Source organism: Balaenoptera physalus (assembly GCF_965194825.1).
Source record: "Balaenoptera physalus genome assembly, chromosome: 20".
Classification (NCBI taxonomy): domain Eukaryota; kingdom Metazoa; phylum Chordata; class Mammalia; order Artiodactyla; family Balaenopteridae; genus Balaenoptera; species Balaenoptera physalus.
The window spans coordinates 12,609,893-12,749,802 of NC_138901.1; the positions used below are offsets into that span (position 1 = coordinate 12,609,893).

The following is a 139,910-nucleotide window of genomic DNA, read 5'->3' on the forward strand; positions in this document are numbered from 1 at the left end:
GGCGGGAGGGGGCTGCGCGCCCGGGCTCCCAGCCCAGCGCCAGGGGATGGCGAGGCTGGGGGGCCGGTCTGAGGGCGCGGGGGAGCGGGACTGGTCGGGAGAGAAGGCACAACCCGCGCCGGTGTCCGCGCCGTCGGGGAGCACTGGGGCGCCCCTCCCGCGGGGTCCAGGCAGGGCGGCGCCAGGCGGCGGTGACGTACACTGGGGAAGTGCCGCGCGAGCGGCCAGAGCACTGAGTCGCCCCCGGCACCGCGCCCGGCAGCTAGGCGAGCAGAGGCGCGCGGCGGCCGAGCGGCAGCAGGTAGGCACTTCCCGGGTGCTTCCGCGGCTCCGGGACTGGGACCCTCTGAGTCGCCCCGGCGCTGAGTCTGCACCCGGCGTGGGAGCGGCCTCGGGGTCCGCACTTTTGCCTTTCGCCCTCCTGGTCCGGGGGCGCCCCGGGCACAGACGAGCCCCCCACCCCGGGCGGCCCCCATTGAGGGCCCCGGGGAGCCAGCCACACCCCTCCGCGCCCTCGGACCCGAGTCGCGCGACCTCGACTTCCCCGGCTCGTCTGGGCGCCCCTCCGTCGGGCAACCCTCGGGCTGCATCTCCGGTTCCGGGTATAAATAGCTCGGTTCGCGGCGAGCGTCTGGGGCTCGCCGGCTATATTTGGTGGGGCTAACGCCCCCTTGCCGCGGCCCGTGCCCCCTTGCCGGGGGATTGGGGAGCACGTGCACTCCAGGCCGGGGCGCCCGGGGTGGTGGTGCCCGAGGGCCCGTCCTCTCTCTCACCTCCTCCCTGTTCTCACCGCCGCCCTAAACACTCACCAACCCAAACCTGCCCTCAGGCAAAGGCTTCTGATCCAGACTCTGGGCAGAGAGATGGGTACCCACCTTCAGGATCAGACTGGAGTCCCTGAGCTCGCCTCACCCTTCTCCCAGGCCCCTAGCCCTGGGAAAACCAGGTGGGGCCTCAGGGGCCTTGGTTTACTTACCTGAAAAGTGGGTTGACAACTTACCTACATGGATGCTGGCCCAGGCCCGTGGCTGGCAGGCCTGTGAGTGGAAGGGGAAGCAGTTGGGGTCATGGCCGCTTGTGGGGGGGGGGGAGTGCCTGGATTCTGGGTGAGGGACAAAGGGGCAGCCCAGGGCCCAGAGTGCTTCTCTGTCCCAGATGCACTAAGCTGCACACCCAGAGGTGCCTGGGCTGACAGGATCACTCTCTGTGATGACCATGGCCAGGCTGAATGGTCTGAGGGGCAGGAGATGGCAGCTGGACCAACAGCCTTCATGCAGCCCAGGTCAGACGGGCTTGTCCAAAGCCAAGGGCAGGTGTGGGTGCTGTGTGGGTTAGTGGGTTCAGGGGTCCATTGCCTCATTCTGAAGGCCCAAGAGTCTTCAGGGGTCAGATGGGCACTGGGAGGGACAGGGACAGATGCAGGAGTGTGTCCTGGAGGATGGACTGGGCCCTTTGGGCTCAGCTGTTAAGGAGTTGCTCCCATGGTGGGAGGTCTGCCCCCAAGGGACTCTGAGGGCATGGGTGGCAGTGCCCAGACAGGCGTGGAGCCTTCCTGCCCAGCAGTCTGTGGTGTAGACAGTGCCTGGGGTGGACATTGGGAGGCCTGATCCCCAGACAGGCTCTGTAACAACCCCATGTGACCTTGGGCAGGGCCTGATACCCAGGAGGCAACCCAGCTCTCACCCACTCCAGCTGGACACCTCAGTTTGAAGGGCAGCAGGAGCGGGAGGTGTTCATGCTCCTCAGGACACTGGCCAGGGAGAGTGTGTGGAGCGGGGTCTGTGGGGTCCCACACCCTGGCTGGTGGTGTCCGTATGACAAGGCTGACTTGCTCCAGGGCGGTCCTCGCAGAGACCTGGCAGGTGTGGAGGGGGCCAGTTCAGCCTCCTCGAGGTGAGGAGCCCAGCAGAGCCACCCCAGGGCCCCGGGCTGGCCCTTCTGGGAGGTGACCAGTGGAGAAGACAGCCAAGCAGAGCGATCAGTCCATTGGAGACACCTCCGGATCAGGCAGGATCAGGCCTCGGGCGCACTGGGCCCCGACACAGGGGCGGGGCGGGGCAGGAGCGGACAAGACATGGGGCTCCTCATGCCTTCGCCTCGGCGAGTGCAGACCTCCCGGCTTCAGTCTCCATCTGTGAAACGGGCTGTGCGGGGAAGTGGGTCCCGGAGACCCGGAGTTCTCTGTCAATGTTGCTAGCTCCAACTCGCGCCCACCTGGCCCAGCCCCAAAGGGGGGACAGTGAAGCGGGCCCCGCTCTGTGGGAGCCGCGGGGTCCCCTTCGGCGCTCGGGGACGCCCAGTGTGGCTCCGGGGCTCGCTGATCCGGGCAGCCGCGCGCCTTGGCTGTGCGCTCCGGCCAATACGGTAGCGGGAGGGAGGGCGCCTACTTCAGGCAATACGGCGGCGGCTCCTCCCTTGGCGCGGTCACGTCCCCCACGTCCCGCGCGCGGCCAAGCAGCGGGGCTGGGGCGGGGCCGTGCGGAGCATCCTCTCTCCCTCCCCACCTCCCAGCCCCCCCGCTGGCGGCGAGGTCGGCCTGACCCCCACCTGCCCAGCCAGAAGCTGGAACGGGAAGGAGCGTCCGTTGTCCGTCCTGCTCCCTCGGGTCGGGTGGGGGTGGTGGTGGGTGGAGCTCAGGGTCCCTCCACATCCCCCTCCCCAGCCCTTCTCCCCTCCTCAGCCACCTCCCCCCTCCTACTTGTTCCAAAGGCCCTATGTGGTGGTGGTGGGAGCTGGGAACCCAGTTTTGGTGGAAGGGGCCCCTCTTGGCTGATGGGGCTTGCCGACACAGAGACCACCTTCTGGGCCTTGGCCTTAGGTTACAGGCTTTCGGGTTGGGGGGCTGTAGGGAGTTGAGGAATGGGACAAGGTGGCCACGTGGATGGGCAGGCCAGGCACTCCCAGGCTGGGCAGGGTTGGGTCCAGGCCTGGAGGGGGACAGCTTGGGCCTGCTCAACTACCTCCTGGCCCCTCCTCATTGCCCACTGAGCTCTCTAGAGGAGGGGGCTCCAACAGGGTAAGCACAAGAACATCCCCAGGGCCACTCTCGAATGGCCTCCTCCTGTCATAACGGGGTGATGGTGGTGGAGCGGAGAATGACTCAGAGCCAGGGGCTGGCCTGGGGCGCAGTGTCCAATCTGGTGAATGAGGCCACTGTTTCCACCCCACCGGCCCCTGCAAGAGGACGTGAGCCCACCTGAGAGTTTGCAGGGGCACTGGATATGTGGTGGAGAGCTGTGTGGTCAGTGGAGGTGGGGTGGAGGGCCCAGGCCAAGCTGAGGAGGCCTGGACCAGACCTTCACCCACTGCCCAGCTCCCACCTCCCCAGAAAAAGCCCCAGTCACCTCTCTCCAGTCACAGCTCCAAACACAGGTGAGGGCAGGGCTGAGGTGGGCATCTGGGGTCCTTTCCCCCCTCTTGGGAGGGAGACAGGCACTCTGACCAGTGGTGGATGGGTGAGTGTCCTGGATCTTCTGCTTACCTGTTTGCACAACAGGGGCAATGGGAGAAGGAAGAAGGGGAGGTTCTCCCTCCTCCTGAGGGTGCAGCACCCTCTTGCCTGTCAGCTACCCCCATGGGCTTCAGGGGCCTTGGGGCTCGAGGAGCCAGGTGCTAGCCACACTGGCCCGCTTCCCTGTTGCTCAGGCATGTCTCCCAAGCCACCTGGTGCGGGAAGAGTCAGGAAGAAATGTAATTGCCCCTTTCCTGCCCTGCCCACCTGGAGCTAGTCTCCAAGGACTAGAAGTCCAGTTAGGTAACTGGCCAGCCTAGAAAGTGCACCGACTTAGCACCTGGGACAGGACACAGGCTCTAGGGCTGGGGGCCCCCCCGCACTGAACCCTGCTCCCTGGGTTCATGGCCTGCCCTGGGGACTGATGGGCCACAGACCCAGGACCCAAGGTGGGTGAGGGGACTGCCAGTACAGAGGCCTAATGAGCAGCGGCAAGCTGTGGCTGGATTGGAGTGGCAGAAGGGGTCTGGGAGGTGGTGAGGCCAACAGGATGTGAGTTCAGGGCTGGCTCTGAGGTGGGCGTGTGGGGTCGGGTTGGGAACACATTGGTATGAGGTTTGCACTAGCTCTCCGGGTGGATATGTGGGGGTGGGGGTGAGGCTGGGCACTGTCACCACCAAGATGGCATTCAAAGCCGGTGAGTGTAGGCAGAGAAGGGTGGCACTGGGGAGAGGGGTAATGCAGAAGCTGGAGCCTGACCCCAGCTAGGACTCTCACCCAGATAGCCAGTGGGCCCCTGAGGGAGCAGCTGGTGGGAGCCCTTGATTTGGGAGGGCACAATGGACGGGTCATTCTGAGGGACCTCTGTGTACATTCCTCTTTGGGCCGGGACCTGGGGGCAGTCCCTGGAGCCTCACCTGACCCAGAAGCGGGCACATACACCCCACCTGGGAGATCAGCTTTCTGAGGCCCAGAGGGCGGGTTATTTCTGGGCTGCGTACATGGTTTGCATGCTTCTCTGGGAGACTAAATGTCACTGAAAGGACAGCCGGCCGGCATGTGCTCACAGATGTGCTGGTGTCACCTCCCTCTGCGCTGCACTGAGGGTCTCCGACCGGCCCCCAAGGGGGCTGCTCCTCCCACCCTGGGTTTTCCTTGGAACATCAGCCACCTGTACCCAAGCCTGCCTCTTCAACATGACGGGCTGGGCTGATTGAGGACATTTTGCTCTTGGAAATCCCAGCTCCTTCTCCACCCACCCCATAAATACACAGAGCACTGCTGAGCGAAATCCCTTTGCCCCCAACCTAGAGCCCCCCAGCCCTCCATCATCTTCCCTGCTTGCTCACCAGCACCTACACCTCCGTTGGCAAACTGAAATTCACTAGAAACCTCAGTTTGAGGGCCATCTGGTGTGGGGAACGGGTTGAGGGTCATTTCAGTGTGGCTGGCACCCTGGGCTGGGGGGTTAGCTGGGAGAAAGTAGTGTCTGAAGAGCTTCTGGGGCATTCAGGGGTTGGTGAGAGAGATGACCATACTGGGCCTTGGTCCAGGCACAAAAGATGGCCCCCTCCCCACATGAGCTTCACGTGGCAGCCCCTTGGCCCACACAGGTCCCAGAACGCGCTGTACCCTCCTGCCTCTGGGCCTTGGCACCCATCCCTCTGCCTCCTCACCCTCCCAGATGCTAGTTCTCCTGAGGATCCTGGGGGCCTCCAGGGAGGACCCAGCCCTGGCAGGCAGAGAATGGGGCCTCAAAGGTTGCGGTGCCCATGATCCCCATGGTGCACCAGGCATGGCTGGTGGAACCACGGAAATCTTAGAGGGAGGCCCTCCTTTGTTCTGTTTTGGAACCTTGGGTTTATAAGAGTTGGGCTATTCCTAATTGCTCGGCCCAGACACACTCCCCTCCTTGGCCTCTACATGGCCCACTTGATTTACTTTAAGAAGCCCACAACCCCAAACATGCCAGGATTCTGAGGACAACCAGCCCCTCAGTGCCCCCATGACCATGACCACTGTCCTGAGTCCTGGGTCTGGGGTTCCTGTGCTTTCTGCCTTAAATAGTGTCACTGCATCAATAAGTATTGCTTAAGATAAGTATATCTTAGGAATGTTCCCATTCCTAAGATATACTTATTAGTTTTTTGTTTTTTTTAATATCACTCAGATGCACGTACCTTAGAGACCTTTTAAACTTAACGCTATCAAGGGGAAGGGACAGCAGCTCGGTACCCCCACCTGGGAAGTTTGGCTGCGGATGACCTTTGTCCCTTTGTCCCGTTCCAGGCTCAGGCACCCGGCTGTGTTGTCAAAGGCAGGGCTCTGGAGGAGAAACTAGGGGTGGGCCACACCAAAGCTGTGCTCAGACTGTCCCGTCCCAGGTTCTGTGCAGCCTCAGATGTGGAGGTGGCCACCCAGGGGGCTATGCCAGGTCACGGGTCTGTGCACACATTTGCAGGAGGATGGGGGGCTCCCTTGGCTGGGGTGCCCCCGTGCACCCTTCAGCTGTGTCCCCGGACGGCTGCGCAGCCCTTGGTGTCGGACGCACCCTTCATCCTGCTCACTGAAGCCCAGGAGCCTTCCAAGCACTGGGGCAAAGTGCTTGAAAGAGCACTGGGGTCTGAGTGCCGGGAGAGGTGAGGGCTTCTCCTAGGTTTCCCAAAAGTGGCGCCTGTGGCCCTGGCCCAGCTGAGAACCAGCAGAGGCTCTGAAGGTGGACCTCTGGCCCAGTCTGGGGTCGGGGGCAGGGCCGCTGTTCTGCTCTGGTGGGCTGTGTCTGCCTTGTCATCACCCTGACAGCCAGCTGGCTCCTGGAGGTCTGGTCATCAAAGGGTGGTGCCCACGGACAGCAGCTACTTCTTAGAATCACCTAGGATGCCCTTAAAAAACAATCCCCCCCAACACCCTTTGAATCAAAGCCCAGGACCTCCCTCCACTGCTGAATCAGAACCTGGATACCCACCCGTCCACTGAATCAGAGCCCACCCCCCGCACTGAATCAGATCTCAGACGCCCCACCACCACTAAATCAGAGCCCAGATCCCCCCAAGACTACTGAATCAGAGCCCCCAGAGGGCACAGCACCTGTGGCTGGGGTGCTGGGGGGCAGGCTGGAGGCAGGGGGGGGCGGGGGGGGAGCAGAGAGTGTGTCTTATTTTCCACATTCCTTTCCCGCCACACTGAAGCTGTGCTCAGACTGTCCGGGCATAGAAGCCCTTGTCCTCATTCCAGAGCCCTGTCCCAGGTTCTGTGTAGCCTCAGATGAAAGAGTGGCCACCTGGAGGGCTGTGCCAGGTCAAGAAGGATTCAAGGAAAAGGGGCAAGGGGTGGAGTCAGGACAGATTATGAAACCCAGGAAGGCGGGCTGATAGGAAGGGGGCTGTGGCGCTGCGTGTGCAGCTCGTGCAGGAAGTGCTCGGGCATCGTGCAGGTGGAGTGTTTACACCACTAAGTCGGCAGATACTACACATCAGCGCTTCCCCCACCAGGGAGCTGGTTTATAGCTCACTGCTGGTGGGGAGACAGCTTCAGTGGGCAGCAAGCGGCTGGATCCAACAAGCCCTCCCTTCCCCGCGCCTGCAGCAAGGTCTACTCTGTCCTTGGAACAGCTTCTGCCAGGTGAGGTGGGGGGACTAGGCCACCAGGCTGATCTCTGGGATTAGGGGGTTTCTGGAGCAAGGATCAGGGAGGGGTAGGGGATGAAGATGGGAGTGGAGGGGAGGATCTCCAGATGGAAATCTGGCTGCAGTGTTTCAAGTTACTGGGCCTCAAATGAGCTTAGTTCCTGGGGTTTAAAAGAGGAAAGTTGACCCTGAGCTTCTTCAGGTTTTGGGCCGGCAGTGGGTGCGGCCAGCTCCCTCCTTGGCAGCCTGGGGGCTAGAATGGTTTGCTCTGGTAGGCCGGGTGGAAGCGTGTCCCTCCTGCCCTTCCCTCGCCAGAAGGGTTAAACTCCAGCGGCCGACAGGCACCTTCCACCTGGGCTGGCCCTGCTGCCCTCAGGCTCCCAAAAGAGCTGAGGCAGGTGGATGATAACGAGATGGGACGAGTCGGGGCCAGCACAGTGACCCCCGCCCTCCCCACCTGCTCTTCCCCGCACAGCACAGCCTGTGTGAGCCTCTTCAGACTCTCACTTCTTGTGCAATGTGATCAGAGTGGAAAGGACTGGGGCGCCCTGTCCCCCTGGGGGTGGGAGAGCAAGGCTGGCCACATCTAGATTGAGGTCTCAAGGGACTGCAGCCTAGATCGGGCCCCAGGTCCTCACCAGGGCTGGCTTCACTGCCCGAGGTGCTGGCTGCTAAAACCACACTGCTTCCCAACACAGGGTCAGGCGGGAGGCCAGAGCACGGCTGACTTCCCCACTGGGGTCTGCCCTCCTCAGGAGGTAACTTGAGACCTGGCTGAGCCCAAAAAAGCCACTGCCCTTTAGAGCCAGCTGTATGGGAGCAGGCCAGGCCTGAGCGGGGGAGGGAGGAGGAGCTGCAGCTGCTGGTCACCCAGACCTTCCTGCCCTGCACCCAGCACAGGTGAGGGTCAGAGGCAGGGCTCTCAGGTAACATCGGGCAGGTGGCCTGGCCCAGAGCTGAGCTCCTGCTGGGGGTTGAGGCCTGAAGGGAGGGGTGGCCGGCCCGGGTGCCAGCCCTCAGGTGCTGTCCCCACACTGCAGGGCTGCAGCTGGGTGACTGCCTGACAACCGAGTCAGCCTGGCTTCCTCTTTCTCAGGGACGCGGAACCAGCCCTCCTGGCCATGGGAGGGGCAGTGGTCGACGAGGGCCCGACGGGCGTCAAGGCCCCAGATGGGGGCTGGGGCTGGGCCATCCTTTGGGGCTGTTTTGTCATCACAGGCTTCTCCTACGCCTTCCCCAAGGCGGTCAGCGTCTTCTTCAAAGAGCTCATACGAGAGTTTGGGATAGGCTACAGTGACACAGCCTGGATCTCCTCCATCCTGTTGGCCATGCTGTACGGGACAGGTGAGGGGCCGTCATGCCAGGTGACTGCCTCTGGGAGTTCAGAAAGTTCAGTTCCGGACAAAAAGGCCTGGGGGTCGGGGGTTGGGTAGCGCACCCAGCGTCTTCAGCCCCGGTCCCCAGGGGCACCTGGTGGGGAGCCCTCGAGGATGCCGTGGTCTCCAAAGTGCAGACGGGCACAGGCCAAGGCTGTCTGGGACCCTGTCCAAAGGGCTGTGTCTGCACAGCTGTGCTGGATCCCGGAGCCGTTCTTGCTGCCTGCACAGACCAACCAGAAAAGACCCCCTCTAACGGGGACCGTTCCTTGTGAGGCATGCTTTGCTTAAAAGATTGGCGAGCGTGACCTGCACGCTGGGCACCTGGTGCCCCTGTGTATCCTGAGCCAGGGGCAAGGGGGCATCAGGGAAGGGCAGGTCTCTCTGGGCATGGAGAGCCTCGGTCCCGCCCCTCAGCTGCTGTCCCCCACCCCCCAGGCCCGCTCTGCAGCGTGTGTGTGAATCGCTTTGGCTGCCGGCCCGTCATGTTCACAGGTGGCCTCTTGGCATCCCTGGGCATGGTGTCTGCATCCTTCTGTGGAAGCATCATCCAGCTCTACCTCACCGCTGGGGTCATTACCGGTGAGTGAGGCCCCGCCAGAAGTGGGGCGGCCGGGTGGCGATGGCTCATGTTGACGGAAGAGAAAGGACCTCCCAGGGGTGGGCAGCTGTGGGGTGTACCCACTGGGCTCCATCCTGTCCCTCGTTCCCCGTCTGTCTCTCCCGGGCACGTGGGTTGGCAACAGGGGCTCTGAACACACGCTGAGTCTCCTCATGTCGACGCCTGTCAGACCCACACATACAATCATTCAGGCGGGAGCCCGTGCTGGGGAGAACTGGGGCCGGGCCACCTGCGCTCACCCGCCCACTCTCCTCCAGGCTTGGGTTTGGCGCTCAACTTCCAGCCCTCACTCATCATGCTCAACCGCTACTTCAACAAGCGGCGCCCCATGGCCAACGGGTTGGCGGCAGCGGGCAGCCCGGTGTTCCTGTCCACCCTGTCCCCGCTGGGGCAGGTGCTGCAGGACCACTATGGCTGGCGGGGCGGCTTCCTCATCCTGGGTGGCCTGCTGCTCAACTGCTGTGTGTGTGCTGCACTCATGCGGCCCCTGGAGGCGCCCCGGCTGGGTTCAGGTTCGGGGCCTGGGCCCCAGCGGCCGTCCCGGCGGCTGCTGGACCTGAGCGTCTTCAGGGACCGCGGCTTTGTCATCTATGCCCTGGCCGCCTCCATCATGGTGCTGGGGCTCTTTGTGCCGCCTGTGTTCGTGGTGAGCTACGCCAAGGACCTGGGTGTGCCCGACACCCAGGCGGCCTTCCTGCTCAGCATCCTGGGCTTCATCGACATCTTCGCGAGGCCTACCGCCGGCTTCATCACAGGGCTCAAGAAGGTGCGGCCCTACTCTGTCTACCTCTTCAGCTTCTCCATGTTCTTCAACGGCTTCACCGACCTCACGGGATCCACGGCCAGCAACTACGGTGGCCTGGTGGTCTTCTGCATCTTCTTTGGCATCTCCTACGGCATGGTGGGGGCCCTGCAGTTCGAGGTACTCATGGCCATTGTGGGCACCCAGAAGTTCTCCAGTGCCATTGGCCTCGTGCTGCTGCTGGAGGCCATAGCTGTGCTCATTGGACCCCCGTCGGGAGGTGAGTGCTGGGGGCAGGGTGGGGAGCGAAGTGCCTCCCCTCCCTGAGGCCTGGCCAGGCCTCCAGGCAGTTCCCACACCTGCTCTTCCTGGGGAGGGTACTCACCATGGGGGGCTCTTAGCTGGAGGGACCCCCGGGACCCCCCCCGCCCCCGCTCCCAGCCTTGTCTAGCCAGGCCACCGTGTACCTCAGCACATAGCCAGCTGGTGTCAGGAGAGAACATGGCCTCTCACACACTCTGGGTCCCCCCCTTGGTTCATTGTGGGAGGAGGCCATGGGCTTGAGTCGTGGGGACAGGTGATGGCTCCAGGGTGGAGTGCTGGTCCTCCTTTCTGGCTGTCCCCACACGCTGGGGAGGCTCAGAGCTGAAGGTCGGGCCGGCTTCTGTTACGTTGGGCTTTTGCTTTATTTTTTGATAACTGAGAAAATAATGGTGTGCAATTAAAATGGTGTGGACGGTGGGAGCAGTGTGGCCAAGGCCCCACCGAGCCTCTGCACCTGGGTTTGGGTCTCTCCAGCCAACCCTGTAGTCCCCCTGCTTCCCACTTGGCCTTGGCCTCTGGCTCTTCCTGCCTGGAGAGGTCTGGGGCGAGGGTGAGGAGGTGCCTGAATCGTCACTGTCTCGGGGTCCCAGGGTCCTTCTGGGGCCCAGGCGGTTCCTACGAGGGCCGCCAAAGTGACAGGCAGCGGGGCCAGATCCCTCCAGGTGCCTCCACCTGGCAGGGGATGAGGCCCCACCGGAGGCTCTGCTCCAAACCCTCATCAAAGCCACTCTGCTTTAGCCTCTGGGTCTGCGCTACCCGGGGGAAGGTGGTGGGGGTGTGGGTGGCTGCCTCAAGGGCCCTGGGCTGTCCCCGGCAGGGCACTGGTGACTGGGGGGATTTGGTGGAAGCTTCAGCCCTGGGCTGACCCTGTCCCCCTGCACTGCAGGCAAGCTCCTGGATGCGACGCACGTGTACCAGTACGTGTTTGTCCTGGCGGGGGCTGAGGTGCTGGCCTCCTCCATCGTGCTGGTGCTGGGCAACTTCTTCTGCATTGGGAAGAGGCCCGAGGCGGCCACGGAGGAGGAGCATCACAAGCCCCCCGAGGACGTGAGGGTGGACTCTCGGGAAGTGGAGCACTTCCTGAAGACAGAGCCTGAGAAGAACGGGGAGGTCGTTCACACCCCAGAAACGAGCGTCTGAGCCGGGGGAGGCCAGCAGGGGTGGCAGGGAACTGGACAGAAACCATCAACGCTCGTATTTATTTCACAAACAGGACTAGCTTGGGCGGGGCTCTTGGCTCCACGCCCGCCGCCCAGGCAGCGGATCATCGCCCGATCGGTGTTTTTCAGGGGACGTGGCAGGGTGGGAACATGTCATTCCAAGGTGGATCTGTGGTGAAGCCAAGCCGTGAGGTTATGAGCCGTCTGCACCAGGGACCCCACCTGCTGACCCCAGGGAGCCCGGTGCCCACCGCTGGGCTCAAGGACCCAGAGACCCACGCTTTGGAGACAACATGATTTTAATCAGGGGGCGGGGCCGGGGACAGCTGCGGAGCAGGCACTGCCACGACAGGCCTCCCTGCGTGCCCATGAGCGCCCCATCCTGCCGGGTCTCCCCATGCGCCCCAGCCCACCCCTCTTTGAGCGTCCAGTGTACAAAGCTCCCTCCTTCACTTCTGAAGGTTTGAGATAAACCTGCATGTGGGAGGTGCCGTCTCAGAAGGAATATCTTCCAGGAGCTGCAGGAGTTTTGCTCTACGTAGGGGCAGTAGTCTAACTGTTCACCCCAAATCTCACTTTATCAACAAATAGCCTGGTTATTTTTACAAAGTGGTTCTGGTCCTTGTTAGCCATGTTGGCCTTCTAAGCACTGCTGGTACTGGACCCTGCCCTGATGGACCCCAAATGGCTCAGAGTGTTCACACAGCACCCTGGTGGCTGGCAGGGAAGGGGTCACGCTGCAGGGGTGTGTCCACTGAAGCTGAGATATACGTGTGGTTTCTGTTCACTGGTGTGTGTTTAAAGAAAATGATCTGCCTGCCTTTTGTTTATTCGCTCTCAGTTAGCTGACAGTCACCGCACGTGGTCAGGGTCCTGGGCTGGTATCTGCTCCCCATCCTCCTCGAACAGCCCCACTCAGCCTCACCCCGGGTACTTCACACCCACCTGCCCTTGTGGCCAGCGGCGGCCTATGTGGCTGGGAGCCCGGTCAGAGGCCGCTGGGGCCGCCTCAGTAGGTGGTGCGTCGAGGGCGCTGGGGATGGCAGCGGGCACCCTGGCGGGCCGCGTGCAGCCGGAGAGATGCCACGTCCCTGCTCCTCTGCAACGAAAAGCAAGCAAGAGCTCACATCTTGGGTCTGCCCCAGAGACGTCGCCCCAAAGGGGCTGCTGTCTCCCTCCTCCATCTGCCCCTTGAGCTCTATGAGGGAGCCAGGCACCTGCCCGCAGCCCCCTGCCCCATCTGTCATCCTTTCTGTCCTCCCTTCCCCTCTGCCAGGGGCTTGGGCTGTGGGTGGTGCTAGCAGTCACAGGGGTCAAGTGGTAGCCCTGCATCCGCTGACCTCACCCTGTAATAAGGTGGGCCAGGCAGGGCCCCCAGGCCAGCCCCTGGGCAAAGCTGAGCCATAAGCGCCCCACTTGTCAGGTCTTAAAGGGCGAGCCCCACCTGTGGTCTCTGCAACCACCTACCTGAGCCGGAGGGAGGCAGGGAAGAGTATGCAAGTGGGCAGCCTGCTTGTGCCCCTCCCCCAGCCACCTCCCAGCCCTCATCACACCGCCCCCTTCTCTCCTGATATGAGCTTGGCCTGGCTGTCGCCAGTCATTCAGTTATCCTGGGTCTCCTGGAACCAGCTGTGGTGGTGACCAGGGCCCCAGTATCCCGCGCTAGTACCCCCTCACTCTCACTTGAAGCTGCCTCATGCGTTCCCCCCTCCCTACTCGAGGACTGGCGACTCTCTACAGGCATGCTCTGGGGACACTGTTCAGTGATTCTGAGATGGTCAACATGTGGGAGTTGCTCCGCTGGGGTTGGGACCCACAGCTGGTCTGGGGCTGGACCCATGCACCCCAGGGTGGACCTGAGGCCCCCTGCCCGCACAGCAGCGACACCAGCTGGTTAAAGCATCCAGGGGCTCTGCCAAGATTGGAGACTGATCCGCAGGGGCCCTGGGGGAGAAGGTGACCAGACCATCTTGACTGCCTAGTTTTCTGGTTCCAGATGTTTCCAATTGTGCCCAAGACACAGAGAAAAAAAACTTCCTGTCCTCAAAGTTGTGGCTGTCAAGAGCCCTAAGAGCAGTTGACGACAGTTGTCATCAGTGCTCTGGCGCGGACGGGGCTGCCCCTAACCCTCTAGACATCCCACTAAAGGAGACTCACACCCAGCATCCTGTGAAGACCCAGATGCCCGTGCTGAGCCCACTCTCACGGGCCCTTCAGCACCTCCTTGGAGGACACATACACAATCAGCCTAAATTGGGGGGTGGGGTACACGAGCCAGGCACCCTGGGCTGCTACCCCCACCCTGGCCAGACCTCGGGGCACCTGCCACCCTGTGCGGAGAACACCTCGGGACACGTGTGCAGGCCCCACACTAGGAGAGCCTGGCAGGAGGACAGACCCCACCGTCAGTGGCTGCCTAAGGGTCCTGCCAATGGCGGTCTGGAAGGCAGCCGCCTAGACCTGCAGGGCCCCCTCATGGTTCCCTAAAGGACACTCCCCTGTAACCCTAAACACCCTTACAGGTAATGGCGCCGAAAGGGGTGCTGCTTCCAGAGCTCCCAGCAGATGGAGGCGGGGCGGGGGGCGGGGCAGGCAGCGGGAAGGGCAAGAGGGGTCCCCTCCCCCAACACAGGGGTTTCCAGGAGGGGCTCCAAGCACCACTCTTAGTGGTGATGGGGCCTGGGGGAGGGTGGGAAGTGGAGGCATGGGCCCGGAGCTTGCTCTCCTGAGTGTGGAGCCTGCCACGCGGGTCAGGAGGCGAAGCTCTCTGTGTCGGGCAGACAGAGGTGGCGAGGGGGCTGGGGAGCAGGACAGGCAGGCTCTGAGCGGAAGATGACAGGGTCCCTGTCCTGCCTGTGGTCCACCTCCTGGCAGGAAAACAAGAGGTGGCTCAGGGCTCGCCTCGTCACCATTTCAGCTGGGTCCAAATGTCAGCAGGCTGGGGTGGGGAACCTGCAAAGAGCTCAGGCCCTTTCGGAACCTCAGGGACCACTGGCATAGCCATGGTGGCTTAGGAGGAGCAAAAGCAAGCCAGCAGCAGGTGGGAGATCCACCTGCCCCACCTGTTCCCCATGCATGTGGGTGGGGCCGCCAAGCTTTCCCTGCAACGCACACAAGGCCAGCATGCTCAGCTCCAGAACAAGTGGGTGTGGACCAGGAAGTGGCTGATTACCACGCATCCGTGGGAGCACATCTGTGGTCCCAGTTCAAGAGGGACGGACCTTCCCACCCGGCCAGCCCTGCAAGTCACCGTGGGCAGGAGAGCCTGCTGGGGGCCATGCTTTCTCACTCAGCGCCGTCTGGAGCTCCCAGGGGTAGGAATGTCTTGGGCTCCAACAACTCCAGGGGGAGAGGGAAGCGGAGGCCATGAGCCCAATAGATGGACGGATGATGTCCCCTTGCAGACGCTGCCTTGATTAGAAAGGACAACGCCCGGGGCATGGGGCATGCAGGGTGGTGTTCTCACTGGGATGGCAACTGCCAGGTCCAAGCCCCTGGGTCCCAGCAAGGGCCCACTCAGCAGCCACTTCGAGCACCCACCACGGGCAGCAGGAACATGGCTATGTGTCAGCTACCGTGCTCTTCACGCCCCAGAAAACCCAAGGTGGGTGGAAGCACTTCCTTCCCATAAAGGTAGTTAAGGCAGGGGACTGGTATGTGCACATGGCCTGCACCGGCAACAACTCAGCCACATCCCTGCCACGTCCCACAGGCTCATTCCACCTACTCCTGATCAGCTTACAAAGTACACCAACAGGCTTCAAAAGGACAGACACGAATGCCCAGCCTCAGAAAATTAGTTTCAAATAGTTAATCTAAACAAATCAAAACTCAAACTGATGAAATAAAGACCACATGGCAGGGGCAGGGAATAAAGGTAGAAGTCGTCATGAATTTATTATTTACACGGTAGTTAAGGACACAAATACAGTGGTCATACAAAAGCGCAGTTCAGAGACTTGGCAACGGATACACAGGTTGATACAGACATTCCAACTATGTTTCCTGCAAGTCAGGATGGGGAGTTAAATAAGGGGGGACACAACTGTCCACAACCACACTGCTGAGGACTCGGGGTCAGAGTCCACTTCTCAAACGCCATCTGGCAATTTCAGGTGGAAACCTGGATGCAGAATGTTGGGGCTGCGGCTGCTAACACCTTGCTGGGAAGGGGAAGCCCACCTCTGCAGAAGGCACTGGGCCACAATGAAAGCCCCCAACTCACTCTGACCCATGCGAGCTCCCTCTGCACTCCCAGAAACACAGCCTGACCTGGCCAAGTGCCCACACCCCAAAACACTTACAGAGTAGCCAGCTCAGGAATCAGAAAGAAGTAAACAGCTGCATTCTGTGCCATCAACACAGCAGTCAGGGCGTCCTAGGACCAGCATCCCTGTGCTGGGACTTTGGGGGCAGGAAGGGAAAACGCAGACGTGGACACCTTTTAGGTCCCTATCTTCCTACGAGTGTCCCAGTTTCCAAACAGAACACACTGCAGGGGGATGATGCGAAGAAATGTGAAAGTACCTATGAACATATATATTGCACCTCGTTTCCAGAGACGGGGGCTCCTGTCTACCGGCCACCACTACTACCTGGTGCCTCTGCTACTGCAAAGTGAGGGAGAGTGTCTCAGGAAACCACCTGGAGCTGGGCTGCCCCAGAAGGTCTTTCTGGGGAGACTCAGCCCTGCTCTGCCTCTTGGCCTCTGTGGGGTCACTATGTCCCAGGGAAAGTCACAAAAGCGGGTGACCCTTCACCCTCCTGGACAATCAGGTCATCAGAGTCACCTGCTTCTTGGCACTTCAGAGTGGATTTCCTTGGGCTCGCTGGCCTTTCTGGGCAACGCTGGCATCTAGGGCAGACACCATGGCCCTTGGTTTTGAGCACATAGATATTAACACAGATTAAGGGCCAATCTGCACTGGTAATATTGACAGCCTATTTAGAAAATCTCTCAGATTCAAAAGCATTGAGGCAACCGCCACCAAAATAATCACACACGACTCCACGGAGGGGCCCAAGTCTCTCAGTTTGAAATCCTCTCCCGGGGGATCAGCGACACGACGCGAAGCCACAGCTTCTGCAGTCTTCAGGCTCAGCTTCCTTCTCGCTGCGTCTGGGAAGGTCAGATCGGCGGGCTGCTCTGTGGGGAAGCACCCGCTGCGCCCATGCGTGTAGCCAGCATTTTCTAACTGCTCTGATGATTCAAGAATCCCAGCGGGTCTGCAGTGAGCAGGCATTTCAGTTTACGGTGGGAAAGGAGCATGACAGCCAAAACCAGGTTAATGAGGTCACGAGACACACGGCACACACGGACACACGTTACTTACACACGCATATACACGTGATAGAATTTCTGATGAGAAAATCCCTTCTCCACAGTGACCACACAACAAACCACGAGACGCAGACCACGGAAACCCACGTGCTCTGCTCCCTGCCTCACTCCTTCTACATGAACTCCACACCAGTGCCTGCTTTAGAATTCTTTAAAATCAGCATCTTCAAGACCACAAAAACAGACATGAAAGAAACAATAAAGACAGATTTCTTTACACAGATTTAAGCCAATAATTTTTAGCAAAATGATACAAAACTGTCTTAACCAAGTAGAAGATCGGTAGTTACAGTAGACTCGGCAGGGACATGGGTGCGCCACCACGGAAGGGACTGAAAGGCTCTTGAATGGGAGTTTGATTCTCTCTGCAACCGTCTCACTGCTTTCGTCCCAGCCCCGCTAGAACCAAGTTCACGGGGGCTCAGTGCAGCCCCTGGCGATGGCAGCGCTTGGAGTCTGTCCGGCTGGGTTTGTGTTTTGTTTCCCCCATGGGCGTCGCTGGGTGGGTGGCCTGGAGAGGTCCCGGTGTTAACATTTCGGTTCTAGACCGGGGGCGTGTCACTAGTAACAGAGTAGATCAGCCATGCATTGTCTGCCCTCAGCAAAAAGGAGAGTTCTCATCGGTGCACGACAGACTGCAGACCACTGGACGCCACCCGACCGGGAATCTGTCGGAGCCAAAGCACAGGAGAAGGTCAGCGTGAGGCCAGAGGAACGGAGCCGGTCGGGCTTGGGCACAAAACACCAGTGACAGTGCCCTGGTGGGCAGGGGACAGATGCCGCCTAGCCCCTCTGGACACGCGCACCCCCAGCTGCTCTGGAAGGTCCCTCGAGTCCAGGATACGTGCAGCAGAAAGAGTGACAGGAAGACGGGGAAGGAAGAGCCATGCAGGCAAGGAGGCTGTGGGGCCGCGAGCTCGTGATCAGTCAGACCAGAGTCCAAGCGGGCAAGAGATGCTTACTCCCAGCCCCTCTTCCTGGAAAGTAGCCTGGTGTTCCAAAAACAGGGACCAGGCCCCAAGCGGGCACTGGGACTCCATGTGGGGCAAGACGTGAAAAGCATTTCCCATCAAGATGTCCCCAAGAGTGCAGTCACGTTACAACTGCAGCTGGTCTCCCACCGCAGCGCCGAGTGGACAGAAGCTGCAAGCCCTCGGCCGGGAGGAGCCACAAGAATCGCCACCAAGAGGGGAGCCTGGCTTGGATGCCCAGCCATGCACCAACGGCAGGGAGCGGGTGGCTGTGGCTGATGGGTGAATACAGACGAGAGCGTGGTGGACAAGATGCTAGGCAGAGACCAAGTTCAAAAAGAAAAACAAACGAGGAGGACAGAAATCAGTGCTAAAGGAAGAGAGATGACAAAGCCGGGACAGCAGGGACCATCAGGAGTGTCTCACGCAGCAAGAGTGCAAGAGCCCCTGCCAAGCGCGGCCCCCACAGCCAGCACGACACGACACACGTCCAGCGACCGACCTGGAACCACGCGGCCCCGAACCTTCTGAGGCCCCTGGGGCCACTGGAGCCGAGACTGGGCTCCTGCTCCCCACGCCGGCTCCCGACTGGAGACCACAGCAAAGGCCAAAGGCTAACCGACAGGATTCTGGGGTCACCCCAGACTGGACAGCCCACCACAGCTGCGCTAGAATCCACGTGAGGAGAGGACCTGGGCCAGGGGCCTTGCTCTACCTGGGGCACCTGGCATGCAAGCCCGACCCCCTGCGTGCTCCCTCCGGTCGGCGAGCGGGCGGCAGCTCCCACCCCGCCCGGCGCCTGCTGAGGAGCCCCGCCGTGAGCACACTCACCCAGTGCTGCCTTCCGACGGGGAGACGTGCAGCTACTTGCCGTGATGTTCGAAAGGAATGCTATTCTGAGGTGGGGGGAAAAGACAGCTGTTGGTAAGGGTTACGCTGGCCGGACCAGCACGTGAGGCCCTCCTGTTTCCGCAAGCACTGCCTCGCCTTGCCTCAACCAGGTCCATGACCACTGGCCAGGGCCGCTCGAGGGGACCCAGGGACCACACGGGAGCTCAGTCTTGCCTCTCGAGAGTGGCCCCTGGACATGCAGCCGCTGCTGCTCCTTGAGGATGGATCTGTCAACGGGGCCAACAAGGGAGACCCTTCCCAACTCTCACGTAGTAAGAAAACTGGATGCCCAGACGGCAGCCCCTCCATCAGCTCTTGGCACCAGCGGCTCCCCAAGGCCTGTGCTTGGCAGGTGGAGAGGACACCACCTCCCTGTGACAAAAGGACTGGACACATTTCCTCACTGACACAAGGAAGAGGACACGGTTGTGGACCTCACTTGGGGCGCAGGGATTAAAACGAGTAAGCCTGAAGGAAAAACTGGCACCACGGACCAGCATCACGTTCTACCAATAGCACTGGATGGAGAAGGCCCTCCTCACAAAGAGACACATTACAAACAGGTTCATCCACCAGGAGCCCTTCAGTCTCCACATTATTCCAGCTAGAGAGGCCAGATTCGCAGGCCGGGGTCAGGGATGTGGGGGACTGTGGTCCCTGGAGAAGCACATGGGGGCGAGAAGGAACGGCCAGGACAAGCGACACATATGTCACGCCCTCCCACCTCCAGCTGGAGAGGGTCGGCAGGGCCCTCCCCCAAGCAGGCGGGCGGCTCTGGGTACTTTTGTGCTGAGGGTGAGCTACTCCTTTGCACTGGGTGCATCAGCACAGGACGCAATCTCTCCTCTTCGAGGGGCAAAGAGGAAGCTGGTAGGAAGCAGCCCCCGCCGGGCCACAGTCTGTGCACACGTGGTGCCGCCCCCTGGACTGGTGTGTCACTGCCCCTACTCCCGCTCACATCTTTGCCAGGGAGGGCGATGAATGGAGGCCATAGAGTTGTAAAAGGTGGAGCAACTCTGACCATGTCCTTGGTGGACAAGAGCCTTTCAGAGTCTCTTAGGAAGAGCGCCTGGGGGATGACCAGAAAAACCCAAAGGACCCAGCTGTCCCCAGGATGGAGGGCACCGGGGACACGCCCTCAGGGGCTCTGTCCTCAACATGAAGATCCTAAGGAAACCCCCAGGGTGACCAGGGTGCTTCTTTTGGGAGAGAATACCCCCAAATCGAATCTCTTCAGAGACTTCCCGCCAGTGCTCAGGCCCACATGACACTTCTTCATAAGGAAAGCAGAGAGAGAACCAGAGAACAAAGACACGTGATTGTGAGGACAGACCCTGGAGCTGCGTGTGCTCAATGCTCATGGGTCGGTGGCCTGAGGGGTGGACACAAGCTGGAGAAGAGCCTGGACTTAGACCCATAACTACCTGGCACCCTCAGAACCCTCTGCCTCTTCCGTTTCCCTCAACGATCCTCAAAGCAAAAGACGTTTTCTTGTGTTAAAAAAAAAAAGTTAAGCCTGTCCCTTCCTTGGTCCTTGATGGCTGAGGTGTTCCAGGGCCCTCAGCCAGGCCCACTTGGCCAGGGGCGGCAAAACACCTCCCAGGACCTGCTCCCAGCGGCTGGCTCATGCGTTCCAGGGCTCGTGGAAGAAACGTGTTAAGCCCTTTCCGTGTCTTGTGGTCACAGAGGAGGGGTGTGGGGCCGGGAGCCCTAAGAGGCCCAATCTCATCACTCTGGCCAGACCCGCTGAGCCCCACAATCCAAACGACCTGCGTCTTCAGCCTCTTTGAGAGAAAATTACCATATAAGAACCCATTTCTAGTAGAATTACTAGTAAATTCAAGTGTCTGGTAAAAATACTATTTCACTTGATTAAAGAAAAATGGTCAGGAGCACTTCCTCTGCCTGGGCACACCTTGTTCCTCTGCCAGAAGACCAGCTGGACACCACAGGACTGAAGTTCTGAGCAATTCTCACAGACCCTGTGCCCTCCTGATCAACATGCTCAATCCACCACATTCAGCAACAAGCTACACCTACTGCCCAGCAAGCACAGGGGGAGGGCAGGGCGCTAAATGTAAACCTGAGGCATCGTGGTGAAGCAGACGGATGCTGCCCCAGTACATGGCCAGGACCTGGGCTTCCGTCATTCCTGAACTCACCACCTGCCCACCCAGCAGACACCACCGGGTAGTCCCGGCCCCCACAGGACCCCTGCCCACCCCCACTGCCCACGGGAGGAGACCCTGAAAGCTAGTTGAGGAAAAACGTCCACAAGCAGGTAAAGAGCTGCTCTGCTGAGGGAGGCACGTTAGTGAGAACAGAAAAACAGCGAGGAAAGCCAGATGGGGAAGACGACGTGGGTGGAGGAGGCCCCGGGGCCAGGCCCTGCACCTCTGAGCACACTTGCCTCGCCAGAGAGAAGACAAACGTCAGAAGGGGCGTCAAAAGACAGGAACCCTCAGCCCACGGCACGTCGCCAAGCGCTGGGCATGACACTGCAGAGTGACCGCCGGCAATACGCCACCCCCACCCCCCCAGGTTCTCTGCTGGGGGAGCACCTGGCCAACGAGAACGAGGACAGAGTCCCAAAGGCTGGATGTGCCCACGACAAACGGCGTGAGCGGGCTGGCGCTTCCAGTCTGCCCAGGGAAGACGGCCAAGCCTCCAAAGCTGGCCGGGGGCTGGGGGCCACATGGAGGGCAGCCGGAGAGAAAAGGTCCCGTGGCACATCCCAGCACAACTGCCGGGGGGGCGGGGGGGGGCTGGGTGTAGAGCCCTTACCCCACAAAGCTTGTCACAGAGGCTCTCAACCAATGGGCCAAACCACGAGGGGCACAACATTCCCCCAATGGTTAAAACACCCAAAAATGGGGAGAAAGGGAAGGCAGGAAAGAAGGAAAGCATTCGAAACTATCATCCCACTCTGCTTGGAGCCCGTAAGACCAGACCAAACATGGAGAAGCCAGAGGCCTGCAGCGCCGAGCCTGGGTGAGATCAGGCGCCGGCCCGCGGGGTGCGTACCTGTGAGGTGGACATGCGGGAGGTATCTTGCCGGCCCGTGAGGTCGGACGAGGAGATGTTGACCGGGGCACCGCGGTGCAGCCGCATACTCACTTTCCGCTCTCTTTCCATGCCGGACACGGGCCTAGGAGAGGTGTTCGCTGGAGGAGAGGGAGACAGGGGCGAGCGTGAGGCCTCGGAATACGGCCCCACGCTCTAGCACGGGGTATCTCCTCAGGAACCACGTCTAACAAGGACTCTCGGCTGCCTGGGTGTCCGGCACAGGACAGGCTATTGCACCCTAAGACTAGGCCGGCACCACGGGCTCCACTGATGCCCCGGGAGCGAAGCACCAGGTGTCCAGTGGGAGGGCAGCCGGGGCCTCTGCCTACAACGCTTGTCTCGACAGGCAAGGAAGAGGCTGGAGAGGTTTGTGGTGGAGGATGTCGTGCCATGAGAAGAACAAGAGGCAAAGCAACAGAGCTCGCAGGGAACACAATCCTTCAAGAGGCCAACGTCTGGGAAACACATTCCCGAAGGCACTGTCCCAGGGCGTTCCCTGGTCTGTCTAACTTCGGAAATAAGAACTGATCAGAATAAGGATGCACATGTCTTCGCCCACCAGACACTCCTGCCCAGACCCCACGAGGTCACACACTGGAGTGTCCAGAGCAAGTGACGCTCAAAACAGAACCCCCACTGCCTGCAGAGCAGGGGCCGGGGTGCAAGCTACAGCCCCGGGACCACTCACCAGTGTGTGAGGTAGGGGTGAGGGGGGTGGGAGGAGCCACCTCCTGTGTCCCCCTCAGCCGGCCCGAGGCTGTGGAAGGGAGGCCGCGTGTGGCTGGATTTCGGGAGTGTCTCAACCGCTCCTCTCGGTCCCGGCGTTCCCGCTCAGCATCGTCAGCTGCCCGGCTGGCTCCCTACAGAGGAAAGAGGGTGAGACCAGAACTGAACTGGGTTTGGTGAAAAACCACCTGAGGCCCTTGGCTACCACTCGAGAAAACACCGGGGTGTGTGGGACGGTCTGCCCGCAAAGCCGTCCACAGCCTCGCGGCAAGCCAGGCGTTCTTCCCTCTGGGTCCACACATGGCCCGTCCCATGACCGTGGGCGAGCAGAACCAGGCTTCTCAGTCTCCTCTTCCCAGCACAGCAGAGGAAACCCCCACCCCATCGCCTTAGCACTTCCTCAGAACCCAGACACCAACGGCACCTGGCGGCCCTCTTCTCTGCGACCATTCACATGGGGATGGGAACCAGCCCAGGTCAGAGATGGCCCAATGCGGCGACAGTTGGGGGAGTCCACAAGGCAGGTGGGAGGGACAGCATATGGTTGGCTGAGGGGTCCAACTGGAGCCCAGACGCCCGGGCCAGGCCCATGTCCTGTTGGTGCACTTGAAATAAGGAGGCCGGCAGCCGGGCTCATCCATGCGGGCCATGCGGTGGGCACCGCCTAGGCTAAGCTAGTTGCTCCCAGAACAAACAGCTAGTTACACTTTCAGTGAATATCAAACCAGAAATACAGGGACATTTGATTTTACGTGGTGACGCTAAGATACCTGCCCTAGTAGAGGTCACGTCCTAATTACCAGCGCTGTAAGGCAAGAGTCTGAAAACTGCAGCCCACAGGCCAAATGCAGCCACACCCATTCCTGCAAATACGGTTTTCTTGGCACAGTCACGCCCACTCACTGCCGCACTGCTTGGGCGGCTCTCCAGTTACAACACAGAGTTGAGCGGTCGCACCACTGTGCAGACGGCAAAGTTAAAATTATTGACTGTCTGGTCCTTTACAGAAGAGGTTTGCTGAGTCCCTGGGAGGGATGACAATGTTAGAACAAAGAACTTATTAAAGTGGCTCTGGCAGGAGGCCCACCCTGATGTCCAGACTCCAGGTAACCTGTGGCACCACTCCCAAAGGCTGTCCTTCGAAGGCCATCCTAACAGAGGGGCCTGGCACCAGGATGGCATGGGCGAGGTCCAGGGCAGGCTGGTTCTGCGGGCTGCAGCCCCCCACCCCTACCTGGTCCCTGTGTGAACACCCCTGCACCTGTGAGGCCATGGGATAAGCCTTCCTGTTTTGCACCCTCTGAAGAGGAGGTTCTGTTCCTCCATCAGATTTTGTCACCCTAGAAACGAGCCCATTTTTGTTTTAAGCTCATAGAACACATTTTTAATTAAAGAGAAAGTGGAAATTAAAAAAAAACTGGAATTCTGGCCGTAGTGTTGGAGATTAAACAAACTCATACAACAGTTTCAGGGACAGGTGGCCTGTTTTAGAGAGGAAAACAAATGAAAGTTCAAGCCCCCCCACCCCCAGCCCCGGCAGCGTGCGTGCGCACAACACAGGCTCACACTTAATGAACAAACTAGCTGACAAAGGAAATCAAATATACATCTAGCTCATCACAAGGCCAAACACAGACCTAACACACAGCGCCTCCCAGGCCACCCGCCCCCTCGGAGGCCGGGCCTCGGCACAGCCTGGTAGGGGGAGGAGTAGGGAAGTCTTCACCCAACCCGGCGGCAGCCACACCCCGTTGACAAGAAACTCACAGGCCAGCGCAGCCACAATGTCCTTCGGATGGATGATGATGATGATAAAATGACCTCAGCGTTCCAAGTAAGAGCCTTGGTCTGGGCAGACCTGCACTGCGGACATACCTCAGGCCCAGGAACCCCACAGCCCCGTTGCAGCCTTGAGGTGCCTTCTTCACTTGCCAAGAGGCATCTGGCTTCCCAGAACCCCTCGTGCGCCCCGTGTGGCAGCCATGCCTCCTGAAGCCCCACCCCGTGTAGCTCCCAGGAAGAGACGGCAGCAGCTAGTGGCCTTCTGTTGACTGGCATGCCCCTTCCACGCTGAGCGGTCAGTGAGCTGGGGGGCGCACTTACGAATTTGAGCATGTTCCAGTCGAACACGTAGTCATAGGAGAAACCCTGGCGATGGAACAGGTTCCTGAAGAGCTGTCTCAGGTATGAGTAGTCAGGCTTATCGTCAAAACGCAAGGAACGGCAGAAATTCAGGTACGTGGCGAATTCAGCTGTAAAACACCAGGAAACTCGGAGGTAACCAGCAGTACCCCTGACTGGGAGCCAGCATGGTTCTGTCCACAAAACCCTTGACCACTCCCAGCCACCCAAACAGAGGGTGTGAAAGCTGGAACCTGAAACACCGAGCATGCTTTGAGGAAAGAGGCTGAGAAAACTGAGCACACAGAGCAAAGGAGAGTTTCATCTGAGGCATTTATCACAGGGGCAGTCCCACAAAAACAAAAGGAAAACTCCCTGAGTTACGGCTCAGGAAGGTAGAGGAGCGCCAGGGACAGAAGGCTGAGGCCAGTTAAAGGGCAGGCCATCTGCTCACTCTTCACCTCCCCAACCATGCAGGACATCAGTGGGGCCTCAGCAGCCAGCCTCTGGGGGCTTCCCTGGTTCCTTTCCCAAGCCTCACAGGCCCCCGTCCTCCCACAGAACCACAGGGGTGGCTCGCTGTCCAGCTGAGGACACTCACAAGGGTAGCCTTTACACAACACCTCAATGGGAGTGGACATCTTCTTCTCACTGATCCTCTCATACTTCTGCCTCTTGGTAGCAGCCTTCAGGCCCTGCCAGGGCAGCGAGCCCAGGTTGAAGTACATGAGCACATAGCCCAGAGACTCCAGGTCGTCCCTTCGAGATTGTTCTGGGGAGAGAGGACAGCGGGTCAAAGCGGCAAACACCCCGCTTCCTGGGGATGAACTCAGAGCCACAGGGAAGGACACCTGGATTCCTTGTTTCAGCACAAGTGCCCCTGCTGTGCTGTTCGGAGACACACCGCCACCCGTCAGGAAGCCCCAACACATGCCTGTCTCCCCACGCCCCACAAGGTAAGGTCTCCAGGCCCGGACACCAGCCTCTGCTACAAAGGTTTGACGCCAGCCTCCACACCCAACATGCTGACCACCCTCAGGGCCCCCAGGAGGCTGTAGGACAGCCAGGCCTGTGGCCGGGGCAGGAGGGCTCACCGATGCCGAGGTGCGTGTTGATGGAGGCATACCGCGCCGTCCCGGTGAGGTTCTTGTTCTCGCGGTAGGGGATGTGCTGGTGGGTGCGGGCGTCCCGGTACTTCTTGGCCAGCCCGAAGTCGATGATGTAGACCAGGTTGCCCTTCTTGCCTAGCCCCATGAGGAAGTTGTCCGGCTTCACATCTCGGTGGATGAAGTTCTTCGAGTGAATGTACTCAATACGACTGATCTGCAGGTGGAGAAGCAGGGGTGAGAGGTTGAACCCCAGGCAGTAGCCTGGTGGAGGGAACCCAGGGAACTCAGGCCCACACGCAGACGCACCCTGCCCGCCGAGGGTCACTATCTTTCACAGAGTTAACAAGCTTCCATTTTCTCCCTGCGCACTAACAGCACAATAAGGAAGCAAACAGCCCTGAAGGCCTCATCAAACTGATGAATCAAACCAAGCTTGTGCTGAGCACGCAGGCTGCCCTTCACTTGAGAAAAATGAAGTCTTACCATTTGGTCAGCAAGGAGCAGGACAGTTTTGAGACTGAACTTCCTAGAGCAAAAGTTGAAGAGGTCTTCCAGGCTGGGTCCCAACAGCTCCATCACCATGACGTTGTAGTCCCCCTCAGCCCCGCACCACCGGATGGTGGGGATGCCCACTGCAAGAGAGCCCGCGTCAGCCTGCCTCCCGCGCACCTGCACTGAGGGCACCTGTGCCCACGATGCCAGCAGAGGGCTGGGCAGGAGCAGTCAGAAGTGACGTGCAGAGAGGGTGGGAGGCCAACTTCACGGCAGGGGTGAGACGAGGGGCTCAGGAGGAGGAGCCGCGCTCCCTCCCATACCCCCAGTCTTCCCGTGACTGACATCCTGCACCAGTGCAATGCTTAATGCTTAATTAATGCTGATACACTGTCATTAACTAAGGTCCACACTATTCAGGTGTCCTCAGTTTTAACCTCATGTCCTCCTGTTGCTCCAGGACCTGTCTCAGACCCCACATGACATTTACTCACCACATCTCCTCCGGCTGCTCTTGGCCGGGATGGTCTCTCAGACTTTCCTGGTTTGAACGACCCCAGTGGTTTGGAGGAGGGCTGGGAAGGGATGTGCAGACTGTCCCTCTACTAGTTTGTCTGATTTTTTCTCGTTATTACTCTGGGCTTGGGGGAGGGAGACCACAGAGGGAAAGTGCCCTTCCCACCACATCCTGTCAGGGTCTGTGCTCTCAACACGACTCCTCACAATGGCTGTGCCCTTGGTCACCTGGCTGAGGTGTGCCTGTCAGGTGTCTCTGCTGGGGAGATCCTCTTTCTCCCCTTTCCATCCTGTTCTCTCTGGGGGGACGTCACCACGTGCAGACCACACTTAAGGGGGGTGTTTGGGCCCCCTCCCAAACACTTAAGGGGGGTGTTTGGGCCCCCTCCCAAACACGGAGGGCACAGCCATCTATCTATATATATGACTTGGAATGCTTCCACACAGATTTGTCTCTTCTCCCCATTTACTTATTTGGTATTTTTTTCCTATCAGTGTGGACCCATGAGTGTCTATTTTATACTTTGGTCTGTACTCCAACACTATGTCACTTATTCTGTTGCACCAAGCATCCCAGCCTTCGTTGCTCCTCCGTGGCTCCTGTGGCCCTTTAACACCCCGTCACTGCAGGCTCTGTTTGTTTTGAGCACTGCCTTCCTTTCTGGCACTATAAGATCCTAAACAGTTTTAGTTTTGATATCAACGGGGCAACTTTTCATTTTTACAATTAAGTATTTTTAAAATACATTTGCACATTAGAACAAATTTCTCACTCATTTGCACGTGAGAACAAATTTAACAAATCCATAGGTTATAAGGCATAATGTAACAAAAGCCTGTGACCCACCACACAGACCAGGGACGTTCCCAGTAATTGCATCTACTTTCACTCCCCTTTCCTCCCACACCTGCGCCCCCCAGACAACAAATGCACAGGACTGTACCCCTTCTTTGTTTTTAGTAAAGTGAGAGTGTGAGCTGTGAAATACTCCACTTGGAGAGGACAGCACACTTCATCTATTCTTCCCTCATCTGCACTGTTTAGGGTTGCTTTCCCCATTATAAACAGTGCTGCTAAATACATTCTTATGTTTGTCCGCTGGTGAAAATTCTCACATGTGAAATTCTTGTTCTCAGCTAGTTTCCCCAGGTATAGACCTAGAAACACAGGGTACAAATTATCTGACTATACAAGATAATGTCAAACTGCTTTCCAAAATAAATCACCCACTTTACAACCCCACCACAAATGCATGAGTTCCTACTGGATGCAGGGTCTCGTCAGAGCTCTTAATTTCTATCAATCAAGTGGTAGATGTAAAATGGTGTCTCACTGAACTCTCAACTTGGATCTTTTTTCATTATTTATTGGCATTACATGTTTCCTCTTCTCTAAAATGTCTATGCATATCTTTGTCAATTTTTTTCTATCAGGGTGTTTTTTTCCTATTTATAGCCGTTCTTTTATAAATTCTGGATATTAAACTATTATCTTTTTTATGTGAGGAAAATACCTTTTCTCAGTTAATGCCATGTTTTTTATTTTCTTTTGGAGTCTTTTGATGAGAAGAGATGCTGAATTTTAACAAACATGAATGTATCAGTCTTTTCCTTTATGAGTAATGTTTTTGGTATCTTACATAAGACACCCTTCCCTAACTCAGAGTCAGAAAGAGATGCTTATTATTTTAAAAGTACTTCTACTTCCAGCCAAGATGGAGTAATGGGGACCCAATTTACCCTCACATCCACAATAACCAAGAAGAGAAAAGAGAACAAAGAACATACAGAAAGACATAGGTTTTCTAAGACGCTGAACATGAGGCAATGAATGACACCGACACCTGAGACATGATGAGCCCAGACTGCCCAAGTCCTGCCTGAGAGTGTGAGCAGAGAAGCAAAAACTGAGCAGATGAAAGTACCATCATCTCATAACTAAGCTGAGGAAGAATTTGAGGAACATTAAAATACCCAGCACACAAGAGGGTAAAATTCAGTGTCTGGCATCCAAAGATTACCAGATATGCCAGGAAGCAGAAAACGTGATCCACATTGAGATCAACAGAAACTGAGTTAGAATCATTAGAGAAGGGCAATAAAAGTTACTATAAACTATAACTGTATTCCATGTCAAAAGAAGTTAACCAAAGGCACAACATGACAGAAATATAAAAGACCCAAATCTAGGGACTTCCCTGGCGGTCCAGTGGTTAACACTCCACGCTTCCAATGCAGGGGGTGCGGGTTTGATCCCTGGTCGGAGAACTAAAATTTCATATGCCGCATGGTGCAGCCAAAAAAAAAAAAAAAAAAAAAGGAAAAGACCCAAATCTAACTTTCAAAGATGAAAACTACAAAGTCTAAGAGGAAAAGTACACTGGGTGTGATTAACAGCAGACCAGACACTGTAGGAGAAAAGACTCGTGAACTTGAAGGCACAGCAGTAGAAATTACTGGAAAAGCCAACATGAGCTTCAGAGCTGTGGGACAACTTCAAGGTACCCGCTGTCTGTAACTGGAGGAGAGAGGGGAGGAGGGGGACAGAGGCCACACTGAAAGAAAGAGCTGAGGAAAACGACCCACAGATTCAGGAAACTCAACAGGCCCCAAGCACAAGTACCATAAAGAACACAACACTGACATAGCTGACAGTCAAATCGCTCACTAGTGATAATCAGAACACCTTGAAAGCAGCCAGAGAAAAAAGACATGTTAGAGCACAGTGGAGGAACATCTTCCAAGTGCTGAGAAAAGAACTGGCAATCTGCCGAAAAACACCTCAGCAGAGACATTTTCAGATACAAAAAGTGTGCCGAATCAATCACCAGCACTGTGACATATGTAAAAGGATGTCCTTCAGGCAGGAGGCAAATGATGCCACATGGAAGTCTGGGCCTATAGAAAGGAATGAAAAGCAATGAAAATAACAACATAAGTACATAAAAAATTATTTAAATTTAAAAGATATGACTGCTTAAACAAAAATAATACACTGCAATATTTACAACATGTAAATATAAACACATGACACCATCACGCAGGCAGGTGGGCAGGTGGAAGCCCGCAAGGTCAGGTTCCTCTGCATCCTGCTAAAGAGATGATAGACCCTAACTCAACCACTAAAGTAACAACACAGAGATAGTGACAGAATTCAACAAAGGAGATCATCACAAGAAAAATCATTAAGAAATGTAAAAAATACTTGATTAATCCAAAATAAGGTAAAAAAGGGGGGAAATGAAACAAAGACCAAATCAGACAAAAACTAACAGCAAACCCAATCCTGTCATTAATCACACTGAATGTAAGCACCGCAGGTAAGGAACACTTTCTCAGATTAGACAGAAAAGAAAGGACCAGCTGTACTGCCCTCCCCACACCAAACATCCTTCAGATACAACTAGGTCACAAGGAGGACAGTGTAACACACCAACATCAGACAAGAGAGCAAAAGGGCTATGTCAGCATCAGACACAGTAGACTGTGCAGAAGAATATTTCCAGGGATATTACCAGTCATCTCACAGTGATAAAGGCATTGACTGATCAAGAAAACATAATTCTAAACATTCACGCAGCTAACAAGAGAGCTTCAAAATACATGAGGCAATACTGCAAGGAGACAGAGACAAATCCACAATCTGACTAGAGACGCCAATCATCCCTCTCAGTAGCAGAACACACTTTTTTTCTCAGGTATGCAGGGGGCATTTATCAAGACAAACCACATTCTTGACATAAAACAATAAAGCTAAAAAGGATTCAAGTTATACAATGTATGTTCTCAGAAGACAGTGGAATTCAATTAGAAATAAACAACAGCTCTCTGTAAAATCCCCAAATATCTGGAAGCTAAATAATACAGTTCAAAATAACCCATGGATCAAGGCAGAAATCAAAAGGGGAATCAGCATTTGAACTACATGAAAATGAAAACTCATCAGGATTTGAGATGCTGCTATGGTAGGGGGAAAATTTACAGCCACGAAATGTCTATACTACAGAAAACAGATCAATGATCTCAGCTTCCACCTTAAGAAAATACTTAATTAAACCCTAAGCAAACAGAAGTGAAACAAAAGATCACAGCAGAAAACAATGAAACAGAAAACAGAGAAACAACAGAGAAAATGACTGAGACCAAAGCTGTTTCTTTGAGAAGATTGTTGATAAATCTCTAATCAGACTGATCAGGGAAAAAATAGAGAAGGCACAAATTACCAACATCAAGAATGAGAGGGAATTCCCTGGCGGTCCAGTGGTTAGAACTCTGAGCTTTCACTGCCGAGGGCCCAGGTTCGATCGCTGGTCGGGGGAACTAAGATCCCACAAGCCGCATGGCGCGGCCAGAAAAAAAATAGGAATGAGAGGTAACATCACTGGAGTCTACAAATATTAGAAGTCTAGTAGGGAAATATTATAAACAGCTTTATGCCAATACATTCAATAACTTAGATAAAACAAACAAGTTATTTGAAAGACTCAAACCACCAAAGCCCTTGTATGCTGCTGGTGGGAACATAAGTACAAGCAGTCTGGCAGTTTCTTAAAGAGGAAAAACATTCGCTTACTTCTGTTTCAGCCATTCCACTCCAAGTCACTTACTCAGGAGAAAAAGAAATGAACGTCCATATGAATATCTACACAAAAGTTCATAGCAGCTTTGTTTGGAGTACCTGAAACCTGGAACCAACCCAAATGAACAGGTGCAGGGACAAAGAAACTACCCACACAAGGGAGTACTTCTCAGCAATAAAAAGGAGTAGCCATTGATAACACACACAAAATCTCAAAGAAAGAACACATAGTACTACTCCCTGCACAGGAAACTTTGGGAAATGCAAACTAACCTATAGCGACAGAAGCACATGACAGAGGGCGGGGGTAGAGGAACCACAAAAGGACCCAATAAACTTTGAAGAGCAATGGATGTGTTCGCCACCTTGATTACGGCAATGGTTTCATGAGGGGACGCAGGCAAAACTTCTCAAATCACACACTCGAAACACATGCAGTTTGATTCACCTCAATAACGCTGATTTAAACAAATCAAAATGTTTTAGTCTTCCTCTTCACACTGAAGTCACCTGATCCACCTGAAAGTGGAGTTTGGGGTGAGGGGAAGCAGGCCTCCCAGAGACCTCAACACCGTGTGTTCACAAGGCCCTCCTCACTGACCGTAACACCTCTTCCGTTGAAGTCAGAATTCTGTGCCCACGAGGGTCTTTCTGTGTCTGGAGTGTGGGTGGCACAACACTGCAGGTGACCACACGTGACATTCCAAAGACGGACACAGTCCACACTCACATTTCCCCAACTGTATGTCCAGTAACGTCCTTCAGGCTAGTCCCCCTGCCCAGGGTACAATCTAGGACCATGCACTGCCATGTTTAAGTCTAGAACAGTTTTTAAATCTTTCAGCACAGAGACATACTTGAGGAGTTCAGGTCAATTTTGAACGGTCCTAAATTTTATTTGCCTGATTGCTGGTTCTGGTCACCTGTCAGACGGAAATCTGCCAGATTTCTCCACCAAAAGATACTTTTCTCTTTGTTATTGTAAGGTTTTTTTGGCCGCAACGCGGGGCACGTGGGATCTCAGTTCTCCAACCAGGGATTGAACCTGGGCCCTCAGCAGTGAAAGAGCAGAGTCCTAACCACTGAACCGCCAGGGAATTCCCCTCTTTGTTATTAATAAGTAATCTGTGGATGAAGCTTTGAGGGTAGTGTCAATACTTGAAGTTGTACGTTTGCATCCACCTTTGATTACCATCTAAACCAATCAATAATAAGTGCCCACAAAGTGGTGACTTTACATTTCTGATTGTTCCTTCTGCCTGTGAAGCTTAACGTGTGTGTGTGTGTGTGTGTGTGTGTGTCATCGTGGACTCGTGAATTCTCCTCCGCTCCTCCATGTGTTATGTAAATTTAAGGATTATTTGTTATAGGTTTGTGAAAAATGTCATGGGTAATTTGATAGGGACCACATTCACTCTGTAGATTGCTTTGGGTAGTATGGCCATTTTAATGATATTCATTCTTCCAATCCAAGAGCATGGTATATCTTTCCATTTCTTTAAACCATCTTCAATTTCCTTTATCAACATTTTATAGTTCTCAGCATATAAGTCTTTCACCCTCCTTGGTTAGGTTTATTCCTAAGTATTTTATACTTCTTGTTGCAATTTTAAAAGGGATTGTCTTTTTACCTTCCTTTTCTGATATTTCATTGTTGGTGTAAAGAAATCCAACAGATTTCTGTATGTTATTCTTACATCCTGCTACCTTGCTGAATTCGTTATCATTTCTAGTAGTCTTTGTGTGGAGTCCATATATAGGGTTTTATATATATATATGTATGTATATAGTATCATGTCATCTGCATATAATGACAATTTTACCTCTTCCCTATCAATTTGGATACCTTTTCTTTTTCTTGTCCGACTACCGTGGCTAGGACTTCCAATACTATATTGAACAGAAATGGTGAGAGTTTCCTCCACGTGTTATAATCCGTTGTTCATTTTGAGGCTTCAACTGTCCCAAATTGGGGCAATAGATGCCACTTCAAGCTCTCTCCCGTGTCCTGTGGACTCATGCCCGTCAGTGTCCGAGCACTTCTTTCCTTTCAGCCACATGCTCCAGACTCGCCTTCCTTCTTCCTGCCTCGCCCTGGAATCTGGGCTCCTCTCGGTGGGGAGTGATACTAGGAGCCCAGCACCCAACTGGGTGCTGGGTCGTCACTAGCGTTTTCTGTGAGTGTGGCATTTACACTTCGGTCAACCTGGCCCTTCGCTGCTCTGCGGATCCGTCAGCCTGTTCCTGGGAGGAGAGCCCTGCTGGACCGTGACTGGAATCCCCTGAGCCCTCTGAGCAGCTCTGGGAGACATCGTGCCGAGTCTTCCTCTCCATGAACAGAACATCTCCAGTTGCTTGAGTCCTCATCAGCGTTCTCCAAGGAAGTTTAAAAATTTTCTGCATGCAGGTCACACCTGGCTTAGGATTTATTCCTCTATACTTACAGTACTTTAAGAATGAAACTTTGAGGGGCTTCCCTGGTGGCGCAGTGGTTGAGAGTCTGCCTGCCGATGCAGGGGATACGGGTTCGAGCCCTGGTCTGGGAAGATCCCACATGCCGCGGAGCAACTAGGCCCGTGAGCCACAACTACTGAGCCTGCGCGTCTGGAGCCTGTGCTCTGCAACAAGAGAGGCCGCGATAGTGAGAGGCCCACGCACCGCGATGAAGAGTGGTCCCCACTTGCCGCAAGTAGAGAAAGCCCTCGCACAGAAACGAAGACCCAACACAGCCAAATATAAATAAATTAATTAATTAAAAAATAAATTAAAAAAAAAAAGAAATGCTCCCAGATGCTTTAAAAAAAAAAAAAAAAAGAATGAAACTTTGGCCTCTGGACTCCTCTGGGGCCAGCAGCCAACTGACCAGGGATCTGGGCTCCGCTACTGCGGGCTCTGTGTCCAACAGCTGCTTGCAGGCAGCTGTTCCAAGGAGCCAGCAGAGCTGCTGTGCGGTACTGGCACCTCAAAGTGGGTCACCATGCACCTGGTTCAGCTTCCTACCCACGAGCACTGGGGTCACACTTGGCCTCCAAGTGGATGTCTTTGAGCCCCAGAGTCAGCTGCACACAGAGGGCTTCCAGAGCTTGAAGGAGGGAGAAGCAGTGGAGCTAACCTTTCAGAAGTCCCCCAAGGGCCTGGAGTCTCTCCAGTTACCAGTCCTGGTGGGTGTTCTGTGCGGGGAGTGAGAAGCACCAGAGGGCAGAATTGAGCCACAGTGGGTGGCGCTTTCTGCGATCACAAGGTCTGAGGAACAAAGTGGCAAAAGCAGGGAAAGGGTGGGTAGGGGCACTGCCACCCCTACCACAGCATCCACCCACTTCCCTCTTGGCAGGGGGAGGGGTGAGACAGAGGAACGCCAACCATGCTCCGTGCAAGTGCTCGAGGGTGTGGGGGAACCTGCATACTTATTGGTCTCCACCCCCAAATTTCCAGCTTTTGAAAGTGGCCAGGATAGGGAAGTATTTTCCCTTTAAAGGCTATGTAATAATAACACTTCCTGTGTCGGAGTGAGAAGACTGAGCACAAGACCAAAGCACAAACCACTGCTCTCTGGGAGAGTCTCTCAGGGCTGAGGCAGGGCTTCCCCTCCTCCTGACCCACTCTTGGGACAGGACGCCAGGCTGAGAGCACAGGCAAAGGGGTGGCTGGCGACAGCTGCAGACCTGCTACCCACCCCCTCCCCCCTGCAGCCAGCACCACTTGTTTACTGCTCCTTGGGGTCCCACGTTCTCAGGATGCCAACTGCACTAGCTGTGTGCAAGTGACCCATCTTCTGCATTTTAACTTTCTCCTTGATAGAAACGTTCTGTGTGTTTTAGTCTCAGGCAGTGCACTCTCAAGCCCTTGAGCAATCCCAGGCAGAAGGCAGCAGCTCCAGGACTGCACAGCAGGAGTATCTTTTGATGTTGTTACCAAGGAGAACAATGTTTTGGAGGGCAGGGCCTACTGAATCACCTCACTTTTCCTGATCAGAGGTGGCCTGTGTGTGTGTCCTCTTGAACCCCTCCACCTTCAATGTTCCACAGGAGACGAGGTTTTAACTGCTGCCCCATGACTTGATCTCCTCCTACTGGAAGGGTGGAAATCAGCCTGAACAGGAAACATGGTGTGGACAGGTCAGGACAGGCAGACCTAAGTGCTGGCGCCAAGAGGAAGGCAGGGCTGGGTGAGGGATTCCAGTGCCGGATCTCCAACCCCAGGCATCGACTTGCTTCATTTCCCCGATCCTTCATTAGGGTTCCTGTGTATCCATAAAAAAAGTGTTCAAAGGGTACCTCTGCACCCACCTCAAGCTGCCAGCTGGCCAGATGAAGCAAAGACCAAAATCCTTAAGCTTTAATAGTGGGTTTCTTGCCCCGGCTTCTCGAGACCACAGGCAAGGGCTTCTCTCTAGTGCCTGGTGCCAGCATCCTGCCCGCAGTAGCAATGGTCAGTGTTGAAGCAGCTGAAGGACAAAGGGCTCAGTTCACAGGCTGGGACTTGCGGTGATGGAATGGGGTGAACGCACTGGAGCACACAGGTTGGGGGGATGTATGTCTGATGCCGGGTTCTGTCACCCCAGCTACTGGCCTTCTAGTTACTGGAGGCTTCATAGGACTTCATGAGCCACTGATCTGAAATGAACGCTAGGTAGCCTAGTTGGGGTAAATACAATGTGTTGGTCTTTTTCCATGTTCTTCTGGGGTTTCACTGTTTACAAACTTCCTACTGTATTCAAAGAACAGCCAGACAAAAGGTTGTGCACCAGGCAAAGGATCTGAAACATAAACTTGGGGAGGGCCCCACTCAAAATAGGGGTCCTGAGCCATCCTTTCTTTCGTGCCCCCTTCCCCCATTTCAGACCAAATCCTCTGTCCTAAAAACTTGACTCCTACTCTACTCCCTCCTCCACCCCCAATCCCCCAGAAGTCCACACACCTGTACATTTAGCTTGTGGGGTGTCTCTACAACTCTTAAATGATTTGTGCAAAAGTGCTGAAGCAGCTAGAAACACTCCATCCCTTGTTCCCAGCTCCAAGTCAAGACTGTTCCTTGACATGATTCATGACAAACACACTGCTGTAATTGGATGGATCAAACCTACTTTAATCTCAAATCCCAGGGTAGGGACTTCCCTGGTGGTCCAGTGGTTAAGAATCCGTGCTCCCAATGCAGGGGACCCGGGCTCTATCCCTGGTTAGGGAACTAGATCCCGCATACCGCAACTAAAAGATCCCACAGGCCGCAACTAAAAGATCCCACATGCGGCAATGAGGATCCCACGTGCCACAACTAAGACCCGGCGCAGCCAAATAAATAAATAAGTATTAAAAAAAAAAATCCTTGGGTAGAGAAAAGCAAGGGGGGCCTTCTATGTAGAAAGGGAGGTTGGGAGACCAAGCAGGGGAAGATGAATGTATCTCGAAGTCACTCAGGAGCTTTTGTGCAAGTGCAAGAAATTTCTGTCAAAGTGGCCACATGATTGTTTAACAGGAAACAGAAATATAACTCCATGCTCACGGCTAGACACCAAAGCTTTGTTTGAAATGCTGAACTTACGAGGAAGGAGGAGTCTGTCCTCTCCTGTTCCCCTCCCCTTGCTCCCGAACTACAGGAGACTAAGCCCTGGGGCCTGGAGAACAAAGACTCAGTGGCTGACTCTGCCAGGCCAGCACTTCCTTTCCCACTCGCCAAGTCCTGTCACACATGTTGGCCCTTTCCCTCCCTTTTCCCTGTCAAATGCAATGAATAAAGACTTACTCATACTGAGGGGAAAAAAGAATTACATTTCCTAACTGACCGTTATCGGTGTAATGAAAGGAACTGATTTTATCCTTTGATCTTAAGCTATCTGGCTCAATGCTCTAACTTGTCTTGTGGGTTTCCTATGTAGTAAGTTAAATCACGCGCAAATAAGTTTTGTTTCTTCCTTCTCCATCCTCTAAATTTTAAAATTGTTTAAAATTTCTTCCTTCTATGCTAGCTTCTGTGCTAGCTGAGACACCCCATGACACACTGGAGAGAAATGGTAATGGCGAGGCTGAAGATGGTGTGGATCCAACAGGAGCGCAGAGGCTGTGCAGGCAGGAAGGTAAATGTGCCACACCACCTGGGAACACATCCCTGTGGCCTGGGTGCCACCCTGCAGGCCAAGCACCTGCCTGCTTCACGGAAAGCAATTCCACTAACAGGCTTTGCACCAGACGTGGGTGAGGGAGTCATTGCGGCACCATCCTTAAGAGCAAAACACTAGAAGCCAGCCAGCGCTCCTCAACACAGGGAGGACTGTTTATGGAGACACAAGAGTCTATAAACAACAATGAAACCCATCAAACCACAACTGTGTCAAACATGGAAGAACCTCAGGAACACAGCGGATCAAAAAAGAAAGTCGTAGAACACACACGGCAAGATTGTATTACTCATATTCAAAAGCGTATGAACTGGGACGACAGGGGGCGTGGACTTGCCACTCGTCTGCTCTGATGGTCTGTTTCACTGGCAGCACCTTTCTTCTTACTGGCAACGCCAACGCACCTCATCACCCTAAGATAAGACACAACCGAAGCAGGGTGCTCCTATTCTCAGGCCTCTGGCCAGAAAAGCAGGATGCTGTGTAGCCTGCTTCATCCTAAGCAGACTGTCTGTAAACTAAGTGCTGAGGCCCCAGGCAGAAATCAGCTCAAAAGCCATTCACAAGAGCAATTCTGCCGCCTGTGCACAGACTGCTGCTCTGTAACCTCAGACATCTGATGCAGTGAGACCAGGAAGCTAAAAATGCACCTGTGCCGCCAGAGTGCTGCTCCTGGGGCCGGGGAAGGACATGCGAGGCTATAGGTCAGACACACAGCCACCAGAGTGCTGCCCTGTGTCCAGGCGACCAGTCATGCCAGGGACACCCAGCTGCCCCTGCCCACATGCCCTTAATATGGGAAATGGGTCACTTGGACTCTTATGTGCAGCTCTGAACACTTGATACTTTTTCCCTCATCGAGTCCAAAGATACCAAAACATATGCTTGGGGGTGAAAAATGAGGGAGAGTGCTAGCTAAATGCTTTCTATTTGATTTGCGGGAAGTTTTAATATAAATATGGGGACTCAGTATTAACGCAAATACAATTTTTCATGAAGTGTTTGGCAATTCAACCTTAAAACAATTGTAAATACCATGGTCAAATGTTTCTGGACAATGTCATTAGATTTTTAAAAACAAATTTCTTGCAGGATGATGCAGAATCAAAACTTTAAAAACAAACTAGGCGGGACTTCCCTGGTGGTCCAGTGGCTAAGACTCTGAGTTCCCAGTGCAGGGGGCCCGGGTCTGATCCCTGGTCAGGGAACTAGATCCCACACGCCGCAACTAAAGATCTCGCGCACCAAAACTAAAAGATCTCGCATACTGCAACAAAAATCCCATCTGCCGCAACTAAAACTCGGCGCAACCAAATAAATAAATAAATATTAAAAAAATAAAAACAAACTAGGCAAGGGCATGCGGAGACAGGCTTTGGGCAGCTGCAGAGAGGGCGCCCTGGGGTGGGCACACAGGTGATGAGGGCCATCCTGCTCCCTCTCTCAAGAAGGTGGGAGTTCTGGGGGTTCACTTTAGTATTCTTGATAGCCACGAGCTACATATGTTCTTAAGTACTGTAAAACATTTCATAGCAAAAAGACCGTGATTGTCTCAAATACACTGCGGGAACTGGACAGGCACATGAGATGAGAGAGAGTGAACTCGGGTGAAGCTGCCTGTTTCTACTCACTGGTGGCCCCACAGCCACATTGCTGGTGGCATCCACCCACCCTCAGCGCAGAGTTCCCACCCTCACCCCTGGCCTGGATTCTCTGATAACAAAGGGCCCACGCTCCTGTCCCACACCCGCCATGAACCTTGACCAGAAGCAGCTGTGAACTAAACAAAGGATCTCCACTTGGAGTTTCCCGAAGGAGGACATGGTCTAAAGACACTTTGTGGGGTTATCAGGATTGGGAAGCGCAGCCTCAGCCTTAGCCTTAGCCTCTAGGTTCTGCCTGGCAGTCCACTCTGTTTTGATAAAAACTTGGCGTCCACCCATGTCCTTCACTAACATAATTAACTTAAAATTATTTCTGCTATTTCATGTTTTTTATCTATTGCTCCAACTAGACCTGGGGTACTTTCTTCTTCTTCTTCTTTTTTTAAAGGTATTTTAAAAAAATTTATTTATTTAATTTATTTATTTTTGGCTGCGTTGGGTCTTTGTTGCTGTGCGCAGGCTTCTCATTGAAGTGGCTTCTCTTGTTGCAGAGCACAGGCTCTAGGCGCCCAGGCTTCAGGAGTTGTGGCTCGTGCGCTCTGGAGTACAGGATCGGTATTTGTGGCGCATGGGCTTAGTTGCTCCGCGGCACGTGGGATCTTCCCGGACCAGGGCTCGAACCTGTGTCCCCTGCACTGGCAGGCGGATTCTTAACCACTGCTCCACCAGGGAAGCCCTGGGGCACGTTCTTGATTGTTGACCGCCATGGAGGGCCACTGTGCAGGAGTGGCCTGGAAGCTACAATGCTCAAGTTCAAATCTGTGTCCTTTGGACACAGCCTCAGTTTCCTCATTTGTTACACGAGGCTGATGATATCTACTGCACATGACTGTGTGGCAGAGAACGTGCCCGCATGTTTAAAAACGCTCTTAACAGTACCTGACACTAGCGTGTGTTTGTTTTTGTTTTTATTGAGTTAAAATTGGTATATAACATATTAGTTTCAAGTGTACGACACAATTCAATCTTTGTATACACTAATAAAAGGTGATCACCACAATAAGTCTGGTTATCAAATGTCACCATACAACTGAATCCCTTCACCCATTTCATCCACCCCCAAAACATGTTTTTGTTTTTAATACTAACCCCTCCCCTAGGGGACCTGAGTGACCCAGCTCAGCAGCTGTCTCTAGCCAGGCACTGCAAGGCCACCATCATGAGGCAGCATCCCGGGCAACCCTGTACTACGAGCTAGAGAGGGCAAGGCAGGCCCTGGGCTTCGAGCTTTCTCCTACGATGCCGTCAATATCAACCACCTGCAACGAAGCCCAGAACTTAACATAAGAAGAGCCACGATCAGAGATGCACCCACATGAGATGGATGCAGAAGGCTGGTCAACAGCAGAGCTGTGAGGTTTCTGCGCAGAGCCGACCTCTATCTCCTCTGCCATCCCAGCTTTATCTTGGCTAGGACGAGCTCACAGAACAGTAGCAAGATGGTGCTCTCTGCTCTCCTGGAGAGAATCTGTTTTCTAAAAAAGAAATTTACACCTTGATAGTATTCACCAAGTGTGTATCTGAAACAGGAGTAAAACCTTACCTATGTGTGGGGAAGGGCCAGACAGGAGAAGATCTATTTCTGGAATCCCAGTGGGTTTCCAGGATCCTAGAGAAGGGGCATGGGAAGACCAGGAGAGCAAGTGATCCTTTACGTCCTAAAGCAGGGGGTCAAAACAGGAAGCGACGGTGCACCCAGGGGCATTTAGTGGGGTCTGGAGACATTTCTGATCATCCTAACCTGGGGGCGGGGGCTACGGGCACCTAGGATGCTGCTCCCTGTCCTCCACGCAGAAGACAGCTTCCACGACAAACGGCTATGCTTCTGAGGAGAGACCTTGTTCTAAACCAAATAAACTCCTTTCTGTTGAGTTTTTTTTTTTTGGCTGTGCCACAGGGCTTGCAGGATCTTAGTTCCCTGACCAGGGACTGAACCCATGCCCCTGGTAGTGAAAGCACAGAGTCCTAACCACTGGACTGCCAGGGAATTCCCTCTGTTGAGTCTTTTTAAAAAATTATTCATTCATTTATTTCTTTTTGGATGCGTTGGGTCTTCGTTGCTGCGTGCGGGCTTTCTCTAGCCGCGGCAAGCAGGGGCTACTACTCTTCGTTGCAGTGCGCAGGCTTCTCGTGTTGCGGAGCATGGGCTCTAGGCACGTGGGCTTCAGTAGTTGTGGCACACGGGCTCAGTAGTTGTAGCTCGCAGGGTCTAGAGCGCAGGCTCAGTAGTTGTGGCGCTCAGGCTTAGTTGCTCCGCAGCATGTGGGATCTTCCCAGACCAGGGCTCGAACCCGTGTCCCCTGCGTTGCCAGGCAGATTCTTAATCACTGAGCCACCAGGGAAGTCCCCCTCTGTTGAGTCTCAATCTACTACACCAGCTCCTCCCTGGGAGTCAGCTCTTCTTCCCTCCATCCCTGGGGGCCCAGCTTCCGAGTTCTCAGAGATGCTGCTCCTCAAACACACAAGCTTTTCAGTCAGAAGGTTTCATCCAACCCCCAGCACCAAGCTCCTCCCACCATGAAGGCCACAAACCAAGTCACCTCTTCCTACTCATCACTACCTTAAAAGCTGTGTAGACCATCCCCGGTGCCTGAGAAGCCTGCTGAGGGCCGCCAGAGGACAGACACACTGGCAGGGTCCTCTGCTAATGTCTCCCTGGGCACAGGAGGGGCCAGAGAGTTTCCTCCCTATGTGCCACCTGAGAACCCACAGCCTGCTCTGGTCCCATAATGCCCAGGACAAGCGGCACTGGACACCCCCTTCTGCAGCCGTCTCATAGGACTGTTTGTGTTGCTTTAAGATATATCTGCTGCTAAAGAGACACCCTGTGCTAAGTCAACTGAGATATGCTGGCTTCTGGTAGTAAGTAGCACAGATTAAACTGCTTTGTGAAGCAAAGATGTCAAGAAGTCACATCACCAGTCCTCCCTTTCCACCTGACCAAAGGACCAACACAGACTCTGAAGACAAGCTTTCTTTTGGCAAGGTGCCAAGAGCCTTCCCCACCGCCCCCCTCAACTATGAAAGTATCATGGGGGCTTCTCCTTCGAAGGGTATCCAAAAGGAAATAACACAGCTATTCTTCACACACGAAGCCCTGTCCCCAGAGAAAGCTCAAGACATTCAGGGCTGTGCCTGGGCTTCCTGAGCTCCTTGGGGAGCAGCACAGGCACACCCTTCAAAATGCTGCGGTGTCTTCAGGACTCTGAGACCCCCAATAAAACCCCCTCCTGCTCCATTAGCCAAACAATCTCAAAGTCCAGAGAATTCTAAAAGGCAGACTCTGAAATCAGGATGGGCACTCTGATATCAGGTACCCTCAGGCCCAAGGGGAGGTTTCACAGAATGGGGACAGTAACTGAGCTAGAAGCGGTCTCACTCAGGAGAGTCTGCAGGGACCATCCCAAAGATGCGGGCATGACCAAGGCGGCACAGGAGGACCAGCAGCAAGCTCCAGGTCAGCGTTCACACAAGTCTGCATTCAAAGACACCAGTACGTAATATGAAACTAAGGAAGGGAATATTTATGCAAAAAGCATAAAATGATGTTTCTTTTTGTCGAGTGAGGCCCTCTGCAGGCCTCTCAGACAGTATCTGAAGGAAGCCACAGGATGGGGTCAAGGGTATGAACGCTTCTGCCCTTTTTCCTAATTAACCAGACTGTGATTCATGACATCTGCATTCTCCCTCATCAAACACCACCTTGATTTTCTTAACAGGTAAAGACCATACCTCCTCCCTGCATCATTTTGTAGATTTTGCTCTCAATGTGGAGCTGAGGGTGTTTGGTTTTGACACATTCAAGCTTGATGGCAACTTCTTCTCCTGCAGCAATGTCCGTACCTTGGCAAAGAAAGAAAATCACAAACGTTAATCGTTTGGTGTCTACCATCTCACCCAATGTTACAACACGCTGGAGAAACAATGAGTGCTATCTGAATCTTCCAAGGAGGACCAGGTGATGGATGCACTCCACTTTCTACTACAAGATGGTGTCAGTGGTAGATAAACCCCTGTGGGAAAATATCCTTATTTTCACTTTTTAAAACAGGAATATTTGATACGTATAGAAAAGTCTTATTTGGTATTACATCACCCACTTCCATATGGCTCTACTCTGATCACCAGGGGACCGAAAGACAGGGTATGCAGTTCTCTCCATAGGACCCCCATCTGGTCTGAACCTTCTCATCCAGCCTGTTGGTCAGCCCTGTATTCACCCACCCAAAGCCAGACCGTGGGGAGTCCCAGGGCAACACATTCCGTGTGGGCCCCATTTCTCCATGCTGCCTTGACAGGTCTCGGGTATGTGTGAGCCTCTCTCCAAAGGGGTGGCTGGGTTTCCACTGAACTCCCACATGGCCTCAGCCCATCCCAGTCCATGTGGCCCAGGTACCAAGCCGCATACAGCAGGGCCCTTCTCAAGGGGAGTCGGTTCCCAAGACATGGCAGGAGCCATCACTCAGCCATCACAGGCCAGGCCAGGCCCAGGGAGGCCCAGCACACCTCTCCCCTCCCAGGGACCAGAACATACTGTGTGTCTCCTACGGACACTGGAACAGGACTGGGCTCTGTTTTCAAAGCCCTAATCACATCTATGCAACGTGTACTTGTCACTCACCTTTTGCTAGTTTTCTGCTAAAACCGGCAATACATCTGCTCACACCTCCTGGTTACAGATCGTGATTAAAGATTAGAGTTTTAACCTCAAGGTGCCGTCCTCTTCTTTACTACAATATGGACCTGCAAATGTGACAACTGCTATCCCTCCAGGCTTCACACACGAATGCTCCTGAGTTCCAGTCTGACCCAAAGCTATGCTACAAGCCCTCCCTCAAGGAGCATTCACTGGAGAGAATGGGAAAAGCAGTCTTTAGAAAGCACATACCTAGCTCTCCCCCTGCTTTCCTCACCAGTTCCTTCTAAGTATAAAGCACTTTAATCCTTCCCAGTACTATGGTTATTTGTGAAGGAATTAACACTGGCTCCAGCAGCCCAGAAAGAACCCAGACCCATCCTGCTGGGCAAAGCAATGTTGCCAGTCCCTGGCGACTCAGTTTCCCTCACCATTTGAGTTCAGCAGGGAGACCAGGAGTCTGTTTCATGAGGGAGTTGTGGGATGAATGGATTACTGGTTACAGAGAATGTTAAGACTCTCGGATAAAAGGCAGAGTAAGGTCAGCAAGCATTAGAACAATGATGACCTGCAGGAGAGCTGTCTGCTGGTATTCATGAACCCAGTAACTGCCCAAGAAGGACAGAGAAACTTTCTCCTCCAGTCTGCTCAGACAGCTGCTTGAGATGCGGCTGCTTCTAGCGGGTCTGGATCCAAAACCGGTCACCAGTGCTGGGGTTCCATGGGAATAACCACCATCTGATCACTGCCAGTGACCATTCTAAATTTAAGAACTCCATTTACCATTCCACAAAGACTCCTGGGCACTCAGAAGAAAGACAGGTAATACATTTTGTTCTTCCTCCCTGAGGCTGGGATAATCTATCTAGCTACAAGAGAAATTACTTCATTGTAAAACGTACTGTGCAAACGAAAAATGAACTCTGAGTTCCTGTGAGGACCTGGCACTCTGAACTGAACTCACCAGCCCATGAGGAACGGATGACTCACCTTACTAGTTACATCAACAACTCCCCCCACCCCAAAGCAGGAGCAGAGAAGCCTCTGATGATAGCACTCTTGCTCCTCCAACTATGTCAGCCCTGTCACCTTTGCCGGGAGGCAGGTTCTCAGTGACAACACAGTCTGGGCCCACACAGGCTACCTACTGAAGTAGCACCTTCAAGAAGGCTGAGAACACTTCTGGTTCCACTGTACTGTGGCTGGTAAAGCTAATATCTGAGTCACCCTGCAGCAATGACAGTCTTGGGGACAAATGACCACAGGCAACTCTGGAACACAATATGAATTCCAGCCTCCCCCTGGATCACACCAGCAGATGGAGCCAGCCTCCCCCAGGATCACACCAGCAACAGAGCCAACCTTCCCTAAGATCACACCAGCAACAGAGCCAACCTTCCCTAAGATCACACCAGCAACAGAGCCAACTTCCCCTAAGATCACACCAGCAACAGAGCCAAACTTCCCTAAGATCACACCAGCAAAGGAGCCCACTTCCCCCAGGATGACACCAGCAACAGAGCCAACTTCCCCTAAGATCACACCTGGAAACACAGCCCACTTCTCCGAAGATCACACCAGCAACAGAGCCAACCTCTCCCAGGATCACACTTGGAAACAGAGCCCACCTCCCCCAGGATCACACCTGGAAACAGAGCCCACTTCCCCCAGAATCACACCAGCAACAGAGCCAGCCTCCCCCAGGACCACACCCAGAAACAGAGCCCACTTCCCCCAGGATCACACCAGCAACAGAGCCAGCCTCCCCCAGGATCACACCTGGAAAAAGAACCAGCCCTCTACAGCATCACAGTTGTGAAGGTTACCCTGAGTCTGCTGACTCAAAGAGGAGAGGCTGGGTTCTCTGCCAAACAGACTTGAGGGCAGCACACACGCAGGCTGCCTCCTCTGAGAGGTCTTCACCACTGGGTGAAGCAGCAGCGCTTCAAGTTCTGGGTATTCCATGGGAACCAAACATGAGACCACTGAGCAAAACTGAGGTGGTCCACCACTGTAGCCCTGCAGTCCTGTCCCACCTCCCCTGGCTGACAGCAGCCCCTGTGCTCTACTGGCAGTGCTGCTCCAAGTCTTGTCCTCAAACTGCCACCAGTCCACAAGGGGACAAATACAGGACAGCGAGGAAGCACCCAGGAGCTCTGACAGCAACATGACATTGCTGCAACATTTTAATCCTATTTTACAAAAGTGCTGATCTGCCACAGAATGGAAATTACAAAACCTGGTCCTTCACAACAGGTAACTTTTAGAAGTACTTCTAGATGGGGAACAAAAATCTGAAAGATACTATTGAGCTCTGGGTTCCAGATTCAGAGCAAGTCAAAACCAAGTGGCACATCACGTTTACTCAGTGTCTGTTTATAGTGAGGTCTTTTATCACCCAACAACCTCAGCTCTTTTGTGCAGCTCCAGTGCCAGACAGGAGTTCCCCCTCACTAGACGAAGATGTTAGTCTATGTTTAGACACAGGCTAATGCCGGTCCTAGGAAAACAAAATTATGTCCCTCAAGTTGAGCAAAGGCAGATGATAAATGAACTTAACCCCAAGATTGACCCTGTCCTGGGACAAAAAGGTAACTCCCATTGATGACTGTCTTATCGACAAAGAAATAGGGAGAGGCCTCTGAACAGCAGGGCAAAGGGCACTCTCGCAGGGCAACCACTGACAAGGCAGCTGATGCGCTATCTAGAAACACTCAAGCCATCACCCTAAAGGACACAGGCACGTGACTACGAAAGCTGCGTACAGGCAACTGCTTTCCTCTCCTGGCCAGCCAGCCACCATTTTGGAACCCCTACTGTGTGCCAGACACCCTGCTAGGTGCCACTGAAGAGAATGAAAGTCAGCGAGGGGAAAAACATGAAAATCAAAAATATGAAGAGGTTACTAAGCTTTAGCTCCCCAAAAGCATTTGTGTATGTGATGAAGCCAAACCACACAGTCCACCTGGGTAACAGCTGTACAGATGAGGCCATCCTCTGATAAACTGACAGAGCAACAGGATCAAGTACAAATGCTAACAGCTGGCAGGAAGAAAACCTCCATTCTACCAAGCATGAATGGGGGGGCAGGGAGGAGGGTCCGAGGTACTGCCACCACCTATAGAAGACAAACATGGAACAAGAACAGAACTCCACGAGAACAGGGGGCTCACGCCGTTTGTGAAGAACTGGAATAACCTGCAGGGCACACTGCCATGTGCTCATGTCAGCACAGCAGGCTGCTGGAAAGGGAGGCTAGCACTGGGCCTTCTTGGTCCATAAGGTACTCAGCAAGCTGAAGGACAGCTCTCTCTTCCCCCCGGCTTCAAACGTCTGAAAGCACTAGAAAGTCCCCGGTGGAAATCCAAGACCCGAAACCTCACATTTAAACCAAGGTGAAGGAGGAGGAGTTAAGAGTGTTCTGACCTACAGCAAAATGACAGTAGTAGGAACGACTTTAACTGCTGTCACACTAGAATACGTAGAACATAATGACTTTTAAGATGAGGACCGAATTCCTCAACTAATTACTAGTTGCCTAACAAATAGAAAAAAAACATGGTACAGAAGACTCAATCCATCCCATGGTCTTTGGATTGGTCATCTTTGACCCTTAACTTCAGTATATAGTGAGCTTCCTCTGACCCACCTTTCCAGTCATATCTCAATCTAACAAGACCACTTCACAGTTCCTCAGTGGGGTAGCATGTAGCCTGAAGGGACCACCACATGGGCCAAGAGTCAACGCCGAATCGGTAGTACCCAACCCCACACAAGTAACTCTAAGTGTACTCCAGTGGGTGGGCCATGTGGGTACTCATAACTAGGGCGCAAGAGCCACAGTCTATCCATTTTAGGATAAACATGAAGGAGGAAACTGAGGACAGACCCCTCTGGGACCGGTCAGCCGGTGTCTGGCTGGATCAAGTACCACTGGTGTGCCCAGCACAAAGTGAGGCCCAAAGGACACAGTTGTGAATAAGCTTTCAGGGTCTCCCACAAAACTCTCAACTTCTTTGTGAATGACTTGGTGACAACGTTCCACGATTTGATTGTCTGAACGCAGCTTCGGAAAGCAGAAAACCGTCTGGCAAGATTTCAGACCACAGAACAAAAAGGTTCAAAATATCTACTTTTTCATATCTGTGTAAGGGTGGCTAATAGATTGGTTTTTCAGTACAGCTCCTAGATCCTAAGTTAAAACTTTTGCCAAAATCTATTGTTCTATAAATAAGGCAAACAGCTTGCATTTACCCAGCACTTTGCCTCCCAAAACACTGCTGAGAAGGCAACTGCTGACTACTGGACATAAATATTTAAATAGTAAATTGCAAGTATCTCTAAAGTGCGTTTTACTCAGCAGGGCAGTAAAACACATACTGATGTGACAGGATTACACTGTAGGGTAAGGGTATCAAAAGCAATTATTAACTACCCTAAGTGTGGAATCCTCTTAGCCCAGGAGGTCATGCATCCTCTCTAGGTAACAAGAGGCAAGGATGGGGCGGTGAGCACACACACTTGGGTCCATCTGAAAGGCATAACCAGAAGCATTACTGACATACAAATCTATTCCTGACCCTCCCTGAGGGTCAGCCAAAGAGAAACACCAGAGCGGGCTGCGCAAGCAGAGCATGTTCACCCCCAAACTTGCACAATGACAGTCCCTCTGCACATGCATCGCGGGCCAGGCTGGATGTCCCCAAATGCGGGGGTAGGAGTAACTTACACACAATTTCTCTGAGAAACGCTTATATTTTTAAAACTTCCAACTTTAAGACTCAAGCCAACCTTTTATCACACACATGCATGTGCGCATTCTTTCACCGTAAATCTGAAACAATCCAGAACATTCTAATCCCATTTTTTTCCAGTCTACCTGGAAAATTTTCATAGCAAAAGGACACGCTCATGAGCAGAGCTTTGCCACTTTATTTGCCTCTAATTCTCCCAACACCCCAGCGCTAACTTTGTCCCGAATCACCTGAATGTCATTCTCGTTTAAGCCGAGGTACTTAGTACAGAACTTGGATGCGCAACATATTCTCAACGACCACTCTACTGGCCCCCAGACGACTCTGCGCGCCACCTGCGGTTCACGGCCCAGACCCCGGGCCAGAGGGGCTGGTCAGCCGGGGCTGCATCGTCGCGAGGAGCGCCAAAGAAGCCTCGGCCAGCCCCGGACTCTACTCGTGCCCACCGCACGCACGCAGAACGCGGGGGCCGCACTCGCCGACGGCCCTTTGTCTGCATGGAGGGACACCGGGAGCGGACACAAGGCGGGCGGGCCGAGCGGGTAGCGAGGGCCTAACCGAGGCTCCCGGCCGCTCCCCAAAGGCCGCGAGCGCACGCTAGTCAGGTGCCCTCGAGGGCGCGGGTCGGAAAGGCCGCAAGTTCCTGCCTGGGGAACTGGGAGGCCCGAACCGACGGGGACGCGGCTTACCGCCGCAGGCCGGAGGGGATGCCCGGGGCGGGGGCTGGGGTTGGGGCCGCCGGGGGCGGGGTCGCCGGGGAGGGGGCCGGAGCGGAACCGGGTCCGGGGGACGCCGGTTTGGGGCTGCCCATCCGCGGGGAAGGGCGCCTCACCGAGATAGATGTCTCCGAAGGAGCCGCTGCCGATCTTCCGGCCCAACCGGTACCTGTTCCCCACTCTGAGCTCCATGGCGGCGGCGGCGGCGCGACCGGTTCACTCCTGCCCTCCCGGCCGCTTCCTGGGTCTGAGCTCGGGGAGGCGGCGCCGCTGCTGCCGCTACTGCGGGTCCGGCTGCCGGCTCCGCCCCCCTCACGGCCCCGCTTTCACCATCGCTTTCCGGCCGCCCCGCCGCTCCCAACGCCTCAATACGGGACGGATGGGACAGTCCGAGCGCCGCCGCCCCTGCTCCGGCCCCTGCCCACCCCGCTTGCCCTCTCCCCGCCGCGGATGGACTCGGATCTCCCGGGCCTAAACCCCCTTCAGCTGCCGGAAGGAGCCACCGCCATCGCGCTGTGATGTCACTTCCCCTAGCAACCCGGTGGGGCGGGGCCGCGCTGACCGAGGGGCGGGGCCGCGGCTTCGGCAACTGGCCGGCGGCGGGACCTCACAGCTCTAGGGGCGGGGCTAGGGCGGGGCTAGGGCGGGGCCGGGGCCTCGGAAGACAGGCTGGGGCGGGGCGGGGCCGAGCAAGGCAGGGCAGGGCAGGGCAGGGCAGGGCGGGGCGGGGCGGGGCCCCCGCGGGGCGGGCCCCCGCCCCCCGGCCCAGCGTTTTGTTTCATCCTTGCAACCCTCGGACGTCCGGGCCAGGCCAGACCTCCTTCTCTCCTTGCCCCCTGTTCCCCGCAGCAGTCCCGGGCCGATAGCCCCCTGCCTGGCCCCCTTCCGCATGCAGGACCCACGTGCTCTCTCGCAGGGTCTTCGTTTGTCCCCGCAGGTGTCTGGGAAGCCAGCGTCTCCTCGCGACAGGCCTGGGACAAGCACACAGGCAGTGCCCTTTGCTGGAGGGAGAGAGGAGAGAGAGCTTGTCCCTCCAGGCCCCAGACCCGCACGTTCGGGACTCTCCAGGAGGGGGCCGCCCTCCCTGCACCGGCGCCTGTGGGAAGTGACACAGGCCAGGCTACAGGGGACACAAGTGTGCACAGGTCTCTTGGGCTGGCCAGGGCGTGCACTGTGCGGTTCCCTTTCCACCCTATGAGCTAAGTCCCGGACCTACAGCACTCTCAAGCCTAAGACGGAAGGAGGAGCTGTCCTAGGGCCTGGTGTCAGACTGAAGGGTGAGGGTGATGCTACCACCTTTCAGAGGGTGAGGCCTGCATTGCCTGCCTCTCCAGTTCCATTGCCTGGAGACTGGATCAATGTTTTCATCTAGTCTGCCTTGGATCTTCAGAGAGGTGCCTGAACCAAGAAGGAATGACTTTCGTGTCGATGCTTCTCTAGGCCTATCTCCCACCCCAGCCAAAAAGAAAGAACCATAAAACAGGCTGTTAATACATATTTTTGGACAGCTAACAAACATACTACTCTGAGCACAGGGGTTACATAGAGGTGTGGGTGAGGTAGCTGCCAGGGCCACCATTCAGGATCATCTTCCCTGGTTCCAGAGAAAGAAAGTGCCTGGTCTCTCCATTCACAAGTCTTCCCTCTCCACCACTCAGCCTCAGTAGTGCAGTCCCTGTTTGAAAATAGTTGGAGGTCAGTTTGGGGGAGCGGTCATCAATTCCTGAGCATTACATAGCAGTGTGAAGACAGAAGGAGAGGCTGCAAGGCAAACCGTGATCAGCTGCTAATGAGTGGTGGGCAATTAGGAGCACCCCATGTCCATGCACAGTGGTTAGCCTAGTTTCTCAGTCTTAGGGTGTTGGGAAGATTTTTGCCAAACTAGTAAAACTAGCCTTGCTGGCAGAATATGCTAAGTGTCCAGTTTCCCCACGAGAGAAAGCCATGAGTGGAGACTGAAAACAGAAAGGGGCTTGGCACCAGCTCCCTGGAAATACTGGACTGGTGACTTCCTTAGCTGCCCTGGACTGATCACTGGTCAGCACTCCCCTACTGAGGCCTCGATGTCCTTTCTCAAAAAGAAACTGCAGCTCTTTGGGCTACCCCCAGGTCCCAGGGTTCTGCCTGCTTCTTTTTTTTGTCAGAATTGGTCAGGATAATCACATAGTCGTCCCCTGTGTGTGCCTCAGTTTCCCATTTGTGAAGCACCCTTGCAGGGCTAGGGCTTGTAGAGGCTGTACTATGACAGCTGCTTCCCCACTTCTGGCCGCCGGAGTGAGGGCTTGGTACACTCTCCAGAATTGCAATCCTCTCTGTGCTCATGTTCTGCTCTCTAGACCTGCTCTTGTGTGACCTTGAGAAGGTGAAAGTCAGTGTCTTAGACCCACCCTTGGAGCATGGTGTTAGGACCAGGAATAACACGGCCAGAAGGCTGGCATGTGGCATGAAGGCTCCCACATAGGTGAGTGTTCTTTTTGTTGGAAATGGCCTCATTAATGTCCCAGCTCACACTGACTCCAAGCTGACACCCAGCCTGCGCCTGGCACATAGTAGGCACTCAGTAAACGCTGGCTTCATGAATGACTCACATGGATGAACTCCCAGCTCCTAGCCCAGGCCATTTCCAAGCAGAACTACCAGGCTCAGAGCCCCGCCTTTGCAGCCAGGGTGGGTTTCACCGCCCCCTCCAAGGCTCATGATTCTGCTTCCAGCAGGGACACTGGCTTGTGCCATCTCCCCCTCAAAACTCACTCACACTTAGGATGCCCCAGGTGTGTTCCCAACTGGGCTGGGGGCCTATACACCCCTGCCCGGGGTCTTTTTATTTTAATCTGAAACCACAGAAGGTAAGTCTTACCCAAAAGCCTGTGGGGTGGGGGCTGGAGGGCTGGAGGCCTTTCACCCAATCCCGTCCCTGCAGGCCCCTCCCCATTGCCTGGACTCTCGGCCGGTCCCTGCTACCTCTTTCCATCCCCTGTGTGTTGCTGTCAGGGTCCCACGTCTCTCTCCACAGACCATCCCCATTCCACCTGGCATCGCGGTTTTAATGCAGTTCCAAATACATGGTCCCCTTTGCTTCAACCCAAACCCCCTCTGACCTCCTGGGCAGGTGAGGAAACTTTGGACGGGAGGGGATGCCCAGCCTGTCCTCTGCCCTCGTGTGAAAGCAGAGCACAAAGGAAGCAAGCTGAGACCGTGTGTGTCCTGGTGTGCAGAAGATTCCTGGGCTTGTGCCGTGTGTGATTGTGTGCCTATGTGAGTGGCTTTATCAAGATAGAGTTCACAAACCACACAATTCACCCATTTAGAGCATACAATTCAATGGTTTTTAGTATATAGCACGCATTGTCACAGTCAATTTTACATTCTCATCACCCCAAAAAGAAGCCCATACCCCACACCTATGCCCGAACGCCCCATGCATGAACGAAGCCCTTGTGCTTTCTGAGGTCAGGCCAGGGCTGGCATCAGGCTGCAGAGGTTTGCATTTTCCTGTCCCCTGAGAGCACACACCTCCCTTCTTCCATCCCGACCTCACCTCAACCCTCCATGGGTTGTCAGACTCTTTGGGGGAGAGGGATAGATACACACTCCAATCTCTAGAAACAAGAGGCATGTGCATGTGCCCATGTCCTTGGAAGGACACCTGACCTGGGGCTGGGCAGGGGGTGGAAGCTGCTCTGGGTCCCGTGGCTGCAGTCTCTCATGGTGACCCCACACCTCCCAGCCACTCCCTCTGCTCTCCTTCCTCCTCTCTGGCTGGCTACTCTGGCTTCCAGTAGTTTCTGCCCCTGACCTCCCCTGACCTCCCTGCTGTGCCTCCTTCAGCTACTGGCTGGTCCTGGTCACTTGTTCTTTTTCTGCCCCAGGTCACAGGTCACTGGCAAGAGCCAATTAATGGGTCAGGGGCCGGGGTCATTTGAAAATTGTGTCTACCTGTGGCTTCCCCTTGACCAGAGCTTGGGGCAGCCCAGGGTCACCAAGGAGGGGCTTTGTGACCCAGGCTCACACCCTGGAGGGACGGTCGCCCCCCATGACTACCATCCTCAGCTGGTCCCACGTGAGCACCCAGGGGGTGAGTCTCCTCCTTTCTGCTCCTGCTACATGTTGACAAACCATAAGAATGCTACTTGCATTGTTCCCTTAGAGATCATCAATACATCATTGTGAGATGCAGAAACAGGCCCAGAGAGGCTATCCTATTCTAGATTTTCCAGGGCACCCGCAATTGCAAATACTCTATGATTTTAGCAAAAGCCAACAGGGACTTCCCTGGTGGCACAGTGGTTAAGAATCCACCTGCCGATGCAGAAGACACGGGTTCAATCCCTGATCCAGGAAGATCCCACATGCCGCAGAGCAACTAAGCCCGTGCGCCACAACTACTGAGACTGCGCTCTAGAGCCCACAAGCCACAACTACTGAGCCCGCGTGCCTAGAGCCCGTGCTCTGCAACACGAGAAGCCACCGCAATGAGAAGCCTGCGCACCGCAACGAAGAGTAGTAGCCCCTGCTCACCACAACTAGAGAAAGCCTGCACGCAGCAACAAAGACCCAACACAGCCAAAAAATAAATAAAATTTAAAAAATAAATAAATAAATAATTTAAAAAACAAATGTTGATGAAGATGTGGAGAAAAGGGAACCCCTGTACACTGTTGGTGGGAATGTAAATTGGTGCAGCCACTGTGGAGAACAGTATGGAGGTTTCTCAAAAAGCTAAAAATAGAACTACCTTATGACCCAGCAGTTCCACTCCTGGGTATATATTCAAAGAATACAAAAACACTAATCCAAAAAGATACATGGACCCCAATGTTCATAGCATTATTTACAATTGCCAAGATATGGAAGTAACCTAAGTATCCATCAAGAGATGAATGGACAAAGAAAATGTGGTGTATATATATATATATATATATATATATATATATATAATGGAATATTACTCAGCCATAAAAAAGAATTAAATCTTGCCATTTGCAACAACATGGATGATTTGGAGGGTATCATGCTAAGTGAAATAAGTCAGACAGAGAAAGACAAATACTCTATGATATCACTTATATGTGGAATCTAAAAGATACAACAAACTAGTGAATACAACAAAAAAGAAACAGACTCACAGAAATAGAGAATGAACTAGTGGATACCAGTGGGGGGGGAATAAAAATGTAGGGGTAGGGGAGTAAGAAGTACAAACTATTATGTATAAAATAAGCTGTAAGGATATATTATATAACACAGGGAATATAGGCAATATTTTATAATAACTACAAACGGAGTATAACTTTTAAAAGTTGTGAATCACTATATTGTACACTTGTAAAATATAATATTGTACATCAACTATACTTCAATAAAAAAAGTTTTACCGTGCTCCCAATGCAGGGGGCATGGGTTCAATCCCTGGTTGGGGAACTCAGATCCCACATGTTGCATGGCCAAAAAAAAAAAAAAAGTTATGTTTACACTATACTACAGTCTATTAAGTGTGCAAAGGCATTACGTCTAAAAAAAAAAAAAAAACCCAGTATATATACCTTAATTTTAAAATAATGCTGGCATTTCCCTGGTGGCGTAGTGGTTAAGAATCTGCCTGCCAATGCATGGGTCATGGGTTCAAGCCCTGGTCTGGGAAGATCCCACATGCCGTGGAGCAACTAAGCCGGTGTGCCACAACTACTGAGTCTGCGCTCTAAAGCCCACGAGCCGCAACTACTGAGCCCTTATGCCACAACTGCTGAAGCCTGCGCGCCTAGAGCCCGTGCTCCACAACAAGAGATACCTCTGCAATGAGAAGCCCGCGCACCGCAACGAAGCGTAGCCGCCGCTCGCCACAACTAGAGAAAGCCCTCGTGTAGCAACGAAGACCCAACGCAGCCAAAAATAAATAAATAAAATTTTAAAAATAATAAAATAAAATAATGCTGTTGGAAACTGGTGCCAATAGACTTTCTTGACACAGGGCACAAATGTTCAGTTTGTAAAAAATGCAATATCTGCAAAGCACAATAAAGCAAAGTGTGCCGGTACATACAATAGAATATCATTCAGCCTTTAAAAAGCAAGGAAATTCCAACAAGTGCTAAACATGGATGAACCTTGCAGACATTATACTAAGTGAAATAAGCTAGTCACAAAAGGACAAAGACTGATTCCACTTACATGAGGTCTGGAGCAGGCAAATTCATAGAGACAGAAAGTCGAGTAGAAGTTACCGGGGAGGGGGAGGGGAATGGGGAGTTAATGTTTAATGGGAACAGAGTTTCCGTTTAAGAAGATGAAAAGAGTCTGGAGATGGACCGTGGTAATGGTTACACAACAACATGAATGTACTTAATGCCATCGAACTGTACATTTAATGGTTAAAACGGCAATTGTATGTTATGTATATTTTAACACAATTTTTTAAAAATCCATGGATTGAAAAAGAGAGAGAGGGGAGGAGAGGCAGTGGAGCAGCTGGTGTAGACAGTTTTCTATCCTAAAGGGTTTGGCAGCAGGTGACTTGGGACCCTTCCTCCTGGAAGACTTGCCCTCCCTTCCTGTCAGCATCCGCTCTTCCTTGAGGCCCCCATGACTCTGATGGCTCCATTTTTCTTGCTTTCCTCACCCGGGTGCCAAGAGCTTCAGACAGCTGCAACAGTACTGTGCTGTCTGCCTGGGTCCTGGTTGTTTGTTTGTGTCTTGACTCTGTAACCTAGACAGTGGATGAGGCCACAGGTGCAGTGGAGATGGTGCGGGGAAGGTGCCGGGTGGGCCAGCCCGGGGCAGCAGCCAGCCCAGAGCAGCCACTAGTCCAGGGCAGGATGATGGCTTTGTCCTCACCCCTGGGGGGGTTGGGGGTGGTGGGCACAGATGTCGAGGTCAGCATCCTCTTCCACCAGACCTGGCACCAACAAACTGACAAAGGAAGGGGACACGGACCAGAGCCCAGGAGTCAAAGAGGAAGATCTTCCAGAGGAGGCTGTGCAAACATCCCACCCCTCTGCCCCAGCAGAGAAAACCCATGCTCATACACTTGAACACACACACACACACACACACACACACACACACACACACACACACACACATTATCAGTGTGCTCTCTTGCAGAGAGGACTCCCTGAAACTGAACTAGAAAAGTGTCAGCCAGTGAACTGAAGGAGAGGCAGCTGTCAATGAACACCTAGATGTCCAGGTAGAAGCAACACCTCATATCACAGAGGGAAAATGCGAGGAGATGCAAAGCACACAGGAAAAATGAGAGGCTTAGACCTCAGTTATGGATGGAGTCCCAGAGGAGCAAAAGCGACAGGTGGTTAGCGTGACCAGGACCATTGGACAGATATAATAGAACATCTCCAGGAAGATCCAGGGATGTAGGCGTGCGAGGCCCAGAGAGCTCCAAGCAGGAGGCCAAAACAGGCCCCGCCCAGGCCCATCCTGATAAATCTCCTAAACCCCACGGGTAAGGAAGAGATTTTCAAAGCTTCATTGAGAAAGCGGTTGCTGACAAAGGAAAAAGATTCAGACTGACATTGGGCTCCTTGTGTGACCCGAAGCCTGCAGAGGCTGGGGAAAAGCATCTTCGGACAGCCTAGACTGCTCCCTGGACTCATGTGCCGGCACCTGAGTTGCACACGCTGAGCCCAGCCAGGAAGGGGCCCAGAGAGGCCTCCTAGTAAACAAGAATGAGACAGAACCCAGTTCTCAGGGCAGAGAAGTAAAGGGACCAGGAGAGCAGTGGTGAGCTGTCTTCCCCCACCTCCTATCTGTACGTATGCATGTGTACACGCCCACACACACAGATGTGTACAATGTGCATGCCTGCATGTGTGCACATGTACCTATGTATGTGTGCGCTCACATGTGCATATATGCACACCACATGCACGGATGCACTTGTGAGTTCATGTGCCTACATGCATGCATATCTGTGCATATACTTGCATGCATGCTGACATGTAGTGGAAAATAGGTAGTGATAATCTCTCTGGAACTGGGGGAAGTAAGTGTTGAATAAAGATCCTTGATATGGAAGGGGCTGTTGCCAGGAAGTCTATCAGTAGGCTAGCGCTAAAAGATCGGAAGTCGGAGGTAGGGAGTCGGGATAGAATCCTTCCTGAGGTCTCATGATAGGTGGGCAGGAGGCAAGAAAACAGGAATAAATTTTCCATAGATTTCATCTTGTTATTGGGGGGAAGGTGAGAAGTAGAGCATCTTGGTGGGAAAAATAGTTTGTGTCTTGTTTTCAAATAACAGCAGAAAAAAACTGCTTATTAACATCAGGAAGGGGAAGGAATGTCAGGGATGAATGCAAAGTGATGCAGGGCTTCCAGGGCAGCAGCAGAGCACGCGGGGTGGAGATCCCATGTAGGGAGAGGAAGGAGTAGGATGGGCTGGGCCGTGGCTGGGCAGCCTGAACCTGGGGGCCTGGGCAGGGAGCAGTTACAGCTTTCTCCCCATCATCCTGAGCCTGCCCTGAGAAAACTGCCCTTCCAGGCAGGATGGGTTTCCTGGGCGGATCCATGGTTTCTGCTCTCTTCATTTATTAAAATCCAAGTCCCTGGTAGGTAGCTTCCAGAGATCCCGGGTCCAGCCTCTCACTAGCCCAGGTCGCGTGCAGCTCCCAGGGGCTGGAGGGGACAGTCCTTTCATCTCCTGAGCCTGCTTTTTTACCCTAGTGTCAGAGCCGGAGGAAGCATAAGGAAAGTGGACAAACTTCTGGACCCTCAGCGCCCTCTGTGGGGCTCTCTCATGGGGCTGGGTATGCCCACCCCCCCCCCAAAAACACATGCTTTCTGACCGACGTTCTCCTAGGCCCCTGCAGGGAGCCAGTGCTTCTTGCCCAGCAGGTGCCCACCCTGGAGCGGGGCACCCTGGAGTCCCCAGCCCCACACCTTCCAGGTGCCCACGTTCAGCCCTGGATACTTTGGGATCAAATAGGTACAGACTGTCTCAGTCAGGATGGGATGGGTAAGCCACGTAACAAATAGCTCCTAAAACCCAAGGACTGAAAACAAGAGTTTTTGTCTTGCTTATGCCCCACATCCATCGTGGCTGGGAGGGGATTCTGCTTATTGGTCACTCACAGGCCCAGAGAGATGAAGCAGCTGGCCCCTCAGATGTTGAAGGAAGAGAGAGCACCTGGAGGGGCTTCTGTGGGTTGGCAGGGGTGGGAGTGCACTTCTGGACACAATTCACTGTGACCCCTCCCCACCCAGGGGCCTGACATGCGGACTGAGAGCTGGGAACTCTCTCTGGGGCCTCTGAGCAAGTGTAAGAGCAGAGACTCTTGAGTGGGGAGGAGAAACACCCCATTAAGGTCCCCTTGGGCTGGGTGGGGGCATAACGGGTCCGGGGTTCCACTGCCATGAGGACAAACACAACCAACCTTCCTTTGCTCCCAGGGTAGAGGGGGAGGGGGAGATCAGCCCACACAGACTGTCCCACACGAAGTGCTTACTCCCTTACCCCTCCCTGAGCCAAAGGTGAGGCTCCGCTTCCTTCATGGGGAGCAAATGCCCTTGGCTGATGGAAACCACCTTTGACCTTTAAACAGCAGCCCCACACATCAGCCCTCTCACTCTCTGCTCCAAGTCCACTAGCCTCCCACTGTCCCCGGGGTGAGGCCCAGAGCCTGCTCTCAGCGCCCCCCCGCACTTTTAGAACTTTGCTTGCTGTTACTGAAAGGCATGTCTTCTCTCCCAACAGCCTCCCCCTGGAAGCAGGAAGAGACTCTGGGGTTAGGTAGTGATTCCAGGGCCAGCACAGGGCCTGCCTCAGGGGACACAGACCAGGCCCACTCCGCTTGCGCTTTGGACCTGAGTCCTCCAGCTGTGTCCTCAGCTCCTGACCTTCCAGGGGCAGCTCTGGAAGCACAGTGCCCTCCAGGCTGTGCACCGGGATTCTTTTCTCACCTCAGCCCAGGGCCGGGCCCCCCCTCAGGAGCCTTCGGCTCCCATCCAGGGGCAGTCAGGACCGTGCCCACCCCTTGCCACCACTACTAATGATCATCCCCACTTAAGTAACAAAATTTGCCCAGTGAGTCCTTTTCTGGGGGATTGAGAATGCATGAGCCAACCATCGGGAAGTGAACAAGGACTGTGGAGCTCCCAGACAGGCTCCAGGTGGACACAGGGGGCCATGGGGCTGTGGTCTGCGGCTCTGGCGGCTTGTGTGTGCATGTGAGTGTTTCCCACACAGCTAGTACCCAGCCACTGGCCGAGGAAAACTCCAGGAAATGCTGGGGACATCCAGGGCCCTGGCCAGACAGAGCACCCGTGGGACTGGGCCGAGCAGCCTTCCACGCTCTGGGTGCTCCGTGCCAACCCCATGACTCATCGGGTAGAGGCATGCAGCCCCGACCCACGCCAGGAGGGAAATGGAAGTGAGTTCATGCCCCCAACCAAATTCCCAGGCACAGGCCAGACTGGGGTGGAGGCCAGAGTTGGGCTAGGATTCCAGCAGTGACAGGCGTTTGCTGCAAAGTCAGCCACTAGCCATGCATGGCTCTTTAGCTTAATTAAAATGAAGTAAAAGTAAAGACCTACTTCCTCAGTCTCACTAGACACGTTCTACATGCTCAGTGATGCCTGGATCGGACAGCACAGAACAGAGTGTTTCCATCATCCCAGAGAGCTCTCTTGGGCAGGGCTGCTGGAGACCAGAGGTCTCAACTGGGGTTGGGGTGTGGAGGGGTATTTGGCAATGTTGGGTTATCACAATCAGGGGGTCACTGGCATCTCGTGGGTGGAGGGCAGGGATGCTCTCAACGTCCTACAGTGCACAGGGTGGCCCCCCCACAGAGAATGATCCGGCCCCCAGTGTCGTTGGGGCCAAGGTGGAGACCCCCTTGCCTTAGATGGAGCCCGGTGCCTGATTAGCGTCTCTGCCCACTGGATAGAGGCTTTGGTGGGCCTGATTCCCAGACAGGTCTTTTACCTCCGTCAGGTGAGGGTGTGAGCTTGGAGGAGGCCAGGTGGATGGATGGCTCTGCTGTGCCAGCCCCCAGGGCAGAGCTAAAGAACATCCACAAGTGTGAGTGTTGCCTGTCCATCTGTAAGGCAGGGGATCTGACATTTGGAGTCCTGAGCCTCAGAGCTGCAGGGGCAGGGGGCTGGGGCCCACTCGAGAGGCTACTGGCCACCTGGGCTAGGTACAAGTCAGGTCTTTGGTCTTTGTGTTACCAGGCCCAGCTCAGGAGCGCCCCACCCTGCCCCAGCCCCCCAGGAGGGCAGAGGCTCTGTTGCACAGCCCCAGTAGGTCCTCAGTACTTAGACTGGACAGACAGAGGGCCAGCAGGGGCTGAGGCAGTCTCTCTCTGAAAGCAAGTCAACACTGAACTTTGAGCCCAAGCTCCTCACCCCCTCTTTGTGGTTCCCTGTTTACTTTCCAGCCTCAGGGAGCTGGTTTCCAGCCTGAATCCCTGGCTCAGGAGGGACCGGTAAAGAGCAGATGCTTGGGACTTCCCTGGTGGCGCAGTGGTTAAGAATACTCCTGCCAATGCAGGGAACACGGGTTTGAGCCCTGGTCCGGGAAGATCCCACATGCCGCAGAGCAACTAAGCCTGTGAGCCACAGCTACTGAGCCTGTGTGCCACAGCTACTGAAGCCCACGTGCCTAGAGCCCATGCTCCGCAGCAAGAGAAGCCAGCGCAATGAGAAGCCCACACACTGCAATGAAGAGTTGCCCCCGCTCGCCGCAACTAGAGAAAGCCCACGCTCAGCAATGAAGACCCAACGCAGCCAAAAAATAAATAAATTTAAAAAAAAAGAAAAAAAGAGCAGGTGCTTTCTAGAGTTTGCCCTACTGTCACCTATGGTCAGTGGATGCAAGAGGGCCCCAAAGTGGTCCCAAGCCCTATTCCTGGGCAGGAAGCAGATCCCTGCAGCCTCTTTTGGAGTCTGAGGGCAGCACCCCTTTGGGCCCCCCAACCCTGCCCTGGCATGAGTGGAAGGATCTCTGGTGGTAGCCCCTCCCACAGGAGGCCTTTCTCCTGGCCTCTCACCTCTGCCTCTGGCCACGAGCCCGAGCCCCACCACTCTCTGTCCACCGTCACCTCCTGAAGGCAGGGTGGGGGTATCCTCTAGTCAGGGTCTAGACCTGCTCCTGCCCCTCCTCGCCCGCAGAGCTCCCTAGAGAGCCCCTTCTCCTGGCCCTGGGGATAGGCAGGGCTGTAGGTGCCATCCCAGGAGCCAGAGACGGCAGCCTTGGGCAGGGAGTGATGCCCACACGGCTGGGGCACCTGTGCTTCTGGCCCAGCCAGAAGGAAGTTGGGGTGACCTCCAGATCCCCCTCTCTGATGGGCTGCAGCTGTTGGCCTGTCTCTGGCCTCGGGTGGTCTCCCCTTTCTCATGGCCACCCTGTGTGCCCTGCAGCCAGGCCAGCTGGGAGAGCCCAGACCCCTCGCCTGCTGACCTCTGCATCTCCAGTTGTGCTGCGTGACTGGGCAGTGAGTCACCGGGCCGAGCTTCTGCTCCAGGTGGGCAGGGCCTCTACAGGTGCCACCCAGTGAACTGGCAGCCATGGGCACTTCCATAACACCCCTTCCCCTGGGGGCCTCACACACCTGGAAGGTCCTGTGGTAAAGTCCCTGACAGGGAGGGGGCTGGGGCCTCTGACAGCAGAGAGACCCTGAAGCAACCTGCTCCAGCCAGGACACCCCACCATCTCAGCCGGCAGAGGGCATCTGGTTGAGCAACCCAGCCCTGCCCAGCCCGAAGCCTGTTCCCTCGGGAGGCCTCCAGGCGGGGTGCCCTGGGCGCTGGGGCAGGAGCTGAGGATTCCGGGGTCAGATCAAGGCTAGACTTGGAATGCTCTCAAATGGGGCTCATGACACCTGCCTGGGAGCATGGGGCAGGGGTGGAGGGGGGCTGTGCTACAGGGTCTTGCAGTGCGCAGGACGCACAAACACTGGGAAAGGTCAGCCGTCACCATTGTTGAAAACAATCTCGGTGACATCGAGAGAGGGATGGGCTGGCAAAGGCAGCTGACTCAAGACCAGCTCTGCTCCAACTAAGCATGGATTCCAGAAATGCAGTTTAATTCCAAGCCAACCCAAAGAAACAAAAAGGAGAAAATACAAAAAGAAATTTAAAAGGGCAGAGATCAATGGAGGAGGGAGAGAGAGGGAAGAGCGGAGATGAACAAAACCCAAAGCTGGTTCATTGGAAGAACAATCACATGAAAACACTCTGGCAAGGAAGAAGGAAAAAGCAAGTCACTGCAAATAAAACATACAAAGAGGAAATAACTGCAGACACAGCACAGATTTTAAATAATAGAATTAGGAACACTTATAAACTAATAAAACTGAAAACCTAAATGAAGTAGATAATTCCTGGAAAAATATAAAATGACAAAAAGAAGGGCAAAATGAAGTAATGAACAGGAATAGACTAAAAAGTGGTTGTCCAAGCCCTCTCCTCCCCCAGCCTAGAGCCCGGGCTTTATGAGTGAGTCCCACCCTGATTCCAGGGACCAGTTAATTCCTGTCTTGGACAAAATGTTCCAGAAAGTGGAAGAGAGTGGGATGTGTCCAGCTCACTGCGTTTGGCTCCGAAGCAGACAAATGGGAAGAGGATATGAGAGGCCCATTTCACTCAGGAACTTGGTTACAAAACATCTGAAATAAAACCCAATCATAGGGGACTTCCCTGGCAGTCCAGTGGTTAAGAATCCGTGCTTCCTCTGCAGGGGGCACAGGTTCGATCCCTGGTCGGCGAACTAGGTTCCCACAGGCCACGAGGTGTGGCCAAAAAAAAAAAAAGACCCATTACAAGTGAGAAATAGACTTCATGGTCTGGGTTTCTCTAGTTTAACATCAAACACAGCAATGCAATTCATCCCATACATAGAGTAAAGGAGAAAGATCCTATGATTAAGTCGATAGGTACAGAAAAGCATTTGATGCGTGTCTTGAATACAGCGGATTTAGTCTATTTTGTTACTGATTAAAAAGCCCTCAGCACAGTAGAAACAGAAGAGCGTTTCCTTCACCTGATGGGGGTTACACCCCCAAGCCTACAGCACTGGTGGTGCAAAGGAGAATGTGCAGTGGCTCAGACCAAGACCAGGACGAGCTGCTGGGTGACACCCATGTTCCCCATAGTCCCAGAGGCTACAAGATCCGGCAATCGTGCTTGGCTATTGACTGAACGTTGGTCCTCCCCATTTCCTCTGTTGAAACCCCCAGTGTGATGGTGTGAGGAGGTGGGGCCTTTGGGAGGTGATTAGGCCATGAGAGCAGAACCCCTGATGGGCTCTTCTGAGAAGAGGCCTGAGAGCTCACTCTCACTCTCTGCTCTCTGCTGTATGAGGACACAAGAAGACATCTCTGCAAGTCAGGAAGCAGCTCCCACCAGATGCCAGATCTGCCAGCACCTTGATCTTGGATGTCCAGCCTCCAGGCTGTGAGAAATACATGTTTGTTATTTAAGCCACCAAGTCTATGTGTTCTCTTATAGCAGCCTGAACTAAGGCATGCTTCTAGGTATTTACCCAACTGAGTTAAAAACTTATATCCACACAAAAACCTTCATGCAAATATTTATAGCAGGTTTGTTTATAATTGCCCCGAACTGGAAGTAACCAAGATATCCTTCAGTATGTGAGAGGATAACAAACTGGAACATCCATACACTGGAATATTATTAAGCAATAAAAAGCTGTCAAGCCACACAAAGCATGGATGAATCATAAATGCATATTACATTGAAAGAAGCCAGTGTGAAAAGGCTACATACTGTATGATTCCGTTTATAAGACATTCTGGAAAAAGTAAAACTATGGAGACAGTAAATAAATTGATGGTTACCAGGGGTGGGGGTGGGGGGAAGGACGAATAGGTGAAGCACAGAAGATTTTGGGGGCAGTGAAACTACTCTGTATGGTACTGTAATGGTGGACACATGAAAGTACACGTTTGTTAAAACCCAGAGACTGTATGAAGCTTAATGTATGCAAATGTAAGAGAATCATTTAGGAGATGGGGATCTCCAGATGAAATGACAAAAGAATCCAGCTGCATTACAAATAGATGAGACCATCTCACTGTAGGGGGTGGGGGGAAGGTGCTGACCTCAGTAACTTTGGGAATGAGTGGGTCCCTAAGACTAAAGGCAAAATAACAGCACACAGACCTATACTGTAGTTGGTAATGTTGCTCCCCACTGGGACCAGTTAATTCTGAAACCACTGTGCAGGCACACTGGAATTGAACAACTGAGTGCATGATGGTGGATGCCGTGAGCCACTTCTCTCTGCTGGAGTGGGAGTTTACAGACAAGCAAGGGAAAGGGCTAGAATGATCCACGAGGTAATAGAATTAGAGACACCAATAGGAATTCATGCTTATTATGGATACTTGTGGAAACATGTAGAAATATTTATAGATACATGTATATACACGGGTTAGTACACTGAATTGTGGCCACCTCCCCCCCCCAGAAAATCATAGATTGCAGCCCTAACCTCCCATGTGATTGTATTTGGAGACGGGGCCTTTAAATAGGTAATTAAGGTTAAAATAGGACATAAGGGTGGGTCCCTGATCCTACAGGACTGGTGTCCTTACAAGAAGAGAAAGAGACATCAGGACTGAGTAAATGCATAGAGGAAGGGCCGTGTGAGGACTTGGGGAGGATATGGCCGTCTAAGGGCCAAGGAGAGAGGCCTCAGGAGAAAGCAAGCTGCAGGCACCTTGATCTCAAACTTCCAGCCTCCAGATCTGTGAGAAAACAAGCTTCTGTTGTTTAAGCCTCCCAGTTTTCAGTGCTTTGTTATGGTATCCCTAGCAGACAAACATAGCTAGAAAGGAAAGAAGTGCTCAAAAACAAAACAACAACCCACAACAAAGGGGTTTTGTTAAAGGGACACAAAGTAAAAGAGTTCCCAAGGCTAAGGCTGGAATAACTTGAGCAACAAAGTATTAGATTAAAACACAAAGTATAAAAATAGGTATCCATGAGTCCATACTGATATAAAAATGATTAAATAAATACATGAATGGGGAGAAGAGACAAATCTGTGTGGAAGCATTACAAGTCATATATATAGATGGCTGTGCCCTCCGGGAGGGAGACCAAACCCCCCCTTAAGTGTGGGCTGCACGTGGTGACGACCCCCAGAGAGAACGGGATGGAAAGGGGAGAAAGAGGAACTCCCCAGCGGTGACACCTGACAGACACACCTCAGCCAGGTGACCAAGGGCACAGCCACGGTGAGGAGTCATGTTGAGAGCACAGACCCTGACAGGATGTGATGCGAAGGGCACTTTCCCTCTGTAGTCTCCCTCCCCCAAACCCACAAGCCCAGAGTAACAATGAGGAAAACATCAGACAGAGGAACATCTGCTGAAAACATCAGCAGAGGGACAGTCTGCACATCCCTGCCCAGCCCTCCTCCAAACCGTCAGGGTCATTCAAACCAGGAAACTCTGAGAGACCCTCCCGGCCAAGAGCAGCCGGAGGAGACGTGATGACTAAATGTCATGTGGGGTCCTGGACGGTCCTGGAGCAGCAGGAGGACATGAGGTTAAAACTGAGGACACCTGAATAGCGTGGACCTTAGTTAAAAAAATAACGTATCAATAGTGGCTCATGAATTGTGAGAAACACATCACAGTCATGTAAGATGTTAACAATAGGTGAAAACTGGATGTGGGGTATATGGGAACTCTGTACTATTTTCACAGCTTTTCTGTAAGCATACATGTGTACTAAAATAAAAAGTTTAGGGAGTTCCCTGGTGGCCTAGTGGTTAGGATTCCAGTCTTTCACTGTTGTGGCCTGGGTTCATCCCTGGTCGGGGAACTGAGATCCTGCAAGCCACACAGTGTGGCCAAATAAGATGTTTATTTAAAAGTTAAAAAAAAAAAAAGGTATTTGCTGTAGGCTACTGATTGTTACCATAGCAAGTTAAAGATCTTCCCCATTATTCCTAGCTTGCTAATAATTGTAGTAAGAATTAGTATTTAAATCTATCATCTCTTGAGATGAAAAAAATACATGCACACATAACACATCTGAAGGGCTGCCTATGGGGTCAGGCAAATGAGAGCAGGGAATGAATGAGTAAAATATAAATAGATGAAACAAGAGAGGGCCTTGCACTTAGGAAACACTATCATATTCCATGACCTGAGGTATGTGATGAACTTGACCCTCAGAGGAAGAAGGAAACTGGCTGTGAAATTGGAAGGCTAGCCTGCAAGCTGCAGAGCCTACTTTACTTTCTGGTGAGCTTGGTGAGGCCTCCCAGCCTCAGTTTACTCTGCTGTGAAGCGGGGCAGGGATGGGAGGCACCAGCCACAGTCCCCACCAGCAGGGCCTTCCAGGTGAAAGGAAGGGTCACTGAGCTGCTCAGAGAGACCAATATTGCATCGCAAAATTGTGGGAAATGGTCAAAAACAACAACAAAATTGAAACGTGATTTAAGAAGCACACAACCAGGACTATTTTTAAATATAGGGAGAACTAGAAAATATGGAAGGAGGGTCATTGCAGAAAAAATATATTCATGAAAGACCTTTAGGGCCTGTGAGACCTGAAATCACCCTAACTGTTCCTCTCCATGAACCCCTGTACCTTCCATGGAGAGTGTATCAGGGATAGCCCTAGAGGACCCATGCACAGCCAGGGATTGGCTTGATGTCTGCCTGCTTCTTTGGAGTTCCATTTTCTTGGAAACCATACTCTGGAAGTATGTCCTATGGGCAGATCTTACACTCCAGTCGGTGCCTTGGTCCCCCTCCTCAGGTGAGGATGCTTGAATACTCCCCCCTTTGGGGGCCAAATTTAGCAAACAAAAATACAAGATACCCAGTTAAACTTGTACTTCAGATGAACAAGGAATTAATTCTTTAGAATGTGCAATATAGGTAAGTCTATATGGACCAAAAGTAGATGAGTGGTTACCTAGGGCTGGAGGGACTGGGACGGAGAATGACTGCTAGATGGGTACAGGGTTTCCATCTGGGGTGATGTAAATGGAAATTCGATAGAGAGGATGGTTGCACAACTCTGAATATACTGACAACCACTGAACCCCGCACTTTAAATAAGTGAATTTTACAGTAAGTGTACTGTTAACTCAATAAAGGCCCAGCATTTAATCCGGAGCCCCCTGTGCTCCTTCCAGCGGCGCGTCCTTGTCGCGTTGTGGGGACCCCAGCGCGGTGGGCCTGCAGGAGAGGCCTGACGTCCGCACCGCCTGTCTCTGGGCGGGTCCCCTGGGCCAGGCTTTCGGAACTAGCGAGTCAGGACCTCAGAACCACATGTGACCAAGCAGCCCGGGGCTGACCACGCCGGACTCCGCTCCGGTCCCGACCCCGGGAGACTCATCCCACGTCGCCCTTCTGGGAGATGCAGCAGGGGGCCCCGTCGTCCAAGCGGGCGCCTCTCGCGTCTCGGCAGCTCTCTAGTGTCGCCGGAGAACCCCTCCAAGCGCCCCCAACAATCGTAGCTGCACCACAGCCCTGCAAACGCCAGGGGACCGGGCTGAGAGAACGAGGACTGCTCCGCCTTAAAGAGACATCCTTGGACTCTGATTGGTCACTTAGGATCATGTGCCCACCCTGGCCCAATCATACAGGCCACGGCTTGTTGTACTGTGATTGGTCAGGCCCGGTCATGTGCCAGGGAGGCGGTGCTGGGCTGCGGCTGGTAGTCGCGGCTACGACGCCGGGAGGGCCCGGGGTCACAGGGCTGGGGTCGCGGGGGCGGGGTTCCCAACAGTTTCCGGAGACTTGGTCCTGCGGACCAGCTCCGAGCGCTCGAAGCACTGCCCCCCGGGCACCTCTCCCCAGGCAAAGTGCTCGTCCAGGGTGGACAGCCCAAAGATGAGACCATTGCCTCACGCCAACCTGCACTTCAGGGTTTTGTTCAACGGATAATTTCAAACTCAGCAAAGTCTATTTTCCAGTGAACACCACCCAAATTCTGCCATTAGCATTTACATCCAGCAGTCCGTCTACTGTTAGGCATATAAACGTGTTATAAACACGTAAAACATAAATAGCATACAAACGTTGGGGGGAACCCTTTAAAGCAAGAAAATGCTAAATATCTTGGGGAGAGGGACGGGGAGAAGCACACGAATAGATAGATGCAAGTTATTGGAAATGCTCTAGTTTTGGTGCTGGAGGTAGATTTGCAAGTGCTCGTTATGTTATTAAACCATTAGAGTAAAAACTATATAATATTATTAGATTGCAAATATAAGCACAATTCCCCCCACATACTGCAGCACGCATACCATTAACATGTAGTATTTGTTTATAGATTTTTAACGCTAAATTTACAATGAAGTACATAAATCCTAATCATACTTTTGCTGAGCTTTAGCAAATACACACCACTGTGTGAGCCAAGATGCTATCCAGACAAACACAACATGTTCATCACTCCCAGAAAGTTCCCTCCGGCCTTTCTCATTCCATGTCCTCCCCTACCGTGCAGAGGCATCCACTGTTCTGATTTTTTCCACCGTAGTTTTGCCTGTTCAAAGAGTCATATAAACGAAGCACAGAGTACACACTCTTGTGTAAGGCTTCTTCACTTAGCATAATGTTTTTGAGATCCATCCATGTTGTTTCGTGCATTGATCGTTTGTCATTTTGATTGCTGAGTAGTGCCCCATTGTAAACATCCTGTTGATGGACACTTGGGCTGACTCCAGTTTTTGGCTATTGTGAATAAAGCTGCTGCAAACATTCTTTTTGCAGTCTTTGCATGGACATATGTTTTTATTTCTCTGGGCAGATACCCAGGACTGGGTCAAAGGTTAGGAGTTTGTTTATTTTCACCAGAAGCTGACAGATCTTCTTCCATCATGGCTTTCAATTTGCACACCACTAACAGTGTATGAGGGTTCCAATTTCTCTACATCCTCATCAGCACTTTTTAAAAAATTGTAGCCATTCTAATAGATGTGAAATGGTATCTCAGTGTGGTTTTTTGTTGTTGTTGTTTTTTAAAATATTTATTTATTTATTTATCTTTGGCTGCATTGGGTCTTCGTTGCTGTGCACGGGCTTTCTCTAGTTGCAGCGAGTGGGGGCTACTGTTCGTTGCAGTGTGTGCGCTTCTCATTGCGGTGGCTTCTCTTGTTGCAGAGCACGGGCTCTAGGCGCGCGGGCTCCAGTAGTTGTGGCATGCGGGCTCAGTAGTTGTGGCACACGGGCTTAGTTGCTCCGTGGCATGTGGGATCTTCCCGGACCAGGGCTCAAACCCATGTTCCCTGCATTGGCAGGAGTATTCTTAACCACTGCGCCACCAGGGAAGCCCCCTCAGTGTGGTTTTAATTTGCATTGTTCTGATGATGAATGACACTAAGTGCTTTTTTCTTCTTTTGAGAAGAACAAATCTTTTGTCCATTTATTAAAAAAAAATTGGGTTGTTTAACTTTAAAAAATTTGTTTTCCAACAGTGACATTTTATTAGAAATGTACTATCACAGGTAACTTCCAGGAGGGCATTTAAAAGGGATTATTACACGGAAAAGGAATTTTCAAATACCCCTCCCTGTGTTTAACCCCCTGTTTAAGATAGCAAAAGTGTAGTTAGCTAATGGGACCACTTAAACTTCTGTGTTGCAAATAGTGTTGCAAAAGAGGACTTTCAGGCCTCTGGTAATTCTGGGCAGGCATACCTCACTCTGCCAGCTTCAGTCACATTGCAGGGAGGGTATTTGATAACTGAAGAGTAACAACGTTAGTGTATGTTTTATTTAACTTTCTATCATGTAGGCAGTTAAACTGTTACATCTGAAAAAAGCACATATTCCAATTTCTGCCTGTGATATGATACATTAACTTACATCTGGGCACTTTTGTTTTGTGTTCTTCAGTTAATGACAGCTTCTAATTTACTTTCTTGGGCTGGTTGGCTCTCCTCCTCAAGGTGCAATGGAAATAACCCCCAAACCATGGACTTGATTTCATAAAAGACAGTCGTATTCATGTCCACTCTTTGGCTGGCCCTTTTTCAAATGTGGTCAAAAAAGCAAAAGTGAGATAGGATGGAGTTTTCCAAGTGGGTTGTTTGACTTTGTATTTGGAGCAGTGGGAGTTCTTTATATAGTCTGGAGACCAGTCTTTGTCAGGTATTAGTTTTGCAAATATTTTCTCCCATCCTCTGGATTGCTGATTGTCTTAACAGTGTCTTTTCAAGAACAGACATTTCAAATTTCAATGAAGTCGAATTTCTCTATTTTCTTAGAACTAAGAAGCCTTTGCCTGTCCCTAGGTCAGAAGATATTTTCCTTTGTTTTCCTCTAAAACTTCACGGTTTTAGCTTTCACATTTAAATCTATTGTGCATTGTAAATTAATTTTTGTACATGATGTAACATAGGATTCATTTTTGCCACGTGGATGTCTGGTTATTGTAGCATCATTTGTTGAAAAGACTTTCCTTTGTTTGTTGAGTTGCTTTGGCAACTTTGTAAAAAGTCAGATGGCATATAAAGTGCGTAGTTGACTTGTGCCTGTCTCGGAGAAAGCAGCGTTGGCGCAGACCCTCGGTGGGGGTTTGGCATTGGGCCGTGCAAGGAGCCCCTTCACACCAGGACTGACTCCTGGGCTCTGGCTCACCAAGGCGGGGCTGCGCCGCGGCCCGGGGCCCCTGGGGCTTCGCATTCAGACGAAGACAACGAGGGCATCCGGCCGGGGGGGGGGTCTCCCCCCAGGTATGCTTAGCTGCCTGGTTCGCTGTCCACCTGAGGCCGCGCTGACAAACCCGGCCGGAGCATCTGGCTTGGTCCCCAGCCGGCCTCCTGGCCCTCCCGCGATCCTCAGTGGTCCCCGAGGCGCGGAGCGGAAGCCCCCAGCTCAGCAGGCTCCCCCACTTCAGGGGCGCCCCCAGAACGCTCCAGTCCGGAGTGGCCCGGGCACTTGGCCCTCCCCACCCCCTCCGTCCCCCGAGCACCCGCAGGTGGGCGGGTGTTGGGCTCTGAGCCTGCGCCCCTCCTCCTCCCCTTCCCGCCCCCACCCTTCCCTTCCCGTCCTCCTCCCTGCCTTGCCCCTTCCCCCTCCCCGCGATTTCCCTCCCCGACACCGCCCCCTCCGCGTCTAGCGACCCCTGTCTCGCCCTCTTCCCCTTCCTGCACTCTCTCCCCGCCCCTCCAGGCCGCGCCCCGACGCACCCCTGCTGCACCTTCCCGGGTCGGGGCCAACGTCGGTCTCGGTTGCCTCTTTAGCACCCCAGGTAGTGGGCAGTTCTAACTCTTGTGAGACTTTAATTTTTACAGGTCTTCAAAGAACAAAGGGAACACAAGGTTACTTTTGTTTCTAAATAGAGTAAAGCGCCTCCTGGCTTGCACTTAACCACTGTGGCCCACTGACCCCTGTCTTATTTTTCCTGTATCTTGAGACATTTTGCTACTTCATCATCCTAAGAATGTTACCCAACCAAACTTGGGTCCGCTGGCAGGCTCGCAGTAAAGACAATCTACTGACACCCGGTGGTGAAGGAAAGTGCAGCATTTATTGTCAGGCGCCATACAAGGAGTCTGGGACAGCTAGTGCTGAAAGAGCCCGAACTCCCAGTGGGTTTCAGGGAAGCCTTTTTAGAGGCCAGGTGAGGGAGGGGAGTCCCACGGTGTGTGATCAGCTCATGCACAGTTCTCTGATTGGTTGATGGTGAGGTAACAGGGTGGTGTCACAGGGGTTAACAGCATCCTTAGGCTCCAGGAGTCCTGGGGCTCATGGTCATCAAGTAGTTAACGTCTGCTTTTTGGTGGGGGGTTTAGCATCTATAAGACTACTCTGGAAATGTGTGTCAGATACTGTTATCTAGGTGCTTCAGAGAGGAGCTAAAGCAGAGGATGTGGGGGAAGGCACCATAGGGTCCTGCTCGGTTGCAGGAATTATTTCATCATGACTCATCAACTATTACCAACTATGCCCACAATGACTAAACTAGTAAGAAAACGGAAGAATGATGGCATCACCTGGAAGGATGATGCTGCTTCTTCAGTTTCCCACGGGGCCTCGGAAGTATCAGCCTCTTTCTGCAGACACCGCTCTGTGGCTGCAGTTTGCTCTACTGAACACAGTGGAGGGTCCGGAATCTCCCATTTGCTGCCCTCAGTGCAAAGAGAAGAAACAGGGGAAGCAAGCGCATCAGAAGATGAAAAGGGATAGAACAGTCCTGGGCCCCAGCGATGGTGGGAGGAATGGTCATCAGGTGACCACATCCCAGTATTTTGCCACCAGCACCTAGACCATCTCACATGACTGAAAGGACCCAGGACAGTACTGTTTCATCTTTAGTGATGTCTGTGCCTTTTTTTTAAAAAAAAATATTTATTTATTTTGGCTGCACTGGATCTTAGCTGCGGCACGTGGGATCTTCATTGCGGCATGTGAGCTCTTAGTTGAGGCATGCATGCGGGATCTAGTTCCCCAACCAGGGATCAAACCTGAGCCACCTGCATTAGAAGTGCAGTCTTACCCACTGGACTGCCAGGGAAGTTCTGATGTCTGTGCTTTAAAACCACTTGATAAAAGGACAAAGAGGCTTTCTATGTTTAAATTCCTATTAAAATTTCTAAAAAAGAATTTTATTATCCTTTTATTTTTACTTTTGTGAATTATTTGTGTTGACTAAAAAATTATTCACAACCTAAAAGTTGAGAGTGATGTTTTATTCTATGGGAATTTTTAGGACTTCAAGCCGGGGAGGCAGCATCTCAAGTAACCCTGAGAGAATTGCTCCGAAGAGGCAAGGGGGGCAGCCAGGTTATGTAGAAGTTTTGCAACAAAGGGCAGGTAGTAGGAACAAAAGATTACTATTAATTAAAGAAAACTAGATACCTCAAGTTCAGGAATTTAGCCCTTTTCTATGTATGGGAAGATGCAAGAGACTGGGCTCACTGAAATCATTTCTTTGATATGCATCTTAGCTATGGGGGCCAGTATCCTGTGTTTTCACAACCTGGGTTTCCTCAGGGCTCACTGGCTCACGTTGGAGGGCTGCAATTGCTGATGACTGTGACACCCTTTGTTTACTGATATGACAGGTAATATTCCATTTATCATTTGTAATCTGAATTAAAATACAAAAAGTGAAAGGGGACCATTCTCTGTTTCCTGCCATACTGGGGTGAGAACTGCCTTCAGCACCCAGGGCTGTGCTGGGTGGGTGGAATCCCAGCCCTCCAGGGCTGTGCTGGGTGGGTGGAATCCCAGCCCTCCAGGTCCTTTCCCTCTGAGACCGCGGGGTGGGAAATGGAGGTGAGGGACGGGAGGATGAGAGAGTGGTGAGAAGGATGGGAAGGAGGTGTTTGCCTGAAAAAGCTGAGAGGGGTGAGGTTGGGGGGAAGAGTCCAGGGCCGGGGTGGGGGGGGCGCATCATAGGAGGGGGACCGGGTGCACGTGTGTAGCAGGTGTATGTGGGGGAGGAGCACACTGTGTGTTTCTGTTTGGGGGCAGACTGGGCAGGCGTCCCTGGGCCTGAGACGGTTCCAGGAACCAGCATGTGTGCTGGGATGTGGGGCTCCTGCCTCCACAAGAGCTTCCTTTCCTATATTTCCAGTGTGTTCTGAATCATCATCCCAGGATGCTTATTTTGACAAGTAGGTTCCCATGAAATACCTGACTCAGCGGATCTGTGCTCGTAAGCCAGGCCAGCATCCCCCAGGAAGGTGGGGTGGGGAGCTTCTCTGAGTGTGCCCCCAGCTGTTATCCCCAGACCTTTGTCCAGGGCACTGTGCACCCCCCAGGGCAGGGAGCAGTGTGTAGACTGGTCTGGGGGCAGGAGTGAAGGGTGTGGAATGAGAGGTACATTTGAGGCCCTGTGACCGTGGCAGAGGCTCCTGGACGCTGGTCAAAGTGGTGAAAAAAGATTTGATTCTGTATCTCTGCCAGTAGGGAAGGAGCTGAGCTCCATTCCAGATCTGTGCAGAGATGATGGGATGTTTTAAAGGGAAAATGGGGAAGTAGGGAGGGGGATGGCTCAGTAGAGTCAGAGAAGTGAAAAATTGCAGAAGTGGGAAGGGGCTTTGTGCATGTGAAGCCTATCTGGGCTTGCTAACTGGTGCTTATCTGAGCTAGGCTCCTGCCCTCCCGCAGACGCTGGGAGATGGGGCTCTGTCTTAAGGTGTTGGCCAGAAGCCCCCTCCATGGTCAGATGAGGAGGAGAGGTCAAAGGCAAGGGTCTGGAGCCCTGGAGCAGGATGTCTGGGAAGGAACAGTGAAAAGTCCATTCTGCAGAACACCTGCTGCAGCCACCGTGGGGAAAGGTCTTTATTTCACTCAGGCCTAGAGGTCTGGGGGTTGGCACTGAAAGAGAGAGGCCTCCCCACGCTGTTGTAAGACCCTTGACATTGTGACAGGCCTTAGCTCAGGACTTCACAATTATAGAAGTTTTCATGCCTAGACCCGTCCCCAGAGCAAGGAAGCCCTGGGCGACCTCAGACCCTCTCAACTTCGGGGACATTAAAATCCCCAAATACCATTCAAGGAACCAAGCTGAGGGCAAATGCGAGGGGCTGGTGGGGGTGGTTCAGAGGAGCAGATGCTCCAGGAGGAGGCAGTTAGAGGTTTAGAGAAAAGGAGGGGCCCAAAGGGCAGGCCGGCAGAAGGGCAGGTAGAGGTCAAGGGGGCAGGAGCAGCTGGATTCCATGAGAGCAGCCACTAGCCTGGATGACGTAGGTGTCCTGGGAAAGAAGCAGACGCCCCTCATCATGGAGCCAAACACACCTTGCCAGTTCCTCCTTTCAGGCTGGTCTGGGGGCCACCAGTCGGCAAAGCTGCAGTCACAAATTGTGGCGCCGTCCCTGAGCCTGGAGCGCGGAGCCTGGAGCCCGGAGCCTGGTCCAGGCTGGGCTCGGGGCCCTGCAGAGATTTTGGTGAAACGAACAAACAATGTTGCCCATGCCCCACACCCCCAGACCTCGACATCGGCTGCGGTTGGACCGTCCAGCCAGTCTGAGGGGTGAGGTGTCCTCCACCTGGCTGGCTGCGTCCTCACGCCTCTCCTGGTAGGCGGTGGTGGCCACAGGTCCTGTGCTGACGGCCACGGGTCTCAGCTTCTGGGAGCTGTAGTCCCCCGTGCCTGTTTTTCTCACTGAGTTCATCTCTGTAAACAAGACGCCGTGTGTGAGGGGTCTGATCTGCACAGCATTGCCCACCCTGTATTACAGATTTCTGAGACTTGCTAAGTCGTGGGTGAAAATTGCACTTGACAGCTGCCCTTTGCTTTTCTTTAATTGTGGGTGAGCGTTTTCATGCGTGTCTATGTCAGCTGTTACCTTGTTTGCGACCTGCCTGCTCCTTCCTCTCGTTCTTACCCATTTCCGGAGAGCTCTTTCCCACGAAGAAAATTGGCTCCTTGCCCTCTGTCCCTCTAGCTCCCCAAATCATTGACTTGGGGTGTGAGCCCTGCTGGTCCGGATAACCCCAGCCTCTCGGGTTGATTGTTAAAGTTCCTAAACCCTAGACCCCTAAACCATCAGGAACGTTGTGGGGATGCTCATTTCTTGGGGACAGGGTGACAGTCTGGTGAGAACAGACTGGTTCGTGACCAGCACCTAGCCCGCTAGGGAAGTCGTCTTGAAGCTGGGGGGCTCCACCTCTTGTCAAAGGCCCCTGCCACCTCTGGGACTCAGTTTCCCCATCTGTCAATGAGGAGCTGAACTCTGGGAACTTGATGCTTCCTTCCAGGCCTGGTGTGTCAAGCCAGGAACACTAGCTGGGCTGGCTCCCTGCCCTGTCCCCGTCCTGCCGCCAGAGGGCAGGAGGCTCTGCTCTCTGCATTGCTCCGAGGGGTGGCAGCTGCCGCTGCTTGGACCCAGATCGGTTAGGGCTCCACGGGCTCCACAGCGCCCACAGTGGCTGGGGACCCTGCTTAGAACCTGACTGACCACCATGCTGTGCCAGGCTGGGTGCTGGGACACCATCTGGGAGCTCGTCACCTGCAGGCAGTAAAGGCCCTTGAAGGCAGCCAGGGGCCAGCTCTGAGGATTCCAGCAGACAGCGAAGAGAGTGGGTCGCAGGCAGGCCAGGGGCCGGTGAAGGTGTGGGTGTGTGTGCAGGCTGTGCCATGGACACAGCGGCTCCTCAGGGCCCCACTCCTTGCTCAGACCCTGCCTTTGGCTCCAGAGGAAGTGGATGGAGAAGCCTTAGGTCTCACAGAACCAGCAAGGGGTTCTGGGGGCAATGGGAGGATAGCCAGCTGAGATGATGGGAAGGGAGGGGCCAGGACATGCAGGCCCAGCTGGACCTCCCAGCTACAGGCACACAGAATGGACTGGGTGGGGCCATCAGGGTTCGGCTCAGACACCAGGGGGCAGAAATGGGGACATCTTGGGGGCAGATCTGAGCTCAGAGCAGGCTCTCTGGGTGAAGAGGGAGGAGGTGACAGCAGCAGGGAACCAGAAGAGAAATGGACGAGTTGGGAGGGGCAGTGCAAGCTGGCAGGTCTTGGAGCCCTGGCGCTGGAACAGACAAAGGGGTCCAGGCAGGGGTCCAGCATGCTTGAGGTTGACCTGGGGGATATACAATGTCCTGGGAGGGGATGAGAGAGGCAGCCCCCCTTCTAAGTGGTCCGGCTACAGACAAGAAGATGTGACCGACCATGTCACAAGAGAGCCCTCCCAAGCTCAGTGACCAGGACCAGATATTCTTTCTGATGATGCTGATGAGGTCCGAGTGAGGGGCATCAGTGAGTCCCCAGGACACCATGGCTAGAGGATCATAGGAACACAGCCAATTTTGGGGGCTGACCACTGTTCTCCAGCCCTGTAGCTTGGCAAGTGACAGCCCCTTGGCAGGGACCCAAGGAGATGGGAGACTGGGCAGGGGATCTTCCCAGCCTCTGCCTGGTCTCCCAGGAGACCCCCCACCTCTGGTGTGTGAAGACCAAAGCCTCAAGCCCAGGTGAAGAGAGACCCACTCGGGCAGAAGGTGTGTGTGTGTGGGGAAGGCAGGTAGAAGACTCTGAGGTCAAGGTAGTCGTTCCCTGGATGTGCTGAGAATAGCCTGGAACTTCTTGCTATGATGACCAGACTGCAGCCATGACAGAAGCTGCTCTAACTTGAGCAGTACTGAATCTATGGCTAGCACAATTCCAAGAACTGGCCTCAAGAGAATAGGATTAATATTATTGCTCATAATAATCTATATCTTGAGGGCATCAAAATAATTGTAGCTTGCTCTGCCCATATATGTAAGCGGGCAATTAAAATTGTCAGTAAAGAGATACTACAGGCCCATGTTGACATCTTCCACTCTAAGAATACAGTGCCGTATATCAGCATGAAGAAGTTACAGAAGATGGACCTTCACCCATGATCTCATAGAAATGGAATGATGTTTGACAGTGGGGAATTGAAAGCAGCTCTTTTGCCCCTTTTCTGTTGGCCCATTTCTGTTCCCCTCCAACCTTAAAAGAACCTAATTATAGGAACAAGATCACTAGGCAATTTAACCAAACTCCTGACTTATGCTCTCCTGAATGCACACCATGCCTTGCCTAATCTGTTGATTTGTTTCCTAGATAAAAACAATGAAGAATTGAGCAGTTAGGGACTTCCCTGGTGGTCCAGTGGTAAAGAATCTGCCTTACAATGCAGGGGGCATGGGGTCGATCCCTGGTCAGGGAACTAAGATACCACATGCCGCGGGGCAACTAAGCCCGTGCGCCACAACTACTGAGCTCATGTGCCTAGACTGGAGAGTCCGTGTGCCGCAAACTACAGAGCCCATGCACCCTGGAGCCTGCCCGCCATAACTAGAGAGGAGCCCGTGCGCCGCAACGAAATATCCCACATGCCTCAACGAAGATCCCACGTGCCACGACTAAGACCCAATGCAGCCAAAAATAAAGTAAATAAATAAATAAATAAATAAATCTTAAGGGGAAAAAAAAAAAAAGAATTGAGCAGTTAAAAAATGACTAGCTCTCTACCTGCAACAGTCCCCTTAGCAATCCTACGGGCAGATCATGCAGGCAAGATAATGTCTGAAGCGTGCACACAATGGAGAATGATGCAGAACCCAACACCCTCCCTCAATGGTTCACTGAGATTCTTTCCTTTTTTCCCCTTTAAAAATTGTCATGGCTGAGCAGAATCTTCAGAGTTGGTCTTGGGACATGAATCCACTTCTCCCCAGATTGCTGGCTTTTGTGATTAAAGCAACTTTCCTTTCTATTGATACTTGCCTCTTGAATTATTGGCTTTTGAGCGGCGAGCAGCTGAACCTGAGTTCGGTAATAACCTGAAGGGAGCCCTCCTTCCTGGGCCATCCATCAGGGTGGGGGCTGAGGTGGGGGCCAGTCACCCACCCTGGCTTGGTTTTGTCCCCGGGGGGGTGTGGCAGGGCATGGCCTTGTGAGGACTGAATGCCTGAAGCCCAGGGCTTGAGTCTGAGAGAGGCAGATGCCATGCGTGTGTCAGGGGCCAGGTCCAAGGAACTGTGGGAGCTCCAGGCTGAGGAGACAGGCCACCTGCCCATGGCTGTCCATCCCCAGGGAAACCAGGGAGGCCCAGGAGGCCCTGAACGCCATCCACTAGAGGGCAGAATGGTCAGAGTCTGCAAAGGGATGACATCCCTCAGCCAGAGGACTGAGAAGGGGGAGGAGGAAGAGGGGAAGGGGAGGGGACCCAAGAGGGGGAGTGGGAGAGGGGTACTGGGAAGGGTAGGAGGCAGAGGGGAGGGCAGGAGTGTGGAAGGAGCCTCCAGGAGCTGGGGACAGGTGGAGAGGGCTGGCCAAGGGCTCCAGAGGAGGTGGGAGCAGTGCCCAGCTGGTGGCGGCTGGACCCACCAGGACTGTGGCTGCCCCGGTGGCTGGGTGGGGGCAGGGGGTCAGGGCAAGGTGCACAAGCATCCTTGGCCCATGTTGGGGCTGTGGGTTTTCATTTGCCAAGGTGGTGATGGGGGGACATTTTATTAGCCGCTGGTTCCCTGGTTTAGGTGTGAAAGACAGTTGCCTGGATACGGGCACCACTTGTGCTATTGCCCTTGTGGGTGTTGGGGGCTGGGGAGGATGGGGGGCTGCAGGACTGAGCAGGGCTGGGGGCGGATGTGAGGCTGGCGGGGGAGTGAGAATTTGGTGGGGGGCACCGCAGGCCTCGCCTCTCCTTCCTGCACCCAGACAGCAGCTCCCGTCGCGGCAACCACAGCCTCTGCTGGCCAGGCTGACAGGTGCCTGTGAGCAGACTGACATTTCTGTGGCTGCTCACCTCTGCGCCTGTGGGGGAGGGTCTCCTCGTGTTTACCCTTCCCCCTCGCCCAGGCCTGCAGACCTGAGAGTCCTCCACAGGGGCAGTGAGGGCAGCAGATGGACTTATCTACAGCCCTGACCCTCCCCTGGTGTCCCCACGCTGGCCCCATGGAGCATTGCCGCCCTCCCCCCGCCCCTGGCTCCCTGCATCCCCCTCCTGCAGTATTTCTCACCAGCACCCAGGTGCCTCTTTCCAGATCTCTCTCCTGCCACCTAGGAGTGCTGGCTCCTTGGGGGAAGGGCCCCAAGTTTGTTTACCGCTGTACCCACAGCACCTAGACCTGTGCTCTGTGCAGAATGGCCACTCGGTCAGTATTAGTTGGATGGAGATAAAAGTTGTTCATTTAGAAGAACAAGAACTGTCCCTGGCTCCACCTTTGGACCCCAACCTGGTTACATCACACGGACATCTATAGGGCACAGCCGGCGTGTTCTTCAGGGGCTGAGCACCCACTGCCCCTTAATTGGGTGTCCCCTACTTGGGGAGCCAAGAGCTGACGCCACAGCAATGTGGTGTATGGCAGGGCTGGAAAGTTCCTCAGTGGGGTAGGGGCTTGGGGTGGCCTCAGGCCTGATGGTCCAAGAGGCTCACAGCAGACCCTCAGGGAAGCTTCAGGATGTGGGGCTGAGCCGGGTCTACGACCTGGGATTGGTGCTGCCCCTCAGGTACCTGGGCCCCATCTCGCCTGCTGTATAGAAATGACCATCTACTCTGTGGCATCTAGAAGCTGTGCGTAGGTGGCTTGAGCTGGAGCTCAGGGTGGACGTATCTCCCAGAAGCACCCTGGCCGGTGGGCCCAGGCGGGTTTGCTATGTGGTTCTGACACTCAGGCCTCAGCCCCTCCCAAGGCCTGGAGGGTCAGGTGTGATGTAAAACTTGGTAAAGGTGTGTAACCACGGTGGTTCAGACCCCTGTCTCCTTCCAGTGTGCTCGTGTGTCAGGTGGCCTCAGGCTGGCCCAGAGCATCTCTGGGGCCTGGCTAAGAGGAAGTTGGGCTGGGGATACATTTAGTTGGTTAGTGGATCTACTTATGAGTGTGCAGTGGCTTCAAGATGCATGAAGATTTTGCTATCTATCTGGGAGAGGGATGGTGCACTGAGGGTGAATGGTACCCCCCAAAATTCATGTCCACCCAGGACCTGTGAATGGGACCTTATTTGGAGACAGGGTCTTTGCAGATGTAGTCAAGTTAAAAGGAGACCATCCTGAATGGCCTTAATCCCGTTATGACTGGTGTCCTTATAAGAAGAGAGAAATTTGGATACAGGGAGAAGGCCATGTGGTAATGATCTTGGAGAGGCAGCAGTGAGAGGTGGCTTGAAGCGAGATCTTAGTTCCCTGCCCAGGAATTGAACCTGGGTAACCTGTATGAAAACCTTAGCCACTATACCACCAGGGGCTAGAGGCTAAGAAGCAAAACTCCCCCGGCCCTTGCCCCCATTGAGAAAATGCATTTCTCAAGGAGGCAAAAACTATAAAAACAGGTACAAAGTTTACTATTAAAGACACAGTACAACAAGTGGGAGAGCACACAGGGAAGCAGTTTGTTTAGTTAAGACAGAAGCAAGGCAGAGATACACACCCGGAGAAAAAGGGTGTGGGCGTCCCCCCTAATGAAGAGGAGCACGGTAAGGAGGCGGTGAAATCGTTTATACAGGGCAGTTCTTCCCGGTCTTTGTTTACCTTTGACCAATCATCTGGTTGCCTTTTCCACACCTGACGCCCTAGGACCCTCCCCAACATACGTGTGCAACATTTTTCCAAGATGGTTTCCAGCCCAGAGGCCTATGGGGGCCTTGGCATCACCTATTCTGGGGTGGTGCCCCCTCTTTTTTGACCCCCAAGGAGGCTTTCTGCGCATATGCAATGTCTCCCTTGCCCCAAGGATTGGAAATATATGACCTCTTGATCTTTTACTTAAACAGGGTTTAGCCCCTCTCTGTTCCTGCCTTGACTGTTATCTTAAAGTGTCCTGGCTATTTACCCTGTTTCTGTTGTTACTTCTATTTTGAAGTGCAAACAGGAGGCTGGCCGTAAGTGTCCGGCCTGAAGCCCATCTTTTTCTCGCCCCAAGGAACGTAAACAGGAGGCCAGTTGTAAATGCCTAGCCTGGAGCCCATCTATCTCCTGTCTCAGTGACAGGGGCAGAGAGCGGAGTGATGCGGCCACAAGCCCAGCAAGCACACATCACTGGCACCACCAGGAGCTGGGAGAAGCCTGGAGCAGATTCTCCCTCGGAGCCTCCAGAAGGAACCAACCCTACCTTGGTTTTGTACTTCTGGCCTCCAGAATTGTGAAAAAATTAATTTCTGTTGTTTTAAACCACCAAATTTGTAATTCATTACGGACTCCACGGGAAACTAAGACAGGTTTCTTCCCTGCACACCCCACCCCCCCCACCCCCGCCCCCGGTTCCTGGGCTGGCTCTCCGGCTTCACGACAGGAAGGTTTGGGTCAAGGGGTGGAGGACGGAGGGAGCCTGCGACTTTCCGTGCCTGGCAGTGCCAGGTGAGGTGTGTAAAACGTGAGGTTGTTGGCAGAGGCCTTGGTGCTCGTCCACGCCCGTCAAAACCTGTTTCACCTCCAGGACCTCCCTCCATGATTCAGCCCGACACAATTACAACAGCACCGTCCGTCCTCCCTTTTTCTTCTGGTACGAGACTCTTGAAAAATAGAATTTTCTGAAACCCCTGTGTTTGTAGGGAGCCAAGGCACTTGTTCTGCATCTCCAGCTGGCCAAGCACATCCTGATCCAGGGGTGCTTTCAGAAGAATGGTATTTCTCTGTGCTGTTGTTGTTGTTGTTTTTAATATTTATTTATTTATTTGGCTGCGCTGGGTCTTAGTTGCTGCATGTGGGATCTTTAGTTGCGCCATGCAGGCTCTTAGTTGTGGCATGTGGAGTCTAGTTCCCTGACCAAGGATCGAACCTGGGCCCCCTGCATTGGGAGCGTGGAGTCTTAACCACTGGACGACCAGGGAATTCCCTCTCTGTGTTCTTTTGTGGTCATATCAAGAGGCCACCAAAGAGTAGGCAGTGAAATTATGGAGCATAAAATAGAATTGTTAATGATGTTCATTAATTTTAAAATATTGTTATTTCCTGGATATTTTGGATGCTTTTTAAAATTTGTGATTTCCTTTCTTTGTTCTAAATAAACATTTGCTTTTGTACCTGGTTTTGCACTGGTGATTTCGTGTTTATTTCCTTAGAGAGCCCCTCTTGGTGTGCATGAGCTCAGGCTCCCCTGGGCTGCACCTCTGCCCACACTTTGGAGTGAGCCTCTCTGCCACACCCTGGGGCGAGCCTGAGGTGGTACAGGGGGGTGGCCACATGGCCTTCAGGCTGGGTCCCTGACAGAGGCCCCTCCAGATCGTCTAGGATAACTCACAACCTGCCCCTCCTCAGAAGCCCAAGGCTGAGTTTATCACAGGCGTGTCTAGTTAGGATAAAATGTGCACCACTGTTTTGTGTGTGTGTGTTTGTAGCTCATGTCAACAGCGTTGGGCCTGTAGACCTCATTCTGTTTCTATTTTTGCTCAGCTCCTCTTGATAGTAAATGATCATTTTTTAAAGTTTCACATATGGTGTACAGTCATGTCTATTTTCTGTTCTATGAGTGTGGGATTTCACATTAACTAACAGCATGATTCAGATCTGAAGGAGCAAATTGAAATCTCAGGCTTAATTGGTTGATTTATCTGTTTCTCACAGTGGTTACGTCCTTCCTGTTCTTATGCATTTTGTTATTTTTAGATTCATGGGTTCAAACTGGTTATGTGTTTTTGTTCTATTGTCACTTTGCCAGTATTACTATTTTGCCAGAAGGTAGGATTGATAACTCCAGCTTTCTTGTGGTTCATGTTTGCTTTTTATATGTTTTCCATTCTTTTCCTTCCAACCTGTGGTGTCCTATTGTTCCTATTGTTCTTTGCAGACAATATAGTGTTGAATCTTTTCTTTTAAATACAGTTTGAGACTATCTTTTAATTAGTGAGTTTAGCCCAGGGATTTGGGGCAGGTCAACCTGGAGTGGGAGGGGTGCACCCCCTGGGCCAGCTGAGACCCCACCCTCCGACCCCTCTGCCCACTGTGCCGGCCCCTCCCCATTGGCTGCTGTCCCGGGCCAGCCCCTGTGTCAGGAGGGTCAGTGCCATGCTTTGGGGGCCAGAGTGAGGAGGAGCCAGTGCCCGGAGGCCCATGTTTCCACTGCTGCTCCAGTGCTTGGCCAGCCTGGGCCAAGCTGACTCTGGTTCTCCAAGTCTAAAAGCCCCCCACTGGAACCCCCAAAGCTTCGGTCTGAGGGTGGAGGCTGCTGCCACAGTCAAGGCCTTTGCCTCTAGCTGCCGTAGGCTCAGTCCACACCCGCAAAGGTGGTGAAGCATTTGCTCTGCGGAAGTCACTCTGAGGGCTGACCTGAGGTATCTCGGTCCTCATGGTCCCCCCCAGGTAGGGAAGCTGCTGGCCGCATTTTTTATTTTTATTTTTTGTCCGTGCCATGCGGCTTGCAGGATCCTAGTTCCCCGACCAGGGATAGAACCCGGGCCCTCGGCAGTGAAAGCACCAAGTCCTAACCACTGGACCACTTCCCTGCCCCCATTTTACACTGAGGAAATCGAGGCCCAGGAGGCTCAGACCCAGACACAGACATGTGAGAACCGGGACTCAGGCCACACTCGGGTTCTCTGTCACAACGGAAACAAAGCCAGGAGTACTTAAATGCCAGTGTGCTTACATGTATGTAACATGCCCAGCATGCAGTGGTGCTCAACGTGGGGCAGGGGGCACATGGAGGCGGGACCCAGCCCTGCCCTTCGTGTCATCACAGTCCTGGCAAAGGACAGAGAAGCAGATGATTAAGGGGTGATCATGCGAGGGGAGGACGGTAGGGAGCATAGCCCCGAGCACGGACCACAAGGAGGGGAGGAGGACCGAGGGGGCACAGCCTCTGGTCGCTGGGGTGGAGTCGGGTGGAGAGATGCCTCCGATGACAAGGGCCTCTGGAGGTGGGCCGATGGCGCTGTCTGCTTCCGTCTCAGGTGGTGAGAAGAGGGCAGAACTACGGTGAGAGCTGAGGGTCGGGGCAGTGGGAAGGGTGGCCAGTGTGGGAAACCACAGAGCCCAGCCCTTGAAGACAGCGTGGATCCCACTCCTCTAATTTACAGATGGGGAAACTGAGGCCCAGAGAGGCAGGACTTGCCCAAGGCCACAAGAGTGGAGACCAGAAGTCAGCAGGCAACAGGTGGACACCTGCTGTATACTTGGCTCTGTAGGGTGGCCTGCCTTTCCTCAGGGCCCTGGGAGGTAGGGGGTACAGGGGCGCTGTGTTCCTTGCCTTTGCCCCTGGTACCCGTTTGAGTCCCAGCTGCAGGTCCCGGTACCCTCCACAAGAACAGCTGAGATCATGTTCTGAGCTGCCCAGCCCAAGCCCAGGGTGTCCCAGTGACTCCCTGCCCCAGTGACACACACCTCACAGCGACAGAACCAGTGTCAACACCCCATTTGTTCTTCCATTATGTCATCTGTGTAGACATAAAAGTACTGTCATGTGTTTAAACAACTACATACACCCATCTGTGCTTTATAAATGTGGGATCATACACACACTCTGCACCAGCTTGTATTGTTATGGCATCTTGCAAAGGTCCTAGCGTGATGTTTCAGATTCTTCATGGTGCCCTTTTAATGCCTGCTGCATGTGCAAACCATAATCGATATAGCGGTTCTCTTATTTGGACATTTAGGTAATTTCTCAGTTGTTGATTTTTGTATTAAAAGCAACACTGCCATGGATATCACTGTAATCTTGTTTCTATGCCCAAAGATCTTTCCCAAAGATATAATTCCAGCTAAAACGAACATCATTCGCTAATGACACTTTAATCCTTGCAAACCCCATGGATGAAGGGTTATCTCATCTCAGTTGGTGGGCAGCATGGTCTGCTGTTTCTTGGCTCCGAGTCCAGGAGGACGCAGCCATGGTTCACATCCAGTCTTGGCGCGCCTGTTTCCCCAAGGTCGGTTCCCCAAGGTCCCATCGCACCCCAACATGAGCGCACACCGGGAGTGGCCCTCTATTAAGACCCCCAGACCACTGCTGCTAGCTCCCCTTCCTCCATCCCCACGTCATCCCATGGTGGAGGCTAGTGAGGCCAGGAGGACTCTGGTTGATTTGCCCCTTCTCCAGCCTAAACAGGGGCTGGAGTGAGTGTGTGTCCCCTTGCCCCTCCCTCCTTCCTGAAAACCTCACACATAATCCCTTAGGCTGTCAAAGTCCTTGGAGACTCTAGGGAGGGTGTCAGGCAAGCCTCCCCTCCTCGACTCTAAGCTGGCTGAGAAATAGACACTGGAGTTGGAAAGGGGAGAAGAGAAGCCCTTTACTTCTGGCAAGGCTGGGCTGGGGTCAGCGCTCAGCCCCCAGCCTCCCCAGACCCCCCAGCTGCCCGCTGCCCCAGGCCCAAGTCCCTCCTTCAGAGCAGCCTCTTCTGCCGTGGAAGGGTCAAGGCAGCAGGACGACAGAAAAGCTTCCTTCCCGGTGGCTCCAAGGTGCCAGGAGCAGCCTCAAGGGTGGGAGGCAGGCAAGGAGGGCTGCCTGGAGGAGGCAGCAGCAGCCTGACTGCTGTGGGGAGCTGCCTGTGTGTCCATGCTGGGTTGGATGGTCTGCCCAGAGCTCTGCTGGACAGAGGGAGGCCTGGGGTCCTGCCAGGCTCACTGGTACTGGTTGGGGATGGACATGGTGTTACAGCGGCTGTGGGACATGTCCTCGTAGATCACACATGCCGAGTTCTTATCCCTCGCACAGCAAAGTTTCTGGATCTGAAAGAAAGCCTGTGATCTACCACTGGGGGCAGCTTGCTCAGGGGCACCCTCTATCTTCAAGGCACCTCCCCACAGGAAGCTTTTAGACTTGGGGGCCTGCATGAACCCTTTTAAGGAGGGTCCTCGGCCAGACCCCCAGTTCTCCAGAGCTGCCCAGGCCTGGGAAAGGGTGGGCGAGGCAGGGCCCTCGGGCAGCGGCGGGGAGTTGCAGGTGGAAGTGACCTTGCTCCCTGGCCCTGGACAGGGAGGGGTCTGGCTGTTGCAGGGGACATGGAGTTGGAGGCGCTAGGTGAAGGTGGGGGCAAAAGCTGATGGACCAGGGGCAAGCTGACCACTTCCTGGCCCCTGTCTCTGTTGCCCCCTCCCCTCCTGCCTCCAGCCCATGATCGCACATGGATTTCACACACCCACAGGCCTGACACTCGCATATGCACACCCATGCACATGTGCGCACACACGTGCACACTCTCACAGTCACGCGCGGCATCCCCATGCTCTCCGAAAGGATCTCTCTGGACCCTCCTCTCGCTCCCCCGTAAACGTCTGACCAGGACGTGTCTTCCTGGTCCCACGCCCGTCCTTGCTGGGGGCTCCAGTTCTTGGGTTTCCTCCCACCTTGGACCTTGCCGTCCAAACCCTCTGAGCTCCAGGAGACCCTGACGGAGGGAGTGGGTGGGTGCTGAGGTTTCCCATGTGGCCAACTCCCTGGGGCTTAACCACTCTCCTTCCCTCCTTGCTCTCTGAGAGATGCGGGCTTATAGGGACGCAGATGACATCTGAGGGTCCACACTGACCTGTGTCCTTCTCAGCACACACACTGCTCCCAGCCCCAGACCAACGAGGAAGAAGCCCACAGCCAGGGCCGTGGGGAGGGCAAAGTGTATCCGCTGAGTCTCCTGGCACGTGTTCTCTGTTTGGGGCAGTTTTTCTGGGAAGAAGGAACAGAGAGAGGCATTTGGCAGGTGAGGGAGTCCATGAGAGCCTCTGGGGTTCAGGGCAAGGGCGGGGCTCTGGAGTGTGTGTGCATGTGGGAATCCAGGAGGCTTCCTGGAGGAGGTGGGCTTGTGGTAACTCAAGCAAGGGTAGAGGGAGGATCCTCAGACAGGGGCAGATGCAGCCCAGGCTGGCCAGCAGGCAGGTGGAGTGGTCCCCAGGGTGGCACACTCCTTACCTGTCACCACGACCAAGGTCCCGGGCCCCCAGACCTCGTTATTCATGATGGCCTGGCAGGCGTAGTCACCGGTGTCGGCCAGCTGCAGGTGGTGCATGCTGATGGTCAGGTTGTGCTGCAGCCCTGAGAAGGTGATGCGGCCCTGGAACCGCTGGTCCACGGTGGGATCCCTCCCGTTTTCATAGTAAATCACGTTGCTGAGCTTCGGCCACCTTTGCTTCAGGTAGATGCCAAGCAGGGGCCCCAGGGTGGAGCAGGTGATGTTGACAGAGTCCCCCTCTAAAGCGATCGTGTAGGTGGGGGACTGCCAGACCTCTGCAAGGGGGACCTGCCACTGTCACCACCAGCCTGGCCAGAGGGGCAGGGACCCACCTCTCTGCCGGGGAGGGTGGCAGGGCAGAGGTGCCCTGGGTCAGCCCACTGGGTGTTTTCTGTTTTTGTTTTATTTTGGTTTTGTTTTTTAATTTAAAGAAGGCTTTAATATCTTTTTTTTTTTTTTTGGCCATACCGCGTGGCATACAGAATATTAGTTCCCTCACCAGGGATCGAACCCATGTCCCCTGCAGTGGAAGCGTGGATTCTTAATCACTGGACCACCAGGGAAGTCCTGGACAGCCGGCTGTTGTCAAGGATGAGGCAACTTTCGGAAGCCTTGGAGCAGCTCATGGTGCCAGCACCCTGGGCTGTACTCAACTTCCAAAGGGGCCCCAGGGGGCTGGGCAGCCTGTGACCTCTCCCCACACTGAGGGTCGGGGGAAGTCGGAGCCAGGGCCTCTTCCTTCCAAAGTGGCAGGCCGTCCGCTGAGACCTCCAACCACTCTCCCAGGCTCTACACCTTCTCCCCCTCTTAAATGACAGTTCCCGAGAGAGCCGGGGGCACTGTCCTGTCTCCCTGTCTCTTTCCAATGCCTACTGCCTCAGTTTCTCCACCATTTCCAGGCACCTGAAGCCAGTGGCTCCATGGGGTGGGCATATCCTGGCTTGTCCGTGGGACACCCAGAAAGTTCCCTCATCTGCCCAGTGAGGCCCAGCAGGACCCACTTCTAGGTGCAAACATAATCCAAATACCAGCTCTCCACAAACTAAATTCTGCAGCTCTTTTTTGGGAGAGACAACACAAGAATTGCACCTGCCGGGTCCCCCATCCCCCCTTGCGGAACTAATATCTCCTTCTTACTGCAGAACTTCGCACAAAAGGTAAACCGAAGGACAATGTTCTCTCAGGACAAAGACAGCCTTGCTGGTTGTAGGAGAGAAAGTCCCCAGACATTCAGGTAAAGAGAAAGAAGAGATTCAACCATAGTGATTCTGCACCCAGATATCAGCGTCTTGGTGCCCATTGTTTTTTGTCTAAGTGTCCAAAGCTGGACCTTATCCTCTGGAGGGGCTGCCAAGGCTTCAAGGGAAGGTCACACTCAGCATCCCCAGCATCCCCGGGAAGGGGAAGCACCCCCTTCCCAGAAGGAGAGTCCAGAGCGGGGAGGGGAGGGCTGCAAGGTTGGCTGGATGGGAGCGCTGAGCCCGCTGATGGGTGCAGTGGGGGACGGGGGGACGGATGGTTGGGAAGTGCTTACCTTGGGAAGCCAGGTTGCAGGGGAGCACAAGGAGCATGGGGAGCAGTTGGAGCCCCAGGAGCCCAGCCATGTTCACTGCAGTGGGGGAAGAGCAGGGCCCCGCTTAAAGGGCTGTCGAGACTTCCTGTCTGCAGCACCTAACTGCGTGCCACCACCTCACAGACAGCCACTTCCAGGGGCAGTCGGGGCAGGATGGAGCAGGAGGTAGGCAGGGGGACTGCACACAGTGACTGTAGGTTGGGCACTCCAGGAGGGCTTCCTGGAGGCGGTGCCATGAGTGAGGGGAGGCGCTGTGGGCGAGGCTGGGAGGGGTGGCCCTCATCCCCCCCTCTAAACTGCTGAGTGTCTCCAGGTAGACCCATGGTCCTGGTCCTCTGCCCCTGCTTCACAACAGGGAGAGGAGAAAGGAGGGTGAGGCAGGGGAAGGCCCAGGAGAAAGATAAGGGGGTCCCCACGTGGGGACCTGATTTATGCCCAGAAACTTGGAGTATTATGTCAGTCACACCCACAGCGTGGAGGCTTGCTCTGGCTGTAGGGACGGGGCCAGGGCGTGTGCCCAAGGCTACGGCTGCCCTGGTGGCTTGCGATTCTGCTTCCTGTGGGTGCAGGGGCTGGAGGCATCTCAGCTGGACTAGCATCCTATGTTGGTGTGCCAGGCCCTGGTGATCAGCCCCCAGGGCAGAGGGAGACCCATGCCTGGCCCCTGACCCCGCGGACACGGAGGCAGACTCTAGGCAACCAGGAGGTCATTCCTCTGTGGGCCACGGGCCAGATGGCCAAGCCTCAAGTGTTGGGCCCAAAGCCACATGTGCATGTACACAGGTGTGTGCACATGGGTCACATGTGGTCTGAAAGCCTTAAGCTGTTTCTTCCCTGGAAGCCCCCTCCACTGGGCAGATGCTCCTGTCTGTTGATGGCTCAGGGTCCTGAGTGGGGTTTGGGGGTGGGGGCAGATTAAGTCTGCTAGGCTGACCCACAGACGTTCCTTGCACGAGGGGTATCTATTTCGGGGGCAGAATCTTGCCAAAGGCCCCTAGGAACCTAGCAAGTTGTTTGCAGGAGGTGATGAAAGCATAGGGTTTGGCAAAACGAGACCCTTCCTAATCTCATTCTGCCTTTGTTTATCACCAACACTCACCGGGCGCCCGGACGTGCCAGTGCCTGCCAAGAGCAGAGGGCAAAATGGACAAGAGGCCTGTGGCCCGGAGCTGACCTCCAGGGATGGAGAAGCAGACCTGCAGCAGGACACAGAGCCTGTGTCAGGAGAGGTGACCAAACCTCAAGGGGCCATAGGAGTAAAGGACTGAGGAGATGAGGGAGGGTCACGTGGTGTCTGGGAACAGCGTTCCAAGCAGAAGGATCAGCAGGTGCATGATCCCTGAGGCCAGAAAGTGCCTGGTGTGTCTGCGGGTCTGCACGAGGGCCAGTGTGGCTGCAGAGAGGCAGAGGGAATCAGGGGGAAGGGCTTCTAGGGCATTGCAAGGACTCAGAACTAAACTTCCTTTAGAGAAATCCTTGAAAATACAGACAAGCAACAAATAGAAAATGAAAATTAGTCAGAGACCCAGATGCAGTATTTCCTTCTAGGTTTCCTGCCTTGGGTGTGCAGGGGTTGAATGACTTACATGAGCCCTTCCCACCATAATACCAATGTTAAAATAACCTTTGAATTACTTCAAATGCATCAACACTTTTTGTCTGTTTCAGGCAAAATGGAACAGATTTCATGGCCCCCAAAGCATGGCGGTCCCAGGTGCTGTGCACACTGTGTCCCATGGGCTTGGCCCTGTGGTGGCACAAACCCAGTATTTCTCGTGTGAACGTTACTTTAACCTGAGAGATGCAAATGCAGACCTGGACTCTGGGTGCCAGCAAAGCTGCTCTGGGGTCATCCTTCTCCTGTGAGGCCACAGTCGTCAGGCACCACGCAGGGTCTCCAGTTTTGAATTCTTCATGGTGAGTGAGGACTCCCAGATGTCTGGTCTTTTGGATGCCTTGGAACTTTTTAGTTTTTAAGACTCGAAGCAGCTTGTTTGAGGTTTTTATTTTCTCCACTTAAAAATGTGTTTCTCAGCTCATTTGACGATTTGCTATTTGGTTTAGTTTATTCATCTTGAGGGTTAGCAATACGGATGTTTTGCAAAGCACTGAATGCAGTACTTCTAGAAAAATCTTCTTTTATCACCTTATATGTACCTTTTAAGAATACACTAAACGCACCACCAAACCAGTTCTACAACAAATACTAAGGGAACCTCTGTAGGCGGAAAAGAAAAAGCCACAACTAGAAACAAGAAAATTATGAAAGGGGAAAGCTCACCAGTGAAGGCAAACACACAGTAAAGATAGCAAATCATCCACACACAAATATGATATCAAAACCAGTAATCATGAGAGGAGGAGAGTACAAATGCAGGATATTTGAAATGCATTTGAAATTAAGAGATCAGCAACTTAAAACAATCATGCATATGTATAGACTGCTATATCAAAACCTCATGGTACCAACAAACCAAAAATCTATAATAGATATACACACAAAAAAGAAAAAGGAATTCAAACACAACACTAAAGACAGTCATCAAATCATAAAAGAAGAGAACAAAAGAGGAAAGGAAGAAAAAAGACCTACCCCACCACCCCCTGCCAAAAAAAAGAACACACTCAGTGGAGTTACACAGTTTTGATCATGAAGACATCTGGCATAAATGGGTTGGGGACCTAGAAGAGCCAGCAGGTGGGGCAGATGCGGGGGAGGGGAGCCCCAGGGCTAGGGGAGACCAGGGGGCTGGACACAGGTCCCCAGCAGCCACCTGTCCTGCTTCCCTTCCAGAGGGGCTGCTCTACCCCCTGGTGGTGGAGGAGGGGCCCACGTGCCATCTCAGGTCCCTGATCCCCGCATCCTGGCACCACAACTGCTGGCAGGAGGGTCCCCAAAACTTGTTCTTGTTCATAGTCCAAAGACAGGAGGGTGTCCACGATCAAAACAGGACCCCAGACTGGGGTGTCTCCGAGGTGACAGCAGCATGGCCCTCCTGCCCCAGGGAGGAGCCCAGGCCAAGAGGCCTGGATGGAGCAGAGGAGGGGGAGGGTCCTGCTGGGTCAAGTGCTTTGGAACTTGAAACTTTTGCACTTTTGGCCACAGGAGCTGCTGAAGAGCCCTCCTTGGCTTGCCTGTCAGGGTGAGGCCAGGACGCTGCCAGGCTTCCTAGTCCTCGGCCTGGTCCTCCCTTCACTTTCCCTCTGTGTAGTGCAGAGTGTGGTGCACAGAACTCCCCACTCTGGCTCAGAGCCTCCTTATCTGGGGAGAGAGGGAGGGAAGGATGAGAGCCATCGGCAGACACCTGTGCCTACAGGCACACCTGAGGACACACCAACTGCCCACACATCGTAGGTCTCCTGGAAGGAGCAGGGAGTCCAGCTCCCCCCATGCCATCCTCCAGGGTGTCCTGGGGACAGTGGGGACCCGGTGGTCTGGCTGGGAGTGGGGCATCTGTGTTCTGGGCCTGGAACTGGCATAGTGGGCTGGGGTCCTCTGGGGGAGGGGCACCAGCGCTCTGCGACCTTGCACGCTCCCCACTCTCCCACTAGCCCCGGTGGGTACAAGGCCATGGGGCCGAGTGTCCGTGCTGAGTCTCAGAAGACCCCATCCAAGACCCCCTGCTCGGCCCACAGACCAGGCACAGGGGCCCATACCTGCTGGAGCTTGGAGAACTTTGGGGAGCCAGACCTTCTGCACCAGGCCAGCAAGCAGACCAGCAGGACGGAGAGGGCGACCAGGGCGAGGATGGGGAGGACCACCTGGACCTGGCTCTTGTCTTCGGGGTCAGGCTTGAGATTGGGGAGCAGCATCTCCGGGCCTGTGGGGAGTAGGCGGGACCTCCACCCTTTGTTCACTGGTGCAGGAGCCACTGCCTGCCTTGAGGGCACCCTCGAGGGGGACATCACCTCCAGCCAGGAAACCCATAGGTGGGAGAGTAGCAGGGAGATGGGGTGCATGGGATGGGCAGGGTGCCAGGCACAGAGGGTGCGGGTGTCTGATGGGGGGAGACCCAAGGGGGCTTCCTTGAGGCTCCCCTCCTGTACCCCAGGATGAAGATAGAAACACCTACCCTGGGAAGGTGTGAAGAGTGTGTCTTGAGGCTCTGCCAAAGAGAGATTCCAGATAGGTTGGTGGGGACCTGCCCAGGGCCAGCCCTTATGCAGCCCCTCCACCCCAGGTATCAGATGAGGTCTGGATACAGGAGTCCATGAGGGCCTCACTGGCTTCCCCTCCCAGGGCCCGGCTAGGCTGGGGGTGCCGTTCTCAGCCCCTCCCACTGTACCTGGTCGGGGGCAAAGCTGAACCCCTGCTCCCTGTCCCCAGAGCTCGGGGTGACCACGACTGCATTACAACCGGGTGTGGGGGGGTGAGAGTGAGGGGTGGTGACTTGGGGAGTTTTGCAGCAAAGGAAGAGGTGGGGGGTGGGAGGTTTTTAGGGAGGGAAGGGACCAGCTCCCTGTGCAGGCAAACAGGGGATGGTGCCCAGGGCATGCGTGCACGGGCTGCCCTGGGGAGAAGCTCGGAGGGGGCACAGATGTGGGGTGGATGGAGCCAATGGAAGCCCTCTTTAGACCCCATCCCTGTAGCTCTGGGCACCTCAGGTGGGCAGGAATTGCTCCTCCCTGGTTGCTGCCCCTCCCAAACAGGAAAGCACCTGGGGGTCAAGGCGCTCCTGCCCTCACCTGAGACGTTCAGGGTGGTGGTTTTGAGGTTTCTCTGGAGCCCCACAAGACTCCACTTGTACTGCCCGGCCTGGGTGTCCTGGGCTTTTTCAATCACCAGATGCGCCTCGCCCCCTTGAACCCAGAGCTGCCATCCACCCTGGCGGAAGTTTCCTGGGGCCTTTACACTGAAGACGAGCTGCCAGCTCTCCCCATGGTAGGTTTGCAGGGAGATGTTGATGTGGGAGAAGAGGTTGGAGATGTTGCAGGCCATCATGGCTGGCTTGCCCCTGAACACAGAAACCGCGTCCTCGGTGCAGCTGGGGCTGTCCCAGCCTGTGTGGGGATACAGTCCAACATGTGGGTCACGGCTGGGCCTCAGGACATCCACTGATTGCCCTCTCTGGGGTCACTGACACTACCTGGGGCCTGGGCCCTCCTGGCCTGACCTAGGTCTCTCCTTCCACCCCTGTCTCACCCCCGGGGGGGGCCCCCCTAGCAGAGTGGGACCACGAAGTTTACCTCTACTCTGAGCACTCCCAGAGGCGGCCAAGAGCAGGAGGGCCCAGAGCATGCTGGGAGCGGGAAGGGGAGATGCCGAGGTCAACATGGCCGGCAGGACGGAGAGCAGGCCTCAGGGGTCCCTCGTCTTCCTTAGTGGTTTTTGGGACACTCCCTGGATGAAGGAAAGCCGATGAGTCAGAGGCCCCCTGGCCTCCTTCAGAAGCCAGTGGGAGCGGCCACAGCCTGGCCAGGGCGGGTGGGGGTCCCCAAGCTCCTCCCTGACCGCTGTGCCTCGACCCTTCTCTGTACCTTTATGATGTGTGCAGTGGGGCCAGTGTCAGACGGATGAGAAACATGGACGAGACAGGAAACAAGTCCCTGGGAGACAACCCCATTTACATCGCAGGGGTTATCCTTCAGTTTTATATAAAACATACAAAACTGCCTGAGCCGTGTGTCCTGTAGAGACGGGTCGTGACACACAGAATCTCGCGTAGCCGCTTGAACCTGACACCAACCTAAGACCACCCTGGAAGCCCCCAGCCCCTCTCCCGCTCTTGCATTCCACAGCTGGGCATTTGGGGACATTTGGCCCTCTTGCCAGATTTATTAACAAAAAGAGTCTTCCTGTGGAACTCGTGAGTTCTGATCAGGAAAACTGAACTTTCACTTCCTCTGAAACAAGTGCCCATCTCAGGCTTCAGCCTCCAGTAAAAGTGACATTTATCCTGATCAGTTTAAGCTATTTAAACTATTGACCCTTTGATTAAAATAATAATAATAATAATAATAATAATAATAATAATAAACTTTTTGGTTTTGTCTTTGAGCAGTTTTAGGCTTACACAAAAATTGGGCAGGAAGTGCAGACAATTCCCACACCCTCCATTACTGGCATCTCCAGTCAGTGGGGCATTCATTACATCTGATGAGCCTATAGTGCTTTGTTCTCACTGACTGAAGTCTACGCTTTACATCAGGGTTCACTCTCGGTGTGGGACATTTAATGGGTTTGGACAAATGTATAATCACATGCATCCACCATTAGGTAACAAACAGAGTAGTTTCACTGCCCTAAACATCCTCTGTGCTCCATCTATTCACCCCTCCTTCCCCCCAGCTCTTGGCAACCACTGATCTTTTTACTGTGTCCATAGTTTTGCCTTTCCCAGAACGTCATAGAGTTGGGACCCTTCCGTTTTGAATTCAGCCTTTCTGAGTTTTTTCCACTTTGGGGGGAATTGGGCAGAAGAGCCAGGAGCAAAGAGAACTGTGAACGCAATCGCTTCCAGGAGCTTGGGGCCGTCGGTGAACAGGCTCGGTCCTGACCTCAGGAGGCTCTGGGCCGAGCAAGGAGAATGACATTGGGAGGGACAATCTCAGTCGTCCCCCCCCACTGTGGCCACATCGCACCCTCATTCCAAGCACTGCATGTGTGGAAACTTGTCAAATCCATGGGACTTTGACCAGGTGGGGCCTGTGGTCCTCCCTGTTGTCCCATCTCCCCATTCTGCCCCAACCCCCTCTGGGTTCCTGCCTCAGAGCCGAGCTGACAGCTGACTGCCTGTAGTCTTGCCCCCTCTACCTGCCTCGCCCCTGGGACTCCTGTTGGGCTAGTGGTCTTTGGACCAGCAGGTCCTGGCCAGTGTACTGGTGGCCCTGGGAGCTCCTGGTGGGAGTGGGACAGGGTGCACGGCCCTGCTGATCTGGGGGCCTCGGAGCAGCAGGAGAGGGAGGCCCACTCTACCCTGGAAGGAAAATGGCTACATCCAGCTTTTGAAAGAAACATCTAATTTGAGTCAGGAAGGGTTTCGAGAACGTAAAATGCAAACCAACCCATGCTCTCCTGTCCTCCTCCTGAATGGCTGGGTCTGCAGGGGCTCTGGGTTGGCGGCCACACTCCTGGGGAGGGCAGGGGTGGACCCTAGCATGGGTGTGCCCATGGGCCCAGGGCTGGTCCCAGTTGGCTCACCCTCCAGGGGGATGGACCAGGCAGAGCAGACAGACAGATGGCCAGGCTGATGGATGGGTGGTGCTTTCTTTCTCACTCAATCCACATGGGATTCTGGAGTCCCAGGGTGGGGTGTGTACAGGGTATGGTGTACCGGTGACAACGCATCCCCCTGCCCTTAGGTGTCTTGGTGCTCTGGTCTCTAGTAGATGGTGCTGACCCTGGGTGCATCCTGGATGAGACCCCATGGCAAACCCAGAATGGACTCTACGTGGTATGTGCCTATTCTCTTAAGAACAGGGACCCTGAATCTCCCTGAGGTTTGATTAATCGCTGTGCTGCATGTGCCCAGGCATCTTATGACAGTGCTAGCAGCAGTGTTCCTAAACTTCATAAATCAGAGGCAATTGCTATACCCTGGATGCCAGTTTTCCATCTATGCATGGATACCTGTTTAATATAAGAGCACACATGGCCCAGAGCTGCGTTACTATGATTCCTGGTGTGTGTCTTCCCACCACTGGTCCAGCTCATTCATTCATTCACTCCCAATAATCAGCACCCATGAGCCCACCTCCCACATCAGGCTCTGGCTGACCTTGCCCCTAACCTGCACCCACCAGGCAGCCCCGCCGGCCCCCCCGCTGCCTCCCCCCACCAACCCTCCACATCACTCCTTTGCTTTTTTATGCATTGTTTTGCGCCTCTGCATTCCTAAAAAATAGAGAAGCTTTATTTTAGCTGTTTTTAATAGTATGATAGGCTACTGGCCAGTTTCCGCTGGGGAGCCTCCTTTTGCCATCCTTCCAGGCTTAGCCGGCGGACCCGGCTGCCAGGAGGCAGTGGCAGGTCCTGAGGCAGCGGAGGTGTAGGCCACCCTGGAAGCTGAGTCGCCAGGCCCCACCAGGTGTGGTCCCTTCCAGTGGCTCTGAGCTGCGTGGGGCCGGGGTCGGGTTCCAGAGTGGTCAGTGGGCCAGAGTCTGAACTCGTGTGACCGGTGCTGCTGTTTCCCAGCTTCCTTTGTTTGATTTTCTAAACTTGTTTCTATTCCTAATTCACTGTCGGAAGGACAGCCTTCTTTTCTCATATATGTACCATATCTGTAGCTGAGGAAGAAAGAAGCACTGAAAGATGTCAACTGAGAGACACGTATTCTTGTGCACACGTGTGCACACACACACGAGTAATTTTACATATGTGGAATCATATTAGACGAGCTTTATCAGAGATGCCCACTGCCCATCCTCTCTCCTTTCTCCCTTCATACTGTATGTAGTGGGGTGAATGGTGACCCCCAAAACACATGTCCATCCAGAACCTGTGAAGGTGGCCTTACTTGGAAATAGGGCCTTTGCAGCTATAATTAAAGATGAGGTCGGGGACTACACGGGGCAGACCGGCTCATCCTGCTTTTGGCCCTTTGGGTTTCTGCATTGCCACTGCCTTTGCAAGCCCTTTGCCCATTTTCCTGGGATTGTCTGTCTTCTCCTTACAGGTTTATAAGACTTTCACGCCTTACAGAAACAAACCACCATCCATGGCAAGTGCCTCCCCAACATCATTTCTCCCCTGATTTTTTCTGGAATAAAGACTCCACATGTTTATGTCATCCTGTCTGTCTTTTCCTTGAAAGTTTCAAGATTTTGTTTTAAAGTGGTTTTTGTTTGTTTAAAGTATCCTTTTAAAAAGGCCTCCCAGGACTTCCCTGGTGGCACAGTGGTTAAGAATCCACCTGCCAATGCAGGGGACACAGGTTTGAGCCCTGGTCTGGGAAGACCCCATATGCTGCGGAGCAACTAAGCCCGTGTGCCACAAGTACTGAGCCTGTGCTCCGCAACAAGAGAAGCCACCACAATGAGAAGCCCGCACACCGCAACGAAGAGTAGCCCCCGGTCGCTGCAACTAGTGAAAGCCCGCGCAAGCAGCAGTGAAGACCCAACGCAGCCAAAAATAAAATAAATAAATTTAAAAGAAAATAAAAATAAAAAGGCCTCCCAGACCGTTGAGAATACATCATGGCCAAATTTTGTCTATTTTTATGTTCAAATCTTAAATCCATCTCAAGGTCTTTTTGCAAGTGGCATGTGACAGGGTCTAATTTTGCTTCCTTCCAGGAGGGCAAGTGGTGCCCGAGGCACTGAAGAGTGAAGCACCCTGTCCCCTCTGGCCGAGGGACCCCCACCAAGCGGGGCCACTCAGAGCCTGCCAAGCCATGCGGTCCAAGCCGCTGTTGTCCATCATGTGTTTTCACCCCTGGGATGGCAGGCTCTCTCTACCGCTCTGTTTATCTTTCCTTGGACGTTTGTCTTCCATGAGAACATTAACATAATTTTAATCAATTTTTTTTTTTAGAACCAAGTTTTTGATGATTGAGTGGAGAGGGGCCGTTGTCCCGATCCTGCCCGAACCTGCTCAGCATAACACAAAAGAGGCTGAGATTTCACAGTTGGACACAATCCAGTGGCTACCTTTCTGATTTCACTGCTAGTCAGCAATTGCCAGGATGGGTATAAACAGCTCATCACCATTACATGTTGCTGAGAGCCTTATGTGATAGATGGTTCTAGAAAGAGGTTTTGCAACTTTCTGTGCTGGGGCTTTTCCTGGCACCTCAGATAAGATCTGCTCAGTCCTTTTCCTGAGTATTTTTGCAAAACAAGTTTTCTTAAATTGGAATACACAGAATGGTGCCGAGCAACACATGGGGCCCAAAGGCATCCTTGCTGGTGGTACACAGTGACTCCTGGCCCCCTGGCCAGAGCCCTCAGGGCTACCTGGAGGGAGACCCCTGCACAGGTGTGTCCTACCCCGAGCCTGGCTGAGCAGACAGGAAACTCATCTTGTGTGGTCATCTCTGGCCACTGGCCCTCCCTAGAGGAAGCCTTGGGCAGGACCCCCAGCATTTCCAGTCTCCTCAAGGTCTCCCCCCCAACTCCTGCCACTCTGCTGCCTCCACCGACCTCAGAACAGTCTTTGGTCCCCACACTTCCCCGGCCATCCAACGTGGGTCTGTGTGCCCCATCGACGGGGAGGCAGGCCAAGTCTCCCCAGGCTGGAGATGCGGGAGGACACGCTCCCAGGGAGGCCTGCCTGCTGACCCCCAAGGCTGGAGCGGGCAGGTGTCCTCAGGGCCACGTGAAGGATTCACCCCCAGGGGACCAAAACATGAACGCCACCTAAGCCCATGCTCTGGGAGCCTGGCCCTTCAGCGGCATGTGTGGTGGAGCCCCCTGCTGGTGGCCTGGCGTATCCACCGAATGCCCAGTGCACAGACTTGACACCCGGAGTCCTCTGAACGCGAATTTATTTCTACCACGTTCCTTCTGTGCAACCTCGAGACTTAGCAGGCGTCTTCTTTCTCGGAGGGAGATACCCAGGGGTCTGTAGTATCCAGAAGGAAACCCTCCCCCTCAAAACCTTTCCTCATCACATGTTTTCCTGACTCTTGTCCAGCGTTTATCCTTCCTATAAACTTAAGAGTCGTGTTTCAAGTTCCAAGTACACTTTCTGGGATGTTGATTGAGAATAAATGAATGGGTGGGTTAGTTCACAATCCTGGACCGTGCAGGGCCTCACCAGCCTGGAGAAACCACCTCCTCTTCAGAGGCTTCCTTGATCCTACTCCCACTCCCTGCGAGGCCCAGCCCTCCACATGCAAGCAAGCACACAGGGCACACACACACACACACACACACACACACACACACACACAGTGCTGGGGGGAGGGCTCCTCAGGGCCTCCCACTTGCTCTGCATACAGTAGGTGCTCAATCCCTGCAGACCTGCTCAGCCTCCCCTGCAGGGCCGTTCCCATGAAGGGTGCAGTCAGTCCCCCATGATGGGCCCTGGGCAGGGGCCTCAGCTGAGCTAGGAGGGTAAAGGTCAGCCTTGGTTCACACCTGGATCAGGTGACATGGAGAGGGGGTGACCTCAGCAAAAGTGTGTTCACGTAACAGAGGCTGACCTGCCTGGCTGGACTTTGGGAGGGAGCATGTGTGTTGACAAGTAAAAGGAAAGCAAAAGGAAGCAGCAGGCTGAGGTCCAGAGGTTGGCTGGGAGGACAGCCGGGGACCTCCAGCAATGAGGACGGGGCCCTCTGAGAGAGGTGTGCGGGGGTTCCCCGAGCCTGAGTCAGGTCTGCCAGGCCACCCTTTGCCCTCAGTATTGGTATGTCCTATTTCACCTGCCTGCCAGGGAAACACCCTAGTGAGGCCAGCCCCCCAGTATCCCGTTCCCGCCAGCCTCCCGCCCCAACCTCTGTGGTTTTCACCACACTATATACCCCAGTATCCTAACAATTATTTTATTTTTTATACGTCTTCATTGGTGTATAATTGCTTCACAAGGCTGTGCTAGTTTCTGTTGTACAACAAAGTGAATCAGCCATAAGCATACACATGTCCCCATATCCCCTCCCCCTTGAGCCTCCCTCCCACCCTCCCTACACCACCCCTCTAGGTCATCGCAAAGCACCGAGCTGATATCCCTGTGCTATGCTGCTACTTCCCACTAGCTAACTATTTTACATTCGGTAGTGTATATATGTTGATGCCACTCTCTCTTCACCCCAGCTTCCCCTTTCCCCACCCCCCGTGTCCTCAAATCCATTCTCTATGTCTGTGTCTTTGCTCCTGCCCTGCCACTAGGTTCATCAGTACCATTTTTTTTACACTGACTCATTTTTTTAAACATTAGTATTTATTGTAGCCTCACCTTAAGAAACACCCATCTGTAGTCATTAGATGTGCTATTTATAGGTATGTTGTCACACACAATGAAATGACCAGAAGACTATTAAACCAGGAAGTGTCACAGACCTCCTACCACCACCTGGTGTCCTCCTGAGGGGTATGACCTGTGTAAAGGTGACCCCTGGCCATCCTCTGTCATGTTGTCAGAGGGAAGCCAGAGGCTGCTGAAGGTGTGGGCTCCCAGACAGGCCCTGGTTGGGACTCCAGGCTCCTTTTCCCACTGCCCAAAGCCTCCAGTCTCCTCTGAGCCTTCCTCAGGCCATGGGGGGGCTCTGCCCTCACACACAGGAACCTCTCAGTCAAACTTCATGTGCTCCCTGAGGTTCTCCTCACCAGGAAAGCCCCTGCATGGTTCCAGAATCCAGATAAGAGACACCTGGGTCACACCCATCTCTGCCCCCAAACCACAGCCACCTTGGGCCTGGCTCCTCACCATCAGAGGATACAGCCTAAGAGCTGGGAAGACCTCCAGCTCGGGGCAGATCCCCAAAACTGTGGACAAGTCTTAACTCAACTGAACAAAATCTATAAAATGGAGACACAAACTTCCACCTTATAGAGCACAGAAGGGCTGTCTGCAAAGAGCTATACTGGAGATGGAGGAGCTGGACTGGGGATGGAGGGAGATCCCCATGTCCTCAGGAACATTCTGCTGCCCTGATCTGTCTGGGGCTCCACTGCTGTCTTATTTTTAAACCTAGGTATATTCTATGCAACATTTGCGACATACTTGTATTTCAAAGTGATTCATTATCTGAAATTCAGATGGGTTTTTAAGTTTGGCAGCTCCACTACTCTGCTTGAGTCTCCCCTCTTTTCTCCAATGCTGCAAAGGACAGAAAAATGGGAGAGAGGGAGGCCAGGGCACAACAGGGAAAGTGAGGGGTGAGAAGGCAGAGGCTCAGGTGTGGTACAGGAAGATTGCATGCATGGGGCAAGGACTGGAGGGGCCCCAAGACTTCTGGGATTGGGAAAACCGAGGCAACAATTCAGATTTCTCTCAAATCATGGACACAGGTGCTGGCATGTGCGCATATCAAGATGGGGCAACACAGCTGGGATTTGTGCAGTCACTTGGGAGCTGTTCACATTTGGGAGTCAGTGAAACACCTTGGGAAGTGCATGCCATTGCCAGCACCTTGTCCTGCCACAGGATCTTGGGGAAACAGAGGCAGCAGGTTTGTGGAATTAAGGGTGTCGGCTGGCCAGGTGCACAGGGGTCCTTGGTCAGTGGGAATCTCCATTCCCACAGCACCTGAGAGCAGCTGGAACAGCTTTCCCGCCTGCCGCAGAGGCTCCGGTAACACCCACTTGTATGTACTTGGATGTTTACATGGGAAGGTGAGCACAACGCTGCCCCGGCTGGCTTTTCACCAACACTGTGGAGGGAGGTGACCAACCACCTCCAGAAGATAGCTGAAAAGGCGCAGAGCCCCAATTCCTGGCTCAGAGGGAGGAAATGCCCCAGTCCAGGGCGCCACTGCCCATGTCCTGTCCCTACTGCTGTGGCCTGGAGGGAATCCCCACTGGGCATGAAAGTCCTCCAGGCCTAGGGGCCGAGCCTGAAAACCCTTGCCGCCTCAGCCTCAGCACATGTCTTCCCTTCTGCCTTTCTACCTGGCTGCTTCTCACTCTCGTTCACAAGGTACTTCCTGGGGACTTCCCTGGTGGTCCAGTGGGTAAGACTCTGCGCTCCCACTGCAGGGGGCCCGGGTTCTATCTCTGGTTGAGGAACTAGATCCCACATGCATGCCGCAACTAAGGATCCCGCATGCTGCAACTAAAGACACAGTGTGAGCCAAAAATAAATAATAAACAAATAAATATTTTAAATAAACAAACAAATAAATACATTTGGATATCCCATAAGACTTTATAAAATAATAACAAAAAAAACCCACAAGGCACTTCCTCTGAGAACTCTCCTCTCCCTGCACCTGCTGGTCGTACCCTCCTGGGACCTCGGCACCTCCCCACCACCTTCACTATCACTATCACTATGTCCCTGGGGATGAAGGCCCCCCAGGGGCTCTGGCACCACAGGCATGTAAAGTGGTTTTCCAACTGCAGGTCATTAACCAGTAGTGGGTGGTGAATTGAATTTACTGATTGCTGCTGCAGTTAAACCAAAAATGAAAGGGCAGCGTGGAAAGGGGCAGTTGACCACCCACACCACCTTAGGGGAAGTCTCTGGGGGGTTTCATTCTGTTTTACGAGTGTTTGTGAGTGAATGAGCTGAGTGCCTATGAGTGTGAGAGTCCACGAGTGTGCGTGTGCACCCCTGGGAGTGCACACAAGTGTGAATGTGTGCACGAAAGTGAGCGTGTGTGCGCGAGTGGGAGAGCCGCCGTGCTGGCCCTGGACGTGAATGCGTTTCGCCACAGACGTGGTCAGGGGCAGAAGGGCCTCTGTCCGGATGGGTGGACGCCTGGGAGCCCGAGATGCCACCTCTCTGCCCCTCCAAGAGCCGAGCCTGGGGACGCCCTGCAGAGACGCAGTTTCCCACCTCGACGCGACGTCCCTGTCCCCTCCCTCGGCGTGCAACCTGCGCCCCTGGTCGCTGGCTCGCGGACCCCGGCCCGGCGCTCTGGGCGCATCCCTGTGGCAAGAGGCGGCCAGCGTTGAGTGAGGGTAGGGAGCTCCGCGCCACGCCGTCTCCATCCCAGCGCGCACCTGAGTGCACCAAGCTGTCCGACACCCGGAGCCCCGCCCCCGCCCCTCTGGGCCTCCCCTCCCGGCCCGCGAGCCCCTCACCTGAGTCCAGGGTCCCGATGCGCCCGGCTCATCCACGCCCGCAGCTGCAGCTCGTCTGTGCGCTGTGGGCCGGTTAAAACTGAGCGATCCCGGGGCGGAGCCAGGCGAGGAGGAGGCGGGAAGGAGGATCCAGGCTCCGCTTGAGGTTGGGCACCCAGGTCCTATATTCAGGAAGGAAACCCAAGTAACGGGAAGTCACTCGAGTTTCAGGAACTGCCCTGAGTTCACGGGAAAAGTTGATGATTTTCTTGGTAGTGATTTCCTACACTGCATTAGATGATTATTCTAAAGAAAACAGCAGGTGGTTGTTTTCCTGGAGAGCCAATCCCTGGAGTTCTCCATCCTCAAGCTTCCTCAGAACAGATGCTTCTTTGGGGAGCTGGGTGGGTTCACTGCCCTTCGTGGATCAGGGGACCTGCCAGTCCCCTCCTGTGTGCACCACCCACACACACAGGCTCGCACCCAAGGGGCAGAGCACTGCCTATTGAGACTCCTCAGAGCCTGATTCCAACTTGTCAGAAACGCAAGTTGGGTCCGCTTGGAAGTAGGACTGGGGGTGCAGACAGCGATAAGCAGCCGTAATAAATAGGAGCAGGGGTACAGAGTGAAAAGGTTAAACTGCACTGTATTAGCCCTTGAGCAGAAGGGGCTCCTCCTCCCAGCTCCCTCCCCATGGAGGGTCATACCCAGGGTGGGCATGGAGACACATCGTGGGCAGACGAAGGTGACCTAGGGGCATACCTGTGTGAGATCGTTCCCAGAGGGTGGAGGCCGATAGGTGCTGACCTTGGAGAAACATTGGAAGCTAGGGGTTCATTACAGGGGTTTGTATGTTTCTCATGTACAGATGGTTTTGGTGCTTATTATAAAAATCACTAAGATAAAAGTTTCTCTTTGAGACTCTGAAAGTGGGGAATAAGGGGAATATGTGAGCGTTACACGGGTGGGGAAGGGCGGAGGTGTTTGAGTCATTCTTTGTTCACTCTAGGCTCCGTTTTTCAAATTGCTGGAGGGAAGCAGGTGTTGTGGACTTGAATCCAGAGTCCTTGGTCCATGTCCAGCTTCGCCAGCTTTCGGGGGCTCGTCAGCAAGGCCCAGCTTTACTGCCGACCAGGAGGCAGCTGCTGACCCTTCATCCACTCGTTGTCACTCCCCACTGACCAACCTGCTTAAACTCGCCAAGCTTCATCTTCCTTGTGACAGAGGGGCAGGTGTACAGATGCAGCTGCAGGCAGTCTGTGTCCTGTGAACTTACACCTGGGGCAGTGGAGTCATGAGTCAATGGCTATGAGAAATAAGGGGGCGTGTGCAGGGCTGTGTCAGGGGATGGGGGGCAGGAGAAGGGGTTTGTCTCCATCCAGAGTGGGACGTCCCTCATCAGACCTGAGCTTCCAAAAGCCCCCCGGAAGGCAGGAGTGAGGTGGAGGCAGCGAGTCTGGAGGTGCTTGCAGTGGTTCCATGGGGGGGTGGGGAAGGCTCGGAGGTGTATGGAGAAGGGAGAGCCCACAGATATTGGTGGTTTGGAGGTGGGGTGAGGAAGCCTGGAAGTCCCCAGTGCCAGCTGGGTGGCATGTGGACTGTCCCCTTCCGCTAGAACCCAAGGTGACCTGCTGGCAGGGTGCAGTAAGGGACAAAGACGTGTTTCTAGGCCACCAGGGGAGAGGTCCCACAGGCTGTGGACCCATGGTTGGGAAAGTCCTTGTCAGGCAGGCAGTGAGAGTTGCCGGGGTAGGTGATGCCCCACTTTCATGAAAAGAGAGGAGGATGCAGAACTGAGTTCTGGGGGACCCTTGAATTTTGTGGGTGGAAGAGGAGGGGCCCAGACTGGACAGGATAGAACATACCATCTGTCCCACAGGTGGAGCATCTCAGCCTTCAAGGAGGTCAGAGGGCAAAAGGGCCACCTCTTCAGTTGGACTTGGGCCTGAAGGTTGACCAGCAACCTGGCATCTGAGCTAGGCAGAACAGGACAAAGTCCTGGCTGGATGTGCCAAAGGAGTAACCTTTGTCTAGTGGGCAGATAAACCTCAAAGCCAGTCGTCCTCATGGGAAGGTGGCACCAAGGTCAGTGTGAAATTCAGCCCCCCCACAGAGGGGCGCCGAGATTGGGGTCCCCAGCCCCATCCCGAGGGCCAACGAGGCACTAGAGAAAGGTCTCACAAATAACCTGGCCTGGGGACCAAAGTGCCACATGCCATCCCCTTGCCCATCATGCCCACCTGGCCTGGAAGGAGCGTCTGATCCCTAAAGCCACCTCCCAAATCAGTCCTTCCTTCCCCTCCCATCCAGCCCTGCCTAGGGTCTCTCAGCTCAACTGGGGGTCCTGGGCAGGGGCTGTTCGAGCAGGAGAGGAGAAGGGTCCTACACACTGAGGGGCCTTGAGCATCAGCTGAGGGGTTAGAGTCTCGTCCCTACGAAATGAGACCCACTGGGACTTTGATGAACATGGGTGTCCTGATAAAGCATGGGTGTCCTGATAAAGCATTTACACTTTTGAAATGAAACTAGTTTGTTTGTATTGAAAGTAAACCAGTCACATGTCATAAGAAGAGAAGCTGAAACAAACTGTGCTGTATCTCGCTGGGACTCCTGTTTACTTCCCAGAGGTAACGCTCGTGGACACTTCCTCATATAACTTTCTAGAAGTTTTCTGTGTCTGTACAAACACAGAATGCTTGTCCAAGGTGTGCATCTTTCACGTTTTTAGACAATCCTGGGACCCCGTCTTTGGAGGGCACTGGGCTCCCTCATGGTCTTCCCTTCTCTTCTCTCAGAAGTTTCACACTAGACTCTCAGCCTTTGCTGAGAGGTGGAGTTTCATTTTCCCTCGTTTCTAGGAATTTGTAGATTTCAGTTCTGATTTCCTATCTAACTTGAAAAAACCGTTCAGCAGCATGTTCTTCATATTCCAGAAGTGCTGTGATGTTTATCTTTTTGTTGCCAATTTGTAACTTCGTTCTAACTTCTGTCCTCATTCTCTGGGCTCCCTCACTTTGACACCTTGCCATTTTGTGCCTCGGTTGAGACACACACACGCACACGCACACGCACACACACACACACACACGCACGTCAATTGTTGTAAATGCCTCGGGGTCCTTGAGACATCCTTGTATCCTCTGTGGTCCCTCCCGTCAAGGTGATCGGTGGGGTAGTACAGATCTTTTATATACTTGCCGAATTTTATTAGCTTGAGCTGATTTGTCAATGATTGGGAGAGGTGGGTTGGAATTGCTCAGATGATGGGGAATCATCCATTTCTCCCTGTAGTTCTAGCAATCTTTTATCATATATTTGAAAGCTATTTTATTAGATGTAAAAATATTTAAATTGCTGTATCTTCTTGGTAAGTTGAGCCTTTGTCATCAGATAGTGACCCTTTTCACCCTAATCATCCGATTTATTTTAGTCTCTTTTGTTTGATATCAGTACAGCAACACCAACTGTCTCTGGTTAAAATATTCCTGATAGATCATTTTCCAGATTTTACTTTCAGCTATTGTGTGTCCACATGCTAGGTGCGTCTCTTGTAAGCAGAAACTATCTAGACTTTTATCCAACCTGACAATCTCTGGTAGTTGAGTCCACTTTCCATGCATCAGGATCATTGTGGACCAGCCAACACCCATCCTACGCTGACACGTGTACATTTCAATTCTCTCCTTCTGGATGAGCAGCTTCCCCGAGGCATGTGGCCACCTTCATGCCACACCTGTCTGCTGGTGTCTCGGACGGTCGGCTCTCCTGTGTCAGGGCAGGTGTCTGAGTGCAGACCCTCTGCGGGCTCATGGGCCTGAGAGTGTGTTTAAACACACCTTTGTGTTTGGATTTCTTGGGGCTGGGTGCACAGTCCCAGAATCCTGGCTTCTCGTTTCCTCGATACTTTGAAAGCCCTGGTCCAGTATCATCTTATTTCCAGAGCAGCTGAGGAAGAATCGAATGGTTCTCGTTTCTTTATGCATCATCCTTTTGGGGAGGTAAGCTTTCCCTCTTGTGTTTGGTTAGGGGAGGGGAGTATTTTTCTTACTCCTCTCCCTGGTGCCTGTGGCCCCTTTCAAACCGAGATCTTTCACTTTTAAAAAAAATATTTATTTATTTTGGCCGTGCTGGGTCTTAGTAGTGGCATGCGGACACTTATTGCGGCACGCGGACTCTTAGTTGCGGCATGCATGCGGGATCTAGTTCTCCGACCAGGGATTGAGCCCGGGCCCCCTGCATTGGGAGCTCAGAGTCTTACCCACTGGACCACTGCGGAAATCCCACTTTATTTTTTTTTAACTCCAAGAAATGCACTTCCTTCCTCTCCATTTTCAGTGCTCTCCCTGGGGCTCCCGCCGTCCAGATGTCAGCACACATGTCACAGCCATTTCACTCCCAGGTCCAGGAGGTTTTCAGCCAAGCTCTTCCAACCCGTGATCTCACCCCTCAGTGGCACCCATGCGCCGTTTATCCCAGCGCTCGTGTTCTTTAATTCTGCTCTTTGTTTTGTTTTAGCTAAGATTTTTGCTTAGTTCTTTGTTCTTGTTGTTTATTCTTGTTCTTCTAACTTAATCTAATTCTATCTGTTTTAGATTTTTTTTTAGCCGAGCCACACGGCTTGCAGGATCTCAGTTCCTGGACCAGGGATTGAACCCACGGCCACGCACGGCAGTGAAAGCGCCGAATCCTAACCACTAGACCACCAGGGAACTCCCGTGTTTTAGAAATTTTTAAAGTTTTAATATTTAAGACTAATTTAAAATTCTTGACCCGTTAATATTTCTCTTTCTGATGGATTCACAAGCAATATGATGTTTTCTTTCTGAAATGGCTGTGTTCCTCAAACATCTGGTTATTTTGTCCCAAGCTGACCCACCCTTCAACGCTCTTGGGATTTTATTGTATTTATAGCTTCATTTTAGAAAGAATCACATTTTTAATATTAATCCTTCCTCACCAAGACCCAGCTATGCCTTTCCATTTATCTGAAAGCTCGTTTATTTTCTTCAGAATATTATAACATTTTATTTATAGAAGTGCTTCTCATCCTTTATTAAGTTGGGTGCTTTGTTGCTGCTTCAGGGAATGTGAAGTAGCCCCGCCTCTGCCCCCACACGTGAGTTGGGTGACACCATCCTTAAGGTCTTGCTCCTGCAGTGGCCTCCCCAGAATGAGGGGGGAAGGGGGCTCCGAGGGTCTGGATGGGCCACACTGCGCCCACAGCTCCTCCCAGGGTTCCTGCTGCTTCCAGGCCTCCCAGGCCCTGGCGGATCATCAACAGCTGATTGGATGCTCTCCTCTCCTCTCTGGGGACGAGCCAGGCCAGTGCACCTTGATGTCACCTTGCTGATATGGCACCAGGAACGGAGACACAGTGGCCGCAGTAGCAGAAGGGCAGCTCTGCCTGGAAGGGGAAGGGCAGGCTCTCCTGTGCGCCGCCTCCGTTAGGTGACATTAGAGCACTGTCTCCCCCTTATCAGGACAACGTGTTCATTGTAGAACATTTACAAAACGTAGGTAAACAGAAAATAAATCTCCTGGGATGGCATTCCTAGAGGGAACCCTCTGATGTGCTCAGGAGTGTAGTGGTTTAATGTACTCGCTGCATGGCGCAGTGAGGGGGTTGGTGGCCCCGTCCCTCTGTGGGCCCTGACTGAGGCCACCTCCCACCCCCTTTCCTCCGATAAACGCCCATCCTGCTACTGCCCCCCATATCCCCTCGGGCTTGCTGGCCTTGGCCTCCTTCTGGTCCCCAAACAGCAAGTCCCCCCTTGTTCCAGTGCCTCTGAGCTCAGAGTAGGTGTCCTGCCCCCGGTGGGGCCCAGCTGGACATTTTCCTGGGAGGAAAAGTCATGTGTAAGTGTGACGAGCTCCCTGGCACCACCCCTGGTGTGTGGCAGACAAGTCAGGCGCAGGATCAGTGGACACAGGAGGTAGATCCCGAGCCAACTTGGCCCTTCGTGGGGGCTGGCCTGGAGCCGGGCTACTCTGGGCCCTGGGGATGCACCCGTGGGCCCTGCCAGCGTGCCGGGCAACCTGCAGTGTCCAGACCTGCTCCCCACAGAACCCTCACCTGCAAGGTGGTGGGCATCCCCACACGGGGTTTTTTTTTGGGGGCAGAATAAATCCATTTTTATGTCCTCAATATTTATTGGTTTGTTTAAACTACTCTGTTTTAACAATGTAGATTCTTTCCCAAACCAGCCCTTGTTTATTCAGCAAATATTTGCAGAGGGCTGAGTGGGAGCCAGTGCCAAGAGGGGTGAGTCTTGTGCCGCAATTCCGGGAAGTCCCAGGACCAGCAAGCACGGGAGGGACAGTGCGAAGTTTACAAAACATGTAAATGCTAGAGCCCTTCAAAGCAGCTTTCCTTCATCCCACTGAGCATGAGCGTGGCCCACACAGCCTGCCTCCCTGCTCCTCCCCACCCCGGCCCCAGTCACCCCAAGTGTTCCCCGGAGATGGTGGTGGAGGAGCTGCCACATCCACACACCATCCTCTCCCTTCAGCTGTCTGCCTCCATTCCCAGAACTACCCGAGAATCAGGATGCTTCCCTGGGAAGACTGTGACCCCAAGTCAACTAGAGGGCAGGGCAGGGCCCTGGGATGCGGCTCCTTCTCATCCTGGGAGATGTCCTCCCTCCGCAGGAGTTTCCCAGAGGCATCTCAGAAAGAGCGTTCCAACAAAGGGAGACTCCTCAGCTGTTCCTGGGGGGCAGGAGCTGGGAAAGACCTTCTTCAGGGGCTGCTTGAAAATGGTCATCAAGGGGGAGGGCCCCTGGGGTGTGTTGTGTGGGAGAGGGGCCACCGGGCGTTCCCCTGGAGGTGCCGTTGACCTGGAGGTGCTGGTGCTTCTGGGACCACCTGAGGGTCTGGGGAGAAGCAGAGGATCTTGTTGGGGATGCTCCTGTGACATCAGCTACATCAGCTGCAGGCTCCACACACAGTCCCTGTGCATGGCAGCGTCTGGTGTGGATTGAGGGGCTGTGGTGAAGCCAGGGCACGTCTGACGGTAGTGTCTGGGCATCAGCAGAACCTGGTGACAAGATCCCTAACTGTGCAGACAGTATCGTCCCAATTTCCTTTTGAATACATATAAACATATATACTTCCAGAAAAGCTAGAAGGACATAAAATGTCGTCAGGAATTAAGTTGAGTAGGGGAACTACAGGTTTTTACAGTTTCTTCTACTTTTTTTTTTTTCCTCCAAAATTTCTCCAATGGACATGTGCTTAAATAATCAGAGAAACTGTGTTCCTTAAGAATAAACCACGATTTTTATTAGATTAAAGAGAGAGAGATTGACTGGGGGAGAAGGGACAGTAGGGTGACCCCCCAGGGCTATTTTGGGCCCTCCCCAAGGCCCCCGGGGCAGTGGGTGGAAGGGGTAGGGACAAGCTGAAATGCCCATGGGCTCTAAGTGCAAAACCATGGGTCCTTAGAAGGCCATCGCCTCTCCCCTCCGACCCACACCCAGCCTTTCCCAGGGGAGGGTCTGTGGGGCCCTGGCCACCACCACGCTGCCCCTCCTGGGTGGAGTGTCAGCTCAAGGCCATCCAGGGAAGGGCAGGGGCTCCCAGGGACTCCTGGATGGTCACCATGGCTGAGGGGCCTCCCCTGAGTGGCTCAGCTGAGGGGTTGCAGCCTAGATAGGCTCAGCCCTGCACACAAAAGAGGAGCAAAGACTGTCTTGCTCACCGTCCAATTCTGCAGTGATCGACCCACTGCAGCCGCTCACCCACAGTGCGCTCTGTGCTCAGACAGGAATTCGAGATGGTAACAGACGTTCTGCACTCCGGACAAGCAGCCCCTTAGATAGTTAGATGCATGTCTCAGGAAGAATTTTAATGACCCCAGCTGCGTGCATCTTCCCACACATAGAAAAGCACTGTAATCGTTAACTTGCGATGTCTGTTCTTTGCGACAAGCAGTACAGTAATCTTTACCAAGATGGTTGCTTGACCACCCGAACTCCCGGCCGGAAGTCCCATAGGAGGTGGCCTCCCCCACCTCTTGGGAGGAGTTCGCTCACTCCACCTGCAGCTCTCTCATTGTGTGATTTTGTTTCAGTCGACAGCCCCCTCCCTTCAGAGGCTCATTCAGCCTTGTGCAGGGATTGGACGTCTAGAGGGTCCTTCCACCTTCCTGGCCTGAGAAGATTGGCCCTCAGCTCCAGGACTCTTCAGGAGCAAAGAGGCCCCTCCTGGCCCCCCTACCCCTAGGCAGTTCTTTCTTCCTCCACATCCTCATTTGACCTCTGACCTCCCCTCCTGGCCAGAGGCATCCTGGCCCAGGGCTAGACCAAACAGGCCCGAGGCCACCAGGTCTGAGACTGACAGGGGATCAAAGTCCAGTACGGGGTGGGGGTGGGGGGTGTCCACACAAGGCCAAGTGAGGGGAGGGCTGTGAGCAGGAGACTAATCGCAGGTGGTCAGAGACCCCTGAGCCAGCCCTGGGGACAGGTCTGGGTGCCCGGGCCTCAGCTGGTCAGCACAAACCTGTCCTGGTCCCCACGTTTTGGAATGTGCCAAAGCCGGCCCAAAGGGGAGGCCCAGAGATGGAGGGCAGAGCTGAGACAACTGCTCGCCTGGCAGAAGACACTGCTCAGCCTTCATAGAAACCCCAGGGGACTCTCCACGATGGGGCTGGGCTACCTGGGGTGGGGGGGGAGGGGGAGAGCCATGCACGTTTCCTTCTGCGAGGGGTCAGTGAATGAGGGTGTTTTGTCTTGACGAGCTCCCTGCTCTTCCAGGGGGACGAATGCCTGCCATTCTGTATTCAGTAGGTGAATGCTGCGGAACAGCCACAGGTGGGTGCCCCTGGGGCAGAGGAAAGAATAACGTTTGCAGCGCCTAACCCCCCCAGCCGCCTCCCCCCTTTGGAGGTAGGCTGCTCGGCAAAGGAGATGAGTGTGCTTTCTGGAAAATTCTGAGCCCCGCCTGCTTCATAAAACACGCAATGTGTTCACAGAACTCAGTGCGCTGCCGTTTGGCACAAAATCTCAGGACTTGACAGGTGGCGTGTGAGCGGAGGCCCCATGCTCCCTCCCTCCATCCCTTTCCCAAATGGAGTGTCTGCGACTCAGTGTCCATTTTGCTGTTGGATTTTCAGTGGCTCAGCTGATAAAGGGTTTGAAAAAAGATTCAGAGAGTAAAGGAATGTGGGGATTGTTTGCTACTAAAGGAGCGGATTGACCTGGAACTGAGGAAGTGGCCTTGAATCTGGAATCCCTCATCACTCCTGTGCATCCCTAGCTTGCGCTCTGGGCGGGGAGGTGGGGGGCGGAGGGGCACTGAGTGGGAGGTTGTCCGGTCTCAGAAGCCAGGCTGGTGACTGGACAGAGGCCTTGACAGAACGGCCAGCCCACGGAGCAGCCCAGCCTTCTGCGTCTGTGTGCCAATGATGACTGGCGTGCTGGAGAGGCGAGAAGTCTGGGAGGCGGACGAGAAGATCCATCAGGGTCGGAGTGGTGGTGAGTTGAGTTCCTATTCCCACTTTTCCAGGAATTGTCATGATTGTTCCATGTTTCCTTGTAGAGCTGAGCCTTAGTGGCGTCTGCACAGATGGGCTGAGTCAGCCAGACGGCTGCTTCCTGCTTGCTGCCCCTCTGTCCTGCGGTCTCACCAGGCTGCCCTGAACTGTGCCCGCTTTTCTGGGAATTGGGGCTGGTCTGACAGGCTGTCCGTGGCCTCACCCCTAAAATCTGAAGGAGCTGGAAACGTGGGCACCTGCTCTGCTTAAGGATGCAGGTGCTGGGTGCCCAGGCTGCAAGCCCAGATGGGGACCAGGCTCATCTGGGGAGGTACCTACTACCCAGGCAGACCTTCTGGGCAGCCGCCATCTGGGAAGGGGGGTCCCATTCCACACTTGGCCCCTTGTTGGCAGGTCCGAGTCAGCCTGCCTGGGGGACCTGGCCCGGGGGCCTGCTGACACTGAGGGAGGCTGGTGCACAGGAGCTGCCTCTGTGAATACATGCACCCAGCCAGGTCCCCCCTTGGCTGAGGGTACCCTCTGTCTTGGAAGAGGTGTCTACCCGGGGGACCTCCTGGTGATGACCTGGGGTGGGGGCTCTGTGGAAACAGGGGCATCCACAAGTGCCCCTGCCCCTGCCCAGGAAGCCTCTGCAGGGAGCCTGCACCACATGGTCCCCTTGGGGCCCAGGTGGCCAGAGGCACCTCCAACTGGTGACAAGGCCGACTTTTAGAACCACACCGGGGCTCGCCTGCCTTGGATGCAGGTGTTGCCATCACTTCTGCAGGGTAGCTCTTGAAGGGTTGGGAGCGCCCTGGGTTACTTTGCCCCGTGTCTTCTTCCAACTCAGATCTACACTTTGTTCTCATAACAGTTGTCGACATAAAGGGCATTAATCTTTTTTTTCCCTTCTTTTGTTTAATCTTTACCCAGACAGCTTTGAGGCCCTGCAGATCGACTTGACCTTGGAGCCCAGTGTGGGTGGGGGGGCTGGAGCCCATCACGCCAGGGGAGGTAGCCCTGCAGCACTCGGTGCTGTCCTGCTGGGTTCACCGTGCACTTCTGTTAGCCCGCTTGCCCCGTGATGGTGGCTGCTGCCCTCGGGCTCGGCTTGACCCATAGCCAGGTGATGGAGACTCTCGGGAGAAATACTTCTCCCCCCGCCACCCCCCAAAACACCGACTTCTCGGCCTGCACTGCTTCTCGCCAGCTGCTCCTGACTTGCCCCCGGCACGGGTCACACAACCCTTCAGGGAAGCCCTGGTCACCTCAGCCCCAAGCCATCTTCCCCATGATCTCTGTTGGCCTCATGGGCCCCAGACCATCTGCTCAGGTCACATTGGGGACCACGGAGGGGGGGACTTTTATTCTTTTTAAAATGGGGTTTGAACCAGAGATTAAGCCATCGAAGTAGGCAGATGGTGGAAGGAACATGACTGTATTCTGTTATCACGTTCTTCTGGGTCCTTTCCAACTTTACGGAAATAAAAGCAAAGAGAAATCTGTTTTTTTACACAAAGGCAGCACATCAGTCTGAGTTTGGAGCTCGGCCTTTCTTACCAGCTCTCCTGGAGACCTCCCTGCCTGGGGCTGCACAGGGCCTGCTGGGCCACGATTACTCATGGTCCACGTTGCACGTGGGCTTTGGGTTTACTTCTGACCTTGAGTGATCTTGTGATGGATGCCCTGGTTCATTGCTTCCCTAAGCGGGCTGCCGACTGCCTCTGCTCTGCGTGTGCTGTGGTGGGGGTGGCTTTGTCCATCACCTCTGAATTGGCTGCACCAGGTCCCACTGTTGCTGGCAGGTAGAGAGCCCTTGTGGCTCTGAGAATGGCTGCGTTCTGCCTTGGTCCCTGAGCTGTGGCCTTCCCTCTCTGCACTCTTGCCTCCTCAGGCTCTGTGCTCTAATATCACCCAGGGCCATGCCAAGTTCTGGACAGTCTGCCCCCCTGTGCCAGCCCGAAGCTGCTTGTCCCCAGAGAGCCTCCTTGGCAGGATGTCAAACAGCCACATGGGTCATTTCTACAAGCAGAGCCCCACAAGGTTAGTCTTCTGGATGCAGCTCCACATGGCAGAGCTGCCCAGCCGGCCCCTGGTGTCCGAGATCTCTGCCGTAGACACCACTGGACTGAACTTCCCAGACCCTTTGCATCGAGGCGGGACCCAAAGATACCCGTTGACCTGAAATAATAAAATTCAGTGCCATTCCTAAAAGAATTTTTCATGAGATTAGAAAAACTGGTTCTGAAATTCATATGAAATAGGAGTGTCAGGAGTGGCCAAACCATCTTTGAAGAAAAACCAGGGTCTTACCTGCTGACCTTAGGGTCCACATGGCTCTTCTGGCTTCCCCGCCCCCCAAGCCTAGGCTCCGATTATGGGGGCAGGGTCACCTCCGGAGCAAAGAAGCCAAGAAGCAGGTGGCCAGAGGTGTGGGTCCTCAGGGAACATGGCCAGCCCAGACCAGAGCCAGGAGGGGTGTGCGTTCTGGGTAAAGCTCTCTGACCTTCCACATCTCGGGTAGGTGTGTGAGGGAGGTAGTGTGGGTGTTGGGGGGTGTGTGTGTGTGCATGCGAGTGTGAGGCGGTGCGTGAGTGTGAATGTGGGGGTGAGGCAGTCCCGAGCTGGGGGCTCTGAACCAGACGTGATGGATGAAATATCCTAAAGGCACAGTGAAGGTGCAGGTGAGCTTGCCCCCTAGCGGAGGGCTGAGCAAATTGACCCCCAGAGGGCGGCAGTGACAGTCGGCCACACTGCCCTCAGACCCTCGGACGCTTATTCAGAACTTGCTGCAGAGCAGAGGAGGGGAAGCCTAAGCCAATGGCGGGATGCGGCGCCAAGGAGGCAGGTGGCCAGCCCAGCAGGAAGCGCCAGTCCTGCCCACCTGCCCTGGAGAACAAACACACACAAGCCCTCAGGGCAGCACTAGTGAGTGTACGGTGCAAACCCCCATGCCCCCTTGCACACGCACACTGCACACAGCCTCACATCTGTGTATACGCACGTGTGCACTCACAAACGTGGGCTCACACGCCTGGTGTGAATGACCCTGTCTCCAGCCTGTGCACACCTGGGACACCTAGTCACATGGCGGCTTTGGCTCCGCAGGTCTGGGCGGCTGGGATGCTGTGCGCTGCTCACCAGCTGCTGCTGATCCTGGACCACCGGGAGCGAGCTGTGCCCACCTCACACACCTGGTGGCCATGGAAATGTCAGAGATTTGTTTCAGGTGGGTCCAAGCTGGCTCCGCCGGCATCCGATGGCTGGCCTGCCCAGTGGTGAAACCTTTCCGTGTGGCTGGAGACCGGAGGGAGAAGGGTCCCTGGCTTCAAGGGCTGGTCAGTGGGCAGAGTTCTCTGTCTCCCAGGACACACAGCCAGGGTAGGTTACAGTACAGCACTGGGAGAATCAAGGCCCGTGATACCCAAAGGTCTTTTACGTGTTTTTCTTTCGTTAGAGCCGATGCCTTCTGACTTTCTGATTGGTGTTTCCTTCGAGGGACCTCATGTTATCCTGTCCCCACTGTAGAAAGGGGGGTTTCAGTTTCTATTTCAGTTCTGGGGCCTGGTGGTTGGAGCGATGGAAGATACTAGAGTCTGAGGCCATACAAAATGTACCTGGAGCTGGAGGGGCGGGCCCCCAACTGCTGGCCAGGGATCCTCGGGCTGGCTGCTGCCACCGTCCTGCCCTGGCCATCACCTTGTAACATTTCATTAGCTCTCTGTCCTCCTCAAACTCACCCACCCCCACATCTGATGCACATTTCTAAAGGTATCTATTCATTGTAGGTTAGCAAACCAACGTTTCTCTTTTTTAAAGAAGAAAAGACCATATTGGTCAATTTAGAGCTACTGTACAAGTGAAATAAATGTAAATTTTCTTCCCTATGCTTATTCAGAAACCCAGCCCTCAGCTGGAATTGAAGAGTCAATAATAAAACAGGCGGGACCTTCCACCCAAAGCGTTTTCACTCCCCATGAATCATTGACAGAGATACAGAAGGAGAGTCCACAGGGACCTCAGCACAAAGGCTGGGCTTCACGCCTGTGACACGGACTGGATGTGGGTGTCCCCCCAAATCCACTTGTGAAATCCTGACCCCCACTGTGACTGTGCTAGGAGGTGGGGCCTTTGGGAGATCAGGAGGTGGAACCTCATGAAAGGGATTCGTGTCCACATAAAAGTGACGGCAGAGCTCCCTCTGCCTTTCACCATGTGAGGACACAGTGAAAAGGCACTGGCTATGAACCAGGAAGACGGCCCTCACCAGATACTGAATCTGCTGGCACCCTGATCTTGGACTTCCAGGCTCCAGACTGTGAGAAATAAGTATCTGTTGTTTATAAGCCGCCCAGTCTGGGGTGCTCTGTTGTAGCAGGCCAGGCTGACTAAGACACTCCAAGTGAACCAAAAAAACAATCCAGTTTTTAAAAATACCAAAGGGATCGTACATGTTCATTATGGAAAATTTGGCAAATTCAAAGCATTGTGCACGAAGACATAAGATACTCAGATTCCCAGCATCTAGAGGTAGGGTTTCCGTTCATTCATTAAGTTGCAAAACAGTCTTGAGCATAGCTGTGTGCCAAGTTCTATCCATGATTTTGCGGTTTTCTTTCTGGACTTTCCCTGCCAGGTCATTATTTTCAGACATTCCTTTGTACGGTTTCCTTAGGAGTCTGGAAAGTACACCTGGCCCCCGGGGCCAGGGCGGGGTAGGGGGGTGGGGGGGTGGGCATGTTGACCCTGCAGGTCGCTGGGTCATCCTGGAGACGCACCAACCACGCAGGTGTGGAAGGGTTTCCGGAGGAAGGGAGGTGCTAGGATGAGGGTCTTCATTGGGATCACAGTGAAAAGTCAAGGTCACAGGGCAGAAATGTGGAGGTTGGCAGCCTATTGCAAAAGCAGCAGGTTCCTCCTCCTTCCTGAAACATAAGTGCCCAGAATCAGGGGAGCAACAAGCCCAGCCCCTTTGCCCTTTCAACCTCAGCGGCTTGGAAGCCAGGCCTGGGGCATCAATGGCTTTAATTAGTGGGTGATTCCATTACCTCCTCCACCACATTCCTGGCCCTCCTGGTTTCCTGATGCTTGGGAAACGTGTTTCCTTTGCTGACTTGCATGCAGCTTAGATTTGGAGACCACATGCATGGTTTAATAGCATCTCTCTTAGTGGTTTTCCTAATTATAAAACGGTTGCAAGTGGGGAAACATCTTCTAAGACCCATCAGTCCTGTGCCCCCAAGCCACTGATGTAAAGGACTTTTAAACTTCTTCTATTACCGGGAGAACAGTGTCGACTTAAAAAAAATGCACAATGTGAGAGTTGTGAGTTAAGTTTTATTTGGGGCAAAATGAGGACGGCAGGCCGGGAGAGAGCATTTCGGATAGCTCTGAGAAACTGCTCCAAGGAAGCAGGGGGGAAGGTCAGTATATATGTGATTTTGGTGAAGGGGGAGTACATGCAATCAAGCACATATTTTTTTACAGAAGGTTTCTGCTAGTCTCGTGCGGGTTACTGCTAGTCACGAGGAGCAGATGTCACCATGAAGGATTTTAGTGCTTTTCTAGATACAAGGAAATACAAGAATTGGGCTCATAAATTCAGGTCCTGAAAATATCTAACTATCTGAAGACCTGTTCTGCCAGTTTTTCCCAGAGCACAGACTGCCTCATTTCTGCTCTCCACCTGAACTCCCTTCAGGGGGTGTTGAAAGTCAGCAGCTGCAGCAGCACATGATTTAATCCTCGTAGAGGTAGACGGCAAGTGCCAATGGAAAATGCCAATTTGTAGTTGACAACTGCATTTATTTATTTATTATTACTTTTGAAATTTTAATTAATTAATTAATTAATTTATTTGGTTGCGTTGGGTCTTCGTTGCTGCACGCGGGCTTTCTCTAGTTGCATGGAGTGGGGGCTACTCTTTGTTGCGGTGTGCGGGCTTCTCATTGCAGTGGTTTCTCTTGTTGCGGTGCTCGGGCTTTAGGCGTGCGGGCTTCAGTAGTTGTAGCACGTGGGCTCAGTAGTTGTGGCTTGTGGGCTCTAGAGCACAGGCTCAGTAGTTGTGGCGCACAGGCTTAGCTGCTCCGCAACGTGTGGGGTCTTCCTGGACCAGGGATCAAACCCGTGTCCCCTGCATTGGCAGGCGAATTCTTAACCACTGCACCACCGGGGAAGTCCTGACAACCACATTTAAATTGACACAGATTTCCTGTGTCGTCTGGGGCTGAGGATGTGAGCGCATTTTAGCCCAAATGTCTTGAGAGTCCAACACCTAGAATCCTGCTTTTTGAATGGGAGCAGAATTTGCAGCTTTAACCAAGGACTGTGCATGGGTTGTCTGACATAAGGTGTGTCGTTTCCTCCCTAGGCAGGCCCCATCCCACCGCAGGGACAGCATGTCACTCTGCCCTATTACTTGGTGTGTTCAAAAAGCATAGATGTTAAGAGATGGTGTTTTAGGCCAAAATGACCCTGGAATCAAGCCCTTTCACCGTGATGCATGCTGTCCAAGCACGGGCCCTTTTCGAGCCCTCTCCCCAGTTCCCTCAGGGCAGAGAGTGTGGTTTTCAGAACAAGATGCCCAGGGTGTGAACCAGTCAACACCAGGCACTGAACAGGCTGCAGAGAAGGTTCTGTGTGTGAGGGTGACCTTTGGCCCAGGATGCAGGGCCCTGGATTTTGACACGGCACCTCATGCTTCTCTAGTTCTCAGGAGGCCTGACCCAGCCTGGAGCCCAGCTGAGGGGACACACCTGGCTGTCGGGGCTCTGGGCCCCATCAGCCGGTGTGAACTTGGTTGTCTGAAGCCTCTCAGCACCCACCTCACACTGTCTTGGGGTTGAACGCCCTGTGTAAGTACACGCATGTCATCCGGGGCCTGGCACAGGGTAAGCCCCAGAAAAGCGTGACTGTCCCTGGAGTTGTGTTACAAAGATCAGCTCCAGGACCCAACTTGGAGTCCCCCCAGCAGCGTCACCTGCTCCCAGAGTCACAGGGAGTGTTTGTGGGAGCCCATGCTGCCAGCCACGGCCTGTTTATTGCAGAGAATCTCAGTTGTCACAGAAAGAAGTAAAACGGTCCTTGAGGACAGTGCCACATCAGTCCTGGCTGGGTGGCCTCAGGCCCCCCACCGCCGGTGGAGCTCAGCACAGTGACATAGCACCCCGAACACCCGCACCCCACTCACAGGCCTTGTTGCAGCAAAAACAGAAATGGGTAAACAGCCTTAGGCACATGCCAGCCAAACAGGCCTGCAAGAGTTAAGCAATCTTGGTTATTCTTTGGCTGTTACTACTAACAAACACTTGTAGCTAGACTTGTCCTTCACAAAGCTAAACAAAACTAATCACTCTCTGATTCCATATGAATTATACTCTGCACCTGGCGTTCTTCTCCCCCTACACTCCCTTATAGGATTCTGCATCTCAAAAGGAGGAAGGTCACCGTGGATAACTTCAGGGACACCAGACCAGGTTGCTGAGCCTCCTCACACCAGCTTTTGGCTGTAAATTTGCAGATGAAAAAAAAAAAAAAAAGCAAGACCTTCATTGCTTTGAGCCTTATTACCTACCCGCAGATCATGAGCCCCAGGATGTAAACCTCTCTCTATTCCCAGAAATGGGGGGCACAGTTCTTGAGGTGCTAGCCTGCTATGTTACCCCCTTTGCCAGGCAAAGATTAAAGCCATTTTTCTCATTCCTCCAAAACTCTGTCTCGGTATTTCTTTTCGGCATTAGTACACAGAGAGCCAAGATTTCCAGCATCAGCCTCTGCATGGCCTGGGTTTTCCATCTGCAGGGGGAGCCTGGATAGGTCACCCCCTTGGCCCTTCTCGATGCTTCTCTGTGTCTCTGCCCCACCCAGACTGTGGACATGGGCTGCAGACAGAGTGAGAATGTTACAGTCGTATGTTTTCTTATTTCCACCGTAGTTCTTGTTCATTTTATTTATTTAGATTTTTTTTTTAATGTGGACCATTTTTAAAGTCTTTATTGAATTTGTTACAATATTGCTTCCGTTTTATGTTTTGGTTTTTTGGCCACAAGGCATGTGGGATCTTAGCTCCCCAACCAGGGATCGAACCTGCACCCCCTACACTGGAAGGCGAAGTCTTTAACCACTGGACCGCCAGGGAAGTCCCCAGTTCTTGTTCATTTTAGAAGCCATGGAAAACACAGGCAAGCAGAAAACCCTCCCCAAAGGTGGCATTGGCCAACATCTGGTTCTCAGTCCTGTAACTTTGTGGACCCTGTGTTTGGGGCCCAGCCCTCTGTACCCCAAGGTATTAATCAAGTCTTCTATTTACTTCAATTCACCAGAAATGGACTGGGTGGGTGGGGCCTGGGAACCAAGGTACCTGCTCTGAGGGCCCCGGGGACGAGCCCAGTGGCAGGGGAACATGCATGCACCTTAGACACTGCACACCTGCACTTGCACACGCAGACATGTACACAGTGCACACTCACAGCAGGTCTCCAGGGCTGGGGTGGCAGCAGAACTGGACTGGGGGGTGGTTTGGACATGCCCCCAGCCCACCAGATGGGGCTCTGCCGAGAGAGGACTCAGGACCCTGAAGACCCCATGTCAACGTCCTGATTCTACAGATCAGAAAACAGGCCAGAGCAGATCGCAGAGTCGGGAGTTCTCTGGAGGTTTTAAAGGACAGGCCCTTAGTTCTGGTTCCGTCGGGAGCTGGGCCAGCATTCATTGGGCTGGGGCTCCTTTTACGAGGCCGTGGTTTGGGGTAGGGACACACCAGTCCACGCAGCCTGAAGTCACCACCAGGGGATGCCATTGGCAAATGGTAAGTTGGTGCCGGAGTCCCAGGCCTGGAAATGGATGCTGCCGCCCCAGGGCTGCTCCCCAGTGTCCCTGCGATCCCCAGGAACGAGGGCCCTGCCACAGGCCAATGGGGCAGGTCAGGGGCGCCTGGAAGCTCCTAGTTTCCATAATCTTTTCACCACCCAAAGATTTATGGGTGTGATTCAGTCTCATGTTTATGTGCTGGTTTTCTCTAGTTGTGGGTCTTTAAACAAAAGTGCAATGCAGGGCTTCCCTGGTGGCGCAGTGGTTAAGAATCCGCCTGCCAGTGCAGGGAACACGGGTTCGAGCCCTGGTCTGGGAAGATCCCACATGCCGCAGAGCAACTAAGCCCGTGCGCCACAGCTACTGAGCCTGCACTCTAGAGCCCTGGAGCCACAACTACCGAAGCCCGCGTGCCTAGAGCCCGTGCTCCGCAACAAGAGAAGCCACCACAATGAGAAGCCCACGCACCACAACGAAGAGTAGCCCCTGCTCGCTGCAAGTAGAGAAAGCCCGTGCGCAGCAATGAAGACCCAACTCAGCCAAAAATAAACAAGTAAAATAAATTAAAAAAAAAAAAAAAGTGCAATGCACAGCAGGGACAGGGGCGCCTGAGAAGGGTCCTTGCACACAAGGGGCTGTCATATCCACACTCCTGCTTCCAGGTGAGGTCCTCATTTGGCAAGGGGTGGGCATGTTCCCCCCACCTTCACTGGAGAAGGGAGGCAGCTCAGAGCCCACTGCCTTGGCAGGAGCCCAGGAGCCCACCCACCTGGAGCTGGAGCTGGGAGCTGGGCCAGTGTGGTAAAGCAGGAGGCATGGCTGTGCTGCCCCCCTGGGGCCCTTTGTGCGCCTGGTGGTGTCCCCTCATGGCATCCCCTCCTGGTATCCCCTCTGAGCGTCCTCTCACGGCTCCCCTCAAGGAGTCCCCTCATGGCTGCCCCCCTTGATATTTTCCTCATGGCATCTCCTCGTGATGTTCCCTCACGGCATCCCCGAATGATGTTTCTTTCCCTCATGGTGTCCCCTCATGACATCCCCTGATGATGTGTCCCTCATGGTGTCTCCTCCTGGCCCCCTCATAGTGTCCTTTCTTTGTGTCCCCTCATGATTCCCTCCTGGCATCCCTTCAGGACACCCCCTCATGGCATCCCCCACTGCGTCCAGCAGTGGGATCCGTGGTGGTGACGACAGCTGCCCACGTATGTTCGGTGGCTTCTCCAGTGCAGGACTGTCCACGGCCTGTGGATGGGATCCTCATGGAGCGGAAGTTGAGTCAATGTGGCCTGTGCCTGTGTCAAATGTCTGACCCTCCCAGCTCACTCTCTGTACAAGTTTGGTTTTGCTCTGACTTCAACACGAACAGATTAAACTGAAATGAATATGAAAACTGTTTTTAACTGACAAATGTGTTATTCATCGAGAGCCTCAGCCTTTCACTCCGATGACAGACAGTGATGAGCCTGGTCTCCATGAGGGCAGGCCGGCAGTTGCTGAGGCCACATCGCTATGATTCGCCCAGAATTTTTAATCCTCAGCATTTTTCCTCAGTTTCCTTTAATGTGTGTTTTTAAGGAGATGACATTTTTATAGGGTGATGAGAGGGAAAAAAAGAAAATCTACCAGGAGCATCCCAGGTTTACGTCTTTCGTGTTTGGTGTATTTAAGCAAAGGGGTCTCTGGCTCACGGGTTCCACATCCGTGGGGCCGCCTCTCCATTTCTCACTTGGGGCCAGAGCGAGAGTCTTTGTCCAGATCAGCACCACTCAGCCGAGTCCCTTCCGCCCCCTCACTTGCCATCCCCCACCCAGCCTGCAGTGACCCCACCTGCCTCAGGCACCCACGAGACAAGGGGGTGAACCCACGGCCACCCTCTCCCGACACGTGCAGGTGGCTGTGCTCACCATGAATTTGGAGGGCAGGTGGTCTGAAAACAGAACCCTCTGCAAGAAGAGGCGGCTTTTAGCTGTGAGGTGAGATGGACATTTTGAGGTATCAGGTCTCGGCTGCTAGCCTCCCACGTAAACTTTCTGAAAGAAAAAAACAATATTGCTACATTCCAGGGAAACAAACACAGTAAACCCAGGTGGTCTGTGTGGTCCTGAGATGCGGCTGGGAACCCCAAAGGCTGGAGGAGTGTCAGCCAGATGCAAAGGCATTTTTGAGGGATGACCTGTGCCCTCAGACCCTGCCCTGGGCCCGACCTGGTCACTGGCTTGGGGTCTGGCCTGTTTGGGGGCAGCATTTCCAGAGGTCTGAACCTCTGGAGCACCTTGTTGGGCCTTTCCCTGACCTCTCCCCAAGAAACACCAGTGCCCCCCACTCACGGGGCTGCTTAAAGCTGTGTCAAAGACCTTCCCAAGCAGGTCTCTGCTGACTCCACAGGGCAGCCTCTGCCCTTGCTGTTGCTGGTGAAACCCCACCCCGGGGAGGAGGGGGCTCTGCTTCCACCTCCCCCACCCCCTAATTTGGTCCCCAGCTGCCCAGAAACCCACCTTTAAATGGTGTCAGGTTATCTGCTAATGTGTCCGGCTACAGTGGCAAGGACATGCATATGGTGAGGAAACCCCCGTGCCCCTTCAGGCAAAGGGCTCTGTGGTTCCCACACACATTTGCTCCTTTCCTGCTCAGGGACTATTGTCTACACAACCTGCTGGGGCTTCTGGACCAGCCACAGACTCTGGATTCAGAAGGGGAAGCCCTGGCCATGAGGGAAAATAGTGGACTCTGAGCCTCAACCAGGCTTTGGACCTGCCCCGGGGCAGATGATAATACCCACCTCACCTAGATCCCAGCCCAGAAGTGCTGGCCACAGCTGGATGTCGGTGCCCGGGCCCTCTCTTCCTGCACCTCGCAAAGCCATTCTTCCTACTTAAGAGTAACATGCAGAGACCACACTTTAAAAAAATATATTTTTTAGACAAAAAATTCTAAATATCTACAGAAAAATGAATAGTACAATACATACCAAACATCGACAGCACTCTCTCTCTCTGAGAGTTGTGTTACCGGTGATGTTAATTTTCCTCTTACTTACTTATCTGTTTCCTAAATTTTGGATGATGGATATGCATTATTTTGAAATAAGCAAACAATACTGGAGGTTATTTTTTAAAGGACAGTCTCTCAATGCATGATGACCAGAGCATGAGAAGACGGACTACAGAGGTTCCCGGTCTCACAGAGCTCTGGTGAGAGACGTGACCAGGGCACGTGGATATGCTTCCACACTGCAGTGTCCTGGTCCCCTGGAAGGAGAGAGGCAACAAGAGGTCAGTAGGTGGGCAAAGCAAATAAGACAAGGAGGGGTGGGCTGGAAGGGATGGAAGGCTGTCTGGAAAGTGCCTTGCTTGGCACATCTGACTCTCCTCATTCACCACATTCTCCATTCTCAGGTGTCTTTTATCACCCGTCTCCTTCCTAGAGCGGAAACTCCATCCCATAGAAGCCTCCTGCATCTGTTTTCTGTACTGACATATCCCTTGGGCCTGGAACAGTGCGTGGTGCACAGTAGGGCTCATTAAATGTTTAGAGATTGATGGTTTCCAGTACCAATCACAGAACAGTCATCACACAGATGTGAAATGTTGACCCCAGAATTTACTGACATTCTATTCACCCAAAGGTCTGCATGGCACGTGCCTATGTCACAAGGTCATTGGTGTGAGTTAGTGTGAATGTGAATGTGTTCGTGTGTGTTGGATCCAAAGTTCCATAAACCATGCCTGGGATTTTGACTGGATATTCACTTGGTTATCAGACTATCTGGGGGAAGAAGGGGAAACAGACACTGCTCACCATTGCTTCCACTCTTCCAGGAATACTTTCTCTGGGCCAATCCTCTGTCCTTCCCAGGGATTGAAATAGGAAAGGCCCAGACAGGGTCACCCTCAGGCTTCCTAACCATCACTAACCTGGAAGCTATAGATTTTCTTAGCCATCCTGGTCAACTGTGACTGGGGAAGCGGGAGTTGCCAGGATTGATCTGTTCCTGAGAGGGAGAGGAAAGGAGAACCAACAAAGACTTTCTGAAGAAGAGCTCTGGACAACACTGATGCAAAACTCTATGACTTTATTTAGTTAAAAATGACACAAAACAGGAACTAAATAGGCAAACTGCATAAAACTGCCAATATTTGAAACAAGGTCTCTCCCACTGCAGAGTCCCCAGTGCTGATAACTGGGTCCTGTGGAACCCAGAGGCCATTGGGTAAAGGCAAGCACATGTCCCTGTGGTCCCCAAAGTCCAGCGTGTTCCTGGGAGTGTGTCACACCTGAGACGTCCCTCCCCACAGCCAGGGTGGGGCTGGTGCACAGATCTGCATGCTGTTCCCCACTTCACACACTGCACGGCAACCACCCACCCAGCACATCCTGAATAGCCTCAAATTCCTAACTCCATGACATTTGACAGAGAATTTCTCTCCCAGTTACAGGTGTTTGGGTCCCTTCCACCTGATGCTGTGGTGGGTCCCATTTCTGTCTCTGGGCCACTCACCATTCTTCCTCCCCAGGCCCAACTCTCCAACCTTTGCTAATTGCTAATTGCTAATAACAACCCTGGCTGCTGTGGAGGGGTCAGTCCTTCCCAGCCTCTGGTGTCCTGGGGAAGCCAGGACAATGGTGACCACTTGGGCCTCAGTTCCTCAGTTCAGGGGCCCTGGGCTGAGCATCTGGAAACGTGACAGCTCCCCCAGGGCTGAGGTTCCCATGACAGCCAGGCTCTCCCCAGGCCCTCTGGGCCCACTGGTGCTGGGATCCCATCCTTGGGTGGAGGACTGTGGCCTAGAGGCCGAGTGCCCCTCCTCTGCCTCCCTCTTGGTCCAGGGTGAATAAGAGAGGATGGTGAATCCCCTCTTAAGCAGGGCTGAGTCCGCAGGGACCAGCTCTTCATTCTGCCCTGGAGGAGAGGATTCCAGAATGCTGAGCCTCCACCGGTGCAGGTCCTGCTTCTGGGGTGCATCTTGGAGTCTCACCACCCTCACCTCATCAGGCTCCAGCAGCAGTTTCCAACACTGGTCGGGGGTCCTCAGGGCCCATCCTGGCTTCATCTTCCAGAGGTAGATGGCATCATAGCAGCCCACCATAAAGATGAGCTGCAGGTCCAGTAACGAGGCCTTGGCCTCAACAGGGTCCGTGGCCCGGGTGGTGCCCAGCTCCAATACCATGGGCTCCCGCCGGGGGCAGGTCCGCTTTGAAAACCTCCTGCCATGGAGGAGAGGGGCTTGGCCAGTGTGAGCAGGTAGGGAGTCCCCCAAATCTCCAGGGAAGGCTTTGGGTCCAGTCAGCATCCTCAGCACCCAGGCCCAGGGCTGTGGCATCCTGAGGCTCCAGCTCGGTGGGCACAAAGTGATCGTCCAGGCCCACCTCTTCTGACTCCACAGGGCCTGACGCCAGGGTGCCCGACCCCCAGTCCACAGACCCACCCTGTGCAGGCTGCCCTTGGCCCTGCCCCCAGCTTGGTCCCATCCCCAGGGATGCCCCCTGCTCAGACCCTGCCTCAGTGTGGTCCATCAGCTCAGGGTCCCAATCTTCATCTTCCCAGTCTTCCGGCTCCAGCAACTGTCTAAGGTCCAGAAAGGCAGCCTTGAAGCAAGCGAAGCAGACCCTTAGCTGGCTGCCATGTTGAAGCTGGTACATCCAGGACGTGTAGAGGTAGGACATGCCCTCCGCCTCACACCGCATGCTGACTGGGGGGCACATGGCCACGCCGCCTACAGGACTTGCTGGGATCTTAGGGGGTCTGACCCACAGGTGGGGGGCACAGTGAAGTGCTGGGGGGGCAGGGAGGAGGGGGCATGAGAACGAGGAGGAGAACGGTGTGGATCAGGAGGAGGACAAAGGTGTTTCCTGTGTGGGGATTTGGGGTGGGGGGTGGATGAACTGGGTCCTAATCCAACAGGGACCTGCAGAGGTTGGGAGGGACAAACTTCTGGAATTATCTTCAGCTGGTGCAAGTGTTCTGTCCTCTGGGAACTGCAAAGGAAAGCAGTGAGGTTAGGGCCCCCCAGCAGGCAGGTGGGAGCAGGTCACGCAGGGACGAGTTGGGTGCAAGGACCTTTGGGGTCAGACCCGGCCCTTTCGCTCTGCCTCTGCTCAGTTTAGCTGATCTGGGGCCAGTGGGCCACACAGCCTCTCCCCCATCCAACTCCCTACCCTCCCACCTCAGGGATCCCCAAACCCAGTCCGCCTTGCCTGATGGAACTGAAGGAAACTGAGGCAACCTGTCACAGCCTGAGGGAAACTGAGAGAACCTGACTGAACCTGACAAAACCTGAGGGAAACTGTCGGAACCTGATGCAAGCTGTCAGAACCTGAGGGAACCTGTCAGAACCTCAATAAATCTCACAGAACCTGTCAGAACCTTATGGAACCTGACAGAGCTGTCAGCACCTGACGAAACTTGAGGGAACCTGACAGAACCTGAGAGAATCTGTCAGAACCTGAGGAAGCCTCACAGAACCTGAGAGAACCTGACTAAACCTGAGAGAACCTGAGGGAATCTGTCAGAACCTGAGGTAACCAGTCAGAACCTGACCAAATCTGACAGAACCTGACAGAAAGAGCCTGACAGAACCACCCCTACCTGAGCTAGTCCATCGGGCCTGAGGCCACGCTGGACCACGGGGGCTCTTCAGCCTCCAAGCCCCACACTCCACCAGCCCGCAGGCCCCAGACCCTCTCCTCAGTCCGAGGGGCTCTCTCCTGGCCTGGTGCCTCCCTCCTGTGGGCACCTGGGAGGAAAGGAGGGGGTTACAACCTGCCTGGGCATATAAAAGGCCATTTCCCATGGTGCTCTGGGCTCATCTGCATATCTCCCATGAGCCTCAGCCCACCAGGAAATGAAACTGCTGAGTCATTCCTCTCCTCCCCTCCCCCCGCCCCCCGCCCCTCCCCGGAGAGCCTGTGCAGCCCCCATGGAGGGCAGGGCAGTTTCCCCAACACTGTCCGCAGGGTGTGCCTGTGATATTTGCTCCTCTGAGGGCTGAGAAGACTGTTTCCATCCCTCTTTCAATCTGCAGGTTTCTGAAATTCTGTGGGCAAGTGTCTCTCTTATGGTCATTGTTCTATCCCTGGGTCCCCTGGGTGACCTGCTTGGTCAAGGGTCCTTGCCTTCTGTGGTTATAATAGATTCCTTCTTTGTACCTCTTGGTTAAAGTTTCTTTATGAATTTCAGAAACTGATCAATTGCCAATTATTTACATTTTAAGCACATTTCTGTCTCTTTGGCTCTTCTCACTTTTAAAATAAAGGCAAGGAGGCCAAGAGTGGGCATCTGAACCCTGGCCTGTCGAACCTTCTTCTGCCACCCGACACTGGGGCTCACCATCGAGGGGCCTGCCCTCAGCCGTGAACTCTCATGAACTCCAGCATTCAAGGTGACAGTCTTGGCTCGTGGACCCTGAGCCTGGGTGGGAATGGGCTGCCCACCCTGGCTCTCCCGGCTGTGTGTGTGTGTGTGTGTGTGTGTGTGTGTGTGTGTGTGTGAGACGTAGGGGAGTGAAGGCACTTAGATACCTGGCGGGGGCAGCCCCCATCCTCCCATTCCCTCCCCCTCCCGGCATTAGGGATCCACTCCGGATCCACTCCAGATTAGCACGGAGGATCAGAGGACAGTCTCGCTTCCTGTGGATGCGGTCCTTGATTTTTTTTTTTTTTCAAAATTGTAAAAAGGTTAATCATTTGTTCATATATTAAACCCAGTGATTTAATATTATAATTTCTTCAAAGAATAATCACTTCTTAGATGAAAATGATTAAACTTGCTCTTAATCCGTGTGAATTCAATAACAATTTAAATATGTTTTGTTATAAAAATCTTATCATTCCTGATGACGGAGTTAGGGTTACGCAAGAGAAACAATATCCTCAATATTTCAATCAATTTTTCTTCAGTGAATTCAGACATGATTAACTAAGATGTCTCTTTATGAGGACTAGTTTTTTAAATGCCATTTTTTAGATTATTTGTTTTTATTTTTACATCTATAAAATTCTGGTCATTGGTTTTTCATTGATCCATCCACACGTCTGTTCAACAGGCTCTAACTGCCCCTGCCCTGTGCTGAGCGCTTGTCCTTGCAGGACGCAAAATTGTCCAAAGACAGGCCGGAACAAATGGCCAGCACAGTGCCAGGACGACGTGAGCGAGGTTCTGGGAAGTTTCCCACACTGGGGGCCAGCAAGGCTTCTGGAGCAGTTCCCAAGCTGGAAGGGACAGCGACTTGTTCTCGGTGTCATGGAGACATGGGCACAGGCTTCCCAACATCCACGCACCCTTCAGAATGCTCGGGTAGGTCCACGGAAGGAACCATCTAGAACTTAGGACAGCCTGGGGAGCCTCAGACCCGTGGATTCTCCCCTCAGGTCTCTTCAGAAACCAAAGGCAGTGGCCAAGGACGAAGACAATAATGAACATCATGAGAAAGACAGAAGGGAATGATCCTGCGCAACAGGAAGATTGCAACCCATTCCCGCAAGAGGTCAGCAAAGACGCTGATATTTACAGGAATAAGTTTAAAACTGCAAAACTGGAGGTCCATTTTGGAACGACGTGAGGAGTGGAAATTGGGAAGCAATATCAGTGTCCACCGGTAGGAATGCACAGGATACGGCCACACCATGGAACACACACAGCCACAGACAACAAGCTTCAAAGAAGATCTACTGTGAAGTGATCAGCATCTGCCCAGTGAAAAGAAAAGAGCAGGTTGTAAGTTGTATACATAGTATTTTTTAAAATATTTTTTTAATGTGGGCCATTTTTAAGGTCTTTATTGAATTTGTTACAATATTGCTCCTGTTTTTATGTTTTGTTTTTTTGGCTGAGGGGCATGTGGGATCTTAGCTCCCCGACCAGGGATTGAACCCACACCCCCTGCATTGGAAGGCAAAGTCTTAACCACTGGACCGCCAGGGAAGTCCCTGTGTGTGTACATAGTATTGCCTTGATTTTGTAGAAGAAAAAAATCTGTGGCCACGTGTGCAACTGTCAGGTGTGATACATGCAGGTGGATTCCTGCCCGCGTGCACACATAAGTGCCGTGCATACATAAGTGCCGTGCATCTGGGTACGTCTGTGCCCTGTGCACACATGTTGGGTATCACATGTCTGCAAGCATATAAAGAATGGAAACACAATATCAGCGTGATTACCTCTGGGTGGTGGTATTGTGAGTTATTGAATTTTCTTCATAGATTTCCATATTCACCTAATTTTCTAGAATAAATATGTGCTATGACCACAGCTCTGGAAGCCACTGAAAGCCCTTGGAAGTGCTTTGTGGGTGGTAGTGGGGTCTAGACCAGCCCCTCCTGGCTGGAGTCCTGAGCACGGCTCTCCTCACTGCTTACCTCCCCCAGCCGCCCTCCAGCACCTGCCTGTTAGGCTGCCATGGACTGTGGACCCTCACACCTCCAGACTCCAGCCAGGGACTGGCACTCGGTGAATGGATAGGATGGCGAGGTGAGTGCTGTCCCGCGAGACCATGGCGGGGCTGGACCTCCTTCCCAGGGTCTTCCGCTGCCTAGAGCCCTTGCGGGGATGACTCCCGAGCCCCTGGAACCACCCTCAGGTTCTTTCATGTCAACCCTTGTAAGTGCCTGAAGCTCCCCTGTAGCCACAGCCTCCACGTGCACTCAGACCGTGAGCGGCTGTACACACATCCATCAGCCGTGCCATTGCCACGGTTACTTCCAGGCAGTGGAGGCTCCAGCAGCTGCAGCAGCCGTGAGAAGAGCCAGATTCAGGGTGAACATCCCCCAGCAAGTGATCATCACGTGTTCCCCGTGTCCCCACATGCAGTGACCAGCAGCCCAGCCTAGCTCTGGTCACACTCTGCTGGGAGGCACCCATCCCCGCTCTGGATGCCACCCTCGACATGGCTGCCTCCACCTCAGGGAGCGCACTGGACATGGGACGTCTCAATGTCCCCTACTCCAGAGCCCCCCAGAACCATCCAGGCAGAAGCACGTTCATCCTGTGAGTTTGCGGTGGCTGCCACAACTCAGTGGCTTAAAGCCACAGTTTCTTCTCTTAGAGTCTGTAGGTCTGATGTCTTCAGTGGGTCCAGGGCTGGTTCTTTCTAGAGGCTCCAGGGGAGAATCCCTCCCTCCCCTGTCCCAGCTTCTAGAGGAGCCACACGTCTTGGCTCACGGCCCCTTCTTCCGTCTCCAGGTCAGCAGCGCAGCATCATCTGTGACCTCTTCTTCCGTCCTCATACCTTCTCTCTCTGACTCTGCCCCCCTCCCCCTCCCCTTGTAAGGATGCTGGTGATGCCATTGGTCCCACTGGCGTCCAGGCCACCCCCACGCCCACCCCGCGTCAAGGTCCCTAACTTAGTCACACCTGCAAAGCCTCTGCTGTGTGCGGTGACATACTCACAGGTCCCAGGATTAGTGGACATCTTCGGGGTCATTGTTCAGCCATCCTGTGCTCTCAGTTGTTCCTGTCCAGCTCTGGAATTCTGGAAACATCTTTCCTCTCAGGACACATGGGAAGTGTCCTAGCTCTCAGAAGCCAACTCCTTGTACGGGGCCGAACTAGAAGCTCCCATGAGTCAGAAGTGGAGGCTCAAGGCCGCCCTCTGCTCCAAGTTCTGGGACAACTTGTCACAAGCATCTTCCCAAGGGGCTGAGAAAAGCCAGGCTCTCGGAGCACACGCCTCCTTTCCCTCTTGTTCTGGCCTTTTTCATGCCCCACACCTGACAGAACAAGCTTAAACAATGATAAAAAAAGATTTCCCTTCAGTGTCAGATATGCAGAGGGTTCTGCTGCCCAGATGTTTCCAAAATGAAATCTCTGCACAAACCATCCATGTTTCTAAAGGGCGTTCCTACAACCCTTGAGAGGAAAATGAATTCATCCAGTTACAGATGGTTGGTGCTACAGAGACTCGAAATGCACATTTGCTGTGAGAAGCAGCAGCAGAAGAGAGAAGGAAGAATTAAACGGATTTCCCGCGTCTGCCCGGGATGTTGAGTCTCCCGCGAGCATTCCCCTCCCGCACGTGCCCTCTTCCTAGCTGGGATCGTAGCATCAACTCCCGCAGTGGCCCCACTGTGTCCACGGCGGCCCTTTCCTGGAAACCCTACAGCCCAAGCTCCTGCTATAAGACATGGCCTGTTAGTATCGTTTGACAATATCATTTACCTCATTCTGGTAAAACACAGAACTTTCAGCCCCAAATCTGAGTCTGGCAGGTCAACTTGGTATGGAGGGCTGAGCATGTCTCCCCCTACATGGAGGTCCAGCTGCAGTGACATAGTGCAGCTGGATTCTGGAGCCCAGTGGGACTCTTGCTGCTGGGACTGACAGCCCACCCGCCCACCCGCCCACCCATGGGACAGATGCCTGCTGAGGGCCTGTCCTGGGTTGAGGAATTCAGGGGGTAAAAAACACGTGCCATTTCTTGCTCTGCAGGCTCCATTTTAGTGAGGAGGAGCTAACAATAATCTCCCCAGCAGAGAAACACCTTAATTTCAGATGGTAGAAGTCCGGGGCGATGTCGTGGAGAGTGCGGCCACACACAGGGCATGTCCCCGCAGTGTGACACGTGGCAAGCCCTGCCTAAGGAGGCACAATCTGCAATATGTTATCCCCCCAGGAAGCCCCCGAAGTTTGTGCTGCCTGGAGACTGGAAAAGGCAAAAGGCCTGTTGGGGGAAGGTATCCTTTGAGGTCAGACCCCTAATTGGTGGTAGCTGGAGGCAGAAAGGATGATGGGGCCGTGACTGGATGTGAGACAAAGACCAGTCAGGACAGAAGGAGAACAGAAGCAGCTGAACTCTTTGATTCTATAAAATCCTAATGGTAAGAGGGAAACAAATGAAAATGACTCTCACACGCTTAGGTGCAAATGATATGAAAATGGAAATCCAAGATATTTGCTATTTCTTCAGATTTACCATGGCATTCAAAATTTAATGTCCCTATAGAAGTATGTGCCTCTAAGGGAAACCGGAGCATGGTGTTAGAGGCCCCCACTCGTGTGAGACCCCAATTATACCCCAGGGGATTGCAGAGACAGAAACCAGTGGCTCTGTACATTATTTTACAGTAAACTCATGAACCTTACTCATTACTATGGCTGACTTTGAGTCTTATTAGCATAAGTTGGTCAGAGAATTATTATTCGTCCTTGTCTTTGTGACTTTTTGTTCCTTTTGGAAGCACAACTCTAGTTTTATGGGCAAGTCAGTAAAAAAATAGAAAATCAACAGACAAGCAACTTTTCAGAGCACATCTGTTCTCCACGGCAATGGGGGTGTCTCACGGCCTCTGGGCCTCACCGGGTGCCTGCTCCCCGTGGAAGCAGAGGTCTTCCTTTGCATCAACAGGCAGCGTCCCTCTGAAGAACTCTCTGTAGTGAATTCAGGCAAGAAAGTGTTAAACTGTTCATCTCCTCCTTTATTGCCTGTGAGGAGGAATGAGAGGGAAAACCAATAAAAATCTACTGAAATGCTTGGCGCAAATATGGAGACTGGAGGTAAGGGCTGGACTTTGCTTTGTAATATAAGAGCAACGATGTAAATGTTTAAGATCCAAGTACTTGGACTTCATTGGAATAGGCAGTGATCCCTTCCTCATCTTGATTATTACAACAGTTTTCAAGAAGGTTTTATTTGGTGAGTCACTTGATTGTCTAAACACACTTTTCTTTCTTGTCAGGGCTTGACTCCAGCTGGGTCACCTGCCCACGCATCCAAGCCCGTGGGGCCTTGAGGGCTTCGTGGGTTGGGTGGTTTCTCTGGGCACAACTGGCCGTGTTGAGGTCAGATTCCCGGACGCGCTGGCAGAGCCTGTGCCTGGGAAAGGCACCGACCCAGGCTGCCTCTGAACCCATCCAGGGATGCAAGGGCCATGCCCGGGGACACAGCAGGTTGGGAATGCTGTGATGGCTGGCTATCCTGAGGATGGAGGTCACCAAGCCAGAGAAGGAGCAGGAATGTGTCCACCCCACAAACCTCTCTGGAATGTTCTCTGAGCCTCAGGAGCTGCAGAAGGCCGAGTGGGTGAGACTGGTAACTTCTGCTGCAGCTCGAAGGCGCTGGTGCTCTGGGGGCACATGGTAGGGCTTCGGTCTCCTTCCTCCCACGGGTTTCAACCAGTGTTTGCGCCCAGCCCCCCGGGCAATGGGGCCCTAAACTGACCAGGGCAGTCATCCTGGTGCCCTTCTGGTCTGTCAGCCCCGCTGACCCTCATCTTCTCTCTCCCCCTTCTCCGTTGTGAGAACTCATGTGTCCTGGGCCTGTAGGGGTGGGCTTTGGGCAGTGGACAGGTCTGGGTGCCAGATTCTGGGCCCTGCTGGCCTCCCGACCGTGACTCTGGACCCATGAGGGCCATGTGGGTCAGGAACTCGAGGCAGGACCAATTACTCAGTTTGTGGCAGGTCACGGTGGGGTGTTTGAGTCACAGGGTGGGGCAATCAGGTGGTCAGAGGACCATGGCTACTGGGGGTCCCTGTGGAGATTGGATTGGGTATCGACTGGACTCAGACCACGTTTACCAGGGAGGGAGGAGGGATCAAAGGACCCAATATCTGTGAAAAGTTCTAACCTCACCCAGCGGTCTAGGCACTAGCTCTTGAAGTGTACATTTTGGAAGCACCTGCAGAGTTTAAAAAGATACTGATGCCTGCGTCCCCTGTGTGAATTCCGCTATCATTGGTAAGGGGTGAATGTAAGTTTTCTTTTGCTTCGTAACAGATCAGCAAACTTAGTGGCTTAAAGGAGCACACATTTATTTTCTCAGTTTCCATGGGTTAGGAGTAGGGACATGCCCTGGCTGGGCCCCCTGCGCAGGATCTCACACAGCTGCAACCAAGGTATTGGCCAGGCTGTTCTCTTAGCTGGCAGAATTCACTTCCTTGTGCTTGTAGGGCTGATGGCTTTGGCTTTCCTGGCTGTCAGCTGGTCCCAGAGGCCATTCACAGTTCCCATCCACAGTTCACAACATGGCTGTGTCCCTCTTCAAGGCCGGCAGGAGAGAGCAAGAGCTGTGTAGGAGTCTTATGTAAGTTTAGGGTAATGTCATCGCAGAAGGGACACTTTGCCACAAAATGTAACCTCATCAAGGCAGTGACATCCACCACCTTGACCACTGCTTTTGGTTGGAAGCAAATCACAGGCTCCACCCCCAATCACGGGGAGGGTGTGACTGACTGGAGGTCACCTTAGGTGTGTCTGCCACATGCTGTGATGTGGCCACTGGGACTCTTCAAACCTCCCAAGAAAATTTTAACCTGCGGCAAAATCTGGGAGCCACTTATCCAAGAACCTTCGCTGTTGTCTAATTCTAGAAGTGGTTGTGTCTCCTTCCTGCAGGCACTGCCCAATCCAGGCCCAGCTGCTGACTGCTGATTCCTTCATTCTGGAGTGCTTGACAAACATCTAGGGGGAGACGTTGCTGGTGTGCTTGAATATATCTGTTGAAGTTTGGAAAGGAGGACTGACTTACCCAATTAACTTGGCAAACCACCCCAAAAGCTGCCTATCTACATTCATATACTATTAATAAAAGCAACTTCCATTTAAATTGCATTTTGTATAAAAATGCAAAGAGAAGGGCTGTAGACTGAATTGGTCCCTCCAAAATTCATACGTTGAAGCCCTAATCCGCAATATGACTACATCTGGAATAGGATCTTTAGGAGATAATTAGGGTTAAATAGAGTCATAAGGGTGGCGCCCTAATCAGATAAGACTGTGGCCTTATAAGAGGGAGAGAGAGAGAGATCTCCCTCTCTGTGTTATGTGATGACACAGTGAGAAGGTAGCCATCTGGATAGTCAGGAAGAGAGCTCTCACCAGAACCCAACCATCCTGCACCCTAATCTAGGATTTACAGTCTCCAGAACTGTGAGAAAATAAGTTTTTGTTGTTTAAGCTACTCACTCTGGTATTTTCTGATGGCAGCCTTGGCTGACTAATACAAGAAGCAAACAAAAACATTAGAGAGTAAGAATTAGATGAAGTAAACTAACATCATGGCCTTGGAACTGTAGGATATACTTTAAAAGACAAAAAAAAATTTTTTAAAGAAAAGATTAACATTTGATTATATCTAAAAGGCTCTAAACAAGTCTTTGTTTTAAAAAGCGTCTGTTACCTACATAAATATAGTCAACTGATCTTTGACAAAGAGGCAAAAGCAATACAGTAAAGAAAAGATAGTCTGTTCAACGAATGGTGCTGCAAACAGTGAACATCCACATGCAAAAATATGAATCTATTCACAGATCCTACACAAAAAACCAATGCAAAATAGATCATCGACCTAAATGTAAAATGCAAAACTGTGAAACACCTATTAGATAACAAGATAAAATCTAGATGACTTTGGATACGGCAATGACTTTTTTATTTATTTATTTATTTATTTATGGCTGTGTTGGGTCTTCATTGCTGCGCACGGGCTTTCTCTAGTTGCGGTGAGTGGGGGCTACTCTTCATTGCAGTGTGCGGGCTTCTCACTGCAGTGGCTTGTCTTTGTTCCAGAGCACAGGCTCTAGGTGTGCGGGCTTCAGTAGTTGTGGCTCACAGGCTCTAGAGCACAGGCTCAGTAGTTGTGGCGCATGGGCTTAGTTGCTCCATGGCATGTGGGATCTTCCCAGACCAGGGCTCAAACCCGTGTTCCCCTGCGTTGGCAGGCGGATTCTTAACCACTGGGCCACCAGAGAAGTCCGGCAATGACTTTTTAGATGTAACATCAAAGTCTCAATTTATCAAAGAGATAATCGATCAGCTGGATTTAACTAAAAATAAAAACTTCGGCTCTGCAAAGGACACTGTCAAGAGAATGAGAAGACAAACCAAAGACTGGGAGAAAATATTTCCAAAAGACACATTTGATGAAGAACTGGTATCCAAAATATACAAAGAATTCTTAAAACTTAACAATAAGAAAATAAACAACCTGATTTAAAAATAGGCAAAAGACCTGAACGGACACCTCACCAAAGAAGGTATACAAATGGTAAATAAGCACGTGAAAATATGCTCCACATCATATGTCATTATGGAATTGCAAGTTAAAACAACATGAGATACCATTACACATCTATCAGAATGGCCAAAATTCAGAACAAAGACAACACCAAATGCTGCCCAGGATGTGGAGCAACAGGAACTCTCAATCATTGCTAGTGGGAATGCAAAATGGTGCAGCCACTTTGGAAGACAGTTTGGTGGTTTCTTAGAAAACTAAACATACTCTTACCAAGTGATCCAGAAATCGCACTCCTTGGTATTTGCCTAATGAGTTGAAAACTTATGTCCACACAAAAACCTGTACATGATTTTTTTTTTCTGCCCACGATGTTTATAGCAGCTTTGTTCATAATTGCTAAAACTTGGAAGCAGCCAAGATGTCCTTCAGTAAGTGAATGGATAAATAAGCTGTGGTCCATCCCAACAATGGAATTTTCAGCGCTAAAAAGAAATGAGTTATCAAACCATGAAAATACATGGAGGAAACTTAAATGCATATTACTAAGTGAAGGAAGCCAATCTGAGAAGGCTACATATTGTATGATTCCAACTATAAGGCATTCTGGAAAAGGCAAAACTATGGAGAAAAAAATATCAGTGGTTGTCAGGGATGAGGATAGGGAGAGATGAATAGCGAGAACGCAGAGGATTTTCAGGGCAGTGAAACTACCATGTATGTTATTATAAAGGTGGATATATGTCATTAAACTTTTGTCCAAATCCATAGATTGAACAACACTAAAAGTGAACCCTAATGTAAACTGGACATTGAGTGATACTAGTGTGTCACTATAGGTTCACTGATGGTTACAAATGTACCATCTGGTGCAGAGTTTGACAGGGAGGCTGTGCCTGTGTGGGGCAGGGGGAATATAAGAACTATCTGTAGTTTCTCCTCAGTTTTGCTGTGAACACAAAACTGCTCTAAAAACAGTGCCTCACAAAAAAAGAAAAGTACAGACCAATATCTCTGATGAATATAGATGCAAAAATCCTCAACAAAATACCAGCAAACAGAATCCAACAACACATTAAAAGGATCATACACCATGATCAAGCGAGATCCCAGTAAGGCAAGGATTTTTCAGTATACGCGAATCAATCAATGTGATACACCACATTAACAAACTGAAGAATAAAAACCATATGATCATCTCAGTAGATGCAGAAAAAGCTTTTGACAAAATTCAATATCCATTTATGATAAAAACTCTCCAGAAAGTGGGCATGGAGGGAAACTACCTCAACATAATAAAGGCCATATACGCTTCTGCCGCTCCTGGTGCTGCTTGTGTGCTCGTTCGGTGCGGACCTGGTACCTCTTTTGTGAAGCGGCAGCTGAGGAGACTCCGGCGCTCTCCATGGCCGACGAAAAGCCCAAGGAAGGAGTCAAGACTGAGAACAACGATCATATTAATTTGAAGATGGCGGGGCAGGATGGTTCTGTGGTGCAGTTTAAGATTAAGAGGCATACACCACTTAGTAAACTAATGAAAGCCTATTGTGAACGACAGGGTTTGTCAATGAGGCAGATCAGATTCCGATTTGACGGGCAGCCAATCAATGAAACAGACACACCTGCACAGTTGGAAATGGAGGATGAAGATACAATTGATGTGTTCCAGCAGCAGACAGGAGGTGTCTACTAAAAAGGGAACCTGCTACTTTACTCCAGAATTCTGTTCCTCCAGATCAAGAAGACATTCTCAATTAGAAAACCGCAATTTGGTTCCACCACATCCTGACTACTACAGTATAGTTTCTCTATTCTTCCATTTTCCCCTTCCCCATTCCTTTATTGTACATAAAGTAACTGGTGTATGTGCACAAGCATATTGCATTTTTTTTTTAACTAAATGGCCAACGCTATGTTTTGATCGACATCAAATGGAGATGGAATGGGGAAAAATACTGGTTCTGTGAAGATACCCCCTTTTCTCCATTAGTGGCATGCTCATCCGCTCTTATCTTTATATTCCAGTAAGTTATTTTGCTCTCACTGTTTAACAAAAAAAGAACAACATAAAAATTCTTGCATACCTTGTTCGATTGGAGAATTTTAATGTTTTTCATTTATCATTGTAAAACCAAGGACAATTTTATAACTTTTTTGTACGTAGCTGTTACATGTAGGGCAATCTGTCTTTAAGTAGGGATAAATTACTCTAAAAGAAATGAATCCTAGATAGTTTTCCCTTCAAGTCAAGCGTCTTGTTGTTTAAAT

At 53.2% G+C, this 139,910-nt stretch overlaps 4 protein-coding genes and 1 pseudogene across 14 annotated transcripts; 2 read left to right on the top strand and 3 right to left on the bottom strand.

The window, feature by feature from the left end:
- The first annotated feature begins 209 nt into the window (after positions 1–209).
- Positions 210–12,121, top strand: SLC16A3 (solute carrier family 16 member 3). 3 transcript variants are annotated; one of them, XM_082442095.1, is made up of 7 exons: positions 210–301; positions 6,943–7,072; positions 7,776–7,835; positions 8,174–8,421; positions 8,892–9,035; positions 9,333–10,097; positions 11,028–12,121. In XM_082442095.1, the coding sequence occupies exons 4-7, from the start codon at positions 8,199–8,201 to the stop codon at positions 11,279–11,281; spliced, it is 1,386 nt and encodes a 461-aa protein (XP_082298221.1). In that variant the 5' UTR covers positions 210–301; positions 6,943–7,072; positions 7,776–7,835; positions 8,174–8,198; the 3' UTR covers positions 11,282–12,121. The 3 variants fall into 3 exon arrangements, with proteins under 3 accessions (XP_082298221.1, XP_082298222.1, XP_082298220.1); XM_082442096.1 differs by lacking the exon at positions 7,776–7,835; XM_082442094.1 differs by lacking the exons at positions 210–301; positions 6,943–7,072; positions 7,776–7,835 and adding an exon at positions 7,842–7,977.
- A 174-nt stretch (positions 12,122–12,295) lies between these two features.
- On the bottom strand, positions 12,296–49,476 carry CSNK1D (casein kinase 1 delta). 7 transcript variants are annotated; one of them, XM_082442104.1, is made up of 11 exons: positions 49,112–49,475; positions 43,511–43,558; positions 42,622–42,732; positions 26,010–26,158; positions 25,512–25,740; positions 25,019–25,189; positions 24,400–24,548; positions 22,259–22,430; positions 21,529–21,668; positions 18,445–18,509; positions 15,174–17,310 (listed from the first exon to the last, which is right to left on the bottom strand). In XM_082442104.1, the coding sequence occupies exons 1-10, from the start codon at positions 49,185–49,187 to the stop codon at positions 18,477–18,479; spliced, it is 1,278 nt and encodes a 425-aa protein (XP_082298230.1). In that variant the 5' UTR covers positions 49,188–49,475; the 3' UTR covers positions 15,174–17,310; positions 18,445–18,476. The 7 variants fall into 7 exon arrangements, with proteins under 7 accessions (XP_082298227.1, XP_082298229.1, XP_082298233.1 ...); XM_082442101.1 differs by lacking the exons at positions 15,174–17,310; positions 18,445–18,509 and adding an exon at positions 12,296–12,400 and having other exon boundaries at positions 49,112–49,396; XM_082442102.1 differs by lacking the exon at positions 18,445–18,509 and having other exon boundaries at positions 49,112–49,476.
- A 35,598-nt stretch (positions 49,477–85,074) lies between these two features.
- On the bottom strand, positions 85,075–109,343 carry LOC309650556 (uncharacterized protein). Of its 2 annotated transcripts, XM_082442108.1 has the most exons (10): positions 103,442–109,341; positions 94,004–94,157; positions 93,503–93,817; positions 92,890–92,922; positions 92,474–92,637; positions 89,916–90,012; positions 88,778–88,852; positions 87,204–87,518; positions 86,827–86,960; positions 85,075–86,029 (listed from the first exon to the last, which is right to left on the bottom strand). In XM_082442108.1, exons 2-10 carry the CDS (start codon positions 94,089–94,091, stop codon positions 85,922–85,924), a joined length of 1,329 nt encoding a protein of 442 aa, XP_082298234.1. In that variant the 5' UTR covers positions 94,092–94,157; positions 103,442–109,341; the 3' UTR covers positions 85,075–85,921. The 2 variants fall into 2 exon arrangements, with proteins under 2 accessions (XP_082298234.1, XP_082298235.1); XM_082442109.1 differs by lacking the exon at positions 92,890–92,922 and having other exon boundaries at positions 103,442–109,343.
- Positions 109,344–124,099: 14,756 nt separating this feature from the next.
- Positions 124,100–128,115, bottom strand: TEX19 (testis expressed 19). The gene is given in 3 exon segments (XM_082442155.1): positions 124,100–124,568; positions 124,666–126,871; positions 126,873–128,115. Coding segments are annotated over 2 exon segments (1,056 nt in total). The 5' UTR covers positions 127,401–128,115; the 3' UTR covers positions 124,100–124,568; positions 124,666–126,343.
- Positions 128,116–138,958: 10,843 nt separating this feature from the next.
- LOC309650595 (small ubiquitin-related modifier 2 pseudogene) lies at positions 138,959–139,909 on the top strand (annotated as a pseudogene). Its single transcript has one exon. The product of its transcript is annotated as a small ubiquitin-related modifier 2 pseudogene (transcript).
- The last annotated feature ends 1 nt before the right edge of the window (position 139,910 follows it).

What these genes read in the sequence shown, in the direction of transcription:
- SLC16A3 (XM_082442095.1), top strand. Translation starts at nt 8,199, where the DNA reads ATGGGAGGGGCAGTGGTCGACGAGGGCCCGACGGGCGTCAAGGCCCCA. An exon ending in GGCCATGCTGTACGGGACAG is followed by an intron (nt 8,422 to 8,891) that starts GTGAGGGGCCGT and finishes CCCACCCCCCAG; the next exon opens with GCCCGCTCTGCAGCGTGTGT. An exon ending in CATTGGACCCCCGTCGGGAG is followed by an intron (nt 10,098 to 11,027) that starts GTGAGTGCTGGG and finishes CCTGCACTGCAG; the next exon opens with GCAAGCTCCTGGATGCGACG.
- CSNK1D (XM_082442101.1), bottom strand. Translation starts at nt 49,187, where the DNA reads ATGGAGCTCAGAGTGGGGAACAGGTACCGGTTGGGCCGGAAGATCGGC. An exon ending in TAGCAGAAAACTAGCAAAAG is followed by an intron (nt 42,733 to 43,510) that starts GTGAGTGACAAG and finishes TTCTTTGCCAAG; the next exon opens with GTACGGACATTGCTGCAGGA. An exon ending in CAACACGCACCTCGGCATCG is followed by an intron (nt 25,190 to 25,511) that starts GTGAGCCCTCCT and finishes CTCTCTCCCCAG; the next exon opens with AACAATCTCGAAGGGACGAC.
- LOC309650556 (XM_082442108.1), bottom strand. Translation starts at nt 94,091, where the DNA reads ATGTTGACCTCGGCATCTCCCCTTCCCGCTCCCAGCATGCTCTGGGCC. An exon ending in ACTCTTCACACCTTCCCAGG is followed by an intron (nt 92,638 to 92,889) that starts GTAGGTGTTTCT and finishes TACTCCCCACAG; the next exon opens with GCCCGGAGATGCTGCTCCCC. An exon ending in GTGTGCTGAGAAGGACACAG is followed by an intron (nt 86,030 to 86,826) that starts GTCAGTGTGGAC and finishes GCTTTCTTTCAG; the next exon opens with ATCCAGAAACTTTGCTGTGC.